Raw genomic sequence first — 119,550 nt, 5'->3', positions numbered from 1 at the left:
TACCAGAAAATGACCACAAGGAAGCGCCATATTCACAGTGATGAGGGAAGGTGAATCAAGGGAAATGAACCCTTCAAATCTACATAAAGGAATTTATATTCTGCAAATAGGTCTAAAAGTTAAGACATGCTTACCTGCAGACGGTTTGAAAGTAACGCTGATAATTTTCCACAGGCTTCAACACTCAGCTATCACTTCATATATATGATGAAACCCTGGGCAACAGCACGATAGCATGGGTTGAATTTTGTCACAAGACGGATTCTAACGGATGTCAAAAATTTGAATGACACAGAACAGAATTTAATTCACTTCCAAACTTCTATTAATTGTTAATGTTTTTTTAATTATGGGTGGGCTTTTGGGGCTTTTCTTTCACTTCCTGTCCTGTATTAAACACTAACACCAAGAATTTGAAAAAAATTAAAGGTTTAAACAGGATACTAGAACCAAAAATACAGAGAGAGAGAGAGAGAGAGAGAGAGAGAGAGAGAGAGAGAGAGAGAGAGAGAGAGAGATCAAATAATTCAATTTTGCAGCATTTGTTTTGAGGACACCAAACACACTGATGTCAGGTAAGTTGCAATACAGGTAAGCCACCTGAGTTTAAGCATATTCTGACAACAACGATCACTCTCAGCTCTCACTCTTCTCTCGAGAGGTCAGCCCAGCCTCTGCCCCAGATGTTTCACCCGGTCACAGTCTGTCCCGAAGCAGCAGCATTTAGAAACCTCCCACTGGGTCAGGTCTGATAACCTCTCGCTGGGTCATCTGCCACCTTGGGCTGAGCGAGGGATAAAACCTGTTCCTCTTCTCCCCAGTGGCTATTTCCTCGTACGTGCCGGACAGGTCTATAGAAGTCATCTGACCTCTCACAGGCCCTTCCCTTCCTCCACTTCACGTAGTGCATTTCATTGTCCAGCTGTATTCAGTTTAATTAAAGCTCATGCTACCAATGGCTATTCTGAAGGTACCACTAATGAACCAGACTTATTTTAAATTCATCTAATCTAATCATTTTCTAAACCATTTTACTTTTTACATTATACTGAAAACGCTCACAAGCTCAGGGGCATAAACTGACATGGAAGGTATTATATGTGCCCCAATGTATTTTTTGAATACATAAACAATGAATGAATGAATACCTAATAAATAAACAGCAACACAAGAAGGTGCAGGTAGTTGCTGAAACGAGGACTGTGACTAAGTGCTCAAATATCCTGGTGAGGATTTGTCAAGAGAAGGCTGCCTTTTTAAACATGCACTGAGGGCGATCATGTTACTGGGAGTTATGTAATCCACATTCTTTGGGGGATTTTTATATTTAGTTTCCTCCTACAAAGTGTTTGGATTAATCCGGATTAATGGACTGCTCCTTTCAGACCTTGGGACTGGTTGGCTTATTAGAGTCAGCTCCGCTCGCAAGCCATCCAACTTTGCTATGATCACTGAAACTGATGAATGTATGACATCATGGAAATTTCCAGCCTGTGTATACCTGCAATAGTAACTTTACATATGGAAAAAGCTTTAGATGGGAAGTCTAGCTATACTGACAGTGTAAAACCCAAATATCAGGCAGAGGGCATATGTAAGGCCCATGAGTTTATATACACGTTATCTACTTTTATATGCTTTACTTCTGGGGGGATTTTACTTTAGAGATTGACCACGGAGACTGTTCCTGAACACAAGCAATTTGCAAGAGGATATTTTACATGGAGAGCTTGTCAGCATTTTCCATAAGTAAAAACTGAAATACAAAATTACATTTATAAAAAAAGGATATTAAAATGCAACAAGGCGCCCAACCAATCGGGTACCGTTGACGTAATAAACGCATGAGTGTCCTTTGATATGTATAAATGCTTGAGTGTCCTTTGATAGGAATAAATGCATGAATGTCCTTTGATATGTATAAATGCATGAGTGTCCTTTGATATGTATATTTTGAAAATTGCACGGACATCATTTCATGCAACGTGACGGCTCAGAAACAGAAGTACTGCATTCTCAACATTTTGTATGAAATAATCATTTACATAACAGTAACATGTTGTTAATAGTTTTCAACAACGATTAGCTCGATTATTCATTCTTCTAAAAACCAACCGATTATCCATTCTGCTCAGACTGGCTCAAAGCAAAGGAGAGGCGAGAAACACATCGGATAAACCTCATTGTGTGTTTAAAATCGTTCCCGGTTTCTCTAACCGGGGCAAGACATTAAAACACTTGTATTAGGACTGGCAGCAGGAAAAATAAAACATGCAGCATCGACTCTCCAGTCATTAACGGGTTGCAAAATGAGAGCACTTTAGATCCTCCGAAACTGGTGCTCTGCCAAATAGTGTCCCCTAGTGGTATTTGGCATGGTATTGATGGCAAATTGTTGATGCAAGCCATATTTGGCAGGGAGTTTTCAGCATGTCACATGGTTATTTTAATGTCAGCGAGCTGTTGGTTAAACATAAAACACTTTTTAGACTTGCCTTGTTCAGTACGTCAGGCAGCTAACCATGCTGGCGATGGTTGCTTAATCCTTATTTGCAATTGGAGCAAAGGGCAGGGGGGTACTTCATAACATAATAAATAAATAAAATGTTATATGTATACATCATGGTATCCATTAACAAACGTACAATGTAATAATTATACTTCTGTAGATCTATGTGATGAACAAGCTAGAACACTGTTACAGTAACAATTATAAAGTCCAGCAATGCATGGGACGCACTGCAGGTTATGTGCTTGTACACAAAAGTGCCCTCTGGATTGACATATGAGAGAGCGAATGGAGTGGTCATTCACTATTATGAGCACAATAACCCAGTGAGTAGTCAGCAGGCCAGGCATGGCTAACCCTGGTCCTGGAGAGCCACAATCCTGCAAGTTGTCCAGGCCTCTCTAAATCACCAATCATTGGATACCTTGAAGACGGGGATAGAACTCAAACCATTAGGCCCTGCGGCTCTGCAGGACCAGGGTTAGCCACCCCTGCAGTAGGCAGTCTATTATAGCAGGGGTTTTCAAAGCGGTCCTGGAGTACCCCCTGCCCTACTGATTTTGTTCCAACTGATGTCTTAATTGCTTAATTGAATCCTTAATTGACAACTTAGAAAACATAGCATTCAATTAAGTAATTAAGACCTAGGTTGGAACAAAAACCAGCAGGCCAGGGGGTCCTCCAGGACCGGTTTGAAAACCCCTGTGTTACAGAGCAGCTATAGACACATGCACTACTGCAGTGGTTCCAACCCTGGTCCTGGAGGAACCTCTACTCCGCTGATTTTTGTTCCAACCGAGCTCTCAGTTACATAATTGAACCCTTAAGTAATATTTGAACTGTCATTATTATAAACCATTGGGGTTTTAAGTATAAAATTGTATAAGGAACATTTCTTATTAATCAACCAACTTTTTAGCATTTAAACAAATTAGAAAGTAAAACAAAAAAAAATAGATAAATTAAGGGGTCAATTAGGTAATTGAGAGCTCGGTTGGAACACAAAACAGCAGGGTAGGGGCTCCTCCAGGACCAGTGTTGGAAACCCCTGCACTATGGATTATGTATTGTGCCAAATAGTATTGCTTTGCCAAATGCAGTCACTAGGTGTTTTGTTAATGCAATAACTAATTCAAACAGTATAACACAGGAGACAGGAGACTATTTGGCAGTGCCAGTTTTTGGACCTGTATCTGTGGTATTTACCTTCAGATAAAGTACACATATGCTCAAGATTCTTAAGCTCTAAGGCAAATGACAGAAAATACCCTTTTCTGACTCGCACGTTTTGGCACAACACAATAGCCATGACTTACAGGTAATTGTATTGCATTTAGCAGGGCTGTCTTAACCCTAGTCCTGAAGTACCGCCGTGGCTCCTGGCGTTTGTATTCTCCATAAGTGACCATACATGCAAGGTGTGGGTGATGTCTGTGACCTGCAAGACTTGACAGAACTGTAGCTCCAAAGGAAGTGTGCCGCGTTGTTGTAGTTGTTGTTGTAAAAGGTAAACCCCACCCTATGAGAACACATTTCATAAGTCTGCACATTTCCATCTGTTGAGAAAAGGTCTGAGCCAAGACGACCAGAGGATGTGGTCCGACCCCCTGTGGACCGGAACTGCCCATCCCCGACGCAGACGAGTTCCCCGGGCCCGACAGGGAGCGTCCGTATGATAAAGACCCGGACAGTAACCAAAGGAACCACTGAAACAGCCGCACACCAGAATTATAAACAAGCTCATGGTCTTTATTTTGATTTTTTTTTTTTTTTTTTTTTTTTCTTTTTTTTTCCTTTTTTGTGTTTGTTTTACAGTAGTTACCTTTTAAGTAGCTGCCTTGATTAACATTGTTTTTCTTCTTTTTCTCATATGGATTTGTTCATTCCTTGAGTCTTTTCACAGAGTTCTCGCTTTCTCTCCCTCCTTTTGTTTTTCTTCGTCTTCTCTCGTTCAATAAACGGCAACAAAAAACTGGAAGAAAATAGAACCTTTTTTTTTTTTGTTTTGTTTTTTTGTTGTTTTTTTTTTAGAAAAAAAAAAAATTTGATTAAGCCCCTGATACAAGGATGCTGGAATTTTGGCAAGATCTGAGCAAGATAAGCTGAGAGGTCAAGTCCAGTCCAATACAGTCCAGAACAGTACAGTACAGCACAATATAGCCAATAACAGTAAAACAGTTTGGTACAGTCTGGAACACTAAAGAACAATACAGTCAGCTCTTGTGAAGGGCAATACAGTGTCGTCTAGGAACCGGGAAGGAATAGTTCGGTCCAGTCAAGTTGAAATACCGTCAAGAACCGCAATTAAAGCAAAGAACCGTTGACACAAGTCCCCTCATCCAATACAGTGTAGGGCAATGCAGCCCAGACCAATCCAATATAATAATCCCTAACTGCTAAGGCAAGACCAGTGCAGTACCATACAGCCCAGGACCATCCAATAGGGTCCGGTCCAGTACAGGAAAGCACTGGTCAATTATACAGTGCAGTACAGTAAAGCACAGGACTAAAGTACAATCCTGTCCATTACAGTACAATATGATCCAGCAGAGGACCGTACTGTAGAATAGTGCCCATTGTACTCTAGCACAGTATAATACAGTCCAGTCAAGGACACAGCCATCCCCTGAAACTGGTCGGGACAATACAGTGCAGTCTGGTCAACGAGGTGGGGGGAGGGCAGTACAGTACTGTATAGCATGACAGGTTACAGTCCAGTCCAGTAATTTGGAGGGTCCAATACAGGAAATCCATCCCATGTGGTTGAGTCAGTGATGTGTTTCATAACAGTCCAGTCCAGTCCAAGTCTACAATACAATGCACTGCAGCACAGTACGGCACACTATGGTACGGTACAGTAGGCCAGCTCATACATACATAACACGGTCCAGACCCAGTTGTGCCCGTAACAATACAGCTCCGTACAATAAAGTCCAGTCCAGCTCCGCCCAGTCCAGTCCGCCAGTGCAAAGTCCATCACAACCGTCCAGTAGGGTCCCGTCTGTTCAGCTCAAGTGCAACTCAGTCCACGTCCACGATATACCAGAGCGCAGTCCGGTCCGATTCAGTGCATTGTCAAAACACAGACATGTTTCTTTCCATCTCACCCTCTCACTCTTCCTCTCGCTCGCTCCCTGGAGGGCGGGCTGGCGAGAAAGAGCAAGAGCGCGCGAAGGAGGAAGGGGGGGGGAGGGGGTAAACGGGGCTGATAAGTACAATTTAAGCGATTAAAAAAAAAAAAAAAAAAAAGAGAGAAGGATGGAAGAAAATCCCTGAAAATGGCACATTGAATGACTGGGTGGGGAGTAGGATAAGAAAAGGAAATGGGAGGGGGCAATTATTCTCCAATACTGTCCAGATGAACCCAGAGTTCATGACTTTGTGGGAGCTCCAGAGAGAAGCGGGGTGGGGGGGGGCGTGGAACAAGGAGAAAAAGGGGTTAGGGGATGTTCAGCGTTGGGGTTTTGCGTGGTCTTCAGTGGAATTATAGCTCCCTCCCCACCCCAACCCCACCTCAGTTGTGTACAATCACCTGCAGCGAGCTGGATTGGGCTTCCTGGGGGCCCAACGTCGGCAATTTGTACCGTACAGTCTCTGACCTCTCCCGACTGGGAGAGATCGCGGGGAGAACGAACCAGACGAAACAAAAACAAGGGTTGAGTTCACTTCACACTGGGTCCGAAGTTGAGAGTGTTGAAACGGGGGAGGCACACACACACACACACACACACACACACACACAATTCCGCCGCCGCACTGCCACCCTCGGCGGACTCCCAGACACACCTCACAACTGCCCACACCTGGGCTCCGGCCGACAATGCAGGGCCTGCGCGTGCATCGTCCGAGCCTGAGCACCTACCTTGCATACAATCCCTTGACCTCACTACTTAATGCCCTTAACCATAGCAAAAGGCTCCAAAGATGTGTGTGTACAGCAAGGTAATTGCATGTAAAATCGGTACGTGCATAAATACATACATATATATCATATAGGCACAGAGGCCTGCCACAGTACAACGACACGGCCCCCGACGCGAGAAGAGACATCGCAGGGCTTTGGAAACAGTGGGCGACAAAACACCAAGCTGAAGACGGAGCGGACACCAACACACCATTATCTGGCATAGCTTGGGCATCATGTGGCATGCAGGGCCTGACGCAGGCGCTCATGCAGGAGGGAAGGGGAGTATAAACCCAGGGGTGCGTGAAGTCCAGTGAGGGGGTGGGGGATATAAACTAGAAACTCGCACCCCTCCGTGGGGAATGGCGGCTCATGTTAGTTCATGTGGCAGGACTCTCACCCTCTCTATTCATGTATATCGGTCCTCCGTAGCATATGTGCGGGTCTTGGATAAAGGAGTGTTCGTCGGGAGCTGTGCGCGGCGCAGACGGAGTGTGCATTCGCTAAACCTGGAGCAAATATACGGTTGGAGTAAAGGGTTTGGTTGGAGTAAGACGTCAGGACCTTGCGGAGGAACTGAAAACAACCACGGTACATACAGCGCACACACATAGCTGGAGTGGACACCGCCTGGAGTCAATGCACTGTACAGATACACCTGGTGTACAGACACTTACTGGAGCCCCTGCATGCATGCGTGTGTGTCCATACATATACACACACACACACCTGGAGTAGAGGCACAAACACCTGGTATAGACACTGACTGGACAAATCTCTTAGAAATGGATGAGGAAACCTAATCCCATAACTGAACTGCTCTGAACTATCCCAAACGGAAACAAAAGTAATACCTCATGAATCCAGTCGCGCTCTAAGGGAAATCGGACTCTGACTCAATGCTTCTGCAGACGTTCTGTGTCCCAAGTCCGAATTCTCCCATTGCGGCCACTACGGCTTCTGTTAAACGCACTGGGAGTGAGTTGAGCTGAAGCTTTGCCAACTGCTGTGCCTTGTATCCATTTTTGTATTGTTTTTTTTTTTTTTTTGGTACGGGTCACACAAAACAACTTCACCAGACCTCCTTTTCAGGGGCTGATTGTAGAAAATACCAATACAAACATTGACAAATATCGATTAAAAAACTAAAACAAAACGGAAGTGGTTAAAATCTTATCTTTTCACATTTTTGGGGGGGGCGGGGGCCGAGGTGCCCAGCCCAGGTCAGCAGAAGATGTTTGTGTTGAGTCCGTCTCGATTAGGAATTATGAACAGGGCCCTTCATCGAAAAGAACGGTCTTAGCAGCAGTCACAAGGGCTAGCCACACCTGAGCTAACCATCTCTCCATCTCTGCCAGCCACAAACACTCTCTCTCCATCACTGACTCTGTGCCAGTCTCATTCTCTCACTAACACACTGCCCTCCCCCTCCCTTTCTCTCTTGCTGCGTGTGCGTGCGCTCGTTCCATCGTTCCAAGAGCAGGAGTGATCAGGAGGTGAAGAAAAGGAAAGAAAAAAAAAAAAAAAGACGCCAGTGTAGAACTCTCTTGTCCCTCCGTCCGTAGAGATTCCGTGCGTCTCTCTCTCTCACTCTCTGTCTCTGCGTGTCTGTCTGTCTGTCTGTCTCTGTGTGTGTTCAGGGCCCCGGTCTCCCCCGTTAGCTGTTCTTGAGAAGGAGTCTGTCCTCGGGGCAGGAGAAGCTGGAGCCATGCTGGGCCCAGTTCTGGCAGGCCTCAGACGTCACCAGGCGGCAGGAGCGCAGGTCTACCCGGCACAGGGATACGCAGCGGCGCAGCAGAACCACACTCTGGTCCGTCACCTTGGCACAGCCTGGTGGGACAGAGGGAGGAGCGGGTTAGTGTGGACAGTCGGCACTGGGTTGACCAGCTGGGGCAGTGTCTTGGAGATTGACGTGCAGGGCTAGGCTGGAATGACGCAGTGTCGGCGAGTCAGCGAGTTATTGATGTGTGTCAGTGTATCAGCTCTGTTGAGATTACTGTGCATTATAGGGTTCCCACTCATTTTCACCAATTAAATTCCAGAAATTTTCCATGATTTGTCCAGGACTTCTTACAAAATGTCCATGACTATATAGGTGCATTTAAATGAGGCAGTCACAACCACTATAGATATAAACTTCAGATGTTTGTGGGCTAGGTGGACCAATGTGGACTACAACTTAAAAAATGACAAATCTGATAGAGTAGAATCCATCATTACCATATGATGTGTATATTATCCCCTGCTGATTTTGTATGTTTGCCCACTGTCAAAGAAATGATCAGTCTATCATTTTAATGGTAGGTGTATTTTAACAGTGAGAGACAGAATAACAACAACAAAATCCAGGAAAACACATTTCAAAAAAGTTATAAATTGATTTGCATGTTAATGAGTGAAATAAGTATTTGACCCCTTCGACTTAGTACTTGGTGGCAAAACCCTTGTTGGCAATCACAGAGGTCAGACGTTTCTTGTAGTTGGCCACCAGGTTTGCACACATCTCAGGATGGATTTTGTCCCACTCCTCTTTGCAGATCCTCTCCAAGTCATTAAGGTTTCGAGGCTGACGTTTGGCAACTCGAACCTTCAGCTCCCTCCACAGATTTTCTATGGGATTAAGGTCTGGAGACTGGCTAGGCCACTCCAGGACCTTAATGTGCTTCTTCTTGAGCCACTCCTTTGTTGCCTTGGCTGTGTGTTTTGGGTCATTGTCATGCTGGAATACCCATCCACGACCCATTTTCAATGCCCTGGCTGAGGGAAGGAGGTTCTCACCCAAGATTTGACGGTACATGGCCCCATCCATCGTCCCTTTGATGTGGTGCAGTTGTCCTGTCCCCTTAGCAGAAAAACACCCCAAAGCATAATGTTTCCACCTCCATGTTTGACGGTGGGGATGGTGTTCTTGGGGTCATTCCTCCTCCTCCAAACACGGCGAGTTGAGTTGATGCCAAAGAGCTTGATTTTGGTCTCATCTGACCACAACACTTTCACCCAGTTCTCCTCTGAATCATTCAGATGTTGGCAAACTTCAGACGGGCCTGTACATGTGCTTTCTTGAGCAGGGGGACCTGGTGGGTGCTGCAGGATTTCAGTCCTTCACGGCGTAGTGTGTTACCAATTGTTTTCTTGGTGACTATGGTCCCAGCTGCCTTGAGATCATTAATAAGATCCTCCCGTGTAGTTCTGGGCTGATTCCTCACCGTTCTCATGATCATTGAAACTCCACGAGGTGAGATCTTGCATGGAGCCCCAGACCGAGGGAGACTGACAGTTATTTTGCGTTTCTTCCATTTGCGAATAATCGCACCAACTGTTGTCACCTTCTCACCAAGCTGCTTGGTGATGGTCTTGTAGCCCATTCCAGCCTTGTGTAGGTCTACAATCTTGTCCCTGACATCCTTGGACAGCTCTTTGGTCTTGGCCATGGTGGAGAGTTTGGAATCTGATTGATTGATTGCTTCTGTGGACAGGTGTCTTTTATACAGGTAATGAGCTGAGATTAGGAGCACTCCATTTAAGAGAGTGCTCCTAATCTCAGCTCGTTACCTGTATAAAAGACACCTGGGAGCCAGAAATCTTGCTGATTGATAGGGGATCAAATACTTATTTCCCTCATTAACATGCAAATCAATTTATAACTTTTTTGAAATGCGTTTTTCTGGATTTTTTTGTTGTTATTCTGTCTCTCACTGTTAAAATACACCTACCATTAAAATTATAGACTGATCATTTCTTTGTCAGTGGGCAAACGTACAAAATCAGCAGGGGATCAAATACTTTTTTCCCCTCACTGTAGTTCTGTAATTGGATGCGTTTTATTGCGCAAAATGGGATTCCAGTTATTTTTCTCGGGAAAGGGAACTGACGCTTGGGAGACGTATTGGTGTGGCACTGTCTAGCATGTCACCTCGCTTGAATTCTAATTTGATGTGCTGTAGTGTGTCCCGGACTTAAGCGTGTACACAGAAGCAGAAAAAACAGCCCGCACTACTATGGGCACGGACTCACCACCTTAAAAAGGGTTAATTTAGATTTAAAAATGTACATGAATGATAAGCTTACAAACTAAATTAATATGATAATTTTATGTCAATTTCAAATTTCCATGACTTTTCCAAAACATTACGGATATTTTCTGAAATTTCAAAACATTTTCAAATTCCATAACTTTTCCAGGATTTCCATGACCTGTGGGAACCCTGGCATCAGTGAACTGGGTGGAGTTATTATTAGGGCCAGACGGAATCTGAAGGAATGTTTTGGAATTCTGTAGAACTTTTTACTTCAAACCTCCATACATGATTATATTGGATTGAAATGTTCTTCTATAAAGACATACAGACTGCCACTGAGATGTCAAGTGTCTTAACAGCACCTGCTTCTACCAGAGGTCGGTGGTGTGCTGACAGAAGGTACACAAAAGTAATCCCTGTCTTCACAGAAATCACATAGGAGAAATCACATGGTGGATGGGTATTTTTTGGTGGCGTCACCTTCGGTGGGCTTCCTTATTCCAATCGATTAGCCATTGCAGTTTTGTGCCACCAGGTTCTTTTATTTTAAGCCTCACACTGAGATTTTCCGACACACAAGCGCTCGGCCTCAGACCAAAACGTGAAAAGCAATTGTCATGCCAACAACCTCTGCGGACCTGCAGGGATAATTTGTACACTACAAAACTGTAGAAAGGAGGTCGAATCTGTACCGTTTCATGGATTAATTTGACTGATTATTTTATTGTATGGTTTGGAGATGACTTTGGTTATTGTTGCTGTGTGACAGATGGAAATACTGTCATTTTGTGCATCAGTTGGATTAATTGAGTTCTGTGGGAATTCAGTACCTGCCAGATTGATGTGCGTCAGGGTGTCTCTGAGCGGGGAGGTGGGGGCAGACAGCGTGTGGACGGTCTGGTCGGTGATCTGGCCGCAGTGACTCAGGTCCAGCTTGGTCAAGTGGGGGAGGTACCGCACCAGCAGGCGCGCACAGCTGTCCGTCACCTCCAGCCCGGCCAATCGCAGCTCCGCCACGTTCTGGAAGCGCCCCCTGCTGTCACTGTGCCCTGAGGGGGAGGAGATGAGGGGGAGAGGGGATTAGGTGTGACCGACAGCCCCGATACACTGACTGACACACTGACCGACTTACACACTGATACACTGACTGGCAGATACGCCCTCTGACTAACTGACTTTTAATGCACTGGGGCTAACAGGGTATCATCTAGTGGTTTTTTTCCCCAATTCATTGATTGTGCAATTTGTTTGTTTTTGTAATTTAATAATGGCACCCTTATTAGATGATATTGTCATATTAATGCCATATTTACATTTATTTATATGAATCAGATAATTATTTCACAGGTTATCAAGAATGGAATAATACTCCCAGTTCATAGATAGCAGTTCAGTGCACTTCTTGTTTTACAGGATGCAGGCTTTGACAACAATAAGGTAACAAACAAAATGCTAGAACCTCAACAAATGTAAACCTGATGAAACACAAGGTAGTTGTATAAAATAATAAAACAAATATTGTTGCACATGTCGCCGCAACAAAAAAAAATAAAAGCATATCCTTTTTAATTTAAAGGTATAATTAGTATTACAAAAACACTAAACCTTTCTGGAAAGGAACTAAAGTATTGTGGATTTGTGTTTCTTGAAAATGGCTCATATCATCAAACTGTAACACAGGCAAATGCTATGAAACAAGAGACATGAAGGTGTCAGAAAAGAAAATTATCTGAAATGTAGAAATGGAGTTCTCACATATAGGCCGGGGTCTGGGGGCCTCCTAGGCCCCCGTTAGAGCCCAGGGACAAGGGCCCTGAGGGACCTTTTTGCTATTTCATGGGTGTATCATTTACTACAATGATACAGAATATACCGTGAACAGTGTCAAATATCATCTCCCTCCAACTAACTAAAGTTCTAGAATAAAACATCCCATCTACTTCATGAAACTTCATGAAACCAAGAGACAGTTTAAAAGCTTTTAAAAATTATTCAACCCCAAAAAAATTAGTGAACATTTGATAGTAGTAGTACATTAATAGTAGACTAATTTTAAACAACAAAAAAACAAGACATCAACAAACATCTGAAAAAACAAGTGGCATTCAGCACTTAACCTACTGTTACGTGACTGTTTCTTAACAATATCTTAAAACTATGACATCCATTAATGGTTTTCAATTAACAATATGTGCATTTGACAGTTATAATAACTTTAAATTAAAGCAAATCAAAATTTTGCGAATGTTCCGTTAGATCTAGATTAGAATATGACTTACATTTCGATTCCATAAACAAATTAAAAATTTGATCTAAACCTACATCATCAACATCATATGCAATAATGACAAAATATAATTAGACTAACCATAGACACATACACCCGTGAGTGTAAAGGATCAACTGTGTTAACGAGACCTACCCCCTCCATAGTTTAGCCAATCGGAATACCACTCTCTAATTGCTTTACCAGGGCTGTTGATTTTGTTTTATGCCATCACCAATTTTAACGTGAGTTCCCTTGGATCCACTATTTGGTAAATGAACTTTTTTGTTTAATCAGGACCGGCGGAATTTATTTGTAATCGCTCGATCAGTTTCATTTCACAAGCACCAATGACATCAAGATTTTGTATTATTTCTTTTTTTACACTAGAAGAGATCAATATAATGACGCCTGATATTACAACCAGGGATAAGACCGAATAGTCGAACATTGTCACTATAGACAAGTGAATCTAACATTTGAAAGTTAAAAAATATATATATATATATTTTTTTAGCCATGCCTTAGCTAAGAACGTCTTCCTCACGCATAAGTACTGCATGGAATTACTTAAGTAAAGAAGTAAATGAAAAAACAGTTATAAAATAAGTGCAGTGCAATCAAACTACTACAAATCAACTGGTATGTTAACCCACCTAAAAGCCAAACACCCTTTTGCAATGCTAGCTAGCAATTACAGAAAAGGAAAGAGGAGCCACAAACATTAATATTATACAGCTACATACATAGCCGGCTATTGCCTATAAGCTATTTATTTTTTATTCACTGGAATTCGAACACACAGGCATGTCTGCGGTAGTCTAATTGAGCGTCTAGTAAATCGTTCAGTTAAGTGGATTCTATAAATTAGGTAACTAGATTATCTAGTAATAAATTTAGTATTTTGCTGTTATGGCCAGAAAACAATCACAAGGACGTTAATTTTTAGGCATTCGCGTCATAGCTCACAAACTAAAATTAAATGAAAATTAAATTAATTGAATAAGAAAAACACACTGGTCGGTGGGATTACAGCTGTATTTGCAAAACACATACATGTTCTTATGCACACGTCAACTCCCGTCATTTTGTATAAGCAAAATAATAATCACAACCTTTATAGTTAATTTGAAATTGTAATTAACATAAAATGTTGTGACAGTATCAGGAAACAATAACACTTGCGTGTAAAATGCGAGTCTGACACCGGATTCACGTGAGTTAACAGGCATGTTTATTGATAGTATTATGCAATTTCTGTCTCCTAATAGGAAGGTATTTTTTTACATTGCCTAATATTTTTTAAAAGTTATTGTGTTAGCTAAGAATTTTAAAATAAAGTTCAGAACTTATTGCAGTAGCATTAATTGTCACGGCATTATTTTGCATTTAATTTAGTCTCATTCTGAATGGCACAACCCTAATTACAACACGACTATTACAATGGTCCATATTACAACGTGGCTGTATGTGACAAATCAGCACTTACGTCCCCCCTTAGATATGGTTTCTCTGGATTTGCAGGGTCTGCAGCGCTATTCAGGCCCGCCTGGCCAGAAATCAGTGCCACCAGGCCAAACAAATGCATGGACACCAAAAAAAATAAAACTTTAAAAGCACAAGTGCAAATTCTACACACCCCACTCTCGTTTGTCTTGGCTAATCACGCTCTGCAATAAAGCTATGACACCCACTCAACAATTCATGAGCGCCACCCACCGCTCAACATATCTGCAAGCACTGCCACCGCTCGACAACTTCATATCAATCCACCTTGCCTATGCAAGGAAACCCCGGATTTGCCCATAACTAGAATAACCCATGGGATTGCTGAAATGTCAGAATTTGTCAAAAAATCTGAAAACTCATGTCTGAAACAAACGCACTTTTCCAGGTTACTATACAGAAGTAGATTCTAGTCATCATTCCAGTTCTAGTACAGTCAGTGCCAAGTGTGTCTGCAGTACAGTGCTAAGTTTGTGTCCAGTACAGTGTGGGGGATATACACGAGCGGATGCTGTGGGGGGGCACAGACCTGTGCGAGTCTCTGCGGGCGGCCCCAGCAGCTCTCGGAGATGCGAGTCCTTCAGGTCCTCCACCCAGCGCAGGTCCAGCAGCCGCAGGCAGGGGCACAGCGCCGAGCAGAGCGCCGACACCGAGGCCCATGGGCAGCCTGACAGGATCAGCTCCCGCAGGCCTGTCTCACACACACACACAGAGGAAGAGGGAAAGAGACAGGCAGAGGGGGTGGTTAGCACCGACTGTACACTGCAGGACACTACATAGAGAAAGAGAAGGATGTCAGGACAGTAAAACAGAACCGAGACGGAGGGGTAACACTAAGAGAAGTAGTAATAATGTTTCCTGTACCCTGTAGCCGGTTGATGAGCCACATGAGCTGTTTCTTGGAGATGTTGGTATAGCCCAAGTCCAGAGAGACAGGCTGCCGACGGATTATACCACTCAGCATCGGGGGGGTGATGGAACGCCGCCGACTCAGGTCAATCTGAGTCCACAACCGCTTGTCACAACACCTGAGAGAGAGAGAGAGAGAGAGAGAGAGAGATTTTAACATACACAGTGACTGCCTATAGGGGAACATATATATCACAGCACAGTGACATTGGTGCCCAAGACGCAGACAGATGGGGAACAATTAAGGGACAAGTATAAATGTACAGAGTCACTCAGCCTCCCCTTTTACCTCCTACCATCCCAATACCGCATCCCAGTAAACCTCCCCCCCTTCCCCTCTTTCCAGTATCCCTCCCAGTCCCCCTCACCAGCGGCTCCAGGTGCGGCAGACCCTCATGCAGACGCAGAGCTCGCGCTGGGTGAGGTGCTGGAAGACGCCGAGCCACACGTCCCTCTGCATGACGTGGGAGGCACCGCAGTCCAGGGGCAGGCAATGCGGTTCCGGACAGGCCGGCGGGGGCCGCACCAGGTGCCGCTCCATCTGCACCGGCCGGGGGTTGGGTGCGGGCGTGGCGGGGGAGCCGCGCTTCAGCAGCTGGGAGCGGGCGGCCAGCCTGGCGGACGGGGAGGACTGCGTCTGGGTGTTGTTGTTGTTGTTGGGGCCTCCCCCGCCGCCGCCGTTGGTGCTGTTGTTCTGGGCCGAGCCGGGACCCGATCCCTGGTTCTGTTGCTGCTGTTGCTGTTGCTGTTGGTTCTGCTGCTGGCGGATCTTGCGGTTGCCCCCTTTACCCCGGCGGTGGTTGCTGTTGGTGTTCTCCTTCTCCTGCGCGGCGCTCTCCCGCGTCCCGGCCCGTGTGCGCCCGTTGCGAGTCTCTGAGCCATTGCGCTTGCCCTCCTGCTTGATGACGGGGTGGGAGGCCGGGGTGCCGGAGTGCAGGGAAGGCGGTGGGAGGGTGGCGGCGGAGGAGGGCGGAGGCAGGGGGGAAGGGGGCGGCGACAGGGGTGGCTTCCGGTCCTCCTCCTCTTTGGCCGTCGTGCCTGTGCTCCCCCTGCCGCCGCCACCACCCGCCCGCCCACCTCCCTGCTCCCTCTCCCCCTCGCTCTTCCGCCGAGGCCTCTCCTTCTCCCCGTACCGATCGTCCTCGTCCTCCTCCGCCGGCCCCCTGTCGTCATCCTCGCCGTCCCCGTCCTCATCCTCAGAGTCCTCGCTGGCACTAAAGCCCAGCTCGGCCAGCCGGCGGTCGCGCTCGCGGTCCCTGCTGCTGCGGGCGTTGGAGCCGGTGCTGTTGTTGTGGTGGTGGTGGTGGTAGGGGGCCGGGGAAGACGGCTCCGACCCGCCTCGGTCATCCGAACCCTGGGAGTCGGAGTCGGAGTCGGATTCCGAGCTGGAGGAGCTGGACGAGCTGGAGTCTCGGACCCGCTCCAGCAGCTGGCACATGCGTTTGAAGCGCTCCAGTTTCTCGCGCTGGTGGGAGCGCTGGTCCGCTGCCTGGGATGGGGCCGCTCCTCCTGCCCCACCTCCGGCACCCGAGGGCTGGGCCTGGGTGCTGTTCTGGGCCGGACCTGAGCCCGAGGGGGTCTGTGAGGAGGGGGCGCCCGCTCCCCCACCCGCATCTGAGGAGTTGGGCTTCTGTTTCTATGTGGAGGGGGAGAGAGAGGGAGACAGACAGACAGAGACTCATCAGTGCCGCCACCCAACATCGTTCTCCAAAGCTGTTCCTCGATGTGTCAGATTGCTTCAACTTCTGCAACCCCGACCAATAGCCGCTTCTCAATGACTTAATTAAGCTATTGGTTCACTAAGCCCACCCCTGGGGTTCTTGTAACTATTGATTTTTTTTTACAAAAGGCACAAAGTGTGGAAGGCTACCTTTTTTAGGTGCTTCTCCCTGCCTCCTTTGACCTGTAAGAGAGAAGGGGAAATCAGTTAGGAGACAGACTACTCTCGTATGATTTACAAAATGTCAGTTTGGTCTATAAATGCTAAACATGTAGAACAATTATCATCTTACATTGGCTAATTCTATGGATTTATTTATTTTCGCTGCACCTGACTAGGATACTGGACTGCATTATCTGTTTGTTAGAGGGACTGACTGCCCCACAGACAAGACAGAGAGGCTGTCAGGACAGACAGACAGGCAAGACTTACAGAGAGACACACAATATCAATCTGCGACAGATTTGTTGACAAACTCAACCGTGCATTGACTGCCCCACCCCTCCCCAGATGCCTTCTGACCTTCTTCTTGGGCACGTTATCCTGGGGCTGCTCCTTCTCCTTCTTGCGTTTGTGCCCCCCCTGCCCCCCGTCCTCTGGGGCGGGGGCTTTCTTCTTGTTGGGTGGGGGGTCGTCCGTCAGCTTCCAGCGGCCCACCTCGCCATTGTCGGTCCGCCTCTTCCCTGAGCCGTCCCCTTGGTCCTGGGGGCGAGAGCAGGGCTTCGTTAAATCAGTCTTTCCTTAATTCATTCACTCCCTCATTCCCTCCTACAAATGAGCTGGATTTAGTGTCACTTTCTTTTTTTGAAAACAAACAAACAAACACCTCTCTGAAAGTGACCTAGTTTATTGTAGTTTAGAAGAAGGCAACCATCATACAACTGGCTTCCGTTTCAGCTGAGCTCTGGAATTACTTGATCGAAATGTCAACTGAACTATCAATTTGTTACATTTGATTTTGCTTCCTCTTTCTGTAGAAGATTTGACGACACTTTCGGAAGATTTCTAGGGGTTTACATCATTACAGTCAACCCTCAAAGTTATGTCAGAATTGGTTCAGACTGGCAACGTTAGACGAGACCGATTTTCCCATAAACGCAATGTCAAAATGAGGAGCGTGGCTGCAGACACTTTTGAGCAAAACACACATATATATTTTATCCTTATGAAAAATTTACAAAAAATATGAAATCTGATTTTTTTTTTTTTTTTTTTTTTAATGGAGGAGGAGGCACTCACTCTTAAACTGTAAACTTAAACAGTAGCGTGCCTATTCAAAGTTATCATGAAAACACAGGACTAAACTGTTAAATTAACCATAAAACAATTACAGACCAGAGAGATGATTTCAACACAAGCACTAACAGCAGAATAAAGCTCTGGGCAGTGTTGCCAGAAAAAAAATGCACTAGTAGCCCAAAATGATAAACCCAAAGTAAATCAATATACGTGGTGTTTCCACCCTCCACAATATTTACATAAATAAATAGACAATGTTGAGCAATGTTGACGACATAAGACAAGATGGCATAAGTCGGGCGATTACTTAATACAAGTTTTTAATATTATTCATTATTATTACTACATTTCCCTCGAAATCTTCCAACCGTTTCAAATCATCCACAAAGGTCAGATCAGATTTATTTGTGCAATGTAAATTTCCTCTTTCCCAGCAGGGGGTTACCAGCTATTGATCAGCGAGGTGCCGATTCTGCAATTCGCAGAACAGGGAAGGAAATGTTATCGGCACATTTCGTAAGGAACAGGAGGTGGCGGTTGGAAGGGGAGAGTGTTAAGATGGCGGCGGACCTTTGTTCCAGTGAACCGGTAGGTGTTGCGCAGTTAGCCCACTTACTTTGAGCTCACCCGTGCCACTCACCTTGCTGGTCTTGCCCTCCTTGTGACATTTGGGACACTCCCAGCAGTTGGGGATTTCGTCGTTGATGATCCCCTCAGCCTTGCTCATCTGAGACAGACAGACAGACAGTGTTAGAATGATCAGGTATCATGGTGAGAGAGACGGAGAGACAGAGAGAAAAAGAAAGAGATCAAAAGAGAGCGCTAGGCATCCTGAGCGGGCAGGATGGCTCATTACTCCCAGGAGCTGCATGTGCTGCTTCTTAAAGGAGCCCAGTCCAGCAGCTGCTTCAGCCTCGTTTGGAGACGCACAGGTGCATGCTGGGGTGTGGCGTGGACACAGACACACAGCCAGTCAGAGAGATAGCATGACCATGGACTGATCAATAATTCTGATCTTTGCTTCCAGGCTAGCGATCACCAACCCCTATTGATCTTTTTAAGGGTTCTGTGCTAAGGTTCATCCTCACAATCCATTGATGGGCACTATTGATTTGAAGAAGTAAGCAGTGAATTGATACAAAAGATCTTTCATTCCTAATGTAAAACATGAATCGATGGAGTGCACTGCGATCGATCGATACTATCAGTGGGTGTTGGCTCTGAACCCCTTTTTATTGATTTTGGGACTCCTGCCTCCTTACACACCAGTGGGGTTCAAATAAATAAATAAATCAATATATATATATTTTTTTACAGATCACTGTGTCCGTACATCTATTTCAGAGGGAGCCTACAGAGACTGGGATGGGGGGCATGCAAAGGAGAGGAAGGGGCAGGGAGGGAGGGAGAGAGTGAGAGAGACAGATGCAGATTTGTACAATTATTTAAGTTTCTGTACAATCAATCATTTAAAAAAATGTTCAATTGTATGATAATTTCACCAGCACACTGGTGTACTAGAGTCCAAGGCACCTATTACCACTCGAAACACAGCGTATAGGACAGTCAGAAAGCAGAGTCAGGAACTGGACTCAAATGCATTCTTTTGCAGTGCTCAAAAACGTTAAGGTCTATATACAATAATGTACATTACATCAGGCAACATTGAACCCTGAACACACCTGTTCATATACAGATTATATATATAGGTTTTAATTACAAAATTACAATAAGGAGACCCAAAGTCATCCTGGGAGGTTCTGTACACCGGGAACTGTGGTCCCCTACAGGGGGAGACGCGACCGAGAGCTGCGAGCACACTCAGCTCACCTTGAGGCAGCCAGGGTGGATGATCTCGTTGCAGATGGTGCACTCCATGAGAGACAGGCTGAACTTCTCCTCTTCGGAGTCCACGGTGTCCTCCTTCCCGGCCTCTCCGCAGGACAGACACACCGCCGTGTGGGGGAGCACTGGCTAAAGGGGGACACAATAGGGGGCACAGGTCAGAATCCATGACTCCCGGAAAAAAACTAAAAACATATTGGAGATGACAGCCTGATAAGTTAATGGAAAATGCAGGAATGGAGCCCAGTCAGTCATTCTGCCAGTGTACGTGTCTGTCTGTGTGAGGGTTTGTATCCTAGTCCGTCAGATTATTCCAGTGTGTATCTGTCTGTCTGTCTGTCACTGAACAATAGTCACCCAGTCAGTCAGCTTGACTCTCAGTTAGTCAGTGTTTCTCTCACTGTGTTGGACAGTCAGCGTCTCCGAGTCCCTGTGTGCGTTAGGCACAGTCGGTGCCTCTCAGTCAATGTATCTATCGGCACGTTTCTCAGTATGTTCTGGCAGCCAGCATCCCGGTCGCTGTAGGCCAGTGTTTCCCAGATAGACAGACAGCGCCTCCATCACTGTGTCGGAAAGGGAGGACTTCTGTACGTGAGACAGTCTGACAGACACAGTGAGTCTCAGCATTTCAGACAGACAGGGCTTCTTTCAGTACCCCAGTCAGGCAGTCAGTGTCCTGTTCACTGTGTCTGTGAGCAAGTGTCTCCGTGTCGGCCCCCAGTAGGTCCCTCTTGGTGACCGTCTCTCTGTGAATCTGTACATTAGACAGTCCACGTGGCTCTCAATGTCAGTCCTCAGTCTGGGTCCCCTGTCTCTCTCCGTTGCTCGGTCGCTCCCACTCACCGCAGTGCACTGTCTGAGCAGGCAGGACTGCTTCATGCGCCCTGGTCCGCCGAATTTCTTCATGTCCTTACAGAAGTGGCACTCTCCGCACTCCGTCCGCATGCAGGCCTGGCATCGCCGACACCGCGTCCTGCGCCGCCGGGCCCCTCCCAGTGCCTTACTGCCAGACATCCCCGCTGCCCGCTTCAACTGACACTGCACACACTGAGACAGAGAGAGAATCAGTGATACTGCACACACTGAGACAGAAGCAGTTTTCACACTATGCCATCTAATCCAAGGTTGAGTGGACCTGGGGTGGCCCCGGGGTGACTCGCTCATGAGTTCAGCCCTGCTGGGCCTATGCTACAATACACGGGTTATGATTCACACGAACGCGAGTGCTTTAACCTGGGTTGGAAACCTCAACCCAAGTCAGGGACACTACACACACTGAGAGGGAGAGGGAGAGACTCAAAGAAAACTGCGCACACCGTGAGGGAGAGAGTCAAGGAAAACTGCACACAGAGAGAGAGAAAGTGTGTGTCAGGGACACATTGAGAAAGGGAAAGGGAGAGCAGGGAATTACCTGCACTATATACAGAGAGGCATGGGGGTGGGGGGGACAGAGAGGAGTGTTTTTACAGACACACAGATTGACTGCACCATACAGTACATCAGCACTCATGGAGAAGGAGCACAGATGAGTGAGACAGAGAGGACGAAAGATGAAGAGATGCTGTAGAACACACTGGCCCGACATACTGAACGTCTGCTCGAAAGAGAGAGAGAGAGAGAATGAGGTGCAGCTAGAGAAAACTACAGTGAGAGGGAGAAAGAGGAAGAAGGGAGTTCAATCCTGTCAAAGAGGGAGAGGAGCGAGACAAAGAGAAAAAGAGGAGGGAAACAAAGCAGGGTAAGAAAAAAAAAAAGTACCAAACACTATGGCTGAGACTGTGTCAATAATAAGAGCATGTGGCCTCTCTCTCTCTCTTTCTCGCTCTCTCTCTCCCCTGTGAGTGAGTGAAGTTAGTGCACACACCCGATCCTGTTTAACAGGATACCTGCACTGGGATGGTACTCAGCCCCCGGCCATCCAAACTCCCAATATCTCCTTTCTACCGTCGACATTCAAATCTCCCTGCCTCTCCTCTCTCCGGCCTTCCACCAGCACTTTTTTGGTGTAAAATGTAAATAAATACATCAACAATAATATAAAAAAATAAGATCACAGTTGAGTCAATTTCTGCTGAATCTCTTGCTACACTCCTCACTCTCGAATAATAATAAAAACACCCTTAGATTAGATCTTCCCCTTCCACTCTGAATCTCTGTTTCCCACCCTGACCTATGGCTTGGGATTCTAGCGGGCCTAAAAAAACAAAAACAAACACCCACTTGAGTATAGCTCAATGAGGTGTAATGGTTGCGCAAAGCACCACAAAAAGACTTCCACTGAAAGTAAGTACCAGAGCTCCATAAAGCACAAAGCCAGGTGGTACAGTATAGTCAAATACAGCGACTTAACGGTGCAATGTGGAGGAAAGACTGGAGTGATAAAACCAGAGAAAACTGAACTCAAACTATGGGGTCAGTGTGCAGGAACAACTTATTGGCCCACACAGAAGAAGTGACACCAGTTCCCAAGAAGTCTGAATGGTGTGCAATGGGCAGCACACTCCCGTTACCCACAGCATGACCCGGACATCTTACAGCCCCAGCCAGGCAGGGTACACTCAGGGGCCGAAACAGCCTTCTGGAAGTGACGTGTGCAACTGGTGGGTTACGTTTGCCAAATCCTCGGGTGCTGAACGTGTGTGCGAGTGTCAGAAAGGATTGCATACTATTAAAGCAAGGAGTTAGTAAGAGGAAGAGACAAACACACACTTACTCAGACGTTAACACACGCTCACACTGTAACTACTACTATATCTACTGGCGATGGTGATACTACTACCACGTAGACGGCGAAAAGGAGTGTAAATACGCCCATTCACTCTAGTATTGATGCTACACTATTAGAATGCCACCTGCCACTACGTCTACTAATAATACTACTATTGGTATAGTTACGGTTAAAAACTCACTATCTCAGCTGAACCTGCTTTATTAGTCGCAAAGCTTTATTCAGTGCAGTATTAATAGTAGAGTAGAGTAGTAATAATCAAGACTGCTTACAACTAATTATTAAGAACTAATTTCCAATATAATGTTAAATGTGGAATAAAAATCCATTATCACTCACTGAAAATAAATAAAAAATGCATCTTCCTCTCTCTCTCACCCTGAATATAATGGAGAAAGATACAGAGGGTTGGGGGCGATCAAATACAGAATTAGGGAGCAGAAAAGCAAGTGGGCGAGACCAAAAAGGGGCAAGAGAGAGAGAGACAAAAAAAAAAAAGACTGAAGATAAAGCGTGCCATGCAAGAGCCCAGATCGACTATTTACAGCTGTGTGCGCTCCCCCCGGGTTCATAACAGCGAGGGGCTCAGCTGTAGTGGGAGCTGCAGTCAATACCTCGGGCCTGTACTTCTACTGAAACAATTCTCACCCTGTTTTAAAGAGCCCCCCATGCACGACTGCAGCTCTTACAGTCTGGCCTGCTGGGGGCTTTATTTAAATGGTATATTTAATTGCACCGGCTCTAAAAGCAAGAGCTGTGTGTAATTGCAACATCTCCACACACACAGTCACACTTCGGCCAGTCAATACCAGTAAACCTATGCGTATCATTACACACACACACACACACACACACACACACACAGGTTCCAAGGAGGTACAATCGCGCATGTGCACATATGTTGCACTTAAATGCATGCAGGTATGTATATGTATATATAACATGCACATTAAAAAAAAAAAAAACCTTCCCTTCTGGACTTTTCCCTTCAATAACCTCAAATCACTCCCCCCCATCCCTCCTCCTCCTCCTCCTCCTCCTCTCCTCCTCCCCCCTCCCCTTATACACAAAGCATGGCCCTACTATGATCATGGCTGCATGCACCTACTACAATATATTAATATATCGACCCCACAATCAAGTATTACAGCACCCCCCCCACACACCCCCCTTCCATCCATCCATCCATCCATCCCTCTCCTCCTCCACCCTCTCTTCCTCTCCTCATGCACCGCAGCTCAGGCGAGGAAATACAGATTGCAATGGTGAAATAATTAAATAAAGCCTTACTAACCTTGTTTCGTGTCGCATGCTCCCAGGTCGCGCATTCAAACTCCTCTCCTGGGGATTTGTATACGTTAAATAAAAATATAAAGAGACGGGGAGGGGGGTTGGAGGAGGTGGTGGTTTGCTTTTTTTTCCCTCAATTGTTCTTGCTTGCTTTCTTCTTTTCCTCTCCCTCTCCCTCTCTCTCTCTCTCGGTGTCTCGTCTTGGATGTCCGTTTAGAAGCGATCCCTGCTCACACGGGGAGAAATGACGGCAGGACACACAGACATGCTGGCTTGTGGGTTTTAGGTGAAAGCGAAAATGTGTGCCATCGCTGCCTATTCCTCTCCCCCCTCTGTCTCTCTCTCTCTCTGTCTCTGTGTCTGTCTGTCTCTCTTTCTCTATCTCCCTCACGTCGTTTCTCAGGTCCGGCGCAAGAAGTTGCTATAGGAATCGCTGCACAGAAACCGCACGCCTCTGTGTGCGGGCGTGGATCAGCAGAGAGAGAGGCGGCCCTGTTTCGTCAAAAGAAGGTCTAAACGTGTATATTTAGCAGTACAGTGTTTGTTTGACTAATGACTAATGGTCGCGTAATGTTTTACCAAAATGAAACAAACAAAAAAAATCTGAACGGACGGGTGAAAGTGGTTATTGTCCTCGCGTTTCACGGAGCAGACATTGAGACGGAGATATGAACGTTATGGCTTTGATTCAAAGACACGTTAATCTCCCCCGTACGCTCCCAGATACACCATGGCGATTGAGGTTCTCCATTTTTGTCTTGAATAAAAAATGAAAAAAAAAAAAAGGGGAAAAATGAGAGAAAAAAACATCATGGCGGCTACGGGGTCGCTCCCTCCCTTTCACCTCGTCTGGGGCGGGTCCAGGCGCGTCGGGAAGTGTAGTTTTTACGCGCCCTGTCTTCCCTTCACTTGCATGTGGCGAGAGCTACTGTTGGACTACAAACCAAAATGGCGGCGTCTGTCGTTGACCCGACGCGTGACCACCATCCCCCCGCTGCTCACCCCGCCCCCACCATGCGGCGCCGAAGGGGGTTCTGGGAATTGGAGGCTGGCGTAATTAGGTTTTCATTGTTCTGGGGAGCCTTGAGCTGGGCAGAGAACTACAAGTGTCATGGCGGCCCAGCGGATATGCACATGTTGTCGTAGGGCGTTTGGGGTTATGTAGTTTTGGGCCACTGACGGAGTTTCCCCGACATCAAATAGTGTCCCAACATATTAGGAATAATGGACACTTATTATTGGTCAACCCCAAAACACACAATTAAGACAGAGTATAAAATATTTGAAACAATTCAATCTGCATGACCTGAAGACATGAATGCGTGCAAATGAGCACCGAGAAAAGCCTCGAATTCAGTGTGCAACGCTTTTAACTGGTTAATCCTGTTTAGTAACAAGTAAGACTGAGAAACCGAACAATACTTAACCGTTTCAGATTTCGGGGAAGAAACAGGCGCACATGAATGAAGATTAGTTTCATGCCTTGTTCGCAAGTGACTTGGAAGGGGTCTAGAGGAAACCAATTAACCAATTAGGCGTGATGATATCATGCTGAGTTCTGTTTGTACATCATAGTTGTATGTTATTGTATACTAATTATATCTTATTGTGCTCTTTTAAGACTTGGATGAAGGTATAGGGCAAAATAATCAATCATTATAATGATATCCTATATTTAGAGTATTTATTTATTTTAAGAACCACTTTTGCGTCATCAATACATTCTTCTTCTTCCTCTTCTTCTTATTATTGAATAGGTTCACCATCCCTCCAAACTCTCTATATGAGTGAACACTATACTATAACTCCGTCACTCAGTGGGGTGGACTGAGACGTCAGTGCCGACGAAGACAGACTGACAGCCCGGGCTCGGCCCCGGCCCCAGTATCTCCAGTGTGTGGAGGGGGGGATAGGAGGAGGAGGAGAAAGAAGGAGGGACGAACGTGAGAAACTTCCAAAACGGAAAAACGGTCTTATAGCCTCCCGTCCCGCCTGCTTATAGTGTTTCAGTTTAAACGTGGCCGCCTGTCACTCCGTGTTGCGGATTAACTCACTTCTCCATCTCCGATTACTGGATTCCTACTCAGATTATTAATCCAGATGGACCTTGGCCGCCGATTTAAGCAGCGCTGTCCTTTTATTCTGTCTCTGAAAACGCATCCCTCTCTCACTCTGTCTGTCGCTCTTGGTGCCTCTTTCTTGGTCTCCTCTACCTCTTAAATGCTCTATTTCTCTCTGCTTTTTTTTCCGTGCTTTTACTTTCATTACACCACGCCTCCTCCCTCTATCTCCTCTCCGGCAGTCGACCATGACTCCTAAACTCAGTCATCTCCGGCGGATTGGTGCACGTCCCGTCCTGCCTCTCTCTGTGTGACCGATGCTGCGGGGTCCGTGATCGCTGCACAGGAGCTGGGTTGACTTTGGGTGCACCGGCTCGGATCCACTACTACGACGGTACTACTGACCTCCAACACCGGCCATGCATCTCGAATCGCCCCCCGGGTCCACCGTGTCGCCCTGCGTGTTGACAGTGAGCGATGGGTCCGTGAGCCTCGGCAGCACACCCGCACCCAGACCCGCACCCGGACCCGGACCCGGACCTGGAGATGCTTCCCCGACCCAGACGGACGCAGCCGGCGCCCTGTCCTCCTACCGGGACTTCGTGACCAGCACCTACATGGATCTGATCAGCGCCAACGAGCACTCGGTGCAAGCGCTCAACTGGCGCCGGCTCTACCTCAGCCGGGCCAAGCTCAAGGCATCCAGCCGGACATCGGCGCTGCTCTCCGGCTTCGCCATGGTGAGAGCGCCGGGGTCTTGGGTGGGGTACAGTAGGGAGCTAGGTGGGTAGAGATCGGGGGTTAGGGCTTAATTGATAAGAAAATATAAACCAGTGGCGCTCGATGGCGTTGTATTAAACTAGTGATTTAAATCGTTTTTAGGAAGTCGTGTTTCATGCAAAAATTGAGGCGAGTAACTTTCAGAGAAACATACTTTTAGAGAGATGCAAGTTAACACAATGAACGAATGTAAGTGTCAGAGTGACATCACCCATACAGAGAATTTGCATGTATGTGTATATAGGCTATTGAATGTGTCCATATATTTGGAATGTAGGCTATTTAGAATGCCATACATATATAAACATTCTAGATGAGTTTTCAGGTTTTTTTGTACATAGTTCTGTTGTAGGTGCAGCCTAAATATCAGTTAATACAAACTGATCTAGAATGGAAAACGACGTTTTTGTTTGACTTTAATTTTAAAAACAAAACTGTCCGGACATGAATGGTGATTTTAACTAATACTATTGCAATGTTTTTCACATCCAGCTTAGATTGAATCCGATTCCAGCAGGGTGTTTGGACATGTCCCCCGTTATAATTGTGCCTGGGAATAACAACTGGACGAGCAAGTGGGACGGGCTGTGGAGTGTGTGTGATACTGGGAGATTAAATGAATGCCCTGCGCTCTTTAATGGCTGCCAGATTTTTGCTTCCTATACGCGCCCTGCGCCTGTATTGTTTCGCAAGAGTGCGTTTGTGCAACTTCCCACACTCTTTCCTTGACTCTTAATCTCTGTAACCCGCCATGATCCGATGGAGACACCAGTCAAGCGACGAAAAGCAAAGATAAGAGAGACAGTGAGCGAAGTGCGTGTCAAACTTGACCATTAATAATGCTGGACAGGGCTCGTAGGGTTGAGGCGTGTGCAGTGAGGACATGTCTTATTGTTAGGTTTAGACCGATTCTGTATATAGTGTTTTTGGAGTTAGATCAATTTCAATCAAGTATATGTGGTGGAGTTTGGGGCTCCGGCCTGGGTCACGTTTCTGTTCGGTTAACAAGGAGGTTGAGTTGCAGGTCGATTCTGGCTTCCAGTTTGTGGAGGGGCCTGCGGGGATAATAGGTAGCTACCCTGCTGGTGTCCAGTCGTCCACTGTTAAAGGCAGTAGAATCAGGGTTTGAATTATTCCATGGGCTTGTTTTTACATAAATAAAAAAAGACAAATTCGATAGTGGGATTCCCACCCTCAAACTAAGTCTATCCATCTTCACAGGATACTGGACTTCTACAGCTCTCCCTCTCCGGCATGCATATCTTAATTTCTTTCTTAGCAGACGTCTTATCCAGGGCGACTTACAGTTTACACAAGAAACATTTCAAAGCCTTACAAAGGGCAGTGATATGATATGATATAGTGATATAATCAGTACAAAACACAATAAGCATACATCCTAGTACAATGAGCTAACAGGTGCAGACATAATGCAGTTATGTCTTAGGTATGTGCTTAAGGGTGTGGTAGGTAGAAGTTGCAGTAAAACAATGGAAGTGCATAGTTGAATAAGAGTGCATAAGAGCAGCTAGGAGATTAGGCTGCTGTATTACGGGTACAGTCTGAACAGATGCGTCTTGAGGAGTCGCCAGAAGGAGATTAGGGACTGTGTGGTCCTGACTTCGGGTGGTAGGTGGTTCCAGCACTTAGGGGCTTGGAGAAGGAGCAGGCTCTGGAGGTAGGGGAGCAGAGGGGGAACAGTGTCTGGCACAGGAGGACGGAGAGGTCTGGAGGTAGTGTTAGGAGAGCCAGTAGGTAGCTAGGTCAGTCTGGTCGAGACAACAGTAGATGAGAGCCAAAGTCTTGACTGGATGTGAGCAGAGACTGAGGCACAGTGATGGCGGTGGCAGGGGGCGAATCAAGGCAGGGAGAACAGCAGACGAGCAGCCGAGTTCTGGATGATGCGGAGCGTGCGGGTAGCAGATGCAGGCAGGCGACACAAACGCAAGCCACCCCTTCAGTGCGTCTGAATGCCTGGGCTCGGGGGAGGGTTAAACAAGAGAACAGATTTGCAAATTAGAGATTAGGAGGTGTTCTAGGCTCATGTCAGTTGTTTCTGACTTGCTTAAACTTAATCTTCTCCAGTTGGTACAGCCCCCACCCACACACACACAGAGGCAGAGGCAGTGGAGAGAGAGATGCAGATACAGGAAGAGAGGAAGAGACGCACAACCACACACACACAGAAGGAGAGAGAAAGAGAAGAGCAGCTACAGAAAAGAGGAGGAGTCAAGGATATTGATGGATAAAGAGAGAGTCCAACTGAAAAGGACAGAGATGCTAAAGCCAGAAGAGAGGGAGAGAGCTACATTCACTGCAGTACTTTTGTGGTAAAAGGGGAAAGTTGCATAAGGGTCATCTCCTCTCCCCAATCTCTAAATCCCTAAATCTCTCTAATCTCTAATATTTGTTTCATTGCTGATAGTGAGTGAGCAACACAGGAATATTATATATATATATATATATATATATATATATATATATATATATATATATATATATATATATATATAGAAAGCGAGTCTGGCCAAGAGACAGATGGGGAAAGTAGACGGATGCCTGGATATGTTTAAAAATACTTCCTGCCTCCCTGACACGGAGCTCATCCCGAGATCAGACTCTGTGACAATGGCTCCCTGTGCTTGGCTCTAAGCCATGACGACCCCGCTGCCATCATTGGCTGGGTGGAGCCAATTGCGGTGCGCCGAATAAACAGGAAGCCAGGAGCCCGCAAACAGGAAATTGACAGAGGAACCTGGGTGTGGGGTGGAGTGTAAATTAAGATCTTTATGTTGACATTGATTTTTGTAATGATTATTATTGTAGACTACATAAAATGCATTTCATTAAGCCCTACTTCTCCCTCTCTTAATGTACTGTAGCATTGAGTCGGTCATGTGTTCCTCTCTTTCACGCATTTACTTAATATTTGGTTAGTGTTTATAAATAAACCCAGACAACCAGCCCCTTTCTCCTCCGAGTCCACCCTTCCTTCTCTCCCTCCCTTCTCCCCTCTCCCTCTGCACTCACTCCTCCACTGTCTCCATTTAGGGCCTGTAGGACTTTAGTTTTTTGTCCCAGTGTTCTAGATAGGAGGTTTTGTTTGACTCTGATTGGCAGTGTGTTAGTGTAGGAGCCCCATAAATAGTATGCTGTAGTAGAGCATGTAATTTGTAAACAATACCCTTCTTGTTTAAAAATGTGTTATTGTTCTTTAATTTACTATTGTGGAATTGATAGGATCGTCTGAAAGGAATTGCCACTCTATTGCTAAGGAGGCGCATCAAGTAATGAATAAGATGTAAGCTGAACCGGTGTCTCCGAGTAAACTAGAAGATGGAAAGAATCAACATTGACCAGTGTCCACTTTCCTTTTTGATTTGCTGTTGCCGGGTTGTCTGCCTGTGTGTGTCAGGCCGGTTACATTAGCAGTGCTGACTGAGTGGGGTTGGCATAAGTATGGGGTTAGTGCCGTGAACTGCGGGGCCAGCAGTCTCAGGGGACTGATGCTCTTCCCCCTCCCCCCAGGTGGCGATGGTGGAGGTGTCCTTGGACGAGGACTTTGACTACCCCCCGGGGCTGCTGGTGTCCTTCAGCGTGGTGACCACGGTGCTGGTGGCACTACACCTGTTCGCCCTGCTGGTCAGCACCTGCATCCTGCCCCACCTGGAGGCCGTCAGCAACATCCACAACCTGCGCTGCGTGGGCCAGTCCCCGCACATTGCGCTGCGGCCCCACATTGAGCTGGCCTGGGCCTTCTCCAACGTCCTGGGGCTGCTTCTCTTCCTGGCCGAGGTGGCTCTGCTCTGCTGGGTCAAATTCCTGCCTCTCAGCGCGGGCAAGAAAGTAGACATGGGGCAGAAACAGGGGACCACCCCGCGGCCAACAACGGGGTATAATGTTATGGTGTCCGGGTCAGGAGAGGGCTACAGCGCCGCAGTGGTGGCCACCGTGGTGATGGTGCCGGCTGGCCTGCTCTTCGCTCTGTTTGCCGTCCACTTCTACCGCGCCCTGCTCTCCCACAAGAGTGACCGGCACAGCCAGGAGCTCAACACACTCAAGCACCTGCAGCAGCAGCTTGACACGGTGTAAGGGAGAAGAGAGAGGGTGAGGTGCGTGGACAGAAAGGAAGAGATGGACCGAAACAGACACAGAATCGGAGTGGGAGACCACCAACAGGTAGACTGACTCAGGCAGGGTCAAAGCGGGAGACCAAGGGACTGGTGTTACCAGGGGACACCCTGCACACAATGCCTCTGTCCTGCCTCAGCACACCTCCTTCCTCCTGATCATCACTGCTGTGTCCACCAGACTTTTTGAAAAACAAGCCCAACTGAGGAGAGGAAGAGACCCCCTTAAACAGGAACACAAACCTACCCAGCAGACACTGGGGTTCTACAGGACACTTTCATAAGGTCTGCACTTTTTGACCGGCCTAAATCCATCCCCGAATGATGAGCTTGCTATGCTGCGTCAACTCTTGCACTCTGTGAATTCCAATACGTGGCATTGTCTCTGCTGTGCCGGCATCTAGTGGCCAGAATGAAAACCGCAGCACAAAATGGACTGCCCGGTTCAAGTAGGAACAGAAGATACTCTGTGCCCGAGATCTGAAAAGGAGGAGAGGAGAGTGCAGGGGGCTGGGGCTCTTTCCCCACAAAGAAATGAACACACCTTTTTGCACTGAGCCCACGGACCAATGGTAGTCACAGCTTTACACACTGGTGGTTTACAGTAAGGGGTCTACAGCTCTGGGCTTGGAGAGCAACCTGCTGTACAGGGTCTTGTGTTTTCACTGCGACCTGGGCTAATTTGTGCTCAGTCAGGGGTAGATTAACATGTGTGGCAGGTCCCTTACTCACTGGCTTTTTAAAACACATACCCGCAAGACTGTCTGGCTCTCCAGGGCCAGGGTTGCTGACCCCTAATTGAATTTCAAAAATTGCTGAATACTACTTGTTGAAGCCCGTCTTATAAGTATTATGTTAATCATTATTAATTTATTGTCAGATGCGCTTACCCATGGTGACTTTAAGTTGACACTTCTTACACACATTTCAAGAAAGAGGACAGTCAGAGAGAGCAAATCGTATAAAGATACTAGGGCACGGCCTTCCGCGATTGGATAAGAAGCTCGCCGAGTTGTTCTCTGATTGGTCACTCGTTTCAAGCCCCGCCCCTGCCCAGCTGTAGCAGAAACAATGTAAAAGTGACACCAGTGGTCAGAACAGCATTGCGAGAATGCGAACGCAGCTGAATGTGGGATTGTTTGTACGTTCTTTTAAATTGTTTTTAAAACTATTTTAAAAAGGAATCTTAATTGTTTTTAAAGATTTAGTTGCTTTTAAACCACATTGTTTAGGGTTTTTTGGTTTAGTTTTGTTATATTCTTTTGTCAAATACATTGACCGTTTTGGATTTAATTTTAAATGCATTGGACCTTTTTTGTTTGTTTTTTATTTTTACCTTTTTAATTGTTTCTTTATTTTGTCCAATGCATTTTCAGTTATTTTCAATGTATTTGACTTTTATGTTGGTGTGCAGTTTTGCATTAATCACGTTTATTTTGAAGTTAATTGTTTTGTTGTTTGTTAAAAATCACAAAGATTTTAAAAATGTTAAGTGATTTTAAGGATTGATTTTTTTTAAAGATTTTAATCATAAGTATTAAAAAATTGAATTGTTTTTAATTTTGAAATGAAAAATACTAAATGCAATAAAATAGTATTTTAAATTGTGCACATTATTTTTATATACATGCAAAATGAAGATCTTGGGTATTAAAAATATGTAAAAATTATAAAGAATGTCCTTGTCTTTTGTACTTTATTTCTTCTTTTTTATAGCATATACACCTGCTGCTTCAACATGTTTTCAGCGCTATACTGAGTTATCCACTTGAATCCGTGGCGAACAAACCCCGGAAAAGACACCTGATAAACCGGGGATTGTAATCAACATGTATGTATTGCATGCAACGTATCGCCAAAAAAAACCTTCAAAACACGTGTGTATTAGTCGCGTTACTGCTCAACTACTAAAACTAACAAATGACAATACTGAAGACGGCGATTGGTACTATAACATCGAGGTGGATCAGAATGAGCCTGTGCCAACGCGAATTGGTTTTGTTTTTGCTAATTGCTACTGTAATCAGTGGCTATAAAATGCACACACACGCTAGAATACAGACAGCAGCATTCGCGGTCGTGCAATTGATTTATTTGAATATGCAGGCAATCGAGTTGTATTTCTATCTGTAAGGACTCCAAACACTGCACCCACAACCTTGTCACGATTTCAAACCAATTGCACTTGTAACTTCTTTTGCATTATTTTGCATTTCGCTTTTTCCCCCCCAGCTGCTCACAATTCAGCAGCAGCGAAACCATCGTCCCTCCCGTGCAGCTGGTAAAAAGCAAATACGCAGTCTACATACGGGTCCTGCGCTGGCTCTGCCTGATCACGCCGTACAGAACAACATTAAGCCACACATTACCGGCGGCCGATTCGCCAGACAAGTCAAAAAAGCACTGACGCGAACACAACACCACCCACACACGAAAACACGGGTTGGAAAAATAACACCTTCACAAACTAAACGCCTACGTCCACCGCTGCCGTCACAACCAACACAACGTCCACCACAATAACCGACTTGCGCTTTCTCGGCGCTTGCGAATCGGCGAATGCAGATCGACAGGCTAGATCTTCTGTTGTTTGTTTGGGGGGGAGCTGGTCTGTTGTGCGCAGCTCCGACTGCAAACCGTAACCTGGCGCTCGGCGTCGGCAGATTCGCCACCACGGCTCGCACGGATGGAAGCGGGGAGGGAGAAACATGGTGGAGTTTTTTTGTTATTGACAATCGGCATCCCCTCAGAATCAGCCAGTAAACGCCCGGAGAAGAGGAGCGGGCCCGGGTAGAAAAACAAGGCCAGCACGGGTTTTATTTTTTTATACCGTTTTAAGACGATTTTACCCCCACCTCTGCACGCACGCCTGCGGGGCTGTGAGCGGCGGGCGGCGGGCTGGCTGTGTGGAAAGTGCGGCTGCGGTAACTCGGATGTGATTCGCAGTGACTGATGGAGAGCAGGCGAGGTGCTCAGGTCAGTACGCGGCCGCCGTTCGCGATTTATTTCCCTCCTATTCCGCAGTAAAAAACAACCCGCCGACCCCCATTTCCACTCGCCATCGGGGTCTTCGGGGGTCGGAAGACGAGCGCTACCCTCGGCGACCGAGATGAGGTGGCTAGCCGGGGAGGGGGAGGCGATATTTGCAGGAGACGGCGCTATGTTTCCCTCCCGTTCGGCCGAGGCCTACGCTAGAGCGGCGGCTTGGTAGTTTCAAGGGAGCCCGGCCGCGGGGGCGCAGGCAGCGGCCAGCCAGACGCGGCGAGCCGGGGAGGCGGCGGAGGGAGGGGTTGGTATCGGGAGAGGTGGGTGACCGAGACGCGGGGCTGCTGCTGCTCGTCTCCGCACCCCGCGGTGCAGTGTAACTTGCCAGACTGTTTCCGCTGTGTGTGCTGTGCGCCCGCAAGTCGTCCGTCGGAGCGCAGGTGGGCAGGATAGGCGCTCAAGTTCAGTTTCAGCTGCGACCCGCGGCTGGCGGTGGGAGAGGCGGCGGGCTGTGAACAACGTCAAAGCGAATCGACAACTTTATTAAATCGGATCATTGCGCGATTTTCAACGCAATTTATGTGCCGTGAAGCGAAATCACTTACACTAGGCGCTGGCGTGCGGAGTTTGTTTCTGAACACCTGGACGGGCATGCAAACCGCACTGTCACTAACCCTGTTTCTGCGCTTGTAAGAAAATGGTTTTCTGTTTTACTCCCGCATGTTTGCAAGTGTTGATCCAGTTAGATCAGTTGATCCAAGTTAGAGGTGCATGCCTCCGGTGGCGGAGCAGCTGGCGTGTCTTGCCTCCAACTTCCCAAATGTGTCATTTAACAAGTTATTGCTTAATTGGCCCAATAAGGTGACATCATTTCACTTTTCCACGGTGTGGATCACTTTAAAAGATCTATACAACCTGCCAGGCTGTATACTCGCACGTCGGAATTCATGCACCACGTACAACGTGATCAAGACCATAAAACACGCTTTGTAAACACATTTGCACACCAGAAAACACACGGTAACAATCACCAGAAGCGCTGCACACCAAAACAAACACGCACTGCATGTGTAAGCGCCCTTCCTCGCTGCACATCGGCGGGTGTGTGCCTTTCTGTGCCGATGTGCGTTTGTATATCATCAGTTATTGAGTCGGTGTGAAAGTGCAGGTCTCCCCGCGAATGCACGGAGGGAGCGACCGGGGGGCGGCGTGTCTGTCGGCCGCCGGCGCTGTGGTCTGCTGTGCGCAGGCGTGCGTTTGTTTACCTTGCTGTCAGAATCCCGAATTCCATTCTATAGTTTTAATGGCGATAGCGATAATAATAATGTTGTACTAATAACAAAAATCACAAGCATAGCAATAACCATAACTCATCATTTTGGTCCAAGGTCACTTACAGCCAACTAGCAGTTGTGAAACAGTGGCACGGATCGTATGTTTTCCAGAGTGGCAGAGAGGAGAAAAAATGTCCTGCGCTATATTGTCTCAGTTTATAGATTGATTATTGATGCCGAAGCAGAGATTGTAGTAGACAACAGGATCGGATCAAAATTAGGAATAATAACTGTCAAACTGTACAGTTTAGTCCTGTTAATAATCGTCTTCATTATTAGCTCTCTCAGAAGTGGATTGGGAAGCTCTTATTTTGTTGTTGTTGTTGTTGTTGTTGTTGTTATTAGATTATTGTTAGATCATGATAATAATAATATCAGGTAATGTAGCAGATCTCCTCATCTGTTGTGGTTTACGTGATTTGACAGAACAGCTATTATGGGGTGTGTGGTATTCTTGCAACACCCAAGCGCGGTGGTTCCTTCTCGGACGCTCCGGTCTTTAATGCAGCTCGGGGAAGGGAGCGCGGCAGGGTTCATGACAACTGTCTGCCCCTGTACAAGAAGACCACGGAGGAAGTGCCTTTCTGAGGATTCTCCGGCCAGTTGCATGTCTGGGAGGTATTACACGCTTTGGCCGGCGTGGTGTCAGGCGGGTCCAGATGAGGAATGCTGTAGTCTGGCATCCCTGTGGTTTAAGCCCCGTCTCTTCCCGTCTCTCCCTCAGTGAGTGAGTATGGATCCAGACAGTGGGGCAGACGCACAGAGAGCCCTAAGTGTCCAGTGGAGAAGCTACAAGCTGGTGGTCGACCCTGCCCTGCGGAGGGTCACCCAGAAGATCTACAGATATGATGGGGTGCACTTCAGCGTGCCGGTCAGTATTCAATGCTCCCCCCGGCTACACAACTGTGTGTCTGTGCATGGTGGATTTCAGTGACGACGCATGTGTCTCAATGACACTGTGTGTCTTGGTGACGGTGTGTGTGTCTCTCTCTCAGCGATGGTGTGTGTGTCTCGGCGACAGTATTTCAGTGAGAGTGTGTGAGTGCGTACCACTGACAGTCTGTGTTGGTGTCCCAGGACTCAGGGTTCCCTCCTTTGGGAGAGGTGCGGGACCCTCGGCCTCGGAGGATCTGGTCTAAACACAGAGAGCTGTCCCTGCCAGTGCCCAAGTTCAAGGTCAGTCTTCCTTGCTTTCTGCTCTCCTCTCTCCCCCTTGTTCTCCCCCCCCGTCTCTTCCTCTCCCCAAGATTTACCTTCATGAAAAGTGCCTGTGCTTGCCCGATGACCTCATTCTCCCCCCTGTCCCCCAGCTGGACGAGTTCTACGTGGGTCCCATCCCCTTGAAGGAGGTGACGTTCGCTCGGCTCAACGACAACATTCGCGAGCCCTTCCTTGCCGAGATGTGCGCAAAGTTTGGTGAGGTGGAGGAGATGGAGATCCTCTTCCACCCCAAGACACGCAAGCACCTGGGCCTGGCCAAGGTGCTCTTCACCAGCACCCGCGGTGCCAAGGAGACCGTCAAGCATCTGCACAACACCTCCGTCATGGGCAACATCGTCCACGCGCAGCTGGACATCAGAGGTGCCTGCCTGCCCTTGCACACACACACACACACACACACACAGTACCCATAGTTAGAGGCATGTGGAGTGGTTTCTGACTGGACACTGTATACACGCACACACGCTGATACGTACACGGACACATGCATAGATAACAGGTAGAGGTTCCCTGGGTAGTGGAATGTACATGGTCTACATACATACATGCACACATACAGATGGGTGTGTTACAGAGAAACTGTACATTATCTTGAATATTGGGTGCTTCTAGGAATACGGACTGCACACTGAATATTGGTAGATGGGTGTTTTGACAGAGCGCGGTGTGTGGTTTGTGTGTGTGTTCTCGTGTGTTCGCGTGCGAGATGCCTTCAGTGTCTCTGTGTCTCTCTGTGAGTGTGTGACGCCGTCGGTATCTCTCTGTGCTACAGGGCAACAGAGAATGAAATACTACGACCTGATTGTGAGCGGCTCCTACACCCCCCAGACTGTGCCCACGGGGGGCAAGGCTCTGTCCGAGAGGTTCCTGCCCCCCCCGCTCGCACACCCTGACACGGTGAGAGAGAGAGTGGGCTGAGGGAGAGGGGTAAGAGGGAGAAGAAGGAAGTGGGACTGAGAAGAGGGAAGGGGTTAAGAGAAACTGCAAGGTCTATGGAGAGGCAGGGTTGGGGCAGTGATGAGTGTTTGTGAAGGGATGTGGGATGGGGAGAGGGAGGGAAGGAGTGTGTTTGGTTGTTGAGGTGTGTGTGTGTGGGATTTAACAATCTGTTTCTCTCTCCCCTCTCTCTTCTCCACCACTCTCCCAGGTATCAGAGGCTCGGAGGCGGGTGTCCAGTGACACCCTGGGGGGCCCGCTCCCCCTCACCCCAGGGGGCAGCAACACGCCCTGCTCTGTGGACACTGGCTTTGCCAGCGACCAGCGCATAGACACGCCCTCCTCCTCTCTGGGGGGGCCCTACACCCCCGGCTCCTCTGCATCCTCGCAGGGCGGAGGCACCCCTTACACCCCCCGGTCTGGCACACCCTTCTCCCAGGACTCGGCCTACTCCACCAGGTCAGTATGGCTGTCAGGGTGTCCCCAAAGTGTCTGCCTCCCGTTTTAAGAGCTAAGAACATTCAGTTAAGTTAAATTAAGAGCTCCTTCAAGGCCAGGGCTGAGAAACACTGAGTTGCATTGCCCAAATGAGCCACACATCTTAATTAATTTCACCTCCCTCTCTCCTCCGTCTCCTCCTCTCCCAGGCAAACCGCTGCAGGCTACAATGTGGGTGGAGGGCCCATCTATGCCCCAGACCTCCTGCCTTCCTCTTCCTGCTCCTCCTCCTCTGTCTCGTCCTCCTCAGGGGCCTTCAAGCCCACCCGCTACCACGATGAGGCCTACCCAGGGCCGCCCCCGCTGCCTCCTCTGCCCCAGCAGCAGCAGCAGCAGCAGCAGCAGCTCTGCCCTCCGGACTCCCCCTACTCCCGTAGACAGATGCCCCCCTACCCCTCTCCGTACCGGGGGCCCGGGGAGTCCCTGTACGCCGCCGGGTACGGAAACACGGGGGGTGTTGGCCCACACCCCCAGCACCACGCCTCCCAGTACGAGCCCCCGGGGGTTCCCTCCTCCTCCACCCCTTCCTCCTCTTCTTCCTCCTCCTCCTCTCACTCCTCCTCGGCGCTGGCGGAGGGGGCCCGGGAGGCGGGGCGGTACGGGGGCGGGGCACCGGTCAGCACCCGCAGGTCCTCGGAGGGCCGCTCTGGGTACCCCCACCATCACCAGGACAACAGCACCGGTGGCAGCACCTCCAAATCCTCTTCCTCCTACCACTCCTCCTCCTCCTCCCATCACCACCACCACCACCACTCGGAGCGCAGGGAGGACCGGGGCTACCGGGCGGGAAGCTCTGGCTCTGGGCACCGCTCAGGGGAGCCCAGCAGCTACCACCACCACCAAAGACACCGCAACCACCACCACTCGCACAACCACCACGGTGGCAGCAGCCGGAGGAGGGGCAGCAGGGACCGGGACGGGGAATATTCAAACAGCTTCTCGCAGGCAGGGGGCGGAGGGGGAGGAGGCGGAGGCGGCAGTGGCGGCACCGCCTCCAGCTCGGTGGCCCTGGCCTCCCCCTCCACCCCCCAGCCCCCGACCTACCCCTCTTCCTCCTCCTCCAGCAACGTCTCCCCCCACCCCGCCCACTCCCTCTCCTCCTACCCCTACGCTGGCAAGGACCACCCCCTCCCGCCTCCCCCTCCCCTGCCGCTGTCCTCCTCCTCTTCCTCAGATCCCTCACTCCCTCTTTCCTCCCGGCTGGAGCAGGTGTTCCGCCCCCCGCAAGGGTCTGGCGGTGGCGGAGACCAGGATTACCGCGTCCTGGCCCCACCGCCCCCGCCGCCTCCGCTCCCGCCCGCCTCAGTCATCACGGCCGCAGTCGCGGAGAGCTATGGCACCCCCAGCAGCTCCCTCCTCCCCGACGGCTACTTCCCCAAAGACGGGAGCTCCCCGCCCCCTCCCTTGGACTCGGCGGCCTCCGAAGACTGGGTGGCCCCGTCTCTGTCCCACGGCCGCTCCATTCCTCACTCTCCCCCTCCTCCAGACCACTGCCCTTCCTCCTCCTCCTCTGCTGCCGCCCCTGCCGCCGCCTTCTCCCCGCCCCCCCACCCGGCCGCTGTCCCCTCCTCCTCCACCTCGTCTCCTCCGCCTGCCTCCGCCCACCGTCTCCCAGCCTCTCCATCGTCCTCCTCGCCACCCCTCCAGCGCACCTCCTCTCCGGAGCCGGACTCCACCAACGAGAGCCTGCCGTTTGTCTACCACAGCAGTAGTCTGGACTCCCGCATTGAAATGCTACTGAAGGAGCAGAAAAACAAGTTCTCCTTCCTCACCTGTGACGACGAGGAAGAGGAAGGGCCGGAGCAGAGGGTGCCGCTCCCTGCCCCGCCCTCCCAGCAGCAGCTCATTGAAGAGGGACAAGAGGAGAAGCAGAAGAGGAGAGAGGGGGAGGAGGACCGGGAGAGGGACAGGAGGAGAAGGAGAGAGCAGCCGGGACGTGCCAGAGGCGGCGGTGGAGGAGGGAGCAGCAGCAGCAGCAGCAGAGAGGGCGATTCGGAGGCGGGCCGGCACCGGCGGGGGGAGAGGGAGAGAGAGAGGGACAGCCGGAGGAGGAGAGGGGCACCGGGCCGGAAGGAGGTAGGGGGCGGGGGACCGGAAGGAGGCCGGAAGAGCCCAGCAGTCGCCGCCACCACCGCCTCCTCCTCCTCCTCCTCTTCCCTCTACCCCCGTCCCTCAGATCTCTCCGGCGCCCCTCTCCCCGACTCTTTGTGCGGGGGCCACGAGCTGGGCCAGCCCCTCCGCTCCGGCCCCAGCGACCCCCGACGACAGAGTCAGAGCACCAGCAGCCCCCCAACGCACAACGGCCAGGGCCAGGTGAGGGGTTTGTGTCCTGTGTTGTTCGCTGCCAAACCTTCTGTCTGTCTATCTTCCTCTCTACCTTGGTCTTTTCCTCACCTGTTATCTCTGCCCCCCATCCCATGCCAGTCAGCGTGCCTGTACTAACCACCTCCCTCTCCCCCTCTCAGTCCTCTCCGCAGTCCTCCGGCGAAGACATGGAGATCTCGGAAGAGGAAGAGGACCCCCCGCCCTCCTCATCGGTGGACAACCCCCAGCACACTCCCCAGCACTCCGACCCCTCGGGCTCGGCCACGCCCCCCGTCTCCGAGGCCGCACAGCAACAGCAGCACTTCGGCTCCGTCCTGCCCCCTCCCCTGCCCTCCTACCCGCCCCACATGCCCCCGCCGCCCCCCGGCTTCAGCCTCCAGCCCCCGCCTCCCCCCCCGCCCGGCCTGCCCCCTCCCCTGCCCCATCTGGACCTCCACGACTACCCGCCCCCACCCTCGCACCAGCAGCAGCTGTACGACTATGCCAGTTCCGTGGAGCTGATGAACCAGTACACCGGCGGGGCGCCCATGTCCTTCCAGATGCAGACGCACATGCTCAGCCGGCTGCACCAGATGCGGCTGGGCGTCCATGGCAGCGGGGGGGCCAGCAACGGCGGCGGGGGGGCGGAGATCCATGACCCTGCCGCCGACTACGCGGCCGCCGGCTACCCCCACCCCCACGCCCACCTACACAGCCTGCCCCCACCACCCCACGCCCACCCCCACTCCCACTCCGCGCACCACCCTTACCTGGAGCAAGAGGGCGCCCACTTCGACCAGGACCACCGCTACGCCCCGCCACCGCCCCTCCACCAGCTCCAGTACGGCTACCCCGAGCCCCCACACCCCCACTCCCTGCCTCCTCCCCACCCCCACTCCCACTCGCACTCCTGGCAGCACTGCCTTCCCCCGCAGTACCCCCCGACCACCCCCTACCACCCTCACCCGGCCTACGGGCCCCTCTCGCCCACCACCACCTCGCCCACCTCCTCCTACCCCAGCTACAGCGCCCTGCCGCCCCCCGCCACCCAGAGGCACCCCCACGAGGGCACGGTGGACCTGGTGCTGTCTGCCCTCATCCAGGAGATGAAGAACATCATGCAGAGGGACCTGAACCGCAAGATGATCGAGAACATCGCCTTCGGCACCTTCGACGAGTGGTGGGAGCGCAAGGAGCGCAAGGCCAAGGTAGGGACCGGCCCCATGGTGCTGTGCGGCTCAGTGCCATACCTTATAGTACTGAATAGTTCGGGGTGGTGTAGTGCAGTGCAGTACTGTATACAGGGTTCGGCCCAGTAGAAATTGTAGTTTGTTCTGTAGCACCACAGGCCCGATTGGGACAGTTAATTAATTTATTAACCCGTTAAAACGTGCATTGTTCTAAAACAGAAAGAGAGCCTTGATAACACAGCCTCCTAAACCGATCTTGTCTAATTTAGAGGTTGACCGCCAGAGTGAGAAATGAAAATGTCTGTTTTCCATAGAATTATAATCTTATAATTGTGTATATTCACATTGACAAGTTTTATTTTGTGGTGAAGCACTAATTAAAGAAACTGTTAGCATTTAAAGGTTATCTGTAATCAAAAACAACAAGGTGCTAGACGTTTTACCCAGATCAAAGGTTTAATTTTGATTGTACTGGTATTGTCAACAAAGCACGCATATCCCAATGGTTCAAGTTTCTTTGTCAACTTTCCAGGTCAAGTAACACTTTCCAGACACATTTTTTGTTATACTGGTTGAAAGTCTCTTCACATCCTGATAGCAATCAATACGTTAAGTGGTCTAAATGTAAATATATATATTTAATCTTCTGTGGAAGGGACAGGACTAAAAAAGGATCGTCCAATCATTGCATTCGGTCCGAATGTAATGATAGGTTGTCCTTCCTGTCTGTCAATCTATATTTGCATACCGCCGCGCAACTGGTTCGCGCAGACAATCGCACGTCATCAGCGCGGGAACCTTGACGCTGTGCGGAGCGAGCGTGAGAATGGAAGGCGAGCCGCAGCTGCTATTTTTAACAACATAATAACCATAAATAAGATGTTCACGTTCGTTATTATTATTATAATGTCTAACCTGTGAATGAGACATGCGGTAATCTGAAAGCGTTGCGATCGATGCCACCCACACGTCTCTCCTCCTGGCGCTGAGACTGTGTGTGTGCGCATGTGTGATAGAGGGGGCGTGGCTTTGGAGATGCTCTGAAGCGAGGGCGGCTCTGTGCTTTCAGAACAAGCTGCTAACTGCTGGCCTCTCAGGATTGCAGACCCGAGCTTTAAGTGTGCCACCGTATTGCTGTTTATTTACCCAGGTCAAAGGTCAGTTTGACATATTGTGGTTGACAGCCCTCAGACGGAATGTTCAGCGAACGATATGTATGCTGGATAGCTGTCCTAGAGAGTAGTCTGTGATTGGTTAAAACACAGTGGTGGTAACGTACTTTCATGTTCTGTAGTTGTGCATTGGATTTCTGAAGCCAGGGAGTATGCTTAAGTGTATAAAGTGTGCAATTCTGCAATTCCGGTCAGAATTAAAAAGTGATTGCTTTTAAAAGTGGAAGGAGTGTTGTGCTGATTCCTTACATTTCAGTTCTCAATGTATTATTGAAATAAGTGAGGCAAGTGCTGTATGGCATAGTGCAGTATAAGTCAGCTGTACACTGCACCAAGCTGCACTGCAGGGTTGGTTGTTGTTTGTGTGTGAACTTAAATAATCTGTTCCGCCCCCCTCTCTCTTCCCCTCAGCCATTCCAGACGGTGGTGAAGGCGGTGGTGCGTGAGGAGGAGAAGAAGGAGGAGAAGCCACTGTGCCGGCCCCGGGAGCCCGCCCTGCTGTCCCTGGTGGACTGGGCCAAGAGCGGCGGCCTGGAGGGCTTCTCGCTGCGGGGGGCGCTCAGGCTGCCCTCATTCAAGGTACTGATGAAGAGAGGGAGAGGGGCCAGGGGAGGGGCCACTGGGGCCCTGTTCTATCTGTGTGTGTGTTAATGCCGTGTGTGTCGATTCCCAGGTGAAGAGGAAAGAGCCGTTAGAGCTCTCTGAAGCCAGCGACCTGAAGAGGCCGCGACCTTCGACCCCTGCCGACGAGGATGACGATGGTGAGAGGCCGTGTTTTGCAAGACTGGACTTTTTTATGGAATCCATTTATGAGATCCTGTTGGTAGACATTTCTTCTGTGATTTACCGCTGTTTAATCTTTTACCTAGGTTGTTTTCCCAGTTTTGTAGTAAGTAGTCATTCAGTGTATGAACTCTCTCTCCCTCTCAGACTCTTACCGGCAAAAGGCTGCAGGCGTCCCGGGCCGCGTGGAGCCAGGGCCGGCCGGGGAGGGTGAGGGGGGCCGCAGGGGTGCCCGGCTCAAGAGGCGCAAGCCCTTCGACCTGGACAGCGAGGGCGAGGAGACCTCCGACGGCTCCTCCTCAGACAAGGTACACCTGCGCGCTCTCAGACACACACGTTCTACTAGCCACACATAGCCTACACGGTCTGGTGAATAACACATGGACAGCACTGCCTTACTCATGGCCCACATGCTGCATACGCTAGGTGTATGACTTACTGCGCACACTGCATTTTCACCACACACACATGCCCATAGTGTGTACCAACTGCACACCCAGCTCCATCCAAACACGGTCCACTTCTCCGTGCTAAAAAGGTGGTGCGTCTCTGTCCCCGCAGGAGGACGATGAAGACGAAGACAGTGACAAGGAGGACGAATCAGAAGGTACCCTGAGATTTTGTGTTTTTATTATTGCCCTGGTATCAAGTGGTGCAGAGTGACCCTGTGTTAATGTACAGCCATGTCCAGTCAGCTGTATCCAGTAGTCACCCCCCCCCCCCACCCTCTCTATCTCTCCCCAGACGAGGCGGTGAGCGACGCCTCCTCAAAGGCGGACTCCGATGACGAGAGCGCCTCCTCCTCGGACTCTGACAGCAGCTCAGCCTCCTCCTCCTCCTCTTCCTCTTCCTCCTCCTCTGACGAGGAAGACGAAGAGGAGGAGATGGGGGGCTTGAGGGCGGAGGTAGCGGAGAGCGAAGGAGAGGAGACGGTGGACACCATGGACGAGTCCACCATGGACAGCTCGGTGCTGGAGGCGGAGGACAAAGTGCGGGAGAGGGACAGGTAAGGGCCCATCCGACCCTATGCACCTGGCCCTTCTCTCCAACTAGTTCTCTCAATGAGTTGATTATCAATTAAACGTTCACCGTTTGTTTATACATTTTTGTTTAATGTTCCTACAGTGCCAGAGTGCGACTCCTTCAACCGGCACTGGCCACCAGTGCCACGCAGGAAGGGCCAAAGGTTATGGGGGCCTCGACGCCACTGGACACGGCCCACGCCACGGAGGTCAAAACAGGTGAGCCAGGGGTCATGGGGTCAGTCAGTGTGTGTCTGTGTTTGTCAGTTACTCATCCTAGCCTATGAATAGAGTAGTCATTGAGAGACAGAATTACCCTCATAGTGAGTCATCGTGAGTTCCAGAAAATGAAGTAGTCTACATGGTGAGGGCAGTGGTGCGGCTGTGTCCCGTTGTGTGAGGCTTCCGCTAGTTCAACGCCGTGTTGAGCTTTCATACTTTACCTACTGTGGAAGACACTCGCAAAAAGTGGATAGGACATTTTCGGTGTGAGGGGTTCAACATACTCATACTAGGGTCTGCAGTCGCCCCTTTCAGAAGGAGGATTTGATCGAGCCTTCAGCTCCTGCCAGCGTTTTCAAAGTTCAATCACAATAGTTTCAGAAGAACGAGAAATACATTGTTAGATTCAGGAAGAGAAAAGGGCTTCCGCGTCACAACCTTGCAATACGTTAGAAATAACCTCATAAATAATCTCGGAGAGAGTACGGACGCTCTTATATATGATCGTTCCCCGATACCCTCTCTTGTAGGCAACGGGTGTAGAAGTCATTTTCACCTGCCCTTTTACTGACCGCAGTCGCTTCCGGTGCTACACAGGAAGTTGTTGAGCTGGTCAATTAAAAAGTGGAAGTGGACGTGCATAGAGCCTATTTGATAGGAGACAGTCTGAGAGCTAGAGCTAGAGAGCTACACAAACTGATGCAAACCACTTTCTCTCTTTTTTTCCTCCTCCTCCTCTCAGTGAAAACCGAAGACCCGAAACCGGAAGCGACCGACCAGCTGCGCACCCCCCCCGTGACGCCCTCCCCGTCCGCCCCCGTCCGCCGAGAGGACCCCTCCCCGGTGCTGCTGCTACCCCCCCTCAAGAAACGCCGCAAGACCGTCTCCTTCTCCACCGAGGAGGAGAGTAAGCGCCCCGACGCCCCCCCGGCGCCGCAGCCCCCTCCCTCCTTCCTCCTCCTCCCGCCCCCGCTCTCCCCCACTCCCCCTGCCTCCTCCCCGTCCTCCTCCTCGCTCCTCCTCTCCCCAGTCCGGGCCCAACCCCCCGAGTCCATCCTGACTGCCGCCACCATGACGCCGCCCACACCGGTGACGACGCCCACGGCGGCAGCACCCCCATCCAAGCCGGACCGCCCCTCCCCCCTCCTGCTGCCCTTCTCAACCAAGCTTGGCGAGGCGGCGGCGCCCTCCCTCCGCCAGACCCCTCCCCACAGCTCTGTCCTCACCATCCCCCCTCCCGTGCGCTCCCTGCGCGTCGACGACCCGAAGAAACCTGCCCCTGCCGCCGCCGCCCCTCCCTCCCCGTCCACCCCGCCCCCCACCCAGAGCAAATCCCCCTCCCGGCGAGGCGGCAAGGACCCCCTGGCCAAGGCCCCACCCCCCACCGCCCCCATCTGCCGCACGGTGCTCAACCTCCCGCTGGACCACGCCTCCCTGGTCAAGGCCCCCGTAGAGGAGCCGCTCGCCTCCCCGACACCACCGCCCACCTCTGCGCGTGGGAGACCCCGGGGCCGGCCGCGCACAGTCAGCCTCTCCGCCCCGGCCACTCCTCCGCCCCCGCCTCACCACCACCACCCTGCAGACGAGTGGCCGCCAGAGGAGGCACAGGGGGAGCACAAGCTGAGGCTGAGGGAGCAGCTGGGGGTCTCCAGTCTCCTGCAGCTGGCTCACACCTCCGCCTCCGCCGGGCCGACACTTCCGACAGCTTCCCGCCTGCCCCCCGACCTCTCTGTTCTGGCCGACGTGGCGCTCAAGCTGGAGCCCGAGGCCCCCGACTCGGAGGAGACGGAGACGTCGGACGAGGCCGAGGAGCAGCAGCAGCAGCAGGCCGAGCTGAGTCATGCTCCGCCCTTCGCCCCCGAACACCTTTCCTCGCCCCTCCCGCTCTCCCCTCCCGCTCCTCCTCCTCCGCCCGCTCCCAGTGTCCACCCGGAAGGGCTGTCCGTGTGGCTGGAGCACAACTACTCCAAACCCCTGGCCCTTCCACCAGCGCTGCCCCTCTCCCCGCAGACGCAGAAAAAACCCTCCAAACAGGACATCCACATCCTGCTCCCACCAGACATCAACCACCACTCCATCTCCGGGGTGCTGGAGGCCCCCGAGGAGGTGATCGGGGAGGCCCTGCCCCCGGCCGGCCACGCCAAGGGGGAGCAGTCAGAGCTCTACCCGCCCCTGACCTCCGTGGCCGGGGTGGGGGTGCTAGGCGAGCTCGGGGATGCGGACGCCGGGGCGACACGAGTGCATGCCACCGCTGCTGTTACCCCCCCTGTCGTCGGGACCTCCCCGGGCAAGAAGAGAGGGGCCAAGGCCAAGGGAGAGGAGGGAGTCGAGGCCGAGAAGGGGAAGAGCCGTGGCCGCAAGAAGCGGAGGAAAGAGAAGCAGGAGCAAGTGGAGCAGCAGCAGAAGAAGAAGCCGAAAGAGAGGATGAGCAAGAAGATGAAGAAGAGGAAGCTGGCAGAGGTGAGGATGGTGTTAAATCTGTTTCTTATCCCGTGGCCCTGGGGGGCCCACTGTCCTGTTGATGGTTGTTACAGTTCAACTTGAGTTCTTCTTCTCACTCCCTCTTTCTCCCTTCTCCCTCCTGTCCCTCCCCTCGTCTCTTTCTCTCCCTCCTTCCCCGCAGGAACTGCAGCAGCAGCAGCAGCAGCAGGAGGAAGAGGTGGACGTCGAGGACCTGGAGCCCGGGCAGGTGATGAACTCGGAGGAGGACGAAGCGGAGGAGGGGGTGGTGGACCGGGACCGACGGAGGGAGCGGGAGGGCGTGGAGGAGCTGCGGAAGAGCGAGCGTCTCTTCTTGCAGCAGAGCCTTCCGGCACCTCACTCCCAGGAGCCCCTGGACTCCTGCCCAGCTCCCCGCACAGCGCACCCCCGAGCCCCCCTCCACTACGACCAGCGCAGCGAGTTCGAGCAGATGACCATACTGTACGACATCTGGAACTCTGGCCTGGACGTGGAGGACATGCGCTTCCTCAAGATGACCTACGAGCGGCTGCTGCAGGAGGACCACAGCACCGACTGGCTGAACGACACGCACTGGGTCCACCACACCAATATCCTTTACTGCGGCCGGGCCGGGCTGCGCTGGGGGACACCATTGTTATATGCTGATACCCCTTACCCACTGGCAACGTCAAGCACACGCTTTCTCTCCCACACACACACACGCTCTCTCTCTCAGATGTGTACACGTCTCCACAGCCTACAGTTGGTCAGTCTGTCTGTCTGTCTGTCCGTCTCAAGCACCGGTTGTCTGTCCTTGACTCCCTCTCACTCACCAACATCCCAAACCCGCGCCGAAAGAAGAAGTCCCAGGATGGCCAGCTACGGGAGCATAAGACGGGCTGCGCGCGCAGCGAGGGCTACTACTCCATCAGCAAGAAGGAGAAGGATGTCTATCTGAACATCTACCCTGTCACCGCCCACGAGCTGGAGTACGACGGCCAGGTACTGAGGACAGGAGGAGGAGGGGGTTGCCAAATAAATCGGGGGAAAGAGTCGATAGAGGTGGATTAGGGGCACCAGACTGGCTCCTGTCAAGCAAGCTCACCCCTCTCTCTCTCTCTCAGGGCACTAACCGTGTGCTGTCAGAGAGACGCTCGGAGCAGAGGAGGCTGCTCAGCGCTATAGGGACCCAGGCTGTGATGGACAGCGACCTGCTCAAGCTCAACCAGCTCAAGGTGGGACAGTGGGGAGACTCGCTCTGTGGCATGGGGGGCAGTGTTGAAGCAGTATAGAGTCCAGTCTGAGAGTGTCAGTGTCTGTGTTGTATGAACACCTCTTTCTCTCTTACACCACAACTTGTTATGATGACACTTCAGCCGAAGTTGTGAGATAAGGAACTATAGATCTTAAAGATCTTCCACATTTGACAACTTCTCGTTTCGTACATTTTGTTAGACAGCGTCCTCAGATATGGATGTGTTTTAGTTGTTGCGGTTGTTTTGCATTTGATTTTTCATTTTGATGCCTATGTATGTTTTAAAAAGTTAAATATGTATACCCCCCCCAAAGTGGCTAAGAGGGTAGCTAGCTACTTTTCTCAGAATAAGTGTGTAGCTTTAGCTATCTACTGTTTGAAAGTAGATTCCCCAACGTTGGTTGTCTGTGTATACTGAGGGATTCTCTCTTGCTCTGCCAGTCTCCTGTTTTTTAATTGCGTTCTCTCTCTCTCAGTTCCGGAAGAAGAAGCTGAGGTTCGGCCGCAGCCGGATCCACGAGTGGGGGCTGTTTGCCATGGAGCCCATCGCCGCAGACGAGATGGTCATCGAGTATGTGGGCCAGAACATCCGCCAGGTGGGACCACGTCCTGTTTCCCAGTCACTTAAATTCATGCCCAGAGATCCTACCAAGAGAAGTTTTTGTGATCGTATTAGTTAAATAAATGTAGAATCACGATTATATTTTTCACTTTTTTTATCGATACTGAATTCTGAGCCCAATGACAACCTGTGTGAATCACAACTTCCAGCAGAAATAAATTCTTGTTTTCAAGATGTAACAAAATCAAAACCAGCGAACGGAAAATACAACCATTTTCGTAAATGTTTCTGGTTGACTGAAACAGACTGACGGATCACTAGGCTCGTGTGTTTATGTACACACACGTTTTCTCTCCAGTAATAACGTTTCCTCTGTGGAGTTAAATAAGTAAATAAATTAATGTAATGGGGTTCTAATTTAATGAAAAGAACAGTTATCCAGACGTATTGATGAGACCGGTGTATGTTATCCTATTACAAGTACTGTATATTGAACACTGTCCACAAAAAAAAAAAAAATTCTTAAAATGAAAATAATAACTGTCAACACATGACATATTTACACAGACTGCAGGATATATAGACAGTTAGACAGATCGATCTGTTGTTGGTTGTGATGTATATGTAAAAGTGTAACACTTTATTTTCATTGACAATAGAGTAGTTTGAACGGTTTTCGTTATAACTCATTATTAACCTATACTTTCTTTCCTATGGTGTGAGCTAGCGAAATTCATCGGTATACTGGAGGACATGTGACTAGATAGATATGACAGTGAAATGAAAACAATAGAGAGAATGGTGTATGCTATTTTTAGTAGACAGTGTTCTTTCTGTTTTGCATTACTGAGAAGCGGCATTCACGTTGAAACAGGACATTATTCTGTACTGTAACCAAGAGTGATTGAGTTGATGTTTGCTTTAAATACAATATTTTCCTACTGGTTTCTGACTATTTGACTATCTGCTACCAGAAGCAAAAGGGCCTACAGCTGATCTATAATTTAAGGCTTTTGTCACAACTACTGTACTTGTGATTTAGAGTAATGCATGCATGTACCTGTGTGTATGGACAATATTGTCTTAGTAGTTCATTGTAATAACTTGTTCACAACGGTCCTAAACCTTTGCAGTTATCTGTAGTTTTAAGTGTTAATTTCTCTAAAGTTGCAGGATGTACCAGTACCCCACTAGCAACAGTGCTGTCAACATGTCCTCCTGCGTCTGAGTGAAAAATGTTGTTAAAAGGTCGCTGTCTGTTAGTTATGTAGTTATATATATATTTTTTTAAGGGAATTAGCTCAAGTTTATCCTTTTGAAGTATATAGCCTAATATATTTGAGGTTTTCAATAGGACTCCAGTAAGTATCGCTATTCAATTGTAATGTTGGGATGAATCGTGACGTATTGAATTGTAACATGATATCATATCTCAAGGTACTTGCCGATACCCTCCCCTAGTGTTCAGTGATTTGTGTGTGTGACGGGCTGTGTGTTCTGTCAGGTGGTGGCGGACATGCGGGAGAAGCGCTACGCGCAGGAGGGCATCGGCAGCAGCTACCTGTTCCGGGTCGACCACGACACCATCATCGACGCCACCAAGTGTGGCAACCTGGCCCGCTTCATCAACCACTGCTGCACGGTGAGTCACGGGCCGCTGCAGACTGGGAGGCACGTTGGGGGCCGATGCCTAGCACGCTTTGTCCTGCACCCCTAGGGGCTGACTGTGAAGTTAACTTACTGTCCCTCTCTCTCTCTCTCTCTCTCTACCCCTTGTCTTCTATTCTCTCTCTCTCTCCAGCCCAACTGCTATGCCAAGGTCATCACGCTGGAGTCGCAGAAGAAGATCGTGATCTACTCCAAGCAGCCCATCGGCGTGAATGAGGAGATCACCTACGACTACAAGTTCCCCATCGAGGAGAACAAAATCCCCTGTTTGTGCGGGACCGAGAACTGCCGAGGCACTCTCAACTAGAGCAGCCGGACCCGACCCCCGCGCACACGGAACGCCCCCCGCCCCCGTCTTCACAGACAAGACGAGACAAGACTCACACTGTACCCCACACAGTACAGCTCAGACACCCCCCCCCACCCCAAGTACTGCCAGAACCTCCTGCTCCACTCCAACAACCCCCCCTGCATACAGCTCCACGTTGCATTCCTCAATATAACCCCCACCCTGTTCACTCGCGTCGTATTTTTTCATTTTTATATCCGATTTAATAAGCCCGTTTCCTGTATTGAAACTTGGGCCGAAATGACAAAAACAAAACAAACCACTTTAAAAAACAAACAAAAACTAAAAAAAATATACAAAAAACTAAAAAAAAATCCTCAGTTTATAATCCTTCGCCTCGGCAGGAATGAACCGCTGCTAGATGTTGAGGCAGATAATTAAGTTTTAAGCTGGGCCCACAAACTGGGTCCCCAAATACTGATTTAATCGCGCACAATCGCACACGGCATCTCCAGACAGTCCCGTCTCATCTACTGACTTCCTCTGTTGAGCTTTTCTTCTTTGGGTTTTAATTTTTACTTGCGCACCGTTTTTAAATCCCTCCCTTTTGTGTGGTGCCTGCAGTGACGCTGTGTGTTTGTGTGTGTGAGAGAGTGTGTTTTGTGTGTATGTGCGTTTGTATATTCATGCAGTGGCTCCGCTTCACACCTGCTTACTGGAGCCATTGTATACATACAGCTGGGGTGTGAATATTGAGAGACCACTGTACTATTATTATTATTATTATTATCATTACTTTATAAATAAACTGCCTTACATTCCCTTTTTTAAAGCGCTTTTAAGAGTGACCGAAGATGCAGCCGCCCCAGATTACGCGCAGAATGTGTTTTTTCAAAGCCCCAGATTTCCCTGGCAGAACGTGTTTCCACAGAGAGCTGAACCCAGAGCCCTGCGTAAAGGCCTGGGGACGTTTCCAGAGATGTAGCCAAACCGGATGAGGGAGGGAGCCCTTGCACTTGAGTACGAATTGCGGCCAGATGCTTCACGAGCGCGAACTTAACCGACTCCTTGATTGATTGACGTTACTGCTCTGCATGTCGTTAATCCGTTTTTAAGCTCTTAAAACTAAAACATAAACCAAGAAAATGTTTTTTACCCGTCTTCCCTCCACACCTAGGAAGTTAGGTAGTAGTACCTTTGTTTGCCCACTTGGGGGCAGCAGTAGAGAGGGGGCGCTGTATCAAACGGATTTAGTCTGCTGTGGCTTGGCTGCCTTCTTGTTTGTGGCTAGAATACATCTCCAGTACAGTTTAGTTTACCAAAGTGCAGCACGGGCTGTGATGGGAATGCAGACGGACAGACGGATAGCTAGACAGTCCTTTATGGTATCATGTTCCAGTCGAGGCCAGACATCTGAGTCACTGAGAGACAGACAGAGAGGACTGTGGATGTATCCTGCTCCTAGCACAGACCGGTCATTGAGTTTTTCCCGTCTCGGTTACTCCATATCATTTATGCAGGGTTGCTCTCGGTCAGACGGTGTAAGTGGGCATGTGTCTGTCAGTCAGGGTGTGTAGGTCAGTTAGTGGAGCAGCGGGACAGTGTTTGGGTCAGTTAGTGGGCCTGTGCGTCAGAGTGTGACACCAATAAACAAATACAATTATCTGAGGCACGCAGCTGTGAAATGGGAGACAGGACGCCCCTTGTTAGGTTTGGACGACAAGAAACAAAGAACAGACGGACAAATGGGAGGAGAATTAACGCCTGAACAGATGAGGAACAGATCGCTCTCTCTCCCTTGCACTTTGGGGACAGCGCTCCTGTTCCCCGCAGTCATGGGACTCTGTTTACCTTCCTAGTCATCCCCGCCACGCCGTATTACTCTGCTCATCCCTGTCTCCGTCTGTCCCGTCACTCCGTTGGCCTCTGCATGTTGACAATGGTGCTCGGGAAGGGGCGGTTCAGTTCCCAGACTGCTTGGCTTCTGTTCAGTTATGTGACTGAAAAATTGCAAACGGTTCCGCTGCCCCCATCTGTCTCTCTCTCTCTCTCTCTCACCCTTTCTTCCTTTCAATATACCTCCCTCCTCTCCTCTCCTCTCTCTCCGGTGATGTGCATCTCTGAGCACGGCTCTTGAGAGGGGATCTGGGGTGACCGTCTGTCGAAATCCGTCCCGTATGCTCTCTTGGAGGGGATCTCGGGCAGCTGTCTGTCTTCAGGGTTCACGGGGGATGAAGGGGGGATCCCCCTCTCCTCCTCTTCCTCCTCCCACACCCCTATCTGTCAGTTTTTTGTTTTGTTTTTTGTTTTTTAGTGGGTTAAAGCATTTTCACCACAGCCACTTATTTAAATGGGGGAAATGACATGAGGAAATCAGTCGTTTTGACACTTTTTGTTTTGCTCCCTCATTCTATATTTGTCTTCCCCTTGTGTGACTGTGTTGTGCGTGCGTGCGTGCGTGTGTGCGTGCGTGCGTGTGTGTGTGTGTGCGTGCGTGCGTGTGTGTGTGTGTGCGTGCGTGTGTGTCACCCACTTCCGCCGGCAGTCACACTGTTAGGTCTGTGTGAAAACACCCGAAACGAGCCTTAACAGGGACAATGGGCCCCCGCTCTGTGTATCAACTTTCCAGTCAGTACAGCCTCTGTTGAAACTGTTCCTTTGTACCATGTTAGTTAATTAGTCAGTCATTCATTTATTCATCAATTCCTTGAAAGTGTATCGGTGTGTATAGGTGTGTCTGGCAGTACATCAATCTGAAACTTTTTTGCAATCCCTCCCTCCACCCCCCACCCCCCCGAATTAAAAGCAGTGTAAGATATTTCAAGTTACTACAGGAGCTTTTCAGTACAGAAAAAAGTTAAAATACAACTGTACATATTGTAGATGTGGCGAAATCGCTTTGTAAATACATTCTGTTTTTTCCTACTTCAGAAAGTGTACATACGTTCCCATTGTTTTATTATTTTTGGTTTTAATTTTATTTGATTTTTTTTTTTTTTTGGTTTCTTTTTTTTTTTCTCTTGTATTAATGCGTTCAACCCTTTATTAATGGTGCATTAAAATATTTTTTAAAAAAAGGAAGAACAAGTGTTTTGCGTGTGCGCGCGCATGTGTCTGGTCTTTCTCTCACCATGCTCTGAGAGTGTACACTTTGTGGACGTGGTGTCAGAGGTGATGCGGTCGATTTAGCGCACGCACAGCCTGGGTGGGGAGGAGGGGAGATAGTGTACACAGAGTTCCAGTTCAAGACATCCGCTCCCTTATTCTGACCTGCAGTGTCATTCTCTTTCTTTGATTTCACAACTATTTGTTGGTCACAATGTATCTGTTGGTGTCTGGGAAGTGGGGGAGCATAAGGGCCAACCTACTTGTACTTGTCTTTCTAGTGAGAGTGAGTGAGTGAGTTATTTTAATAGGTTCTGACTAAAACAGAAAGGCGAGAGAGCGAGGGGTTATGAAGCCATGTTATATATAGAGATGTATTATGTATATCTAGAGAGTGATGATGTAGTCTTTCTATGTTGGCAGTTTGCAAGGTCTTATTCTGGCTTTGCTGTGAAAGCGTTTTGAAGAGCCTTGGCCCCACTGCCCTGTGCGGGACCGGGGAGCTGGCCGCCCCCCAGGCTGAGGGCTGAGAGGGTCGGCTGGAGATCCACATGAAGACAATGAAAATAGGGCTGTCAATCAGACGATCATCAGTCACCATCCAGTGTGGGCCTAAGCGTGGCACACCTGACCACTTGCTTTGCGTAAAAAAGGGCCCGCAGTCTCCACACGTTGTCCACTGAGAGAAACGCGGTGGGGGTGTTCAAAACATGTATAAGTGATGACCCAGTTTGCGGTCTCCACAGCAGCTCCGATATGATCTAATCAAGGGCAGTGCGCAGACTCGGAGAGAGCCTCTTGCTCTGTAATGAGAGCAGCGTTTCCCAACACAGGTTGCTTCATCCTCCGCTGTCTTATGATCCGCTCCTTCGGCGCATCGCACACTTCTTTTTCGGGGGTCTGGATCTGGTCATCGGCGTGAACACACGGCACCATGCTGGCTCCCGCACCTCGTATCGGTCCTGCTGGGGTTAACACCTGAATCTCTCCCTCGCCTTGCCTGTGCTGGGATGCAAAAAGACAGGTGAGTTCATTCTCTCTCTCTCTCTCTCACACACACACACGTCGGACCCGATCCCGATTTTGGCCGGCAAAAGCACCCCAAACTCGGGTAGGCATCGCAGGTGCATCAAGTTGCCTTCGTTATGAAACGGGCACTAAGACCTTGCGATCGCTTTCCTCTCTTTCTCAATCCCTCTCTCTCTCTCTCTCTCTCTCTCTCTTTAAAGATGAACGCAATTGCCAGCCATGCAGTGTGGCTCCGTCCGTCGCTGGCTCAGAGAGATCGGGGGTAATTGGACGTCCGCTGACGGCAACACGGGTGGACAGGTAGACCGAGGACAGACAGACGAGGGTAAGCGCCCTGCACAAAGGAAACCGCTACGGCTGATGCACTGCTGCTTATTGAGCGACTTCCTGCCAGTGACAGAAAAACATGCTTATTGTTTGTAACTGGCGTCAGAGAGAAACAATGAGACTTGGAAGAGTGGTTCATGCATTCTTTATGCATTCCGAGTTCACTTACTGGATTAGATTACAATGAAGCAGGATCTCTCCCTATCACACACACACACACTGTGGCTGGCAGGGTAATGCAGTTCACTGGAAGAGTACAGTGCTGAAAATCTTGAATAGGCCTGACTTCAGTCATTGCTGGTAGAACACTACTGGGATCACCTGGGTGTGTGTGTCATTGTGTGCTTGCCAGTGTTTGCAGATCAATTGGCGTCAGAGTTCCAGTGTTTGTCAGGATGTGCGTGTATGGACCAGGATATGTGTGTGTTAGGGCCTGACAAATTGTGTGTGTTTGAAAGTGAAACTGCGCCTTCTGGCTGCATTTCCACAATTGTTCCATTTGCCTTCCAAAATAGAGACAAAGGTGATCTCACAAAGAATTGCTTTACCCAATTTGGAAATTCAGGAAATGTCATGCTCTCTCTCTCTCACACAAACACACACACATGAAAAACATTTATTCTTATTATTGTTCATTACATATAGACATGCTCAAATGTGTTGGTACCCCTCCACAAAAAACAAAGAATATTCAATTTCCTCTGAAATAACTTGAAACTGACAGAAGTAATTGGCATCCACCATTAGAACAGATCAGGACTCATAGAAGGCCACTTCAGAACAGTCCAATGTTTTGTTCTTATCCATTCTTTTAGCTGTGTGTTTTGGGTCATTATCCTGTTGGAGGACCCATGACCTGCGACTGAGACAGAGCGTTCTGACACTGGGCAGTACGTTTCGCTCCAGAATGCCTTGATAGTCTTGAGATCTCATTGTGCCCTGCACAGATTTAAGACACCCTGTGCCAGGCGCGGCAAAGCAGCCCCAAAACATAACCGAGCCTCCTCCATGTTTCACTGCAGGTATGGTGTTCTTTTCTTTGAAAGCTTCATTTTTTCATCTGCAAACTTAGAGCTCATGTGACTTGCCAAAAAGCTCCAGTTTTGACTCCTCTGTCCAAAGGACATTATCCCAGAAGGATAATGTGGCTCGTCAATATGCATTTAGCAAATTCCAGTCTGGCTTTTTAATGTTTGGAGTCCTCCTGGGTCTTCTTCCATGGAGGCCACTTTTGCTCACAAAGCGACTGATTGTGCGAACAGAAACTGACGTACCTTCACCTTGGAGTTCAGCTTGTATCTCTTTGGCAGTTATCCTGGGTTCTTTTCTGCCATTTGCACTATCCTTCTGTTCAATCTGGGGTAGATTTTCCTCTTGTGGCCGTGCCAGGGAGGTTGGCTGCAGTTCCATGGACCTTGAACTTCTTAATAGTATTTGCAACTGTTGTCACAGGAGCATCGAGCTGCTTGGAGATGGTCTTGTAGCCTTTACCTTTACCATGCTTGTCTTTTATTTTCTTTCTGATCTCCTCAGACAACTCTCTCCTTTGCTTTCTCTGGTCCATGTTCAGTGTGGTGCACACAATGATACCAAACGGCACAGTGAATACTTTCATCAATTTCAATAGGCTGAATCACTGATTACAAGATTGGGGACGTGTGATATTAATTAAAGAAACAAATTAGTTTGGAATATCACTATAATCCAATTATTTATTATATTTTCTAAGGGGTACCAACAAATGTGTCCAGACCATTTTAGAATATCTTTGTAGAATGAGCAATAATTCATCTATTTTGTTCTATGACATACCAAAGGCATGCAAGTATACATGATGCAATAGCTTTTCATTTCATCGTCAGTGTCTGTACTCCAGGTGTATATACAGTACAGTACAGGGCTCAGTCAGTGTCTGTACTCCAGGTGTATATATACAGTACAGTACAGGGCTCAGTCAGTGTCTGTACTCCAGGTGTATATATACAGTACAGGGCTCAGTCAGTGTCTGTACTCCAGGTGTATATATACAGTACAGGTCTCAGTCAGTGTCTGTACTCCAGGTGTATATATACAGAACAGGGCTCAGTCAGTGTCTGTACTCCAGGTGTATATATACAGTACAGGGCTCAGTCAGTGTCTGTACTCCAGGTGTATATATACAGTACAGGGCTCAGTCAGTGTCTGTACTCCAGGTGTATATATACAGTACAGTACAGGGCTCAGTCAGTGTCTGTACTCCAGGTGTATATATACAGTACAGTACAGGGCTCAGTCAGTGTCTGTACTCCAGGTGTATATATACAGTACAGGGCTCAGTCAGTGTCTGTACTCCAGGTGTATATATACAGTACAGTACAGGGCTCAGTCAGTGTCTGTACTCCAGGTGTATATATACAGTACAGTTACAGGGCTCAGTCAGTGACTGTACTCCAGGTGTATATATACTGTACAGGGTTCAGTCAATGTCTGTACTCCAGGTGTATATATACAGTACAGTACAGGGCTCAGTCAGTGTCTGTACTCCAGGTGTATATATACAGTACAGTACAGGGCTCAGTCAGTGTCTGTACTCCAGGTGTATATATACAGTACAGGGCTCAGTCAGTGTCTGTACTCCAGGTGTATATATACAGTACAGTACAGGGCTCAGTCAGTGTCTGTACTCCAGGTGTATATATACAGTACAGGGCTCAGTCAGTGTCTGTACTCCAGGTGTATATATACAGTACAGGGTTCAGTCAGTGTCTGTACTCCAGGTGTATATATACAGTACAGGGCTCAGTCAGTGTCTGTACTCCAGGTGTATATATACAGTACAGGGCTCAGTCAGTGTCTGTACTCCAGGTGTATATATACAGTACAGGGCTCAGTCAGTGTCTGTACTCCAGGTGTATATATACAGTACAGTACAGGGCTCAGTCAGTGTCTGTACTCCAGGTGTATATATACAGTACAGGTCTCAGTCAGTGTCTGTACTCCAGGTGTATATATACAGTACAGGTCTCAGTCAGTGTCTGTACTCCAGGTGTATATATACAGTACAGGGCTCAGTCAGTGTCTGTACTCCAGGTGTATATATACAGTACAGTACAGGGCTCAGTCAGTGTCTGTACTCCAGGTGTATATATACAGTACAGGTCTCAGTCAGTGTCTGTACTCCAGGTGTATATATACAGTACAGGGCTCAGTCAGTGTCTGTACTCCAGGTGTATATATACAGTACAGGGCTCAGTCAGTGTCTGTACTCCAGGTGTATATATACAGTACAGGGCTCAGTCAGTGTCTGTACTCCAGGTGTATATATACAGTACAGTACAGGGCTCAGTCAGTGTCTGTACTCCAGGTGTATATATACAGTACAGGGCTCAGTCAGTGTCTGTACTCCAGGTGTATATATACAGTACAGGGCTCAATCAGTGTCTGTACTCCAGGTGTATATATACAGTACAGTACAGGGCTCAGTCAGTGTCTGTACTCCAGGTGTATATATACAGTACAGGGCTCAGTCAGTGTCTGTACTCCAGGTGTATATATACAGTATAGGGCTCAGTCAGTGTCTGTACTCCAGGTGTATATATACAGTACAGGGCTCAGTCAGTGACTGTACTCCAGGTGTATATATACAGTACAGGGCTCAGTCAGTGTCTGTACTCCAGGTGTATATATACAGTACAGGGCTCAGTCAGTGTCTGTACTCCAGGTGTATATATACAGTACAGGGCTCAGTCAGTGTCTGTACTCCAGGTGTATATATACAGTACAGTACAGGGCTCAGTCAGTGTCTGTACTCCAGGTGTATATATACAGTACAGGGTTCAGTCAATGTCTGTACTCCAGGTGTATATATACAGTACAGGGCTCAGTCAGTGTCTGTACTCCAGGTGTATATATACAGTACAGGGCTCAGTCAGTGTCTGTACTCCAGGTGTATATATACAGTACAGGGCTCAGTCAGTGTCTGTACTCCAGGTGTATATATACAGTACAGGGCTCAGTCAGTGTCTGTACTCCAGGTGTATATATACAGTACAGGGCTCAGTCAGTGTCTGTACTCCAGGTGTATATATACAGTACAGGGCTCAGTCAGTGTCTGTACTCCAGGTGTATATATACAGAGTAAATATTGGCCTATGATAGAGAAATGAAACTGTGTCTGCAAAGACTGAGAGCTTCCTTAGAACAAGGGGGAGAGGTAGGATTGGGAATGGAAAGGAGACGGAGGGAGAGATGGAGAGGCAGAGTACCAGAGGCCAACAGAGAGGAGGAGAGAATCGGAGGGGAAGACGCACCGAGACACATTCAGAGACCCTGGGACTCGCAGAGGTTCACACACATTGCACGGGGACAGGAACACGCTGCATGTGACACTGACAGGAATGTGACACTGACCACTGCCTAACTTCCCAGGATGTACTCCCTGCTCGACCCCCTTTCCCGAAACACACCTGCTATTTCCAGTTGACAAGGCATGTGTCCAAACCACGTAAGTATCTTTCCTGTCCATTGCGATCTATTCACCAGCTCGCACGTTATTCGGGCCACTTCACTGGCTTCGATGAGAATTGGAGCTTTGATCTTTAGAAATGGTCTGTAGTGACGGACAGGCAGCCCCCGGGACACACAAACAGACACAACTGCACAGAGACTGACACAGACACACACACACCCCATGATGCATTTCCTTCCCTCTCCATGAGTGGGGTTCCTTACCAGAGGTGCCAACTCCCTCCACTCAACCTCACTTCCCTGAAACTGCCATGAACTGCTTCCCATCATTCCCCATGCCATCGCCTTCCTGTCCCTCCCTGCCCCAGGACACAACAAGAGGTCAATTCCTTCTTGCCCACTGTGCCGCCTGTCTTGCCGAGCTCTCGAACCCGTTACACAATCTGTGTTTTGCGAAGGGGAGGAGGAGGGAGGGATGGAAGAGAGGGAGAGGGAGGAGCATAGGAACAGAGAGAGTAAGAAAAGGAGAGAGTTTGCTTTTTAACAGAGAAACGGACAACTGTTCCCCTGACAGACAGCATAGACACAGTAAGTTCCTCTTCTTTGATGTATTATCCACTTATTCTTAGCTGTAGTAGCTGGGCTATAGTACCGGTGTACACCAGAAGAAAGTCAATTGAGGGTGTGTATATATATATATATATATATATATATATATATATAATATAGCATTTAATAATCACTACTACTACTACTACTACTACTACTACTAATAATAATAATAATAAAGCAACATAAATTGTAAAAGCGTAGTCATATTTGTAGAATCCCTTACGGAAACTTATATATTTTTTTAATAATACATTTTATATGTTAAAGAGTATATTAGTGGTAGTAGTGGTGATAACTGTAGTAGCATAATTATCAATGGTGGTCGTAGTAGTAGTAGTAGTAATCACAATTGTTATAAAGGCAGTGGTGACTTACACTCTGGTCAGTACACTTTCAGTGCAGCTTTCACTGTGTTGGTGTGTTTCTGCGTACATGTGGCAGTGTGTGCGTGTTTGTAGGGGTCACTGGCAAGCACACTGAGCTCCTGTAATAAAAGTTCATGAAGCAAGGTTGTTCCCTGCCAGTGCAAGGGTCAAGGACTCTATAAACCATTAACTGCACTGAACTCTGTACAGCTACATTTGATTGACATACATCTCAAGTCTAAAGGACAGAGAGAGCTGGAGACACAGATTATATATTGATCTTAAGTTCATACTGGTCTAGTATACTATGGTATGGATATAGTATAGTGTAGTACAGCGTTTCCCAAACTATTGCGGGCTGACCCCAAGGGGTGCGCGAGAAATGAAATGTAATGGCTGATGTAAGCGATCCCTGCCCCCCGCTCTTCCGCTATTTTGCCGGCTGCATGCCCCCCCGTTCTCATGCTATTTTGCCGTGAACAAGCCCCCCCACCAAGCTATTTCGCCTTGAAACCCCTGGTGTAGTACTTTTACGATCCTGACCTCAGTTCCTTATGGGCACACTGGGAGATCACCTGTGGGAGGAACTGGAAAGGTGGGTGTGGAAAGGAAGACCAGCTTCTCTGACTGCGCTATGCTGTGCTATACTGTACTATACTATACTGTTAAATATATACTGTAATCAGGTGGCTTTAACAAAAAATGCTATGGATAATCCAAGGTTTAAACTGTGTGTGTGTGTGCAGTGTTGGCATTATTTTACTGCTTCTTCTAGATGCTGTTGACCTGCTGGGGGTTGTTTTGACTCCTGTGTTTTGGCTGCAGGTTCTCCTGACTCGCCGAGTCAGCTCAGTTGTGTAAAGTGTGCTTGCATACAGTGTGAGAGAGTCCTTGAAACCTCACCCCCAATATCTACAAGTGTGCTCCTACCTCTTATCTCCTGCTGTGCTGCTACTAATCGTATTTTCATTCCTTCGCAATCTGTCCCTTGCCCTCATTAATGTGTGGCACAATTTGTCTCTCTCTCTCTCTCCCTGAACTCCAGAAAAATGTTGCCCGTTTATCATTATAGAAAGATTGCTGTTATTGTAGTAACTCTAGTCTGAATGTGAAATTGTGTATTCAGTGGGGATTTTTATTTTATTTTTTATTCCACACATCACTCATAATAGGATTTGCTTCTTCAGCTCACATATACTCATAAGAACATAAGAAAGTTTACGAACGAGAGGAGGCCATTCGACCCATCGTGCTCGTTTGGTGTCCATTAATAACTAAGTTATCCAAGGATCCTATCCAGTCTATTTTTAAATGTTCCCCAATTTTCAGCTTCATCCACATCGCTGGGGAGTTTGTTCAGATTGTGACGACTCTATGTGAAGAAGTGTCTCCTGTTTTCTGTCTTGAATGCCTTGAAGCCCAATTTCCATTGATGCCTGTGTAGCATTCTGGGTAAAGCGCCTGGCTCAAATGTACAACCGCAGCATTGGTCTGGGAACGGTCTGTTTGCGCTTGGACTGGATTGAGGGAGAGGCAACACTGCCTGTTCTCAGGAGGGGAGCACTTTTCAGCACTGGCAGGGATCGGAGATTCCCGTTCCCTCTCTTGCGTTTGTCTGTGTTTAATTCGTATTGTTTGATTATTACTATTTTTGCCCACCACAAGAATGATCTTAGTAACTGAAATACTTGTTATTTCTTCAATTTGATTTATCGTTACTGGTCCAGGAACGCCCCATCCCTTTGCGTCCGTTTCCTGGCGGCTGCGTCCTTGGAATGATGACCCACTTCCTGTGATGGGATTGGGTGTCATGGAGGGGATGGGGGCAGCAGTGACACTTCCTGTGCAGTCTCTGTACAAGGACAACACTGGAGTCACAGGGAGGGGGTTTCTGCGGAGTCTGTGTGTGCAGCTGTCCCACTGTGTGTGTGTGTGTCAATTATGATGGTGTCTGTGTGTGTTTGTTTGTTAGCACCAGTGCATCTGCAGCCGGTTGTTATAGTTAGTAGAGGATAGCAGTACACTTCACTAAGCAACTGTTGCTTTGAGGCAAATTGTGACAATAGTGCCCTCTTGTGGTAAAACGGGTAGACGATCGTTTTTTACAATTGTTGAAGTTCAAACCAAAATATGCATTCAAGTATGCATTATTTATCAAAAATAAAAGGTATATTATCAATCAGATATTAGAAACCAGCCAATCACAGAGCAGCATTTCCAAACATTCCTGTACCTCTTATCTCTGGTTCATGGAATTATACTTAATGCAAGTGGGGCCAGTTTCACAGGATTTATATATATATACACTGCTCAAAAAAATTAAGGGAACACGTAATCATCACAGTATAACACCAAGTCAACCAGCATGAAAACACCCCAGACTGGATACTGTAGGTCGGTAATGGTGAATCCGGGACCAAAACCCTTTTAGAGGAGAGTGGTGGTTGATTGTTTGATTTAAAGAATATACAAATATTTATTTCACTGTAAAGATGTCTAATTGTGTGTAAATATATAGGGAATTTACTGTTTTCTTAGCTACATTAAAATGCTTTATTAACTATTCAGAAGATATGCCACATATTGGCTAATTTACAAAATAATGCTCCATGTGTAGACGAGTAGTATGAAACCTGAAAGAGAGTCTGAAAAACAAGCTTTCAGACAGACGTAGGACAGCTGGCTGTTCACGATAAAGCATACGGGCCTCCCACGGGATACGGGAGGGGCTCAGATGGTTCTAGCGATAACTGTGGACAGACACTGAGAGACACAGAGAGAGAGAGAGACCGACATTAGGCCTCAGTTTGACATTTCACACCCCGATACTTTAACTGATTTAGTCTTTCCCTTACAAACAAGCTAACCAAGTAATAAAACAAGGGCAGAGGGGACAGCTCCTACACAGAGCATGTGGGTGAAGCATAATGCGAGAGGGTTAAGGTGAGGGGTCATTGTCTTAAATTAATGCTCCGTTTTGCCTCCGCTTCACCCTTAGCTTTTTCTTTGAAGTTGTTGAAGTTCTCTCCCTTGACGGCAACGCAGATGTATTTAACACACCAAGCATCCAATCCCCGAGTTTGTTCTTGCACAGCTGGCCTCTTCCCTGGGTCATCTTGGGAAAATATCCCTACGAAAGCCCACATGAATACATGAGATATTTAAGCATTTTATTCATAAATGTGGTCCATTGCGATTCTAGGAACCTTTCCAATTGAAAACATGCCACTCACCATGCATTTTTTTGCTGTTGTTTGTTGCTTTAGGACATTTTTCTTTCCCTTTTGCTCCATTGAGCGTTTTTGCTTTTCAATACAAACAACTTGTTTAACACACCCTGTTTAAAGTGAATCGCAATATTGCTCCCAATCCAAGCAGCCAGAATGTTACCTTTGACCCCATGACTAAGCTCAATTATAACAAGTTGTAATAATATTGATCTCTGCCAAATACATTGAACAAAACTATAAACACAACATGCAACAATTTCAAAGATTTTACAGAGTTACAGGTCCTGTAAGGAAATCAGTCAATTGAAATAAATAAATTAGGCCCTAATCCATGGATTTCCCATGACTGGGGAAAACATGCATCTGTTGATCAGGCTGTGGCACTCTGCATGCCTGTTGCACGCCTGTTGCACGCCTCCAAACTTGAGACCTCTGTGGCAGTGTGTTGTGAGACAAAACTGCACATTTCAGAGCGGCCTTTCATTGTCCCCAGCGCCAGCACCTGCTGTTGAATCCGCACAAGGTGCACCCGTGTCCGGCTCCTGCTCTTGCTGGCACACCTGTCAGGATGGTGGATTATTTTGCCAGGAGAAACGCTCACTAACAGGGACGCAACCCAATTCGTGAGAGGTGTTTTGCGCTCATAGAAAATGTTACTACACACGTTTTTATTTTGTATTCAGTATAGAAAAAAGATGAACAGGAGAAGAGCGCACAGCAGGGCAGAGACATCCAATACACACACACACACACACACACACACACACACACACACACACACACACGCGTGCGCGGCGGCTGCGCTCTTGCGCATTATGCGGCTGAAGTCTTGCTGGGAACAGGTTAGCATGCAAAACCAGATCCGATGTTCAGGTTGCTCTGTGTTTTCCCCCACCCTGCACTGTGAATTTTCTTAACATTTTCCCTGCTCCACAGCGGCGATGGAAGAAACCCGCCTGCCTCTGCTGCCCCCCTCCACCGCGCTGCCTAACCCGTGTCTCTCTCACGTTTACTTCCAGCTCATCTCTTCTGTGTCGTCCCGGATCGGCTGATCGGACACCTCGACACGCTTGCACGCAGCGAGGCAATAACTAAGCCAGAGCAAACGGAAAGGGAAAGGGAAAGGGAAAGGAAAAGACGAGCAGCAGAGCCAAGCACTACTGCGACCATGGCGAGCGAGCCGGGGCTGGTGTACTTGCTGACCGGGGGCTGCGGGTTCCTGGGGCAGCATCTTGCTCGGATGCTGGTGGAGAAGGAGGACTCGGTGTCGGAGATCCGGCTCTTTGACCTGCACCTGGACCACAGTCTGGAGAAGCTGGGCACCGGTGAGTTAGGGGCCAGGGCTGCGGCACCCAGGGGACGCGTTTCTGGGTAGTGACAGTGGCCCCCCGGGGGAGCTGGAGGCGCAGGCTGTATTTAAGTCGCATGTGTGTCTGTACTGGAAAGCTGTGGCCGCAGGTCGCTGTTCATCTGCACACACGGCATCGGAAAGAGTGTGTCTGTGTGACATCGTGCGAAGTGTTGTCGCTCGCATGGGCGCAGTAGTAAGAGTACCGTATGTGCGCCTATTGGGCTTCTGCGTCTTCTGCGCTTGTCGTCTGTATTGATAAAAACGGACCTATGCTATAGGGAAAGCAGAAACGTGTGTTTTAGCAAGCTGTAATACTGTCGCCAAACGGCTGTAGACGTCCAGTCTGCCACAATTTAGAAGTATTCCGTTTCTCTCTCATTGTGCATTTATCACAGTTTAATGCCAGTTGATGAAGGGTGAAATGTGAGTGGTAAATATGCGTGACCAATATATAATGTATACCTTATTGCAGTAGTTATTTATTGGTGGGATGGGGGGCCGGGAGTGTCCCAAATGCAAGCTGCCAGACTCTGGGCTATTGCAACTCCGGGCACGGTGCCCACTTAAATACCTCGGATAGTATTGCAGAAAACTATCTCATAGCTCTTCTAAATCCCATTTCCTACTGCAATCGCCTGCGTTTTGTTCAATTGACAAAGTAGCGGCAATCAAATTGTCAAGTCGCTCCTTGTTCCTGGTAATCAGGCCACATGGGCATCCTGTCCGGGCAGATGTTTGGTCTTGACACACATGTTTTGGTTTTCTTTGGTTACATTGTGCCACCGGATGGTGTAGATGAAGGTATCGACCACCCATGTTATTTAAGTGAGGTGCCACAGGGAGTGACTGGCAGGGCTTTTTACAATGTTGATCTCAATTGTGTTGTACTAAACGAGTCAGGACTCAATCTGAGCTCAAAAATAATCCTGATCAGAGTTTAATCCGACTGTTTAAAATGCACCCGGGGATTTAAAGACTTTAAAGTATTTCCAGGTTTCTCGGGAGGAAGACATACTAAGCCTCACAGACATAATTGGTCCTGTTTTAGGACCTACATCGAAGCGCAGTCGTGCTTTACAGAATATGACCAGATATTTATGGTCTTTATGGTGAGGTGGAGTTTGTGTGCGATGATGTTTGTATTCATTTATTTAGATTATCGCTAAACTGCAAGCAGCGGCCCTGTACACGACTCCTGTGAGACATTTTTAAAAAGCTGTTAAGGATCTCTAATTTGCAAGTGTTTTAAATACTCCCGAGTTGCTCTGCCGCGTTGCCTGTTTGATCTGGTCTGTTTTGACGGTTTCACGATTGGGTTTGAGAAAAGCGTGGATATTGGCTAATTATTATATGAATGTTGTAGTTGGGGGGTTAAATAAACGCACTAATGCAATAATCGGCCAAGGTTGTGAGGTTGTAACGGATCCAATGCGCCCTGTCTCAGGATCGTGTGGGACCCAGTGGCACCGATAAGCCCACTGACATTGACATTGACATGATGGGGAAACGTAGTGAACAACTAGGCTGTCTCATGAATAAAGTCACCGCAGCGCTGCCTAATAATTGGATCAAACCCTCGGAGCAGCGGATCCTGATCCTGATCTTGATCCGCTTCGTCCAGCGCTTGTCATGATCCGGATCCGATCCTGTTAGCAGCCTGACACCTCTGCTTCAGCCTATGGGGAATGTGCTTCAAACAGATCATAAACCACCGTATTAATAACCTCCCAAGAGCAAGAGGTGCCTTTGTAGATGCCAAGAATAGATCCGCGTTTTTCACCGAGTCGCTCTCGACTTAAACATACACGCCTGCAAGAATAATTATAACGTGTGCACTTCGTGGCGCAATCAGCGGGACTTGCGCAATCCACTACGCAAACACTATGCCTAGGGGCAAGTGACGCATATAATCGCGAAACCCAAAGAAACGAGAGTCGGGAGTCTTGTTCCGCAATCCCTGTACCAGATGAGTGTCAGGTGCAGGGAACAGCTCTCCCACTTCTGCCCGCCCGTCAAGAGCAGAGCTGGTCACGGCCGGTTTGTGGAAAGTCTGTGCAGCAGGAGGGGAAAATGCAAGGTCGTCAACAAAATCTGCTGCCAGCACTAATATCCTGATATATAACCCTTGCATTGAGTGTTGCAGCCGGTTTGACAGTGGGAACAGATGTGAACAGCAGGTGTATCCGTGTATGGAAAGGGCGGACAGTCTTCCAGCCAGAGCGGCGGCTGGACAGTTTATAGCGGACAGCCAAAGAGTTCAAATCACTGCAAATGGACACAAAAACAAGACCCGTCCGTCTATTTTCAGGGACGTGTGATGCACTGTAGCAGGGTGTGCTGACGCAGTGGTGGTCTGCTCATAATTCCTGTGTGAAATCATATACAAGACTTTTAAGGGCTTCTGCTGTGACCCCAGGGCGTAACTTTAAAAATGTAAAGTGTGGGTTTGGCGGTGCTGCGGGTTTTGCTGGCTCCAGACGTCCAGCACCAGCGCCTGAGCCAATAAACAAGGGTGCGATCACGCTTTATTTGATTTTTGTAAGTTGTGTTGCTTTCCTATACCTTTTTCAAGATGACACAAGAGATTAATCTAGACATCTTGTTTGTATCTCTTATTCTTAAAAAAAAAAAAACATAGTGTAAATAATGTTTAACAACATATATATTTATAACATACACATCTGTTTAACCATTCAGTCATTCACATGTAGAAAATAGTCCAGTAATGTCTGTGGCAGTCCAGGTGCAGGAGGCCCATGACTCCAACAGAAATCCCTGGCCAGTCAGAATATCTCAGATAACAGCCGTCTGTGAAATTACGTGAGTTCAGGCAGACAAAGAATTTGGTTACAGTAAAATCATTTGGAGATGCTTAAGTGTGGAGTGAATATAGACTGTGGTTTACAGGATGCGTATATAGAATCACTTATTGAACTGAGAAAGTGATGGTGTCATAGAATTACAATTAACTTATAATAATGTATTATGTACATGTATGCCGGTGTGTGAACTGATTTTATGGTTTAACCATCAACACACAACAATATTTACGAAGCTGCATGTTTTGTAGCTGGCGGTCTCTGGAGCCGGTGCTCGGCCAACCCTTTGATGGTGTTGATGAACGATGCTAATCACTCCATATATCTGATCCGATACCAAGACAAATGCAAACCAGCACATTTTAAAGCAGCAGGATAATGCAATCAAGTTTAAAGCAAGGGCCTATAATATGCCCATGTTGTGGATTTAACAAATAAAACTGTATGGGGGTGGTTCTCTCAACGCATTACTAATGAATGGAGTTATTCATTTCCATTAATTAGCTTCCCTGTTGACGCCTAGTCAGCGGAAAGATTGGTGGAAAAACACAAACCTATGACGGTAGCAAATTCAAGGGTGTATTGTGCTAGGCATGCAAACCAAGCAACACACTGTCAACAGCATCAAACCGCACACAAGTGAAAGTGCTTTAGAAAAACAGTGGTTGCTAGTGGGCTTTTTTAACAATTGACGCAGTTACACACAAAAGAGAAGGCAAAACAAATGGAAAAATTACGCTCTGTCTGGTAAAGCTCTTGTGTCAGAAACATGTGCTTTCCAGGTGGAGAAGGTAGTGGAAACTGACCGCACCCCCATGGTAGAGACTGGAAGGGAAACAAACCAGACAGTCATCGGAAGTCTGTCTATCTATCCATCCATCCATCCATCCATCCATCCATCCATCTGTGCGTATCTGTCTAACTGGCCTGTTGTTAACACACGTGGAAAGATTGTTGTGTGTGTTATGATAACACCAACAGTTTAGTCATGTTTGCATAACGCATAATTCCACTTGGCAATATATGAAGAGAATCCCAGTCTGAGTCTGACCACAAGCACTTAATTAAATATACAAAAAAGATTAGTAATTATATACTAATATATGGTTAGAGGGAGGCTGCTCTCTCTGTATGAGGTAATAAGAGCATGTCGTTGTCAAAGCAACAAACGTTACAGCAATATGTGAGTAAATATGATAGACATGCATAACAATGGCACTGTAAAAGGACAAAGACAAAATTCCCAGACGTTTAAATGTCTATCTGTCTATCTTCTTATGTTCTGCGTGGCAAAAATGTTGCGGTCGCAAAGGGAAAGGTCAGCAGTGAGGAAGATTTGTACGGGGGCGGGGGGGAGGTGTGTGTAGACCACAAGGAGCCAGAAATAGGAACTGGAGTGATCGTGCTTAAGTTAAAAATTGAGGAACTAGAAGGAAGGGAGAGACCCCTGCAGCAGCTCAACATTTAGAGGGGTCTTTTCCTTTTTGTGCCCTTCAGTAAGACCTGCGCCTTGAATATAATAATATGGGGGGGTTCCAAATCTAGCTACTAGCTAAAATGGGACTAAGTTGCAGTAAGTCTAATACACACGTGTTCTGCCCTCACATACTCACGAGTATTTGTCATCAACTCAGTGCCACATGTTCTCCGTTCGAGAGAGAGGGACAGAGGGAGGGAGGATGTGGGATGTCATGTGATTGCAATATTAATGGCCCCTCTCTGTATACTTCCTGCACTCAGTTGTTTGCCCTCTCTCACTCTCACACTTTTTTGTTTCATTTCTGTTGTCTATAGATTTTCCTGTATCTTCCCCGCTCTCTCTCTCTCTCCCTCCATTTACAAAACAAGGAAATCCAAAGTGAACATCAGTCCAGAGCACGATACATTGCTTTTGTTTAAATCTCTTATAAAGTATTCATAGATCATAGCTTGTATTCACTTTAATGAGGACCCGGAGGTTTTCCCAAACACTGGTGTTGATGAAGCTGCATTCTGCAGATGTTTTTCTCATTGCTTTTTCTTTTTCGGTGTAAAGTCTGTGCGTTGACTTTGACTATGCTTTCGTGCGTCTGTCTTTCATTCAATAATGTGTTTTGTAAAACTCCAAGAAGGAAATCTCCCGCCTGGTTTGTTTGTTAGTAGGACAGTTAGTTTGCAGTGAGTGGGTGACTTTGTGTTCCAGGGGTGATTGTCATGGTGGCGGATTTAATGCGAGTGAAACTAGCAGTGTGCATCAACTGGACTTTCCCACCTCAATCCCTCCCCCTCCTGTCCTATTTAGTGCGTCTCTTACTGACATATACCCAGCATCCTTTGAATAGCAGTGGGTAATATAGTATGATGTTGCAAATGAGAGCGAGGGCGAGAGAGAGATGTATCAAACAGGCATTTCATGACAGGTTATCCAATCCTTCACACAAAGAATGACCGGCATTTGCATGGGCTCCGACTGTTTAAAAAAAAAAAAAAAAAAAGAATAATAAATACCTCACAAAACTAAAAGGCATCCATATCTGAAGATGCTGTCTGACAAAATGTATGAAAGGAGAAGTTGTCAAATGTGGAAGATCTTCAAGATAGTTCCTTGTCTCACAACTTTGGCTGATGCGTCATAACATTTCAAACCTGATGCGGTGTTCACAGGCTGCACTGGCAGGTGAACTTGTTAAACTAGATAGACACGTTTTCTCATGGTAGATTTAAGTTTGTTCATTTTGAAAAAAAATTATAATAATAATAAAAAAAACACATATATAATCTGTGAATTTGCATAACTTCTGGTGCCTTCGTTCCCATTCACATCAGTCTGGATAGAATGAAATAATGAATAGTAGTTCATATCATTATAAAGGCTTAGATTTAAAGGCTCCATACTCAAAGGATTACCATGAATTCTGTATTACTGAGACTTTGGATAAAATGCAAATATGTAACATTCCTCATTTGATACACTTTCCAGCAGCTTCCACTTTCCTCCTCTCTCTCTCTCTTACTCATATATCTGATAACTCATCTCCCTCTGTCTCTGTCTGCCAGTCAGCCAGTCGGTCGGTCGGTATGCCAGCCAGCCACCCAGCCAGCCAGTCGGTGTGACAGCAGCAGACCCACCCACGATCAGATATAAACATGCTGTGCAGCTCTAGTTAAGCACAAAACCTTGCAAAGTCTAAAACCATAATGGGATTAGTTTATGCGATAGATGTTTTGGGTCTGGATAATATATCGGTGTTAAAACAGTCTAGAAGACCTGACATGGAGGAGATGCAGATGAGAGAGAGGCGTGGGAGGAAAAAAAGAGAATAGCAATGAAAATACATTAATTCAAACTTAACTTCACATTTTCTAAGTCATTTTATATATTCCACCCCCCCAAAAAACATGTTGACGACAAAAGCCACACTTCTCCAAAACCACCTCCTCTTTCTGCATGTGCTTGGTTTTGCCCCCCCCCCCCCCCCCCATGGATTTACAGTAAAAGTCGGCCGGACCAAAGAAGTGGAGTGCGGGGGTGGGAGGAAGTGGGTGAGTGTGGGATCACCGTGGTGTAAGAAGTACGCAGGTCAGGTGAGCTCGGTGTGTGGGGGAGTTTTGGTAATGAGTTTCAGTTTCCTGATTGTTGGTGTCGATTAGCAAAGGGGAACTTCCCCTGATCCGTATAACGACCTGACCTGCACCGTGTGAAAACGGGAGCCGACCTGACAGCTAGATCCTACAGTCTCCCAGTGCACCCGTCAATTTCTATTAACCCTGTTTATCTCTGTCTCCGTCTCTCTCCGGGCAGACCGAGTGAAGGTGAGGCTGCTGCAGGGTGACATCACCGACTACGCCAGCGTGCGGGAGGCGGTGCGGGGTGCCCAGCTGGTCATCCACTCTGCCAGCCTGGTGGATGTGTGGCACCGCGTCCCCGAGCAGACCATCCGTGCCGTCAACGTGCAGGGTGAGCGCCTCTCCGCGACGAGCTGTCCTGGTGCTTAATCTCCCCTGCCCCGGCGAGTCATGCCAAGCACACACTGCCCAAAAAAACACCTGCCTCTCTCTCTCCCCCCTTTCTCCCTCTGTCCTTCTCTCTATCTTTCATTCCCTCTCTTCCCCGCTCTCCCTCTCCCTTGCTCCCAACCCTCTCGCTTGGTTTCGTAAAAGTCTCTACCCATGACTCACTCTTGCCTCTTTTATGTGTTTGGATATTCTGGTTCAATTGAAATAACAGTCATTTATCAAAGAAACCTGCTTTTGTGTGCGTCTGTGTGTCTCGTGCCCCTGTGTCAGGCGGTCATATGCCAGATATCTCAAAAGCACATTCCCCAACCCCAGCCCAATGGGGGTGGATGTAGGAAAAAGTGAAGCTCTCTTCTGAGGAAATTGGGTATGGCTGATATTGTTTTTCCCCCTATATTTGTCTCGTCTGTGGAAAAGACCAGACCTGGAAGCAATTTGCCTCCATCACGAACATCACATTTTTTCCACTGCAAGAAAAGTAACTAACAACAAGCCCTGACAACGGTGCTGTTTTTATGTGTTTTGGGTCTGTATTGACTGTGTGTTGTTGTGCGCTTGCTGTCAGGTACATTCAATGTGCTGCAGGCCTGTGAGGAGGAGGGCGTGCAGTACCTGGTCTACACCAGCAGCATGGAGGTGGTGGGGCCAAACGTCAAGGGAGACCCCTTCTACAGGTAAGAGCCGTCCCCTCTCGCTGCGGCGGGCTTTCCGGAGTGGTCCGTGCTTTTAATTTTGAGCTTTAGTGCAGTTTTACTGAAATTTCCCTTCTGTTGCACATTGAATTGTTGCCCTACCTCATAAGTGAACCGATTTTCACTATTATAGAAAAACAGGATGAATCTCTCTCTCTCTCTCACTGACTGTCACAGCCTCTCCCTTGCCATCTCCATTCCCACACTCCTCTGTCCTTTCTTCCTCTTCCCCTTTCCCCTCTCTCTTCCTCCTTCCTCACTCTTCCTGCTATGTTTGGCTACAACCACTGCCATAATATAAATAAACCCATACATGCATGCATACATACATACATTAAAAAATACATTCTAGCATCCTCTCTGTTTGAGAGATTTCCCGGTCATTGACCCTAACTTGAAAATTTCCTGTAATCTCAGATTCTTTCCAGATTAGTCTGACAGGAAAGGCATCCCTCTAATTTAAAATGAAACCCTGTGAAGGAAGTGCCTCCTGGTCTCTAATGTGGTGAGCAGTTATTCCCAGGGTAACGGTATGTTTAAGCCACGTGGTCAGGGGTTCCCCGCTGCATTGGCTGCGATCCCAGCAGTTCCTCCTATGCTCCACGCGTGCCATCCATTAAACCATGACACCCCTGGGAGCTATTGGAACTGGTCCCATACAGCTGGACCCCTCCCCTTCTATAAACACACTCACACGTAATGCATCTGGATCAACTTACTCTCTTCCTGCTCCCCAACGCACTCATTCTCTGGCTGCCTCACATATCTTGCTCTTTCTTGCCCTCCTTGACCCTCTCTGGGCCTCCTTTTTGAACTCTCCCACTCCCTTACTGTCCCCTTCACTCCCTCCGCTGCACTTCTACTCTCTCCTCTGTGGGATTACCCCCCCGTTATTTCCTCTCTTCTCTCTCTCTCTCTCTCTCTCTGATCTTAGTCCCTGTTATTTCACAACATTCCAAACAATGCATTGGCTCTTGGCTTATTGGATATCTTGTTCTGCAATCCATCTTTCTCTTTCTTTTTTCTGTCTTTCTCTAGCCCACACCTCCCCCTTTCTCCCCTGCCTGCATACCGACTCCTCCTCTCCCTCTGATTGGACTGTAGGACTCTGCTGTCTACACTATTGGAGCCAACACGGTGTGGACTATATTATTATTTATTTATTTATTTCTTGGCAGATGCCCTTATACGACTTACAAAACATAAGTGCAGTACAAAGTGCAAAAATACAGTACAAGGCATCAAACATTACAAATTCATAATTCAAAGCATAATACATTACACAAGTTACATTACATAAATGAGGTCTTACAGCCTGGGTAGTAAAAGCTAAGTGTGGACAAGATGTTAGGTCACACTCAAGGGCTACGAGAAAGGGAGCAAAGGGGAAATCAAAATAATACGAGTACAAGTAACGCAAGAAGCATGATAAAACGTAAAGTACTATCTTACAGAATAGTAAATGACTATATTACAAGTACTGTCGGAAAAGATGTGTCTTGAGTAAGCGCTAGAATGAGGTCAAGAACTCTGCTGTTTTGACTTCGGTGGGAAGGTTGTTCCACCATTTAGGGTTCAGGGATGAGAAGGAGCGGCTCTGGAGGAAGGAGAGTGGAGAGGAGGCAGAGTTAGTCTTCTGGCACTGGAAGAGCGCAGTGGTCTGGAGGGGATGTATGGAGAGATGAGTGTCTGAAGGTATCTTGGTGCAGTGTGGTCGAGACAGCGGTAGGTGAGGGTCAGTGTCTTGAACTGAATGCGTGCCGCTATCGGGAGCCAGTGGAGGGAGCGGAGCAGTGGAGCAGCGAGTGCGAATCGGGGCAGAGAGAATACCAGACGAGCCGCAGAGTTCTGGATGAGCTGGAGCAGCGGGTAGTGGATGCAGGCAGGCCGGCCAGGAGGGAGTCGCAGTATCCAGGTGGGAGAGGACCAGTGACTGGACGAGCAACTGAGTCGAGTAGTCGTTGAGGAAGGGACGGATTCGACGTATAGTATAGGGACTAGACAAGAACCCATGGTTTCTTCCCCATTCTCTCCTGTGACCTCTTGTTCCTCTTCCCCCTCTTTCTTTCTCTCCTTCTCCCTGTCATTGCTTGTGCTCCTGCCCGGCACCCACTGACCAGGCAAGCAAATCCCTCCCGGGGCCCCCGAGACGCTGCCTGTGCTATGGAGAGTATGAGCTGTTTTTCAGTGGCCTCCTTGCTCTCAGCACTTGATTGCTTTAAGATGCAGTGCTGTTTGTTCCAAACTTCTGCTGCATTGTTTTCCATAACGTGTCCGAGCCTGCCCTCTCTCCAACCCTCCCTCCCTCCATCTCTCCACCACCTCAGCCTTTTCCATTCTCCTGCCTTCCCTTAATCTTTTCTCTCTCTTAGAATCTCTTCCCTTTTTCTATGGCTCCCCCCTGCATCCATTGCTTTCCTTCCCTTCATTCTCTTTCACTCCATCTCACCCTTTCTCTCCCTCTTCACCTTCTGTCACTCCCTCTCCCTCAGTTTCTCCCTCCTTCTCTCCCTGTTTCTCCCTCCCTCCCTCCCTCCCTCCTTGGCCCCAGTAGTTAGCTCCGTGTTGTTTTGCATGATTCCAGTTGCTCAGATCATGTGCATTGGGCAATTCTCCCTTCCTTATCGGATACAATTTTTGGTCGCGTGGCAGAACACGCCCCCCCCCCCCCAACTCGAGACATAATACTCTTTCATTTCTCTTGAATGTAGAAAACAAAGTGTGTCATCAGAGACCCAGACGGAGAGATGGATTTATGGTGGAGAGAGAGAGAGAGACTGATCTGTAGATGTATAGTGCAGTAATCTGATCTTCAATCTGTTTATTCTGGTAAGGGCCCTAGCGTGAGGAAAAGATTAACCAAACTATGTTGTTTACTACAATGTGTCACCAAATATGTACACAAACGTTTCTTATCTCACGCTCTCGCTCGCTCGCTCGCTCACTCGGAGTGTCAATGCCCCCTTGTCTTTATGAACCCCTTCTTTTCCTTTATTTTCCCTTCTTTCTCCTCCTTCCAGTCTCTGACAGGACCTAGGCATTGTTGACGTACTTTAATGTCCCCTCCTGTCTTTACTAACCCTTTCTTTCTCCTTCTCCACGTTTCCTCCCATCACACTCTCTCAGGATCGAGGCAGTGTTGAGGTCTCGGCACCCTCTTCGATTTCAGTTATATTTTGCTGTATTGGCATGCCGGTATACTGGTATTGCCAAAGCATTACAGAAATTATAACAAACAATATTCCTCCCCCCCCCCTCAGAGGAAATGAAGACACCAAGTACAACATCTATCATGACATGCCCTATCCGAAGAGCAAAGCAGAGGCAGAGAGACTGGTGATCGATGCCAATGGGATGCAGGTGGGTTGGCTGTACAGTGACAATGTCATGCAAAATAGAACAAAACAGTGTCAGTACAGTGACAGTGTGGTACAGTACAATTGTTTGTAATTGTTTTGTTACAATCAAATATAGCAGTGTATTAAAGCCCGGTATAGAACAGTCCAGTGAGATACAGCACAGCACAATCCAGTCCAGTGTGATACAGCACAGCACAGCACAGTCCAGTCCAGTCAGTAACTCTGTAACAGTCCAGTCCAGTCCAGTGTGGTACAGCACAGTACAGACTATTTCTCAGCGTGCTCAGTGATATTGTGCTTGTCAGGTGAAGGGTGGTCGGACGCTGTACACCTGTGCCCTGCGGCCCACGGGCATCTACGGCGAGAACCACCAGCTGATGCGGGACTTCTACAACATGGGGGTGCGCACGGGCGGCTGGCTGATACGCGGTGTCCCCGAGAGCACAGAACATGGCCGCGTCTATGCAGGTACTCCACCCCCACTGAACACCACCCTGAACACCGTGTGCTGTTTTATCTCCTCTCCTGTCAACCGTATGCCGGGATGCACACGTCATCCATGAGCGAGTCCGATCAGTCAGTCTGCCAATCTGACCCTCCCTTCCCCACAGGGCTCTTCCACTGAACAATAGGCATCTGTCTCTTTTACTCTCCCTGTCTCTGTCAAGCTCAGACTCCTTACAGTGTACTATAATAACCCACCTCCCTCCCCTCTGTGCAGCGGTGATAATAATATACGAAATATAATCGGCTCGCATCACTCGTGTTTTCTCTCTTTGGCGTCTGTTTCCCCAGGTCAAGCCAGCACTCTCTGTGCTGTTCTTTCTTTTTCATATCTGGGGGACTATCTGTTTCTCCATCTCCTTTTGCTCTATGTTCTTTGTGTCTCTCTCTCTTTTGGTTTCCCTCCACCTCTCCCTCTCTCTTAAGACCACTACTGTGTCAATGTCTGCTCTTTCCAGTGTTAAAGTATGGTCTCCCCCCTACCCCCCCCCCCCCCCCCAACAGGTAATGTAGCATGGATGCACGTGCTGGCCGCCCGGGCCCTGCGCGAACGCCCCCTCAAGCTGGCGGGCGAGGTCTACTTCTGCTACGACGACTCGCCCTACCAGAGCTACGAGGCCTTCAACATGAACTTCCTCTCCGGCTTCGGCTTCCGGCAGGTGCGCATGCCCCACTGGCTGCTGAGGGGGCTGGCGGCCTTCAACGACTTCCTGCACACTGTCCTGCGCCCCCTGTGCAACTACACCCCCCTGCTGAACCGCTACACCCTGGCCGTGGCCTGCACTTCCTTCACCGTGGACACGGACAAGGCCGAGAGACACTTCGGGTACCAGCCGCTCTACTCCTGGGACGAGTGCCGCCGCCGCACCCTGGCCTGGGTGGAGACCTTCCCCCGGCTGGGAGAGAGCAGTAGCGTGAAGCAGGAGTGAAGGGTGGGAGGTTGGGAGGGGACAGAGTGAGGGATGTGACAGAGGGAAAGTGGGCGAGGAGGATGTGGATTGAGGTGAGGGATGATGGAGGGTGGGTGAGGGGAGATGGGAGGATGGACAAGGTTGGAGGAGGACGAGAGAGAGAATGAAAAGTAAGTAATAAAGTAAACAGTGCAATAGAATAGGGAGAGAGAGAGAGAGAGAAAGTGGGACCCCTCTCTCTTTCTCTCTCAGACAAACAGCATTAGCATAACCTATTAGCATATATGGCTTCGACTCTGGCACCAGGTGAAGGATTGAAGCTTGCTTTCAGTTAAGTTTCCGTTATTATTATTATCGTTTACAGTCATCCTGTACGAAATGCTCTTCTGTCTAATATAGTTGTGTACACGTGCAGTGCATTAATGATGTGACCAACTTAATACAGATATATTCTCAAGTCTTCCACAGTGTGCCTGGTTGCAAAGGTGCTAGAAGCAGAGGTATAGAAAATAAGAGTTGCTCTCAATTGAATCGTCTTGTAATTTGCCGCACCAAAGAAATCTGAAGTGTTGTCTTATGTTTTTGTTAGAAACCTGAGAAAGACCAAGCCTAAAGCAATCTATAAAACTATTTTTTCTGTTTACTTTTGGTTTTTGAAGATAGCTAAGTCCCCTCACATGAGCAGTGTGCTGTGCTTGCTTCTAATCGTTCCAACCCCCCCTCCAAAGTCTTGAGAAAACTGGTGCAATTACAGATATGCCACTAACTATACAGCACCAAAGCTGTGCAAACTCTCTCCTTCCTATCACAGAACAGAGGGCTCTACACATGCAGTGGCAAATCTACAGTGCTGTGTAAACCTTTCTGCCCATATGAAAACGTGTGGTGTTTTATCTTCCTGGCCCAACCCCAGGCATTTCATCTTTGCAATTTGAATGCAAGACATAAGACCAAAAGCATCAACAACAAAAATAAAACACTATAAAAGAAACTTTTGTAGAACACCTGTGTGATCAACTTCTAGCAGGGACAAGAGAACCCAATTAGATTGTACTGCACTGTTTGTTTGTTCCTCTAACCATCTATCAAACATGAACTGAAAAACAACAGTCCTACTACTATATACTCTCCTATACCACACTGTTATGCACTGTGAACAACTAGTCTTTTGCCCATATAAGTCGACCCCCATATCCGTAACTGCAGTCGGCCGCATTGGTGTGAGATGTATTCAGATTGCAGTGTTTTTAAAACTGGTCCCTGTTTGGTCAGATTGCTATTTATGATTCTTGTAAACAGCATTTCGTAACCCCACAGCTATGTTTGCTTAACAACATGTGTTCATAATTGGTCTTTTTTATTTTTTTTATTTTAAACTTCCCTTCTGCCCCTTTGTGGCAGTTGGGACTGGATGCACCGCTATAGTGCAAGGTCCTCACTTTTGCTTGCCAGTTTAGCGGGAAAGCCAGGCAAGCTCAACAGTCTGTCAGTGAGTCCGTTAAGTGCTTAGTCAGACCGTGTACCAGCCTTTTAAAGCGATGTTTACAGGCTGATTTGTTGTATCCGTGGGAGCCAGTCTTTAGATTATAGTCTGAGAGAGACAGTTTAGTGAGATATCTGTTCTAATGCCTGTTTCTGACTAAAGCCACAGATCTTTCCTGGACCAGAAGATCAAATTCCTGCACCAGACAAGCAGGACAACTTTGTCACAAAGGGACACACACACAAAATAGTGTCAGTTTTCCCATTCTTGGTTCCCCTCCCCTCCGTTCAGCAATATTGATAAAATCTAGATTTTAGATTTGTACTAAAAATTATATTTAATCTTAATATATAAATATATGTCTATGTTTTATAAAAAAATATATATGTATAAATACAAATAAAAAATGTTTAATCTTCTCTTGCAGCCTCTGTGTTTTGATTTATAGGTAGTGTTGCATCGGTGGGCATTAGCTATATTAGTGTATAGATGCATAGATACAATGTGCATCTCTGGGCATTGCGGGAGCGGCTTTGGGAGCTGGGAGTGGTGTGTTTGAATAGTGCCCTGTAGCCTTTTTGCTATTTTTATACACTTTTCGAGTTAAAGGACTTTTTATTACATTATTTGTTATTTAGCTGACGCTCTTATCCAGGGTGACTTACATTTGTACCCATTTCTACAGCTGGGCATTTTACTGGAGCATCTAAGTGAAGTACCTGCTCAAGGGTGCAACAGCACTGCCCCACCCAGGATTTGAGTCCAGAGCCCTAACCACTACTCCACAATGCTGCCTTATCCTTTATTAGTCTGCATGTGAAGATATTGTTCTCTTGCAACAGCTTTATTATTATTATTATTATTATTATTAATCTGCCGTGTTCCCTCTTAAAGGGACCCTCTGGTCTGCAGTGCTGAGAGGCAGCAGCTTGTTCTGAAAGCACAGAGCCGCCCTCGCTTCAGAGCGTCTCCAAAGCCACGCCCCCTCTGCCACACATGCGCACACGCACACAGAGTCTCGGCGCCGGGAGGAGAGACGTGCGGCTGGAATCCATCGCAACAGTTTCAGAAACGCACGTCTCATTCACAGGTCAGACATCACAATAATAACGAGCGTGAACATCTTATTTATGGTTATTATGTTGTTAAAAGTAGCAGCTGCGGCTCGCCTTCCGTTCTCGCGCTCGCTCCGCACAGCGTCAAGGTTCCCGCGCTGATGACGTGCGATTGTCTGCGCGAACCAGTTGCGCGGCGGTATGCAAATATAGATTGACAGACAGGAAGGACAACCTATCATTACATTCGGACCGAGAGCAATGATTGGACGATCCTTTTTTAGTCCTGTCCCTTCCACAGAAGATATATATATATATATAATTTACATTTAGACCACTTAAAGTATTGATTGCTATCAGGATGTGAAGAGACTTTCAACCAGTATAACAAAAATGTTTCTGGAAAAGATTGCAGACCCTACCTTTAATAACAGACACCAAACTTCACACAGTGGTCCATTGTGATACGGTGTGGTGTGGTCGTGCTTTTGTTGAGGCTAGGATCGATATTTACTGACTTATGATCAATTAAAACCAAACAATTCCCTCCCACTGCTAATAGCACAATTAATGGCCGCTTAATATCTGAATACAGACAAAGACAGTGCCAGACACACGCAGTTGCACTGAACAGTAGTATAGCACAGCCCGCAGCGCAGCGCTTCTGATTGCGCTACGCAAGTTGCTAATTACCTAACAGTTGCTGCCGTTACTATGGGCTCAAATTAGCGCCTTAAGTATCGCATCCAAAAAAAAAATTGTAAACAAAAAAAACTTGAGACAAAATTGATGTTGAGTTCAAAAAAAAAATCGAAAGCAAAATGTATAGAATTGTAAACACAAAAAATGTTAAATCGAGAGCAAAACTCGCTGCAGCCTTTGTTTTGTCGTGAGGGCGGGATTTACAGGGAGGCGCGGATCCTGGGTCTCCATTGGTCCAGCAGGTTTGAGTGACGGTTCTTCCTGACCCAATCAGTGCGCAGGTGGGCTGGTCCGACAGTCACTCTGTAACACATCTGACGTCACTGACTGACCCAGACTGAGAGGAGCAGCTACATGGAATTGAATTATAATCAAAGCATGCTTTTAATAAAAGTTGTGGACAATCACTTTCTACATCTTACATGTGTTTATTTCATACAGCCTTTATTCGCATCTTTATCAATGGCGCCAGTAGTTTTGTAGGTGACTGTGCATATGTATATAGTGTGTATGTGTGTGTGTTTCTTACCTAAACATAAACTGGGCATCACATGCTCTTAATGAATACGATGCCCCTCCATTTGCCTCTTGCTAATGACGTGATCTGCATCAGTCTGGCGCTGTTATCTGAGCAGCTGAATTAAAGTCTGCAGGTGACATTAATATGAACATGATATTAAACATGTTACTGTGCACATAGCAGGTGGATCCTGTGTTGTGTGTCAGTGCTGTATGTTGGGCTCAATGGCGGTGATCAGTGATTGCGCAGCTCTTGACTGCAGGTCTGCGCAAACAGGGGCTTTAATGAGTCGCTGAATCGGCGCTGCTGTTGAAACCGAGACAGTCGATACCATCCAGACCAGCCCACCTGCGCACTGATTGGGTCAGGATGACCCGTCACTCAAACCTGCTGGACCAATGGAGACACAGGATCCCCGCCTCCCTGTAAATCCCGCCCTCACGACAAAACAGCGGCAAAACTCGTAAACGAAAAAAAATCAATCGAAAGCAAAGAAACTGGCATCGAAAGCAAAAATTGCAGAATCGCAAGCAAAGACAGGGACTGCAGGCGAGTTTTGCTCTTGATTTAACATTTTTTGCTTTCAAGTTTTTAGTTTTTTTGCTTTCGATTTTTTTTTATCTCAACATAAATTTTTTCTCAATTGTTTTTTTTTAACTATATATCTATATATACACTCACCTAAAGGATTATTAGGAACACCATACTAATACTGTGTTTGACCCCCTTTCGCCTTCAGAACTGCCTTAATTCTAAGTGGCATTGATTCAACAAGGTGCTGAAAGCATTCTTTAGAAATGTTGGCCCATATTGATAGGATAGCATCTTGCAGTTGATGGAGATTTGTGGGATGCACATCCAGGGCACGAAGCTCCCGTTCCACCACATCCCAAAGATGCTCTATTGGGTTGAGATCTGGTGACTGTGGGGGCCAGTTTAGTACAGTGAACTCATTGTCATGTTCAAGAAACCAATTTGAAAAGATTCGACCTTTGTGACATGGTGCATTATCCTGCTGGAAGTAGCCATCAGAGGATGGGTACATGGTGGTCATAAAGGGATGGACATGGTCAGAAACAATGCTCAGGTAGGCCGTGGCATTTAAACGATGCCCAATTGGCACTAAGGGGCCTAAAGTGTGCCAAGAAAACATCCCCCACACCATTACACCACCACCACCAGCCTGCACAGTGGTAACAAGGCATGATGGATCCATGTTCTCATTCTGTTTACGCCAAATTCTGACTCTACCATCTGAATGTCTCGACAGAAATCGAGACTCATCAGACCAGGCAACATTTTTCCAGTCTTCAACTTTCCAATTTTGGTGAGCTTGTTCAAATTGTAGCCTCTTTTTCCTATTTGTACTGGAGATGAGTGGTACCCGGTGGGGTCTTCTGCTGTTGTAGCCCATCCGCCTCAAGGTTGTACGTGTTGTGGCTTCACAAATGCTTTGCTGCATACCTCGGTTGTAACGAGTGGTTATTTCAGTCAAAGTTGCTCTTCTATCAGCTTGAATCAGTCGGCCCATTCTCCTCTGACCTCTAGCATCAACAAGGCATTTTCGCCCACAGTACTGCCGCATACTGGATGTTTTTCCCTTTTCACACCATTCTTTGTAAACCCTAGAAATGGTTGTGCGTGAAAATCCCAGTAACTGAGCAGATTGTGAAATACTCAGACCGGCCCGTCTGGCACCAACAACCATGCCACGCTCAAAATAGCTTAAATCACCTTTCTTTCCCATTCAGACATTCAGTTTGGAGTTCAGGAGATTGTCTTGACCAGGACCACACCCCTAAATGCATTGAAGCAACTGCCATGTGATTGGTTGGTTAGATAATTGCATTAATGAGAAATTGAACAGGTGTTCCTAATAATCCTTTAGGTGAGTGTGTATATATATATATATATATATATATATATTTTTTTTTTTTAATGCGATACTTATGGCTCAAATTTGAGCCCATACGTTACTACAGGTGCAAGATATATAACTCACAGCTAAACAAGTAACCACATAAAAAATCAATGTAACTCTTAACTAAACTAGGAAACGTGAGTATTAATAATAATTATACTACATTAAATGTGTATACAGGGCTTTAATACAGATTATTTGTAATGTTATTATTCCGTATTATTCAGTCTTGTCACAACTTTGTGCTATGAGACTTGGTTAGAAATAACCCTACATATCTCAGTTTATTCCCTATAATATAGAATGTTTTCTATGATTTTACCTTGCTTTTAATACATTTTTCCATACCATATCCCCATACAATACTGTATCATATTAAACTACATTATATTTGTTTTACACTGTTTTATATACTAATATTTATTCCACTGTTACTGCTTATATACTAAATTACATTCGTTTAATACTGCTTTATATACTAATACGTATTCCACGTAGGTTATTATTAATAATAATAACACCACATTAAATTTGTTTTAAATTCATATTAAGTGATTATAAGTAGATCATAATCATATAGTTTGTCAGAACATATCATAGTATTACAAAGTGGCTAATTTAAAATACACTTCTCAAAAAAATTAAGGGAACACTTAAATCACACATCAGATCTCGATGAACGAAATATATTAAAGATCAAAATCTTTATTGTACATTGTGTAATTCATTGAGAACAAAATGCCGTAAAACAAGGGTCAATGGAAATCAAAATCACCTACCGATTGAGGGCTGGATTCAAACTCATACTGAAAATCAAAGTAAACAATTGAAATCACAGGCTATTCCAACTTGCGTGAATTTCATCACAGCAACTCATAATGTGACTCAGTAGTGTGTGTGGCCCCCACGTGCCTGTATGCACTCCCGACAACGTCTGGGCATGCTTCTGATGAGACAGCGGATGTGTCGTGGGGGATCTCCTCCCAGACCTGGATCAGGGCATCATTGAGCTCCTGGACAGTCTGTGGTGCTACTTGGTGGCGTCGGATGCACCGATACATAACGTTCTAAAGGTTCTCAGTTGGAATCAGGTCTGGGGAACGTGAGGGCCAGTCAATGGCATCACTGCCTTTGTCATCCAGGAACTTCCTACACACTCTGGCCACATGAGGCCGGGCACTGTCCTGCACCAGGAGGAACCCAGGGCCCACTGCACCAGCGTAAGGTCTGACGATGGGTCTGAGGATTTCATCCCGGTACCTAACGGCAGTCAGGGTACCGTTGGCTAGCACGTGGAGGTCTGTGTGACCCTCCAAGGATATGCCTCCCCAGACCATCACTGACCCACCGCCAAACCGGTCATGCTGGATGATGTTGCAGGCAGCATAACATTCACCATGGCATCTCCAGACTCTTTCACGTCTGTCACATGTGCTCAGTGTGAACCTGCTCTCATCTGTGAAGAGAACGGGGTGCCAATGGTGGACCTGCCAATTCTGGTGTTCTCTGGCGAATGCCAATCGAGCTGCACGGTGCTGGGCTGTGAGCACAGGTCCCACTAGAGGACATTGGGACGTCATGCCACCCTCATGGAGTCTGTTTCTGACAGTTTGGTCAGAAACATGCACACCACTAGCCCGCTGGTGGTAATTTTGTAGGGCTCTGGCAGCGCTCCTCCTGTTCCTCCTTGCACAAAGGAGCAGATACTGGTCCTGCTGCTGGGTTGATGCCCTTCTATGGCCCTGTCCAGCTCTCCTCGTGTAACGGCCCGTCTCTTGGTATCTCCTACATGCTCTTGAGACTGTACTGGGAGACACAGCAAACCTTCTTGTGACGGCACATATGGATGTGCCATCCTGGAGGAGCTGGACTACCTGTGCAACCTGAATGGGCTGCAGGTACCGCCTCATGCTACCAGTAGTGACAAGGACACTAGCAAAATGCAAAACTAGAGAAGAATCAGTCAGGAAGGATAAGGAGAGAGCAATTGTCTGTGGCCACCAACTGCAAAACTATTCCCTTTTTGGGGGTTGTCTTGCTGTTGCCTCTCCAGTGCACCTGTTGTCACTTTCATTTGCACCAAAACAGGTGACATTGATTCACAATCACTTAGGATTCCTAACTGGCAGATTGATATCCCTGAAGTTTAATTGACTTGGTGTTATACTGTGATGATTATGTGTTTTTGAGCAGTGTAGTTTAAAATAAATCTCCCACAAAATAGTGCCAAATATAACATTAGAGAGCCCTTCCTTCACAATCCAGCAGAGGATAGTCGAACAACAATATATATATATATATATACAGTGAATGAAAAACCCCACCCGACTGGCCACATGTTGAAGAGAGTGAGGTAAACAAGCGACTTCCTAATTAAACCACGCCCCCTTCCCAATCTGCACGGCCAGTGCCAATCCTGTAATGATACTAATGTTATTTTAAAGCACATTAAATGTGTTCTGCATAAAGCATGTCCCCTCTGACAATTTCCACTCTGTATGTACTGACACTACGTGTTAATACATTTAAACTGTCCTCTATTCAATCTCCTTTTCTAACTTTGCGATTAATATTATTTACAACAGCTACTGCTACTACTTCTATTACTACTGCTACTACTAATACTACTATTAATAAAAACATCTTACATTTACTTACAGTGAGGGAAAAAAGTATTTGATCCCCTGCTGATTTTGTGAGTTTGCCCACTGACAAAGAAATGATCAGTCTATAATTTTAATGGTAGGTGTATTTTAACAGTGAGAGACAGAATAACAACAACAAAATCCAGAAAAACGCATTTCAAAAAAAGTTATAAATTGATGTGCATGTTAATGAGGGAAATAAGTATTTGATCCCCTATCAATCAGCAAGATTTCTGGCTCCCAGGTGTCTTTTATACAGGTAACGAGCTGAGATTAGGATCACTCTCTTAAAGGGAGCGCTCCTAATCTCAGCTCGTTACCTGTATAAAAGACACCTGTCCACAGAAGCAATCAATCAATCAGATTCCAAACTCTCCACCATGGCCAAGACCAAAGAGCTGTCCAAGGATGTCAGGGACAAGATTGTAGACCTACACAAGGCTGGAATGGGCTACAAGACCATCGCCAAGCAGCTTGGTGAGAAGGTGACAACAGTTGGTGCGATTATTTGCAAATGGAAGAAACACAAAATAACTGTCAGTCTCCCTCGGTCTGGGGCTCCATGCAAGATCTCACCTCGTGGAGTTTCAATGATCATGAGAACGGTGAGGAATCAGCCCAGAACTACACGGGAGGATCTTGTTAATGATCTCAAGGCAGCTGGGACCATAGTCACCAAGAAAACAATTGGTAACACACTATGCCGTGAAGGACTGAAATCCTGCAGCGCCCGCAAGGTCCCCCTGCTCAAGAAAGCACATGTACAGGCCCGTCTGAAGTTTGCCAATGAACATCTGAATGATTCAGAGGAGAACTGGGTGAAAGTGTTGTGGTCAGATGAGACCAAAATCAAGCTCTTTGGCATTGACTCAACTCGCCGTGTTTGGAGGAGGAGGAATGACCCCAAGAACACCATCCCCACTGTCAAACATGGAGGTGGAAACATTATGCTTTGGGGGTGTTTTTCTGCTAAGGGGACAGGACAACTGCACTGCATCAAAGGGATGATGGATTGGGCCATGTACCGTCAAATCTTGGGTGAGAACCTCCTTCCCTCAGCCAGGGCATTGAAAATGGGTCGTGGATGGGTATTCCAGCATGACAATGACCTAAAACACACAGCCAAGGCAACAAAGGAGTGGCTCAAGAAGAAGCACATTAAGGTCCTGGAGTGGCCTAGCCAGTCTCCAGACCTTAATCCCATAGAAAATCTGTGGAGGGAGCTGAAGGTTCGAGTTGCCAAACGTCAGCCTCGAAACCTTAATGACTTGGAGAGGATCTGCAAGGAGGAGTGGGACAAAATCCCTCCTGAGATGTGTGCAAACCTGGTGGGCAACTACAAGAAACGTCTGACCTCTGTGATTGCCAACAAGGGTTTTGCCACCAAGTACTAAGTCGAAGGGATCAAATACTTATTTCACTCATTAACATGCAAATCAATTTATAACTTTTTTGAAATGCATTTTTCTGGATTTGTTTGTTGTTATTCTGTCTCTCACTGTTAAAATACACCTACCATTAAAATTATAGACTGATAATTTCTTTGTCAGTGGGCAAACGTACAAAATCAGCAGGGGATCAAATACTTTTTTCCCTCACTGTATACTAACTTACATAGTATGACTATATGAACGTACCTGCCATATACAATTACTGTACTAAGATGCATACTTTTACATACTATTAATGATTCTCCTATTCCAAATTATTATACTTCTGCTGTGTAGTTACAATCATATTAACCTGCATAGTATTACATATTTTTAAATATGTTTTTTGTCATACTTACAAAGGCCAACTTAATAACAACAACAATAATAAATAAATAAATAAATCATACAACTTCATATAGCACCCCATAACATTTCACATCATTTTTTATTGTCAATAATAATAAATGCAACCTAAACATATGACTCTTAGTATACTGTAGTGCCTTGTACTGTAGTCATGTACAATAGTATAGTATAACAAATACTATAGTACTACAGTTCTATAACAAATACTATAGTAGTGTCTTATACTATAGTATACTGTATTACTTTGTGATGTAATAAATAATAAATAATTACAGTTATTACTACTGCAGTACAACACATACTGTATTATACTTAATTATACCATAATACACTATTATACTACAGTATACTGTAGTAGCTTGTGATATACTACAGTACACTTTCATATTGTAGTATTCTGTGATATACTAGTACACTATTGAATACTGTAGTACCTTGTAATATACTACAGTACTACAGTTCTACAACACATATGATACAGTTTTGTATACTATAGTATACTGTATTACTTTGTGATGTATTATCGTTATTACTACATTACAACAAATACTATAAAACACTGTTTTATACCATATTACACTTTTATACTATAGTATACTGTAGTATCTGATACTCACTACACTACTATATGTACAGTGAAACATACTGCTTATTATACTCAAGCATACTTTCACATGCAGACAAAGCTTCTCCAGGACCTTTAGCATTCTAGATTATTTATTACCTTTCTTAGATACAGTTTTTGAATTTTGAATTTTGATTGTTGATTTATTTATTTGTTTGTTTTGCTGGGTGGGGAGTGTGGTCGTAGCATGGGCTCTCACTCTGGGGGGTTGGTGGGGCTGACAGAGCTGGACGTAAGTGTGTAAGTGGGCCCTGGAGGTTAGTTGTGGAGGGGAAAGAGTGTGTGATTTTTTAATCTTCTGATACAATTAAATGTTTTCTTTCTGGTGAAGTAGGCCATATGTGCATGTCCTAAACGGCCCAGGGAAGACGGTGATGCTGCTGTGGGCAGGGGGGCGGTTGGAGTTCTGGAAGGGGTCTGGAGGCCCGGGCGTTGGAGGTGATGGACACGCCTGTACGTGCTCCCCAGGGCCTTGTTGTTGTGGTGGAGTTGCCTTCTGTACCCACAGTGACTTCTGTGTCTGATTCCCCTGTCACTCCAGAGAGGGGTTTCACCCTGGTTACAGGGAGGAAAAAGAAAATGAAGGCGAACGTGGCACCTGTGGTAGAGGAAGAGACAATATGGGGTCCGGTGGGGGCTCCCCTTGAGGTTTGTGGGGGCTCGCTGGTCAGTGGGGGTGCTGGGTTAACGCTCAGTGCGGCCACAGCCAGGGAGTCTGAGCTGGGGGTGGGGAGTGGCAGCGGTGGCCCTTGGGTCTTAGTTGCGCTCAGCTTTAAGACCGTGGACGCAGCGGGTGAGGGAGAGGAGGAGAGGGAGATGTGTGTTTGTGAGGAGGATGATGATGGAGAGCTGCCTGATGCCTTGTTGGGCTCCGACATCGTAGGCAGTCAGCCCTGCATGAAAAAGCTTTATTCCCTGGAACTGTTTAATAAGTTTATGGATGACACGAAAGGTAGGAAGGGAGTTCATTCATCCTCATTTTTTCCTGATTTAAAGCTGTTTTTGGTCTCTGCAAATGTGGTGTTGCGAAAATCATTGGTAGTTTAACTTTTTTATTTTCCCCATGGGTACTCTTTAAATTTAAACAGCTGTAGGGAGATCAACAAGAGTGCACACTTTCTGCGCATTTATGTTTCTGGAGTCAAAGAAGGCTAACAGTTTTTCAGCGGAAAACTAATTCTGACTCATAATGAAGCCTGTTGGCTGTCTTAGTGGAAGGGGAAGAAATGGTTTCAGTGTCAGCAATGGGGTGTAGGCTTTCCAAAACCGGGGAAAAATTCCAGGCCCGGGTTTTTGAGTTTAAAATTCCTAAACCCAGGGTCCCCGGGGCACACGGGCTTGAAGCTGGATTATTTCATAATTATGTACATGGAAAAGAAATTAATATGGAAACAAAATTAAATAAATAAAAAACACTAAGCTCACTATAAACTGTTACGATTGCTCCTCTCTCTCTCTCTCTCTCTCTCTCTCTCTCTCTCTGTCTCTCGTAAATATTATACAAGGCTATCAGCACAATGTTATGTTGGACACATAAAACGTATGTCTGAACTCCTCAAATCTTAGTTTTCCCCCCTTATTTTATTCATTCAACTAGAACCCCTGGCCACATCAACTAGGTAATACTAAATAAGTAAAATAATAAACCCAATTTTTGTGTCTGTATTTTATGTGGAGCTGAAATTAAACACAAACTCAGTTACACTGCATTATTATTATTATTATTATTATTATTATTATTATTATTATTATTATTATTATTATTATTATTATTATTATTAATTCACATAGTTATTATGCATTGATCATTTGTATAAACTGAAGTGACCTTGTAGAGCCCCCAGCTGTTTGCAATACCTTGTTTGGATACTTTGTGCATTTGGCTGATTGGCCGTGTACTTCTTATAGGAAGTAGAACCAAACCGAGCTTGGATCCGAACATTTCTCTTGAACTCCTTGTATTTTGCAACAGTGCTCAATTATATTGTAGGTTTTGCCGACAGGTTACTGAAAGAACAATCTTCTCACCGAATGAAAAAATACACAAAAGTATGCAAGAGTTTATTCTCACTGGGGCTGCGTGCAATTATTGTGTTTGTGGAGGAAGTGGTGCATGGGAGGCTTTTAAAACTTGTAATTAAATTAAATTGTTTTTTTTTCTTGTTTTAATTAATATTTATGCTCTCAATATATGTAGGGAACGTATTTTCTTATTTCACAAGATTAAAGCTGTTTTAGATCATTGTGCTCCTGAGCATTTTATTCTGATGGCTGGGGATTTTAATTGTACCATTGATTTTACTCTGGATAGCAATCATGATGATGCCTTGTACTTAACTGTATTCTTGCACTTTGTATTGCACTTATGTTGTAAGTCGCCCTGGATAAGGGCGTCTGCCAAGAAATAATAATAATAATAATAATAATAATAATAATAATAATAATAATAATAATAATAATGATGATGAACCCCATCCCCAATCTGCCCGAGAGCTGCCTGCTGTGCTGGATGTGTTTGCCTTAGTTGACGTCTGGAGGACCTTACACGCCTCCTGTAAACAGTACATTTGGAGTAGAGTTAGGGAGGGATGAATTTCTGGAGCATAGTTAGACTATTTCTACACACAAACACATCCCCTCAATAGAGTGACCACCTGCAGTTTTCACCCCACACACCTGTCTGACCATCACCTTGTCATCACAGGTTTTTGTTTCACCTCAGCACAGCGCACCACTGCATACTGGCATTTTAATGTCAATCTTTTACAAGACACTGAGTTTACAGATTTCTTTATCCTGTTCTGGGATAGCTGGAGAGGGGAGAAGGCACGTGTCTCCAGTCTGCAGCAATAGTGGGACGTGGGGAAGATTAAGATACACATTTTCTGCCAACAGTACACCCAGGATGTCACTAGGCAAATGCATGCAGCAGTCAGCCAGCTGGAAATAGAGATATTAGAGATTGAGAGCACTTTGGGTGGCCAGAGCATGGAGGGGGAGTATTGGAGCCAGCAGTTGAAGAAACAATGCCTGGGCAGCCTGCTGGAGGAGAAGGTCAAGGGAGCGCTAGTCTGAGCAAGATTTATGGAACTGGAACTGGAACATTCATCTTCGGCTTGGAGAGGACGGCTGCAGAACAGAAACAAATTCTGATGTTGCGTTTTATTCTGCACCCTGGAGGCTTTTGGTGTTGCTCCTGGTTTTATTTCCTATATTAAACTTTTGTATTATAATGTTTTTAGTTTTATTAAATATAACAACGTTCTGGGCCAGCCTTTCCCAGTACAGAGAGGGATCAGACAGGGCTGCTCTCTGGCCGTGATGCTCCAGTGACTCATGACCGGGACGTGAGAGAGAGCTTCCTCAGCGTGGGTGAATTGGGCCAAGTAGAGGTGGTGTGTGGCACCGTGGGCGAGAAGGGTGAACTCTTATTTATTATTTTTAATTTGTCTTTCTAATGCTTTATTTGTTTGCTGCCAATTCTTTTTGATGTGGGTTGGGATTTAATTTAATTTATTATATATTATTTTCTTCATACTGGAATGGATAATTTTTTTTGATGATATGATATTTTTTCTTTTTTGTTGTGCAGAATAAAAGGGTTTAAAATCTCAAAATCCCTCTCTCTCTCTCGCTCTCTCTACCAGTCCCCCAGGCCTCCCTGATTCCAATATCCTGGCTGTATCTCTCCTATGAAAAATGATCTCAGTCTAGTGTTTCTCCATATGCTCCCTTCACTTGACCTTAGGAGCCCGGCCGCACATTCATTCCACTGAAACTGACTCAAGTCATCTATGTAATCTCACTTAATTTTTTTGTATTGTTGTAACCTGTCCTCAGTGCAATGTTGGATTAAAACAGCAACCCATTGCTTTGCACATCAGGACAGCTTACACTTACCAGAATTTATGAATGTTATTGCTGGATTGTGCTGTAGCCGAGGGCCCCTGCTGTGCGGAGGGTGTTGCTCTTTTTTTGGAGGGAGAAATGGCACCCTAAGCAGCCAGTTCTGTAATGGAATATTTTAGAACAACACTGTTACTGCACTGGCCAGCACTGGGGGAGTTACAGAACAGCACTGTACTACATAGGGCAGAACAGCAGGGTACGGCACAGCACTGCTCTGCTCCCCCTTGGATGCCTCTTTGCTGTCCAAAGTGCTCCACTGACAAACAGGTCAACAGGACCAAAAAAGCGGACCCAGTGGCAATACTCGGGACAAACTAGATCCAGTTCAGCCATCGATATTGCACTTTGCACTTTGAACAGATGACTCCAGAGTGTCTATTATTGTTCTTTGCACTTAAGCACACAGAGTTTGTTCTTTTCAGAACATGGTGTTTTATCATGCGTCTACTCGTGTGTTTATCTTGCATCTGATGTGTGTATGTGGAATTTTGCCTGAAGCACCCCTGTCAGATCTAAATCAAATTGGCCTTCGGGGACTAATACGGTTGTATTTTTCCATTCTGTCACTGCACTGCACAGTATGGCATGGCCCGAGGAAGTGAGAGGCAAAGAGAGCGGATTCAAGTCCCCTTATGCAGAACCCAAGACCCAAGGCCTGCGTAGCTAATGGATGCCGCTGCACTCTCCAAATGAAACTGTTGTTTGTTGTGAGTGCTGTTGTGGTGCTCCCACGTTCCCAGTCTGCTATCCTGCCTGTCCGCAGTGTGAGTCAGCATAGGGAGTTCCCTCTTGTTTGGGTTATCCCTGTTTGGTGGTTTCTTGTGGTTTCCATAGCAACTTCCCACAATATTGTTTCCAGTGAATCCAGTGAGAGACACGATACGCACGAAGAAGGGAGTGGTGCATTGCCCGGTGCCTAAAGCCATCCGCCTCAACATGACAAATTGCTTTGGTCAGCAGGGTAATTTCGGCTCTCTAAAAAAATCAGTGTACGTGATCCATTGTGATTCTCAGCCAAAAACACGAAGATGTGGAGGTGAAACAGCTGTTTCCAAGCCCTCGTGGGTATCAGAAATGGGGATCGCTTTATTTTGAAAGCCATTATAAACCAGAAAGAGTCACACTTAAGATGGCGCAATCTCTCATGAATGAATATATTGTGACATTGAGCACTGTCAGGGCTCTGAGGCAGGAGTGTGGGGAGATTTGTGCGTTTATTGCATGAGTGCGTTAGTGCTCATCATCATAAACAGACACACAAAACTACAACAACCCTAACTCTTCCTTGAGTCTAACTAAGCTGGTGTGCAAATCTCTCTACACATTATAATAATAAACACGAGCACACTGGCGAACAAGCAAAGTCTGCAATCCAAGTCATCATCCGTAATTCATAAACAAAGTCCCGATAACCAAACACTTCTTCTCTGTACTCACACACAATACTACTCCTCTCCAACACTCAGTACTCACAACATGCACTTCATCCATGTTAATCACGTGGATAACGGGGTCAGGGTTAATGTTTATGTGCTCAGGTGAACATGAGGTATTGATGTGTTAATCCTGTGATATTCTCATTTCAATCCATGGGGAAACACACCACCTTATTTTAAAGTGTTTCCACGACAGGAGTATATAGAAACTGGAAGTAGATGTCTTCTACGACACTTGCACATTTTGTTTCGCCCTTCTCTACAATGAGCTCTAAAGCCAGACCCGCCTGACTGAGCATTTTCCTACTGCGAGTTGCCAGAAATACAGAAATGCCTGGAAACGGCTGCCACTGCAATTACACAACATCTTCATCATGACGTTATATATGGGGTATTAGAGCCATCTATTGTTCGGAAGACTGAATCAGAAGAAGAAGTGATTCTATTATCTGTCCACAGAGCACCACGCTGGCACCACTTCACCAAGACAAACATATCAGAAAAGCACTTAGGGCGGTGCATGTCAGCTGGAGATTCGGCTTCATATTAGAAGGGAAAAAACCCTGACATCTGTCCTGGATACAGAATGACTTCTTGTCCCAATTAAAAAACGCAGGGAGGTCAGAAGTAGAAGTATGTAAGCATTGTGTCTGTTCAAATCTGCTGAGTCTGCATGCTCCCTCTATGGAGTTGTGGTCACTAGACTATGTGGATAAATGTATGTCAAACAATGGTCAAAATTCATGCCTTGCTTGGCATACTTGAGGCTCTCCCTCTGTGTGAAAGCCTGACTCCCTGAGGGATGACTAATGATGGATGGCTCTGGGCTCTGACTGCTTTTGTGGAAGAAAACAGTTCTGCAGTCAGATCCTTATCTCGTCTGCTTATGGCCTAAATATAACCGCTGTCAAGTGCAGGTCGTCGTTTGATCTTAACGGGTGAGCCAAAGTTTTGAGTTAATCCAGACCCCAATATAGTGATTTAGAGTACAGTGCGCTGTGGAGTTTTTATGATTTGTACACAGGGTATTAACATTTGTTACTGTTACTATTGACTTAAGGTCTAGTGCAAGTATACCTAATGAAGGTAGAGTATAGTTGTGCTTGTCTACCTGATATCATCCAACATGAATAGCTCATTGTGATATTATATATATATATATATATATATATATATATATATATATATATATATATACACTCACCTAAAGGATTATTAGGAACACCTGTTCAATTTCTCATTAATGCAATTATCTAACCAACCAATCACATGGCAGTTGCTTCAATGCATTTAGGGGTGTGGTCCTGGTCAAGACAATCTCCTGAACTCCAAACTGAATGTCTGAATGGGAAAGAAAGGTGATTTAAGCAATTTTGAGCGTGGCATAGTTGTTGGTGCCAGACGGGCCGGTCTGAGTATTTCACAATCTGCTCAGTTACTGGGATTTTCACGCACAACCATTTCTAGGGTTTACAAAGAATGGTGTGAAAAGGGAAAAACATCCAGTATGCGGCAGTCCTGTGGGCGAAAATGCCTTGTTGATGCTAGAGGTCAGAGGAGAATGGGCCGACTGATTCAAGCTGATAGAAGAGCAACTTTGACTGAAATAACCACTTGTTACAACCGAGGTATGCAGCAAAGCATTTGTGAAGCCACAACACGTACAACCTTGAGGCGGATGGGCTACAACAGCAGAAGACCCCACCGGGTACCACTCATCTCCACTACAAATAGGAAAAAGAGGCTACAATTTGCACAAGCTCACCAAAATTGGACAGTTGAAGACTGGAAAAATGTTGCCTGGTCTGATGAGTCTCGATTTCTGTTGAGACATTCAGATGGTAGAGTCAGAATTTGGCGTAAACAGAATGAGAACATGGATCCATCATGCCTTGTTACCACTGTGCAGGCTGGTGGTGGTGGTGTAATGGTGTGGGGGATGTTTTCTTGGCACACTTTAGGCCCCTTAGTGCCAATTGGGCATCGTTTAAATGCCACGGCCTACCTGAGCATTGTTTCTGACCATGTCCATCCCTTTATGACCACCATGTACCCATCCTCTGATGGCTACTTCCAGCCGGATAATGCACCATGTCACAAAGGTCGAATCATTTCAAATTGGTTTCTTGAACATGACAATGAGTTCACTGTACTAAACTGGCCCCCACAGACACCAGATCTCAACCCAATAGAGCATCTTTGGGATGTGGTGGAACGGGAGCTTCGTGCCCTGGATGTGCATCCCACAAATCTCCATCAACTGCAAGATGCTATCCTATCAATATGGGCCAACATTTCTAAAGAATGCTTTCAGCACCTTGTTGAATCAATGCCACGTAGAATTTAGTACGACGCTGTACTAGGGGGTGACTTGCGGGCTCTGGACAAAGCAGTGTTTTAATTGTCTTCTTTAAATTGAGCGCCTGCTCTCCTTGTTTTGCACTTGTGTTGTTCTCAGCAGGAGGGAGACATGGACCCGCAGACGTAATGACCGAGCTCTGCCAAGTACCGGTTGTTTACTTTGTTTACTTTATATAATTGTATTTTTACTGCACCTATATTTGTAAAGGGCATCTACTGTTTGTTAGTTGCTGTCTTACTTAGTGCAGTTTGGACTATATATTGATGCAGTTTCTGTAACCAGAAACAGCTGCATTGCATATACTATTGTAGAGAGAGATTGTACAGTGTTGTGCACTTAGCGTCATCTTTTCTGCAGTCAGTTACATAGAGTTTAGCATTCCAGACATTACAAGCACTTAGTTCGGCCGACCCTGTACTAGGGCATGAATTGCGGGCTCTAGACAAAGAAGTGTAATCCAACGCAATTCAGGTGTGCACTCTGCTAATTAGTTATAGGTCAGCTATTTAACAGCCCCTCCAGTCCTCCGCGCCAGCAGTCAGCACCAGCAGCCTCAGTGCCCCCCTTCCGAAGGGCCACGTTTACAAAGGACAGGGACTCTAGCTGTGGGACTCCAGTGAGGAGAAAACTGCGAGGAGGAGACGCCGCACAGCAACACCAGGCAGCTATGACGATCTCTCCGATTCCTGTTCTGCTCTCTCCTTTTTCTCGGCGTGCACCTGCATGCCATTGCCTCCCTAATCCCTCTAACCTCATCTCCCTGCCTCTCCCCTCCTCCTCCCTCTCCTCTATTCCCCTCTCTGGCGGCCTGTGAAACTGCCACTCAGCTTCCAACAAGGCCGACTTCATCTCCGCCTCTCGCTCTCGCTGAGACTCTCTCTGACCCCACTCCTCAAGAAACCAACCCTTGATGCCACCTCTCCTCAGAACTACCCCCCTGTCTCCCTACTCCCCTTCCTCTCCAAGACTCTCGAGCAGGCGGTCCACCGTCAGCTCTCTGATTTTCTGTCCCAACACTCACTTCTTGATCCTCTGCAATCCGGCTTCTGCACAGCTCACTCCACCGAGACGGCTCTCCTGGCAGTCACTGACTCCCTCAGCTGCGCTCGGGCTCCCTCTCCTCAGTTCTCATCCTCCTTGATCTATCTGCAGCATTCAACACCACTGACCCGATCCTGGGGCAGCTCCTCCAGGCTCACCTCTGGTGGTTCCTCTTCCTTGGTAGCGGAGGAAGTTACCCTCTCACCTGGGGTGTAGGTCACACTCCTCTCTTCTGGCTGCGCACAGTGCCAAGCACAGCCACCAGTACAGGACATCAACATTCAGGTGTCAACTGCCGGCCCCCTGCACCGCAGTCTCCAAGAGGACTCTAAACTACCTACTATTGTACTAACTCAGCACTTTCACACACTGTCACTGAGACATGTATCACTGCTCCTAACCTGACTGTGTGTTTTGACTTTAATCATGATAATGTAATTGGCTTCCTTTCTATTATGTTCCCTTGTATTATCTTCTATCCCCGTTCCTGCTGTCGGTGCACAGAAGACTCAGAGGCAGGTGGTTCAATAAAGAGTACGATTATATTCTTGAGAGAGAACATACAGTCAGCAGAGAGGTGTAATATAAGCTGAACAGGAACACACTAGTGCTCACACAATAACAAACTGTCTCTACCTTTTTCCTCTCCTCTAAAAGGAAATCACAACCGCAGTAGAAACCTACAAAACCTGCTAGTCAGCAGTGTTTAACTAAGAATAGTAATGTTCCAGGGGTAAACAACCATCTGTGACTCAACGTCGTTCAGCTAAAACACAAGGTCAATGCGTATCTAATTTCGCCACTAAGTGGTGGATCGACCTTCCCACCAAGGTCAGGAGTGCAGGGTCCTTGAACACCTTCCAGCGCTTACTAAAGACTCAGACTGTACCTGTGACACAGCAGCCTATCTCCCGGGCTGCTTATGCATTTCCTTATTAAACTATGCTTTATTTTGCTCCTGCATACTTATGTATTGTTGACCTACTTACTCCTCCTATGCGCCACCTTCCTTTAGCACATATCTAGGACTTAATTGTATTATGTCTGCCCTTGTTAGCTCATTGTACTTGGAGGTATTTCTTTTGTAATTTGTAATGACTATGTAATGTTTTGAAATACTTCTTATGTAAACTGTGAGTTGCCCTGGATAACGGTGTCTGTTACATAAAGCTATATAACAGGAAGTAGCAAATAATTATATTGTGTAAATTGGAATTTGTAAAATGTATTTTGATTTGAATTGCACTGTATTATGTGAATTGGAATGTGTAATATGTTATGCCTTGTACTGAACTGTATTATTGCACTTTGTATTGCGCTTATATTTTGTAAGTCGCCCCTTGATAAGGGCGTCTGCTGATTACTGACTACTGATTACCTAACCTAAACTGCCAACTACAAACTATCACTTCTGTTAACCTGCATACTTTCATTAGCACAACACATGACAAATAATATATCATGCAGAAAGTACTGTCACCTGCAGATTAATTATCTTCATATAATTGATTAAATACCATGGTCTCCAATTCACGCAGTAGTCTGACGCTTTCTGCCGCCACTGGGCCGGCTTTACCAGCAGAACTATCAAGTGCTACCATCTAGTGGCGAGATTCACAAGTGCAACCCTGAACCTAGAGAGTTTGCTGCTTAATTGGCTGTTTCACATACAGATTAACAATGGCCTTGGACTCCAGAAAGGTTGGGAAAGCAAAACAGGTTATCTGAAAAAGAGAATACTGGGGAATTGGACACCACCATGTGGAAGTCGTGACATTTTTTTAGAAGAAATCTGCCTTTTCCTTTTCCTTTCTGGAACAGTGGCCTCCTCTTGCGGTGGAGGGAGTGCGACAGGGTGGGCTTCCCCCCGGCCTGGTGAACTTGCTCTTCAGGCCAGTCTGAAAGTCTTAATTGACTGATTGGCCAGCATGAAAATGTGCACATTGCTGCCTCATGTGTGGTTGGCCAATCAGTCAATTATCCCCCTGGGCCGGTACCACACCCTTTTTTTTTTTAACCCATTAAGGCCACCAGGAACTAGTTACCACAGTGTATGAGAGCCTGGAGAAAGGAGTGAAAGTACTGGAGACCCCAGAGACCCTAGAGACCCCCTGGTTTGGTTGCTTTAGATCAACTTGCAGGTTGTTTTTGTTTAAATAAAAGTATTTAGTTTACTTTTATTCTGTTTCTACCTCCTGGGTACCAGCTCCCAATATATAATCCTAGTAACAGAAAACACTAAATGGAATCTAGCTAGCAGCACAACATGAAGCCCCATGTAGTAGAAAACTAAATTGGAAAAAGGAACAGCGTATTATATACAACCATACAAGTATATCACGGAGTTAATATGGGAGAAAATGGCTTTTTGCTCAGAAGTCACAGGTGAACAGTGAAGAGAGGCTGAGTAGCTGTACTAGTAAAAGCAGGCAGAGGGAGGGCCTATAGGCAGCTTTTATAAACAAATCCCCATGGTAATGTGCAAAGCCCTCCATTTGGGTAGTATTCTCCACTTGAAAGATAACCAATGCTATTTTAGGTAGAATACTCCAGAATTAGTTATAATTTAGGTCTGTGAAACCAGCTGAATGAATGTGGATCGAGTGAGACTGTAACCGTAACACAGCATATACATTAGAAAGCTACTTAGTCATATTAAATGCTTATTACCTGACACAGACATGTAACCAACACGAGAAGTGTGGTGTGCGAAAAAATTTGAACACAACCACATAAAAAAAGTCCATCTTGAAGCTGATCTTATAGGTTTTCCACTTATGTTTAAAAAAAAAAAAAGTTATGCCACGCCTAAAACAAGCAATTTTTAAAGACTGGCAATGTATAATGACTATTGATCAATTAAGGTGAATGAATGATACTGGACTAAAGCTTGTTCTAATCTATATTAATGATCTGGACTCTGGGATAGTTAGCAAACTTGTCAAATTAACAGATGATAATCAAATAGGTGGCTCAGCAGATACAATCTCGGCAGCACAGGCTATTCAGAGGGACTTAGATAATATTCAGTTGTGGGCCGACACCTGGCAGATGAAATTCAATGTGGACAAGTGCAAGGTAATACATGCAGGTAACAAAAATGTCCACTACAATTACACTATGGGAGGAATAGAACTAGATGAAGTATCGCATGAGAAAGACCTACGAGTCTATGTGGACTCCTCACTTTCTCCATCCAAGCAATGTGGGGAAGCAATAAAAAAGGCAAACAGGATGTTAGGATATATTGTCAAAAGTGTAGAATTGAGAACAAGGGCAGTGATGTTCAGACTGTACAATGCACTAGTTAGAGCTCATCTGGATACTGTGTGCAGTTCTGGGCTCCACACTTCAAGAAAGATATCGCTGCTCTAGAGGCAGTTCAGAGGAGAGCAACCTGACTTATTCCAGGTCTGAAGGGAATGTCCTACTGAGAGACTGAGGACCTGAACCTTTTCACCCTGGAACAGAGGAGACTACGTGGGGACTTGATCCAAGTCTTCAAAATCATGAAAGGCATCGACCGCATCAAACCAGAGGAGCTTTTCCAGATCAGCAGGGACACACGCACCCGGGGACACAAATGGAAATTGGGCTTCAAGGCATTCAAGACAGAAAACAGGAGACACTTCTTCACACAGAGAGGCGTCACAATCTGAACAAACTCCCCAGCGATGTGGTAGAAGCTGAAAATTTGGGACCATTTAAAAACAGACTGGATAGCATCCTTGCATCACTCAGTTATTAAAGGACACTAGGCGAGCGCTACGGGTCGGACGGCCTCCTCTCGATTGTAAACTAAACAGTGATGGGACGCTCTCACGTGTGCGTGCGCGTCACGGCCCGGGGGCGCGCACGTCGCTGTCAGTGAGGAAATGCGGAGAGGAGAGAGTCAGACGGCGGAGAGAGGGAGAGAGGGATTCCGGGTCGGCACTAGAGACGCACAGATGAACACACACTCCCGCTTTATTTAACGTTATATCAGGGGCTCAGCTATTATCGGTTTTCTTCTTCAAGCGAGGGGCATGTGCAGACCAAGCGGAGCCAGCGACACGATGCGCCCTGGACGTGACCGGGGATATAAGCCATAATAAGGACGTCAGACCTGTATTGAGGTCCCCCTCCCCTCCCGCATCCCTCACCTCTCTCTCTCCCTCCATCTCTCTCTTTCTTTCTGCTCTGCTGTTTTCATCACTCGTTCCTCACGGGAGGGGGTCGCTAACGGGAGCGGTGGGGGCGGCCAAGGTGACAGACCCCCCCGGGTGGCCGTGGACACAGCGAGCTGGCTCCCCCGGCTCTGGGTGAGTGGCGTGGGGCGGGCGGTGGCTGGGCAAGGCCGGGGATTACGGCCTAGCGGGAGGAGGAGGAGCAGGGAGGGAGGGACGGGCTGAGGGGGGAGCTAGACGCAGCGGTAGTGTACAGTGAGCCTGGGGTCATTTTTTCTTTCTTTCTTATTTCTGTATTGAATTGGGAAGTTGTATTTGCAGGACGGATGTGAAACTTCATCGGGCGTGCAGTACAGTAATAGCTGGACACGGCAGCACAGTGATCGACCACAGTATGTAACGCTGCGATATGCAGTAAAGCGGTGCAGTAATGTTGCAGTGCAGTGACAGACTGGCACAGGGACACGTTGTGATGCACGCTGTTTGGGACGGTGCTGGTCAGTGTGCTGGTGCAGTGCCATTTCCCATTGGCCGATTTGTGAATTGAGCCATGTTTGCACAGAGGCCGTCCAATACGTCAATACATTATCGTTTCAAATGCCATAACAGATGAAGACACTGGTTGTAACATCAGTATTCAGTATAACAGTGTATACATACATTAACATCCTTACCTATGTTTGTGGCAGTCCTAATGTGACCTACAGGCTCTGTGAGGTGTGGTTAGTAGGTGGTCAGGGCAAGGTGCAGGCCCCGATGAAGACAATTGCAGTGTTGTTTGCTTTTATAATGTCCATCTAAGAAACCCCTGATTCGCACTGGTTTGATGATCTGAACGTCTCTGCTAGGCACATGGGTCGGTTCTGTCTGTGCTGAAACTAGTCAGCATGTGGAGTCCAGAAATCGCTCAGTTGCACTTCTCTGAATTTGGCCTTCAAAGGCATCTGAGCCCTGAAGCTGTAGAGTTTGTCACTGAAATGTACCTTCATTCATTGAGTGAAGAATGGCCCATCAGCAGACACTACTAATGGATCACAAAAAATAAAATAATAATAAGCAAACCCTTTGGTATTTTAAATTTCTCAGAATGCATTTTAACATTTTCGATCTGATTGTTTGGGTATAAATGTGTGCATTGTTAAATTGAGGCTCTTTGGTCCGTAGCGCCACCTGCCATGTGGGTTAAATCCGTCTGAAGTATTTCGAGGCTGCTCTGTAATGCATGCACTTTTTCGACCAGTTCCAGACTACTGCTTGCATAGCCTTGGAGCTGCAAGTCGAGGGAATTTAAGTGACCAGTAATGTCACACAGAAAAGCTACCAGTGACAGTGAGGGAACAGCATTTATAAATTCCATAAACTCGCAAGCCTTGTTTGTCTTCTGATTGGACATTAATTCTGCTCTGTCCTTCTGATGCACGCAAAACACCTCTAACGCTCCCCCCTCTATTTAATCAGCGCGCGTCAGTGTGAAGCGGCCCTGTATTCGGCGGCAACGTGTGGTAAAAACTTTGAAGGAGGATGTTTGCAAACTCGTTTGTGTGTAATTCACTGATCTCATCACAACATCCATTGTTCTTTTCACCAGAAAATGTAGCCTACAGCACAGTCCAGTCAGGTGAATGCAGTGGAGAGTCTTTAGTGATGGGTGTATGCCTGCCAAACGGGAAGCAAAAGCCTTTCTCTTCCCCTGTCATGGAGGGAGCTCCGTCCGTCACAAGCAGCTTCACTCTCTGCAGATCTGAACCTTTTTGTTTATCAAAAAATGCCCTTTTCAACCCTTTCAGCCACCATCTCAAGACGCTGAATGGCCTTTTTAAAATCGGAGAAGCTCTGTTGTCGCTGTCCACATTTGTAGTGCCATTTGTAGTGCCATTTTCATAACTGTTGAAAACATGGACGGTGCCCTAATTCAACTCTTGCTGATGCTATTGCCAGAGCTAAAGATCCAGTAAGTTACTTAAGAAAGCAAGTGATATGCTAAAAATAGGCACGCATCAGTGCTTGTGAACTTTATAATAAAGATACATGTGTAAGTAGGTGAGCTAGGGGGCCACACAGGAAGCCGTGGCCCACTACCTTTGTTCAGTATCACTGCGGTATAGCAAAGCAAAGCAGGTCATTGTATTGTCACAAACAACTGAGGCTCTCGACCTGAACTATTACCAATGCACCCCCACCCCATTGATATTGTTTCATAAGTCTCTATCTGAAAAAATGGAAAAAGAAAATTACTCTGCATAGTTCTCTACAAAAACGTTCATCTGGCTCACCAGGAAGCAAATTAGATTCAGCGTGTTGAAGGAGATACTGGTAGAGCCCTTGCTTTACAGTTTCAAACATTCAGACATGATTGTATATTGCAGCCAGCCCAAATGCATTTCTCCATCGTATAGCAGGGCCAGTGTTGACAGTATTGTAGGTCAGTAGAGCACAGTGTACACAGTTACAGCTCAGCATACAATGAGGTGACTTGTTGCTCTTCAATAAAGGATTCCAGCATTGGTCTCACAGGAATCTGTGGTACAGCAAGGGACATGACACCATAGAATAAATGGAACAGTACAGGAGGTAAATCCAGGGTTATATTCAGTCTAGTGCATGACAGCAGGACAGGAAGTGTGTCTGTTTACAATGTGAGGAGATTACGTCTTTAGACAGTGTAGGAGGCGTAGTGATTCAAGTTTAAGGCTCGCTACCCGAAGGTTCCTTAAAAATGCTCTTGTTTTGAACTTGTCCCAGTTCTCTTCCAATGTTCAGAAACAAAAACCGCCCATGGAGGTAGGCAGGATTTTACGGTCCCTGTCCTTCTCAGTGGTGTGTGCCCCCCAAAGCCACCATCACCCGCTGCATGGCCCAGATCGGGCAGATAAATACCCATGATTTTAAATGTGTAAATGCAAATCTGGCATTGGTCCTGTGCAGTGTCTGGTCTCCGTCCTCAGCCTCCTGGCCATGTATCTGAGAAAATGAACACCTGTAGACTAGCCTGGTGTTCTCATTCACTTCACTGTTGTGCACTGGAAAGTATGGCTTATTGTTTAAGGTCATGTTGTTACCCTGGTGTAGGGCTGGGCGATATGACTTAAAAATGATATCTCGATATTTTTTGGAAGTTTGGGCGATACACGATATATACCTTGATATGTCTTGTTTTTATCCAATCAAGCTACAAAATAAGACCAAAGACATTTAAACAAGTCTTTATTTAATCATTAAATATGCAAAACTAACAAATACTACATGCAGGCTGTTATAGTAAATATATGTTATAGTAAATATATGCAGAATGCAATATATAACAGTGCAAGTGGTGTGTGATTACTATTACCTGTGTTAAGTTATGGGATATATACATACATACATACATATACACATGATTTACTGTCACATAACAATAACACAAGTAATAGTAATAACGTAAAATGGTACAGATTCAGTTATATTTAGCACAGCCGGGTTTACAGTGGCGCATTAACATCTGCTAGACAGACATTTCTCCTCTGACTGTCGCGTTTCGATTCTACTTACCGGTACAGCACGTGTTAATAGTAAATAGTTATATTATTATTATTATTATTAATAATAATAATAATAATAATAAAGGCTGTTATACCACTTCACCATCTAATGAAACTTTCTGCATCTGTTTGCATTGCTTTCCAATTTATTAAAATGCAAACAAACTATTATTCTTTAATTTTATACAAATCATATCCGTCTAAATTAGCGGGGGTGGGGGGGGTGCTGCTTGCAGATCGAGTTCAGCCCGGCGAGGAGAGCGGGGCGGACCGTGTGCGCTTGCGCATTAAAGTATCTCTTGGCTGTGTTGGTTATTGTGTGTCAGGTCTCTCTCCTCATGTCTGTTTGTGTTTCTGATGATCATTTCTTGACCGCACCCGGCACGTGTGGAAGAACCGGGCAGAACGCCAAGCGTCCAAATGACGAACAATACTGCCGTAAAGAGTGCGATTTGCGACACTACGATATAAACGATAGAGCATAATATGAAATGATAGAAGTTTTTCTATCGTCATACGATATATATCGTCATATCGCACAGCCCTACCCTGGTGTATACGCAGAGCTTTGTTCATTTCATTATTCGAGTGTGTGGAAAACCCCCTAAGTCACCTGTTTTTTTTTTTTTTTTTTCCTTAAAACCTTTTTCAGCATTCACGCATTTGTTTGGCTAGGCGGCATTGATTTTTGGTCAAGCAGGCCTTTTTCATTTCTCACTTTCTTTCTGTATTTATTTTTCATTCTTTCTCTCTCCATGAGACCTTAATCCCAGGAATTCTAAAAAAAGGAATTAAATTGTCAACAAGTGCAGAAATTACATGGTGTGTGGCCGGCTAAACAACATCACTGCCGACAAGCACCAGACGAAATGCATGTCCTGCGTGTGGAGCTCAGCACACAATTGACCCGGCGGGCCAGACTGCAAGGCTCAGTACACAGGGCAGGATTCGGCGCCTGCAGTGGCGCTCTGGCATGTGACTGGGACGGGCCTCGCATGAATAGGGAGAATGTAGAGCTGAGAATGGGACAATAGCACTGCAGTGATGGTGGGGAGGAGGGGGCACAGTGCAGTAGTGTGACACTTTTTCTAGGATGGTGGGGGTGGTAATTATAAGACATGGGGATGGGAGGGATGCATTGTGAAAGCATCTCAGTTCAGTGTCAAAACTCATGATGTCTAGACTCATATTTTGTCTTATTTAGTTTTTTAGTTTTAGTGTGTTGTGGTTAATTGCTTATAAAAAAAAAAATAATAATCAGAAAAACAAATCTTGTATAGTTCCCCTGCCGGCTTGTGATCTATCCTAAATGATTCCTATGTTCCCCATGTTTGTCCCAGAGATCGGAGACTTCCCTGCTGCGTGCTTTTTCTGTGTCGGCCTCTCCTGGAAACTCTGCTACTGTCGGAGCTGCATCCCGTTGCAGTGCTGTGTGGCCTCCATGCTGGAGTTACAGCACAGCATCCCCATACTGATTGTCACACTCACAAACTCACTCTGTTCGCTTTGCGTTGCGTGCACTGGCTTCACTGGGTGACTGATGTACTGAACGGTGTGTCCTTGTCTTCTATAATTAGTTTATCGAAGACATTCCACGGGGTGGCCATGTTGTAGCTTTTCTAAAGGGTACTCTTTTGAGATGCGAACCACCTTGGATTTATAAGAACCTAAATAATTGAATTGCTAACTTTCATGCAGTACTTTAGAAGTAGCTACATGGAATTTTGCAGTTTATTTGGCCTTTGCCTCACTTGACTCAGGGAATGACTACCTGGCCATGAGTACGTGGTCATCAGAAACCAGGAGCTGCTGCAATTGTTGAGTCTGGTGCAGCATGTGAAGCAAGCTACTGACTCAGGGGAAAGGAAGCTCCTCCCAAACTTTTTATTATTATGTATTTCTTAGCACACTTTAGTTTAAAACTCCAGTTTTAGCACGTCCTTGTGCCAAATGATTCCAAAGAATAATCTGTACACAACCAAAATATGGCCGCTACGCCTATTGAATAAGTCACACTCCCTGCTTTGTGAAAGTGAGCTCCCTGAGGATATTAGGGGATGCTGTCATGATGTTTCCAGTTTCTATAAAAGATTCCTTTGTATTCCCTGGCTTTTGCGGTTTGAGATGGTTATGTATTTGAGTACTGCATGTGTCCCTTTCTGCTGTTGCATTGTAAAGTGCTTTGTGCTGCATTGTTGATGAGTTGTTATTATTATTATTATTATTATTATTATTATTATTATTATTATAAAGGGGGAAATGGAGCTGTAGGCAGTGCTACGTTTGAAGCCCGGTGCTCTAGTTTGTCCAGAACTGGTTTTATCTCACCGAGGTTAGTCCACACCAGTACCCCCTCTCCCTCACCCTGCTGCATTCTCCCTGACCATGCATTGCTTTCCTTGTGCTGAGTGCCCTTGCTCGCTCGTTTGTCAGGGCCTAAGCTGGAGTCGTTGAGGCAAAGTGAAACTGAGCTACTTCTGGCTGGCGGTTTAACATGGGCTGGGAGCACTGTCTGCTTAACTAGCAGAGTGCATTTCAGGTACTGATTACAGCACAGCACAGCATAGCATAGCAGACCAGCACAGCACAGATGACCAGTGCACTATAGCACGGCCCAGACACACAAGCGTCCATTTCCAGTTGTGCCCCAATGCTGTGCTTCATGAGAGCGATTGATAGGCCTGAATAATTCAGCAGCCGTGTCACACAGTGTCTCGTAAGTCTTTTGTCCAGATGCTGAATAGCCGTAATTTTTTTTCTTTACGTTTTAATTAATTTGTGTATTTATGTTGTTTTTTCTTGGCCGGATTGACATGCATTTAAAGATAGTTTGCAGACAGCTGCGTGGGAGAGAGGGCGGGGGTGGGGACATGGGCCAGGGGCCGGCCGGGGGGGTGGGGACCAAAGTTCCTCTTTCAGCCCTCTCAGGGTTGCGGTTGGTCTCTGGTCTGACTCACGCACACACACAGGAAAAAAGCTCTTCTCAGTCGTTTATAAACAGCATGCTATTTATAAGATGGGGAAGTAGGGGCAGAAACAGACTTGCTGCTCAGACTAGAACAGGCCGATAACACCGGACAGCCACGTCTGATAATGAGAACACAATAATAATAATAATAATAATAATAATAATAATAATAATAATAATAATATTTTTTATTTTAGTTGCTTCTTTTTTTATTCAGAACATGAAATATATCAACCAGCTTCCAGTGTCATTGATGTCAAAATGAAACTTGTTGATATCACAATTGCTATTATTATGATGATGAATAATAATGTAATTGTTATTGTTATGGTTATACTTTACGATAATGGCCACTGTATTTCACAATTTGTTGTGTCTAAGTTTCATGCATTTAAAGATGTTCACTTATCTAAACCACTGTTCAAAACATTGTATTGAGAAACATTTATATAAAAAATGCAGAACTGCAATATCATAATTTTATAAGTCTCCCCACCAGAGTTCATACTTGGTGAAAGCATCTTTGGCAGCAGTTACAACTGTGAGTGTTAGGATAGGTCTCTACCAACTTTGCACACCTAGATTTGTTTTCTTACAAAACTGTTTCTTACAAAACTGTTCCAGCTCTTGTCAAGTTCCTTGGGCACCGTTGATAGACGAAAATCTTCAGTCATGCCACACATTTCCAATTGGATTTAGTGTAGTCTTGGCTGTGTGCTTCGGGTCATTGTCCTGCTGAAAGGTGAACTTCTGTCCCAGTTTCAGCTTTCTTGTAAAAGGGTAAAAGGTTTTCTTCAAGGTATTTTCTGTACCTTGCTCCATTTATTTCCCCTTCTATCTAGTGCCCCAGTCCCTGCTGATGAGAAACATCCCCATAACATAGGGATGGAGTTCTGTGGGTGACGTGCTGCGTTTTTAGTTTTTACCTGATCTAGGCAGGGTCTTGGTGGTGCCACAGATCTGCCACTTCATAAGATTGCCTTGACTGTGCTCCACAAGGTATTTCAAGCCTTTGATATTGTTTGATACCCATTCCCTGATCTGTGCCTTTCAACAGCTTTGTCCTGGAGATCTTTTGCAAGCTCCTCGGTGCTCATGATTGAGTCTTTGCTTTGAAATGCACCACTCCACAGAGGGAACCTACAGGAAGTGATGAACTCATCCTGAAATAATGTGAATCACTACAATTTAACACACTTGGGATATGATTGCTTACACCTGAGCTCATTTGCTATTACCAGGGCTGTGGACACTTCTCCAACCAAGCTTTTTCAGTTTAATTAATTTTATTTATTTTGTTTACTCTGAAGTTGTGGGGAAGATGTTTCAGTACATTAAAATAGTTTTTTTTTTAATCCAGGCTATAAAGCAACAGAAGGTGACAATTTGAAATGGTGGTGTAGACTTTCTATAGGTCCTGTACATATGTGCAGACACGCATGATTCCCTACAGCTTTACAGATACCGATCGGCATGACCAGTGATGTGTAATGTGTGTGCGGGGGGTGGGCTGTCAAATGATGGATGTGGTGGCAGGGGGGTGGGGCAGATTGTGGCAGAGCAGTGCAGATTTAAAGAAGTGATACTCGTTATTTATTATTTTTTTCTTTCTGGTAAAGTACCAATGAAATTAACATAAAAATGTGTTGTGGTCAGAGGGAGACTGTGAGAAAGACACGTATTCTGTGTCTCTGAGGCCATGGTGACTGTAATCTGTAATTTGTAATTAATCTGTAATTAATGCTGTTAATTCTGAGGGATTTGGGAAGATGCCCCCCCACCTCAGATCACAGGCAACAGCGGCACTGCAATTTCTTTCTTTTCAGTAAGATTATCGTTGTAATTTTAGTATTTTTAGTAGTAGAATTATTGTTATTGGTATAATTAGTTGTAGAAGTATTGTTATTATCGTATTTTTTTGTCAAATACTAAGTTACAGAGATTTGACCCAATGATGGTTTATACATTTTTACAGTTTAGCTTCCACACTGCCTGCCAGGGTTCATTCAATACCATAGGCTGACCCGTGCATTAATGGGAGAATATAATCCACTCAAGTATATATTTTGTATTATTAATTCTTCGATGCAGTTGGATTCCAGTTCTGTGTAGTTTTGTGGTCGTTGCAAGCTGGACCAGTCACACTGTGCTGCATTGTACTCCAGAAGGGGTTTGATCCCAGTAGCCCGTATTGGAGACGTCTGAGAGTGAGGGGGGTGGGGGAGATGGGTTTCACAGGCAACGCGGTTCTGCACTGTGGGCTTCTGTCACCCGTCTCCCGTCTCCTTTTCTTTGTTCAAGTGAGACAGACAGACAGGCAGACAGACAGTCAGTCAGCTGGACCAATGGCCATCTGAGCAGAAAGCAGAAACCGATGACTGTGCTGTAATTGTGTGCTGTCTTGCTGGTTTCAGCTGTAGGGGATATTTCTTATTTACACTCTCTCTATCTCTCTCTGTCTGCCAGGACCCCGCAGCCATGGCCGAAATCTCTGCTCTCCCACCGTCCCCGCAGGGCCTGGGGGATCCCCGCAGCCCCCCACCCTCTGACGTCCAGTTCTCTCCCGGAGGCACTACTGAGCCCACAGCCAGCAAACCCCCCATCCCCAAATCCACCCTGTACAGTGATCCCGCCATCAAGGGGCCCTCCCAGAGCCGGCCTGCGGGGGGGAAGCAAACGAGCGGGCCGGACAGGGGTGGAGAGGGTGCTGCATTACTGCCCCCTGCCCCCTCCCCGGGACCGGGGGACGTCCCAGGGCAGGACACCTTGACGCCAGGGAGCAGCAGGGTTGCCCCCCCGCCCCCACCTCAGCACACCAAACCCCAGCCCCCTCTCCAGACCGGGGTGGTGCAGAGCAGTGGGGGTGCAGCTGTACCCCCCTCCCTGGCAGCAGCTGGACAGGGGGTGCCAGCCCAGGAGGGATGCCCTGAGGGGACCACAGTATCAGACAGAGGTGGCGACTCCGAGCCCACATCCTGGGTGGGAGAGCGGTGCTGGGAGAGTAATGGTGGCGTTGTTTCAGAGACAGCAGGGGGGCCCAAGGATCCACCTCTGCCCCCCAAACCTGCCCCCAAACCTGCCCCCAAACCTGCAATGCACTCTGAGCCCTTAAAAAGCGTGTCGGCAGCGACAGTGAAGGAGGAAGAGGAGGCGAAGATTGGTGCAGCAGAGTCAGGGCCCCCTGTGCAGGTTGGGTCCCAACTACCCCCTAGACCCCCTCCAGAATCCCCCCAGCCTTCCCCGCTACCCCTCTCCATCTCCTCTGCCACCACCGCCCCCATTCCTGTGCCTGAGCCCTGCCCATCGCCCACCGCCCCTGCCCCCGCCCCCACCCCCGCCCCAATCCCCCAGATGCAGGAGCCTCCCCCCACTGCCTTCGGGGGGCAGCCCCACTTGTCTGCGTCCGTGTCACTCCTCCCGGGGGTACGGCGCCCCCCTCCTGCCCTGGACTCCCTCAGCTACCTGGAGTCGGCCAGCCTGATGTCTGGCACACTGGAGTCCCTGGCCGGACTGGGCGATGACGCCAGCTCGCTGGGCTCCGACTCCGAGGTGAACGGCCTCGCCTACCGGCGCACCGACAAGTACGGCTTCCTGGGAGGCTCGCAGTTCGGCGAAACTGGGTCAGTACACACACACCCCCCTACCCGGCGCACTCTCCCCCCATCCACAACACAAAGACATGCACGCCTCCTCCTCTCCTTCTTTGTGGTTATGATTGTATATGTTACGATGTTGTGGCTGCATGACACGGCCTGCTGTTGAGTCTCATTCCAGTGTGTGTATATATACATATTTATGTATGTATGTGTGTGTATGTGAACACTGTCTGCTTCCCTGCCAGGCGATCTGTATCTCTCTCCCTCTGATATTTGCTTTCTTGCTCAATCTCTCTCTCTCTCTCTGTCACCCTGTTCTGATTCATACGTTATTGGCCACACCTCTCTGACTCAGTGGTCTCTCTTTCTCAACCTCTCTCTCCCTGTCTGTATGTGATTCTAAGTGCAGTGTCAAATAACTGTAGTATCCAGTCAGTCAGTCAGTGTGTGCACATTAACCCCTAACCTCCCTCCTTCTCTCTGTCTCTCAATTCAGTTCAATAAGAGAGAACTTTATTAGCATGACTAATTGACAGCAATATTGCCAAAGCATTGACGGACATGTCCAGTGCTCCCCTCACCCACTCCCTCACACTCCAGTTCATTCCAATTCAATAAGAAAGCATGATCTCTTTATACAAGGTTTCCCAAAGCAATGCTACAATGTCCAGTGCATGCAATCAGGGTGACTGTGTTGACCTTTGTAGTGTTCCTGTCCCTCCCTGTGCATGCTGAAGGAGTCCGTGTACTGTGATATCCTGACTGTGTGAACCCTGCTGCCCCTCTCTCTGTCTCCCTGCCCTGCCCCTGCACTGTAATGCCCACCCCACGCAGTCGGACCTGACCTCTGTGCCTCTGTGTCCCTGGCAGGGAGCGGGAGCTGAAAGTCGAAGTAGCTCGGCAGAGGGAGCTCAAGTGGCTGGACATGTTCAACAACTGGGACAAGTGGGTCTTCCGGCGCTTCCAGAAGGTACAGCAGCCTGTCTTTCTCTCTCCCTCCCTCTCTCTTTCTGTCTCTGTGTGTCTCTTTGTCTGTCTGTCTGTCTGTCTCTCTTGCGCTCTCTCCCTCTCTGTGTGTGTGTGTGTGTGTGTGTGTGTGTGTGTCTCTCTCTTTCTGACTGTGTTTCTCTCCCACTCCCTCTCTTTCTTTGTGTCTCTGTTTCTCTTCCTCTCTCTCACCCTCCCTGTTTCTCTTTCCCACTCCCTCGCTCTCTCTGTCTCTGTCTCTGTCTCTGTCTGTGTCTCTCTCCCACTCCCTCTCTTTCCCTTTCTATCTGTCTGTTTCTCTCTTCCCCCCCCCCCCCCCCGAGTGTGTGTTTCTCTTTCTCTCTCTGTAATATTGAGTAGTCCGTTCCTGTGTGTTTGTGGGGTGTTTCTCTCTGTGTGTACCGTTGAGGCACCGGTTTCTCACTGTATGTTTCTGGGGTGCAGGTGAAGCTGCGCTGCAGGAAGGGGATCCCCTCGTCTCTGAGGGCCAAGGCCTGGCAACTGCTCTCCAACAGCAAGGAGCTCATGGAGCAGAATCAAGAGAAATTCGAAGTGAGGGACGGACCCCTGCACAGACACACAGCCATGCGCAGAAAGACCCCACACAAAGTGACGCACAGCTGTGCAGGGACACGGACAGATACACACACAGACATGCGAACAAATAGACGTACAGCAACTGAACACAGATACTGACAGTCACTATACACACACACACACACACGCACACACACACATTTGTCTGCTCTCCCAGCTCCATAATCCCCTCCCAGCTAGGCCCTCCTCCCCCTGTCCCTGGAGCAGCCCATTAATCTCTTCATCTGGGCCCCTAATCTCTGCAATCGTCTGGACCCTCCAGTCACTCCTTCTTAAAAACGGACACTAGACTTGTGTATGTCTGCAATAACAGCCCCCCTCTCTCTCTCTCTCTCTCTCTCTCTCTCTCTCTCTCTCTCTCTCTCTCTCTCTCTCTCTCGCAGGCTTTAGAGAGGGAGCCGGGGGATCCCAAGTGGCTGGACATCATAGAGAAGGATCTTCACAGACAGTTTCCCTTCCATGAGATGTTTGCGGCTCGGGGGGGTCACGGGTGAGAGCGCAGTGCCTATTATATACACCCACTGCAGCCTGTATCGTCTCACTGGGCGCTTTCTGTTTACACACACACACCAGCCCTGATTAAACCTTGGCCTGACTGTAACAATAAACAGTCATTATATGTTATTTCTCTCTCTCTCTGTCTGTGCGTCTCAGTCAGCAGGACCTGTATCGCATCCTGAAGGCCTACACCGTGTACCGGCCTGAGGAAGGCTACTGCCAGGCCCAGGCCCCCGTTGCGGCCGTGCTGCTCATGCACATGCCTGCAGAGGTGAGGGATGGAGGGAGGCTTGGAGAGACTAAGGGGTGGGCGGGTGTAAGGAAAAGAGGAGTGGAGAAGAAAAGCTGAGGAGGACAAAAGCTAGCTAGCAAATTAATCAGAAGGTTAAAAAATGAATTGATTACCACCACCTGACAAGAAACGCTATATAACCAAGACCAGTGATAACATGTCCCTTAAATTTAATAATAATAATAATAAAAATCTCTATTTAGAATGTAAATGCTCAACTATATCACTTTCACAATGTCAATCTCTCTCTCTGTCCAACTGCACCGACTCACTTCATTCCTAATAACACGTGTAGCTCCCTGTTCATTCTGGATCCTTTGATTGAATGGAAAATATGTCAGTTCGTTCTGTAACAGATCTGATTCGTCGAAGCCTCTGAGGACTATCCTTCATCAGGCACATTTCTACTGTGTCATTTTAATGCAAACTGAGTAAACATGAGACTCCATAGTTGTATTATGGAACCACGGCTCAATGGATTTTATTATCCTCCAGTTCTATGGTTCTCCCCTAGAGGGCGCCATTGTAGAATTTCATTGCAGAAGATTGATTAAAATTTTGTGACATCAATGTATTTGTTAAAGTTTGATCAAAAAGCTTCATTTGAATGTTTAATTATTATTTTTATTAATTTCATTGAGGAGAATGGTCCTCTCCTGCTGCTGTAGACAGATGGTGCATTTTGTTTGAAAGACTTTTAGTGGAGTTTGAATTCTGTCAGTGGGGTAACCACAGACTGTATGGGCTGCCCGTACAGATGGATTAGGTAGGTTAAATCACTGCAGTCGTAAAAGGCCCCAGGCAACCCTAATGTGTCTGTTGATCTCTCTCTCTCTCAGCAAGCATTCTGGTGTCTGGTTCAGATCTGTGAGAAGTATCTGCCCGGCTACTACAGCGCTGGACTGGTGAGTACAGACACCGGCCAGGCAAAGCCAGCCCCTATCTCATCCCAGCCTGTGTTAATGTGCGGTGGTGTCCAGTCAGCCCCCTATATCTCTCGTCTCAAATCAGTCACTCTCCACCTTAACCCCTCACACACTCTCTCTCTCTCCCCCCCAAATCAGGAGGCGATCCAGCTGGATGGAGAGATCTTCTTCTCGCTGCTGCGGAGGGTGTGCCCCATGGCCTACAGGCACCTGAAGAAGTTCAAGATCGACCCCATCCTGTACATGACCGAGTGGTTCATGTGTGTGTTCTCGCGTACGCTGCCCTGGGCCTGTGTCCTCCGCGTGTGGGACATGTTCTTTTGCGAGGGTGAGGAGGGAGAGGGAAGGAGCTGGCTTGATCCGATCGCCTGTTAGTGTCGGTCGGTCTGTATTAACTCTCTCTGTGTGTCAGGTGTGAAGATCGTTTTCCGTGTGGGGCTGGTGCTGCTGCGACAGACGCTGGGCTCGGTGGACCGGCTGCGGGAGTGCCAGGGCATGTACGAGACCATGGAACGCCTGCGCAACATTAACCCCGAGAGCGTCCGAGAGGACCTGCTAGTGCAAGAGGTACACGCACACTGGACACACTGCGCACACACACTGGACACACTGCACACATACATACACACACACACACACACTGGACACACTGCCCACACACGCACACTGGACACACTGGACACACTGCACACACACACACTGGACACACTGCCCACACACACACACTGGACACACTGGACACACTGCACACACACACACACACACACTGGACACACTGCACACGCACACACTGCACTCATGCACACACTGGACACACTGCACACACACACTGCATACACTGGACACACTGCACACATTACACAATGGACACACTCCACACACACACTGGACACACTGCACATACATACGCTGCACATACATACGCTGCACACACTGGACACACTACACACACACACTGGACACACTGTACACACACACTGGACACTGTATATATGTACAGTATAGATTTGTCTGGGCTGCAGCAATTTTTTGTGCATAAATCCATTTTCCTGATGAAATTACATTGTGCTCCTGGTTAGAGTTCGTGTTTGAGTCCCCAGTGAATGAATGCCTCCTTGAAGCTTGCAATGCACTGCTACTGAGCTGAGCAAATTGGGTGTGGATTTGCCTGGATCAGGATTCCAAATCTCGGCCTTGGCCGAAGCTGGTGTTTGTTTTGACCTTAAAATGGGGCCGATATCAGCAGATATTCAACCCTGCGCTTTTCCCCCAGGTGGTGTCGCTGGCGGTGACGGAGGCCCTGATCGAGCGGGAGAGCGCCGTGCAGGTGCGTCGCTGGCGGGAGTCCCGGGGGGAGCTGCAGCACCAGCCCTGCCGGCGCCTCCACGGCACCCGGGCCATCCTGGAGCAGGCCCGCGGCGGCCCGCCCCCCGGCCCCCTGCGCGCCTCCGCCAGCCTGCTCAGCCTCCCGGGCTTCCGCCGCACCAGGGAGAACAGCAACCCCTTCCTGTCCCAGCTGGCCCCCGCCACGCCCCGCTTGCCCCCCAAGGCGACCCAGAGCCCCAAAATTGTGTCGGAGGCTGTGGTCCCCTCCCTGCCCTCGCCCACTGCCAATAACACTCCCCTCCCTGCGGCCACCCCTTCCACCCCCAGCCCCACTGGAGGAGGGGAGGAGGACGGGGGCAAGAAGAAGAAAAAGAAGAGCAAGGAGGAGAAGAAGAGCAAGGAGGAGAAGAAGAGCAAGGAGGAGAAGAAGAGCAAGGAGGAGAAGAAGCGCGAGAAGGAGGAGGAGAAGCAGAGGGCCCGCGAGCTCAAGGACCTGGAGAAGGCCGAGAAGGCTGAGAAGGAGAAGCAGAAGAAAGAGAGGGAGCGGGCCGAGAAGGAGAAGAAGAAGGGAGGTGTGGGGAAGAAGAAAGACAAGGAGAAAGTGGGGGGAGAGAACGGGGGAACGCCGGTGGTGACGGTGGGAGGAGGAGGAGGAGGAGGAGGAGCGGGGGTGGTGGGAGGGCAGACGGAGGACGAGAATGGTGCACCAGCCCCCAAGGATACATACTTCTGAAAAGAGAGAGGGAGAGAGAGAGAGATGGGGAGGGAGGTAGAGAAAGAGGTGGCCAGTATGAACGGAGAGTGGAATCTGTGAGGATGGATAGTGAGGGAAGTTGAAACAGAGAGAGAGGAAGAGAGAGACTGACAGACAAGCAGCCTTAACAGAAAGAGTCACTGAGAGGCGAGGCCCAGAGAGCGAGAGGCACAGTCCAGTATAGCGCACTGCTGTCCGGTACAGCACAGCACCAGATGGATAAGTGTGCTACTCTAGATTACAGCACAGCTAGTCCCTCTCTCACCGGTAAAGTACAGTCCAGCACAATACAATACAGTGCAGTAGGTCCGTCTCCTCGGGTACAGTTTCATTATTACAGTAGTCATCTCAGCCTCTCTCTGATGCAGTACAATGTACAAGTACAGAGTAGCACAATACATTCTGCCACAGTCCAGTCCAGTCTACTCTCTCTGAGTGTTTTTCTTTGGCACAGTTTGATACAGACTTTCTCTCTCTCTGGTATAGTACAGGTATTCTCTCTCTCTCCCTCTCTCCCTCTCCTGTGGGGCCCAGTAGTGTGTCTCCCTCACTCTCCCTCCCTCCCTCCCTCTCCCAGTCCAGCGCATCTCAATTTCCCCCTGTCCAGAAAAACAAGACTGAAACAAACACACGAACAAAGACTGAGAAAGTGAGCAAACATGAGAGGCAAGGGGGGAGAAACAACCTTGGAGGAGAATAGAAAAGAGGAGATGGCAGGACAGAAATGAACACAAGGGGCCACTGCCCTCCTCCGGCAAATATCGTACTGGATTACAGTTTCGGCACGCAATTCTCTGACCCCAACAAGGACAGACGATTCATCTCAATTTTCTTTTCTTTCTCGTTTTATGTTATTACTTTCTTGCATTTTTTTTTTGTGGTTGGATGCACTTTCCTGTGACGCAACAGAACAAAGACAAGACGCCAGCCGCACTAACAAACAAATGAACGGACGGACAGATGGGCCGGAAGGATCAAATAACAACACTGTACATAGTTTGCCATTCCGTCGAAGGACCCCTGTTGTATTGAACGTTAAAGTCCCTGGGGACTCGGTCTCCTGGGCCGTCCGACCTGAACGCCTGAACGACAGCGACTACACCGGACGGAGGAATACAAATAAGTATAAAACGTAATACTTACAAGTGCAGCACACAGAAATATATTTATAATATAAATAGTGTATGTGGTTTAGTAGACTAGTGTTTCTTGATACTGCTCTGTTTTCCCCTCCTTGACCCTGGTTCTCCACTTCCCCTCTCTCTCTCTCTCTCTCTTTCTCTTTCTCTACTGGTGTGTTCCTGTGGTCTCCTCTCTATCTCTCCCTGTGCCTTGCGCCCTATGGTGTGTTATTCACTGAGGGATTGTGTCTCTCTCGGTAATAAAGTAATAAACACACATACTCTGAGAGAAGATACAGCAGAATGGGAGGCAACCCTTATAGTATTAAACACGCATGAGAGTAAACACACTGAGGAAAAGCACACAGACCAGCAGTAATCACTTCGATGTGCACGATAAGATCAGGGACAGGGCAAAGGAGAAGACCGAATCCCTCAGTAATGAACACCAGATGGTTGGGGAATACAGCAGATGACAGGTTTCAGATGACTGGTGCTTTAGTAAACCAGCGTAACGTTAGCTGTGAGTTGTATAGGAATAAAGCAAAACAAAACCGTGCTTTCTAACTGGATTGAAAAGAACATGAAACAAAAGACAAAGAAGAATCTAAGTGTATTACAATGTTTTTCTTTGTTTTTGTGCATTATTTTTATGAATTAAACGCGCGTTGACATCTCTGCTCCTCCGCGTTATGTTTACAGTACATGAACGTGCTTCCCCCACAGGCCGGTCTTGCGCTTGGGAACGATCTCTCTCTCTCTTGGTGGCGCCGCCATCATTGAACCCAACGGAGGCCGAGGTTCGCCCCGTTACTTAAAAGCCCGCGCTCCCGTCGGCGCCATGTGTGTTTAGAATACTGTGAAGGCGGGCTAGGGTCTAACGTCCGTTGAGCATTTCTGTTAACAAACAAACCAAAAACAAGTCCTATCATCTCATTGGCAACTTCACGGAATCACTCGGTTCTGAGTTCTGGAGATTCCAGGAAGAAACAACACAGTTTGTCCTTTAAACGTCAAAACAGTTTTCCGGAGCCATACAGTGTTCGGTGTTTGAGTTTGAGCCCTCACTCCATTTACAGGTTTTTTTTGCGCTGTGTAGATTGTTGTACACAGACCTCAAAGCCTATCTTCAACCACCTCCTTACCGCAATCTTACACTCCTCATTCCTCTTACCCCACCCCATTTGGGGGAAACCTGTGTATTTCATGACTTATTTATTATTTGTAATAGTTTTAAAATCCGTCGAAAACTGGAATAAACCCTCCACCCCCATGGTTGGGTGCAGTGACTTTCGGAGGGTGTCTTCAGGAGGTGGATGAAGACTTTATAGGGAAGTGCATGTGGGGTACAGACAGAGAGTGTGATTTAGTTTTCTTACTTTTCTACCGTTTTTCCTTCCTGTCGCACCAATATTTTGCCATCCCCTATTCCACAGGACTGACTCTCTCTTTCTCTCTCTCTCTCTCTCTCCCCTCCCATGGATACCTCTCCTGTGTCTGTACCACTTTGTCCATCTGATGCTGTAGTTCTATTAGTGACGTGTTCCAAATAATACACTCCTGCAGACTTCAGGACTTGGGAAATACTGGAATATACCAGCGTGCGCTCCCCCTAACCCTAACCCACCCCCAAGTCCACCTCTCCTGTCATTAGTCCCTGTGCACTAACTGGTACAATACATAATACAGTACACATGCTTGCTGTGATACAGAGAGAGGGGGGAAAAACTGTCTTCCAATGTACAGATCGCCCCGTAGGTGCCGTC

The 119,550-nt window shown here is 47.3% G+C and overlaps 5 protein-coding genes across 7 annotated transcripts; 4 read left to right on the top strand and 1 right to left on the bottom strand.

Annotated features, from left to right (window-relative positions):
• Positions 1-4,237: 4,237 nt before the first annotated feature.
• On the bottom strand, positions 4,238-24,722 carry fbxl19 (F-box and leucine rich repeat protein 19). The gene is made up of 11 exons (XM_066723235.1): positions 23,940-24,722; positions 20,761-20,964; positions 19,903-20,046; positions 18,713-18,799; positions 17,356-17,535; positions 16,984-17,016; positions 15,482-16,749; positions 15,069-15,232; positions 14,734-14,895; positions 11,263-11,481; positions 4,238-8,243 (listed from the first exon to the last, which is right to left on the bottom strand). Exons 2-11 carry the CDS (start codon positions 20,929-20,931, stop codon positions 8,071-8,073), a joined length of 2,601 nt encoding a protein of 866 aa, XP_066579332.1. The 5' UTR covers positions 20,932-20,964; positions 23,940-24,722; the 3' UTR covers positions 4,238-8,070.
• A 266-nt stretch (positions 24,723-24,988) lies between these two features.
• On the top strand, positions 24,989-32,582 carry LOC136768850 (calcium release-activated calcium channel protein 1). The gene is made up of 2 exons (XM_066723236.1): positions 24,989-26,735; positions 30,304-32,582. Exons 1-2 carry the CDS (start codon positions 26,415-26,417, stop codon positions 30,865-30,867), a joined length of 885 nt encoding a protein of 294 aa, XP_066579333.1. The 5' UTR covers positions 24,989-26,414; the 3' UTR covers positions 30,868-32,582.
• Positions 32,583-33,581: 999 nt separating this feature from the next.
• On the top strand, positions 33,582-53,869 carry setd1a (SET domain containing 1A, histone lysine methyltransferase). The gene is made up of 21 exons (XM_066723231.1): positions 33,582-33,881; positions 35,949-36,095; positions 36,302-36,400; positions 36,535-36,805; positions 37,218-37,342; positions 37,593-37,840; positions 38,029-40,192; positions 40,345-41,391; positions 42,957-43,124; positions 43,219-43,306; positions 43,476-43,636; positions 43,890-43,935; positions 44,073-44,334; positions 44,454-44,569; positions 45,315-47,032; positions 47,196-47,622; positions 47,844-48,016; positions 48,139-48,249; positions 48,746-48,865; positions 50,336-50,473; positions 50,633-53,869. Exons 2-21 carry the CDS (start codon positions 35,958-35,960, stop codon positions 50,804-50,806), a joined length of 7,794 nt encoding a protein of 2,597 aa, XP_066579328.1. The 5' UTR covers positions 33,582-33,881; positions 35,949-35,957; the 3' UTR covers positions 50,807-53,869.
• A 641-nt stretch (positions 53,870-54,510) lies between these two features.
• On the top strand, positions 54,511-79,436 carry hsd3b7 (hydroxy-delta-5-steroid dehydrogenase, 3 beta- and steroid delta-isomerase). Of its 3 annotated transcripts, XM_066723232.1 has the most exons (8): positions 54,511-54,917; positions 55,123-55,247; positions 64,922-65,227; positions 71,854-72,009; positions 72,634-72,742; positions 76,021-76,120; positions 76,425-76,587; positions 77,128-79,436. In XM_066723232.1, exons 2-8 carry the CDS (start codon positions 55,142-55,144, stop codon positions 77,550-77,552), a joined length of 1,365 nt encoding a protein of 454 aa, XP_066579329.1. In that variant the 5' UTR covers positions 54,511-54,917; positions 55,123-55,141; the 3' UTR covers positions 77,553-79,436. The 3 variants fall into 3 exon arrangements, with proteins under 3 accessions (XP_066579329.1, XP_066579330.1, XP_066579331.1); XM_066723233.1 differs by lacking the exons at positions 54,511-54,917; positions 55,123-55,247 and adding an exon at positions 60,183-60,283; XM_066723234.1 differs by lacking the exons at positions 54,511-54,917; positions 55,123-55,247 and adding an exon at positions 64,657-64,744.
• Positions 79,437-100,909: 21,473 nt separating this feature from the next.
• On the top strand, positions 100,910-116,642 carry tbc1d10b (TBC1 domain family, member 10b). Its single transcript, XM_066721077.1, has 10 exons — positions 100,910-101,333; positions 110,154-111,307; positions 112,154-112,253; positions 112,715-112,822; positions 113,251-113,357; positions 113,522-113,636; positions 114,497-114,562; positions 114,722-114,911; positions 114,996-115,150; positions 115,857-116,642. Exons 2-10 carry the CDS (start codon positions 110,166-110,168, stop codon positions 116,640-116,642), a joined length of 2,769 nt encoding a protein of 922 aa, XP_066577174.1. The 5' UTR covers positions 100,910-101,333; positions 110,154-110,165.
• Positions 116,643-119,550: the final 2,908 nt, after the last annotated feature.

Source organism: Amia ocellicauda, chromosome 14 (genome assembly GCF_036373705.1).
Source record: "Amia ocellicauda isolate fAmiCal2 chromosome 14, fAmiCal2.hap1, whole genome shotgun sequence".
In the NCBI taxonomy this organism is placed as follows: domain Eukaryota; kingdom Metazoa; phylum Chordata; class Actinopteri; order Amiiformes; family Amiidae; genus Amia; species Amia ocellicauda.
The sequence above is the reverse complement of the archived record's forward strand: the minus strand, read 5'-3'. Positions and strand labels throughout refer to the sequence as shown.

What these genes read in the sequence shown, in the direction of transcription:
- fbxl19 (XM_066723235.1), bottom strand. Translation starts at nt 20,931, where the DNA reads ATGTCTGGCAGTAAGGCACTGGGAGGGGCCCGGCGGCGCAGGACGCGG. An exon ending in GGGAGAAGCACCTAAAAAAG is followed by an intron (nt 16,750 to 16,983) that starts GTAGCCTTCCAC and finishes CCCTCCACATAG; the next exon opens with AAACAGAAGCCCAACTCCTC. An exon ending in GCCCGCAGAGACTCGCACAG is followed by an intron (nt 11,482 to 14,733) that starts GTCTGTGCCCCC and finishes CCTCCCCCTCAG; the next exon opens with GGCACAGTGACAGCAGGGGG.
- LOC136768850 (XM_066723236.1), top strand. Translation starts at nt 26,415, where the DNA reads ATGCATCTCGAATCGCCCCCCGGGTCCACCGTGTCGCCCTGCGTGTTG. An exon ending in TGCTCTCCGGCTTCGCCATG is followed by an intron (nt 26,736 to 30,303) that starts GTGAGAGCGCCG and finishes CCCTCCCCCCAG; the next exon opens with GTGGCGATGGTGGAGGTGTC.
- setd1a (XM_066723231.1), top strand. Translation starts at nt 35,958, where the DNA reads ATGGATCCAGACAGTGGGGCAGACGCACAGAGAGCCCTAAGTGTCCAG. An exon ending in TGCCAGTGCCCAAGTTCAAG is followed by an intron (nt 36,401 to 36,534) that starts GTCAGTCTTCCT and finishes CCTGTCCCCCAG; the next exon opens with CTGGACGAGTTCTACGTGGG. An exon ending in CAAGGAGGACGAATCAGAAG is followed by an intron (nt 43,936 to 44,072) that starts GTACCCTGAGAT and finishes ATCTCTCCCCAG; the next exon opens with ACGAGGCGGTGAGCGACGCC.
- hsd3b7 (XM_066723232.1), top strand. Translation starts at nt 55,142, where the DNA reads ATGCAGTGTGGCTCCGTCCGTCGCTGGCTCAGAGAGATCGGGGGTAAT. An exon ending in TCTGGAGAAGCTGGGCACCG is followed by an intron (nt 65,228 to 71,853) that starts GTGAGTTAGGGG and finishes CTCTCCGGGCAG; the next exon opens with ACCGAGTGAAGGTGAGGCTG. An exon ending in TCGATGCCAATGGGATGCAG is followed by an intron (nt 76,121 to 76,424) that starts GTGGGTTGGCTG and finishes TGTGCTTGTCAG; the next exon opens with GTGAAGGGTGGTCGGACGCT.
- tbc1d10b (XM_066721077.1), top strand. Translation starts at nt 110,166, where the DNA reads ATGGCCGAAATCTCTGCTCTCCCACCGTCCCCGCAGGGCCTGGGGGAT. An exon ending in TCTTCCGGCGCTTCCAGAAG is followed by an intron (nt 112,254 to 112,714) that starts GTACAGCAGCCT and finishes TCTGGGGTGCAG; the next exon opens with GTGAAGCTGCGCTGCAGGAA. An exon ending in GCTACTACAGCGCTGGACTG is followed by an intron (nt 114,563 to 114,721) that starts GTGAGTACAGAC and finishes CCCCCAAATCAG; the next exon opens with GAGGCGATCCAGCTGGATGG.